At 40.2% G+C, this 144,179-nt stretch overlaps 4 protein-coding genes, 2 long non-coding RNA genes and 2 other non-coding genes across 16 annotated transcripts; 4 read left to right on the forward strand and 4 right to left on the reverse strand.

Moving 5' to 3' along the window:
• Nucleotides 1-3,192: 3,192 nt before the first annotated feature.
• trnag-ucc (transfer RNA glycine (anticodon UCC)) lies at nt 3,193-3,264 on the reverse strand. Its single transcript has one exon. It is a non-coding gene; the product is annotated as a tRNA-Gly (tRNA).
• Nucleotides 3,265-3,844: 580 nt separating this feature from the next.
• Nucleotides 3,845-8,915, forward strand: LOC117424154 (uncharacterized). Its single transcript, XR_004547867.3, has 3 exons — nt 3,845-4,541; nt 6,445-6,595; nt 8,183-8,915. It is a non-coding gene; the product is annotated as an uncharacterized LOC117424154 (long non-coding RNA).
• trnar-ucg (transfer RNA arginine (anticodon UCG)) lies at nt 4,133-4,205 on the reverse strand. Its single transcript has one exon. It is a non-coding gene; the product is annotated as a tRNA-Arg (tRNA).
• A 1,097-nt stretch (nt 8,916-10,012) lies between the features above and the next one.
• LOC117424628 (LLGL scribble cell polarity complex component 2-like) lies at nt 10,013-67,783 on the forward strand. 3 transcript variants are annotated; one of them, XM_058992492.1, is made up of 27 exons: nt 10,015-10,327; nt 17,783-17,931; nt 41,889-42,008; nt 43,307-43,404; nt 44,703-44,784; nt 46,246-46,361; nt 46,798-46,956; nt 47,892-48,054; nt 48,412-48,544; nt 50,718-50,772; nt 50,983-51,137; nt 51,702-51,919; nt 52,042-52,109; nt 52,208-52,361; nt 52,583-52,687; nt 53,732-54,024; nt 55,046-55,193; nt 55,311-55,461; nt 56,104-56,220; nt 56,648-56,814; nt 57,113-57,374; nt 60,988-61,138; nt 62,292-62,329; nt 64,093-64,140; nt 64,903-64,945; nt 65,321-65,382; nt 67,071-67,783. In XM_058992492.1, the coding sequence occupies exons 3-27, from the start codon at nt 41,934-41,936 to the stop codon at nt 67,073-67,075; spliced, it is 3,066 nt and encodes a 1,021-aa protein (XP_058848475.1). In that variant the 5' UTR covers nt 10,015-10,327; nt 17,783-17,931; nt 41,889-41,933; the 3' UTR covers nt 67,076-67,783. The 3 variants fall into 3 exon arrangements, with proteins under 3 accessions (XP_033897074.1, XP_058848475.1, XP_033897073.1); XM_034041182.3 differs by lacking the exon at nt 17,783-17,931 and having other exon boundaries at nt 10,016-10,327; XM_034041183.3 differs by lacking the exons at nt 17,783-17,931; nt 64,093-64,140 and having other exon boundaries at nt 10,013-10,327.
• A 2,722-nt stretch (nt 67,784-70,505) lies between these two features.
• Nucleotides 70,506-87,958, reverse strand: LOC117424055 (nuclear prelamin A recognition factor-like). Of its 3 annotated transcripts, none has more exons than XM_058992493.1 (12): nt 87,924-87,958; nt 85,741-85,820; nt 84,406-84,486; nt 84,181-84,324; nt 83,127-83,259; nt 82,349-82,483; nt 80,357-80,475; nt 79,942-80,071; nt 78,877-78,949; nt 75,379-75,516; nt 74,668-74,825; nt 70,506-74,017 (listed from the first exon to the last, which is right to left on the reverse strand). In XM_058992493.1, exons 2-12 carry the CDS (start codon nt 85,765-85,767, stop codon nt 73,776-73,778), a joined length of 1,380 nt encoding a protein of 459 aa, XP_058848476.1. In that variant the 5' UTR covers nt 85,768-85,820; nt 87,924-87,958; the 3' UTR covers nt 70,506-73,775. The 3 variants fall into 3 exon arrangements, with proteins under 3 accessions (XP_058848476.1, XP_033895971.1, XP_058848477.1); XM_034040080.3 differs by lacking the exon at nt 87,924-87,958 and adding an exon at nt 86,928-87,297; XM_058992494.1 differs by lacking the exon at nt 87,924-87,958 and adding an exon at nt 86,928-87,300 and having other exon boundaries at nt 73,910-74,017; nt 74,612-74,825.
• A 3,626-nt stretch (nt 87,959-91,584) lies between these two features.
• On the forward strand, nt 91,585-98,080 carry LOC117974070 (cytochrome b-245 chaperone 1 homolog). The gene is made up of 6 exons (XM_034928450.2): nt 91,585-91,608; nt 92,601-92,667; nt 93,849-93,922; nt 95,118-95,214; nt 95,643-95,787; nt 96,645-98,080. The coding sequence occupies exons 1-6, from the start codon at nt 91,585-91,587 to the stop codon at nt 96,766-96,768; spliced, it is 531 nt and encodes a 176-aa protein (XP_034784341.2). The 3' UTR covers nt 96,769-98,080.
• A 1,573-nt stretch (nt 98,081-99,653) lies between these two features.
• Nucleotides 99,654-116,406, reverse strand: hexd (hexosaminidase d). Of its 5 annotated transcripts, XM_034041070.3 has the most exons (14): nt 116,320-116,406; nt 115,741-115,761; nt 115,390-115,511; nt 115,153-115,262; nt 114,579-114,666; nt 113,545-113,709; nt 113,112-113,295; nt 112,835-112,906; nt 111,246-111,447; nt 110,588-110,670; nt 110,411-110,489; nt 102,856-102,957; nt 101,089-101,178; nt 99,654-100,467 (listed from the first exon to the last, which is right to left on the reverse strand). In XM_034041070.3, exons 3-14 carry the CDS (start codon nt 115,486-115,488, stop codon nt 100,296-100,298), a joined length of 1,446 nt encoding a protein of 481 aa, XP_033896961.1. In that variant the 5' UTR covers nt 115,489-115,511; nt 115,741-115,761; nt 116,320-116,406; the 3' UTR covers nt 99,654-100,295. The 5 variants fall into 5 exon arrangements, 4 of the variants coding, with proteins under 4 accessions (XP_033896961.1, XP_033896963.1, XP_058848479.1 ...); XM_034041072.3 differs by lacking the exon at nt 115,741-115,761 and having other exon boundaries at nt 116,320-116,391; XM_058992495.1 differs by lacking the exon at nt 115,741-115,761 and having other exon boundaries at nt 100,299-100,467; nt 102,822-102,957; nt 116,320-116,394.
• Nucleotides 116,407-116,555: 149 nt separating this feature from the next.
• On the forward strand, nt 116,556-120,872 carry LOC131698753 (uncharacterized). The gene is made up of 2 exons (XR_009307765.1): nt 116,556-118,429; nt 119,319-120,872. It is a non-coding gene; the product is annotated as an uncharacterized LOC131698753 (long non-coding RNA).
• Nucleotides 120,873-144,179: the final 23,307 nt, after the last annotated feature.

A 144,179-nucleotide genomic window follows, 5' to 3' on the forward strand; every position in this document is an offset into this window, starting at 1 on the left:
TACAAGTATAACAAAATACCATTCAATAACGGAGCAGATAACAGTGTCAGTGATAGTTACATCAGGATATAATTAAATACAAAATACTACAGATTAAATAACACTTGTGACAGATTACAGTACTCTAAAGTACAGGATTAAATGCAGTAAAATAGGGGGCAGATAAGAGCAAGTTGTCACAGACGGTTCTAGCATGTCCCTTTTGTGCTATAAGTCATTAGATCCTTTTGCAAGGAAGGCCTTGGTTGTAAGGGTGTGCGGTTCTTTGATGGACCCAGATTCAGTTAAAATGTGTTTGCCCACTGACGATGGGAAGGAGAATATAGAGATGGGAGCCCATCTAGCAAAAGCAGTGTTGAAGATGACTCATCTTGGCCGATGAAGCGGGGATTTTTGATGGTCAGCGATTTAAAAGCCAAGATCATTTCTATAATGAGCGATCTCGTTAATATTAACGAACGGAAATACCTTTCGGATAACAGAAGATAGGAGTTTATCTTACAATAATCATTGTCTATCTATAACAGAAATGAATTAGAACCTGGCAGGAAGAGATGGGAATGGAAAGCGTAGGACGTGTTAAAACGTTAAGTTAGATATTGGTTTGAAATAATGCTTACGATAGTGTTTCATATTAATCGACCCTAAAATTTGCAAAAAGCAAAGGTTGTCTTAAAACCTGCTTTGACTGGATTTTGTATGAACAGTGAAGAAGGTCAGACACAGTTCAGTCACTATAACACTATTACATTTTAATATGTTAATTCTAGCCTGTATTTAGATATAAATAACTGGACCTTTTCTTAAAATCTTGAAAGATTTATCAATAGAGTAAAATAATATTACAATTTCTAGGAGTAACTGTTATACTGAAGTAACTTAATTAGAAATACATCTTATAATGCCATTTAAAGATAAACTGTTCAAAGAACATAGTAATGGTTTATTATAACAGAAGCATGGCACTGACAACATTGCAACCATATTGTTGACACGTTTACGATGATATTCATTTCATTTAATTGATTTAAGAATTAGTTCAGTTTCTCCAACTAAACAAAAAGTCTAGACATTACAATATCAATTAAACCAAAGAATATACATGTTTAGTTTGTATAAAGATTTTACTGCAGTAAGAAACAAAGGTATTTATTTACAGGGAAACTGTAAAGTGAAAGAATTAAATGTTTGTCTCAGACACACAGTAGAATTCTGAAAGGGCATTAGACCTTCAAAAAATAAAGCTTAGTCTTTGGCATCTCAACGCAGGATTCGGTGTTGGCTCTTGAAAGCAGGATTTGCCAACCTTGGATGATAACCAACGGAAGGTGCTTTAAGAAAGACAGGAGTATGTATCTCATTATATTATAAGAAAATAATGAGAGCTGTGTGATAAAAGTTAGGATGTAAGCGTTTTTTGTATTATCTGAAAAGATACCGGTACAGGTGTCTCTTGAATCGGCCAAAAAATGACTTCATGCGGTGAATTTGGAAAAGCACTTACAGTGGAGTTTCATATTAATTAAAACAATAGTCTTGGTAAGTAAACAGGATGCCTGAATCCTGCTTGTGCAGCAACTTTTGGAAACAGAGCGAGAGGTCAGGCATAGTCCGAGAATGGTACAAGTTAATACAAGGCTGTTATATTTAACATGTTTATTATAGCTTAACTTTAAATGAAACTAACTGAACTGACCACTGTATGCTTATTCAAAGGCAGTCTTTGTCAAAAACTTTGTTAACACACATTTGTATATGAAGTTAAACTGGCCCATTGATAACACACTGAAAATGTAATATGCGGCTAAGAGGGACATGTATTTTGGACTCAGCTTAATATAATCAAATAGAGCTGGTATTTCATATTAAAAACATCTCTCATATATACAGATATACTTGTATTATATTATAGCAAGGATTCTGTGAATTTTGGTCCACCTGACTTTTCAGATAAAGGAGGAGTTGGAAAAAGGGAGCGATGAAATCATGTTCCAATATTTTTGGCAAGAAGTTATATTCAATCAGTTTTGAAAAAGGAGTTGAACAGATCCTTCTAGAATGTATCATTAACTCTGATTCGTTAAAACTTCAAATTAAATTAGAGTCTGTGTGATTTTCTTTATTATTAAAAGTCACCTGGATACGTTGCAAGCCCAGTGCACGAACAATCCACTACAGGAGTTTGAAACATCTTAATGTCCTTCTGAACGTCTCCCCTGAGTTTAAGAGTGTGCTCAGAGCATATACATAAATAAAAAGAGTACGTTGCGAAAAATTCTTGACAAAGTTAAGCAAGTAAAAATGATCCCATTCATAATGTCATTGGTGGTTGTCTTCGAATTGAAAGGGAACGTTACTTTACTTACCGTAACCCTGGTTCCCTGAAAGAGAAGACTACCACCAGCCATGAGGTCGCTTGAGTCACCCTCATGGAAAAAGAGAAATGGCTTCCTCAGGATGATGGTATTAATCCCTCGGTGGGCGGGACCGAGAGCATCATCTCAGCAAAGGGCCTATCGGCAGCTCTGGTATGAAGAGCTCAGTAATACCTACCCAATGGGCAGGGATATCCCATACATAATGTCCACTGGCTGTGATTGACAGAAGTAGTTTTGGCACAGTGAAATGTAAAAAGAAATAGTTCACGTCACATCGAAATGTAAATAGCGAAGCAGAAAAGGAAATGTCGTAGCCAAAATGTAAATGGACAGAGTGAAATGTAAAAAGCAAGGGGCAAAAGTGAAATAAATAAATAAACAAACAAATAAATAAATGAATCAATAAATAAATAAAAAGGGAAATAAATACATACATACATACATACATACATACATGAATAAATGTCCATGTATTTATTTATTTATTTCTGCATTTATTTATTTATTTCTATATTTATTTACCTATTTATTTATTTATTTATTCTTAATTTTGGCATGGAATATCCTCCATATGCTGTACTTTCAAAGCGACCCGTATAAATTGCAGTATAGTTTAAAGCAGTAACTACCTTTTGCCACTAGATGGCAGTACAGTACAGCATAGTGAGAAAACATCAACCATATTATCTGTAACAACTGGTCGTATCATTATGATAGCGGTGCATTATTGAAGCTAACGATATGTGTTAAATGTGCCAGGGGTGGTTTTTAATTATATTTTCTTTTTAAGTTTTAAAAAAAAACAAAAATAATTTGCGTTGGCCGGGAATCGAACCCGGGTCAACTGCTTGGAAGGCAGCTATGCTCACCACTATACCACCAACGCTAACAATTTGCAGCTCTAGTTCTATTACCCACGTATTTTAAAAACATTTATGCTAGATCTATGGAAAAGACCACGTGGCCTAATGGATAAGGCGTCAGACTTCGAATCAGAAGATTGAGGGTTTGTGTTTCTCATTTTTATTATCTAAAATAGGCTTTCCTTACATAGTCGGGATATATATATATATATATATATATATATATATATATATATATATATATATATATATATATATATAAAAAAAAATGTATTTATTTATTTATTTCGACATTTTGCTTTTTAGATTTCGTTGCTGCAAAAATGAAAAATAAATAAATACATGTCGAAATCAAAAATAATATAGACACTTAGGTATGCCAAAATGAAAAATAAATTAATAATGAAATATCAAACTTGATTAAATGCAAAAATATAGAAATACATAAATACATTTCTATATTTTGAAATTTATTGGTTTACGGATTACTTTTAAAATAATAACTGTGTAACGCTGAAGAAGAAAACCTACAAAACTGATAAAATGTGTTTTTTTTTTTTAAATATAAAAATAAATATATAAGTAACGTGAATTGTACAAAAAGCTAGCAGAGGATGGTTTCGATCCATCGACCTCTGGGTTATGGGCCCAGCACGCTTCCGCTGCGCCACTCTGCTTATATGGACGCGTGCCGCTATTTAGTATCAATAGTTGTGTGGTGCTTTTTGCAAGTTTTAAAACAACACCAGAGATACATTATTTAATTATACTTTTCAAATAATTACTGTAGCTACGTAAGACACGCTATTTAAAAAAATAAAAATAAAATACCGACTGTTTAAGAAAAAAAAACTTATTTTATTGATTTAAAAAATTGAAACACAAAAAGTACGACCACGAAGGGACTCGAACCCTCAATCTTCTGATTCGAAGTCAGACGCCTTATCCATTAGGCCACGCGGTCTAGACACAATGAGAGCACCAAACACAGAATCAGTCAGTGCTTGCACTTTATTCTCGCCGTTCAATAGCAGAAAGTTAAACGTCCAATGAAAATCGTCCGAGAAGTGGAAGTAGGCGATGAATGCACAGACCAGCAGCAGAAGATGTGTTAAATAAATAAATAAATAAATAAATAAATAAATAAATAAATAAACAAACAAACAGTACTTCGCAATATTGCTGCTTTGCTTTGTACAAAGCTTTGGGGACACTGAGCCAGAGATAACGGTCAGCGCCAGGGAGAGTCAATCTAATTGGAGAGTACAGGGATTATAACCAGGGATTGGTTTTGTCCATGGTAAGATTGTGTATTTAAATTAATTGAACATATCGGTACCTTTTAGGGAATATACCGTATGTCAAAACGTAAAGGGACAGATGATACCATATTACATACTAGACAATGATGAATATATATATATATATGTATATGATGTTGCTCAGATGGTCATGTGTTTAGAAAAACAACATGAAATTGGCAGCTCACAGGCGCCCACAATGGAGTTTGGCACCCACCACCAAATGTGGGGCACTATTGGGCACTTTGGCTAATGATGTTTTTATTTTCAAGCATCTCAGTCACATTTACCTATAAAACGATTCTTTCAAAACTAGCCAGAAATAATAACTTGCATCTTACACTGCACACTCACATGTGTGTCATTCCTTGGATCCAGTCACTATTTCAAACTTAGCACGGAGACCAAGACTAGAGAATACATAATATTAATAGAGTCCAGATTAAGAGGCACTTTTTCACACAGGGAGCTGTGGGTGTATGGGATGGTTTGCTAAGACATGTTGCTGCTGAGTCATTGGGATCCTTTAAGAGCTGTCAGGAACTGTAATGAAAAAACAACGCTGCACCTGCATTGAGGAGGTGAATGGCTTCCTCTCGTTCATTCGTTTCTTATGTTTTTATTTGTTTGCCTCTCTCTAGCCCAGAGCTTCTCAAAGTCGGTCCTGGGGACCCCCTGAGGCTGCTGGTTTTCATTCTAACCGAGCTCTCAATTACTTAACTAGACCCTTAATTGAACTGATCATTTGCTTAATTAGACCTTTATACTTGTTTTCAGCACTTAAATAGTTGCATATTTCAAGTTAGCTATAACATTTGATAAGTAACTTGAACTGTAACTGTTTAAAATTATAGATTCATTTGTGTAGCCCAATGTAGTCAATTTCCTGCCCTGTCCTATGTATGTATAATACATACATTTCCAGTGCTGTATTTCATTACTGCATTATTTACAGCCCTATGCTTATTACCTCCTACAGTACATTATTGAAAATGTATTAATTGTTGCAAAAAGCCATCTTTCATATACAGTATTAGGCTGTCAATAATGCACAGCCTCTGCTAACTTGTAGACTCCATGCCTGAGAGGCGACTGGCAATTTGGAATAAATGTGCCCCTTTTACAGGACTTGAAACCTTGACTACAGCGCTGTTTGGTTTGGCATTCTCTATCTTTCTTTCTTTGTTATATATGCAAGTTCTCTTTGTGCACTATCTTTATATCTACAGGTATCTCTTGACAAACTTTTTTTTTTTTTACTAGACTTTATACATGTAACGTTTCCAACTACAATATAATATTTATTTTTGTAGTTTATATTTGTAGCATTTTAAAGGCGTTTACTGTTGGTAGCACATTTCTTAAATAAATAAATAAATACAATATTTATTTTAAAAATATTTTTAAAACATAACATGTATTCAATACAGAACTGTTTAAATAATAATTTAAACCAGTTTTGTGTTGTTCTGTTGCTTTAAATTATAAGTTAACCATGTTTATATATGTGGGGTGCATTTGCACCCCTTTCTGCCTTCCATGGGAGCTTACTACAGCTGACAAAGGGTTACATTTGAGATTGTTATAGTTTATGAATCTAGTTAATGCAAAACATACAGTATATAGAACAACACCATAAATATGTATTTTTTATTCTAATAATGAAAACAATTGTTTAGAAATGGACCAGATGTCATGTACAGTATCTGGGTTCAGGGGTTCTAGTGCAGCATTGTAATCTTGATTACAAAAAAATGTATTTGCTTTCATTTATGAACTTAAGTCCTCATTCTGAGGCTCTCTGTTCTATCTGTGTGTCTGTCATAAGGCTGCTATCCACTCTCACACCCTCAGCCTCTCTGTTCCGATGCAGTGGTGTAAATCACTGGTGCTTGGTTGCAGCTGTGAAGGATCGTCTGGGCAGTGAGATGTCCTGGTGAGCTTGTCATGTGATCGGGGAGATTGCGAGGACTGCACAGGCGACCAAGGCGCTGAGGGCAGGGGAGTAGCGCGAGTTCAGGAGGCTGACAGTGAAGAGCCACCACTCCCTCAGGTACAGTAACACTGCTCCGAGTCTGGGGAACTCTGCAAGGAGGGGTTTAGAGTGTACTGTTTTGCCATTGCTCAGCTGAATATTATCACTAATACTGGTTCTATTTGAATAAGATTGTAGTAAAATAGGGCATTGTGCTCTGGGCTATCAGATATTTTGAGTTAAGCTATTGCTGGATTCATTTGTTATTAGATTTATTAGATTTCTTCTAGTATTTTATTTATTTTTCTTTACAATTTTATTCACAAGTTGATGCTAAATCACTGGGATCCTTTAGGACAAAACTTTTCTTATGTTAGCAGTCCACAAACTTTGGTATAATTAAAAGTGGGAAGTAGGCACCTACAGTACAGGCTGTTTCAAAGCCTAAGGATTGGCCATGGAGATTGAACTGCTCTTGCAACCCCTGATATGGGTAGGAAAGACACATGCACACAGTGTGTGCAATGTGGGGAGGCTCAGATCGTCAGTGCTTGTGCCATTCTTTCTCTCTTAATACATAGCAATGCTCTGGACAGTCATGCCCAGCTGTTCCCCAGTGTCCACCCACACACATGTTCAGACTAATTCTGTGGTGTGTTCCATGGACGACTATGATGTGAGCTGTCCAGAGCTGGACCAGCTGGTTGCCATGGCAATGGAGGTGGCGGGGGTGCATGGCAGCAGGATGACCAGTGGAGGTTTCGGGGGCTGCACAGTCACACTGCTGGAGGCCTCGGCTGTGGACAGAACCACCCAACACATTCACGTAGCTGGCGACCCAAACAGTGAAAGCAAGGCCTGGAGGATAGTGATGAGGACAGGGAGGCCTTGTGCTCTAATGGAGGGAGCTATGGGTCTGTAAGGTGGTGTGTTAATTAAGTTAGTATGATGTCATATAAACCTAAATGAGTCAATTATAGGTGGCTATTACAGTCATATGAATGCTTTTTTAGTCATCAAATTTGGTGGTGCCATTTGCTTTTTAGTTTCAGGTTTCAAATAAATTGAAAAAGAGAGTAGAGAAAAAAAAACTAAAGTCCGTTTCAACAACAGTACTGTTATTTTAGAAAATCAATTGAGAACTACAAATCATAGCTTTGTAAATTACAGCCATTAGTGTTTTCAGTTCTGGCTGCAAGCCTTTGTGATCATTGTTATCGCCCACTGGCAATGCAAATAAGGATAGGTGGAGTTTGCCTGTATGCAAGTATGTCTTGTGAATTGCTCATCCAATTGTGATAACAATTTGTATTGGCATTTCTAGCACAAGTTTCCGTAATAAAATATTTGAGGTGAAAGGGAACAGTAGGGTGACCTTATGCCTCCATGCTTACCAGGACTCACATTGCAATGCATTCTGGTACTTGTAGTACTGTGTCTCTTAAAAAAAGAGGAAGGTCAAATTAGTTGAAAAACCTGAACTGTCCTGGGAACCTGTAATTATTTTCTCTTAAGGAAGTTAAAGCTGCATTAACAACATGTTTGTATTTTCATTCTCTTTCTAACAAAAGGGATTTGTCAGCACTTGAGTGTATTGGTACAGTATGTATGCGGAAGTAAAAGTGAGCTGTTTCTTTAATTCCGACTGTGTTATTGTTTTTGCAGGAGAAGTATAGCGGGACAGCCACGTTCTATATCACTACACCCTCAGAGGGAGCCAGAGCCCTGAGTCTGTGACAGCAGTCATGCCTGGGGGTCTGCCTTCTCTCCTGGAGAGAGGAGCCAGTAGACTAGCACTTCCACCGCCTAGAGTAACCACTGCCCTCTCAGGCCATTGTGAGGCCTTTTGTTTTGGAATGAGAGCATTCATATTATTTTTAAACTGATTTTTGACTTTCTATATACATTTCAATATGATTAAATCTCTCAGTGTCTGTATCCTGTTTTTTTTTTCCTACTACTATACTTTTAGTCAGAAATAAAATGTTGTCACCATAATAATTTTCAAGCCATTGTTTTAGCTTATTTCTGTGGTAGTTATGAATATTAGGAACCCTATCACCAACCAGTTCCTTATATTGCCTAAGCAATGCAGCTTATTCAAGGGGACGGCTGTTAATGAAATCAAAATGTTTGTAAACAATGTAATGGTAACCCTAAAACTGACCTCATCTTATAAACATTTTCAAGAAGAAAACAGAAATTATAAATATGAACAAAATGATATGTGATTTATGAATAACTTAGCCCTGCCACTGATCTGTCACTGACACCCTGCCTCATTTTGAACCCCAGGAGTCCCTCTCTCAGGCTGACACAGGTCAAAAGTTATTCCTGTCATGGGAAACTGGAAAACTTTAAATAAGCCTCTTTTCTTGTTTGGCCCCAGGACTATTCATTTTCCCCAACCTGTTGAGGTCATGAGTGTTGCATTATGGTCTAGATCAGTGGTTCTCAACCCTGGTCCTTGGGGGACCCCTGTGTCTTCTGGTTTTCATTCCAACTGAGCTCTCAATTACTTAACTAAAACCTTAATTGAACTAACAAGTGGCTTAATTAGGCCTTTTTAATTGTTCTCAACTGCTAAAAAGTTGCAGATTGGTTACTTATACCATTTTATAGTTAAGATGAAATCTCCAACTGTTTAAAGCAGAAAACAATTAAAAAGGCCCAATCAAGCTATTTAGTAGTTCAATTAAGGTTTTAGTTAAATAATTGAGAGCTCAGCTGGAATGAAAACCAAAAGATACGTGTCCCCCGAGAATCAGGGTTGAGAACCACTGGTCTAGATATTCACTGCTGTTTAAACCATGGTAATCCGCTCTGGCCTTCGAGATCTAATCCAGTCCAGGTTTTTACTCCAAGCAGGTTCTAATGTAGTTAAATGAAGCTGTTAAGAGGCAATTATTAACTCATTTAGGACGTGGTTGGAAAAAAAGACCTGTAGTGGAATTGATCTCTGGTGTAAAGGATTACCTGTTGGATTTACATACAATGCTGTTCTTGCCAGTGTTTGGTTATGAAGTGATGAGTGGTAGCTAAAAAACAGATATCTGCCATATCTGATTGAATTGGTCCCAGGGGCCCATCGGATATGTGAAAATATCCCATCTCAGAGGGTGTTGTAATACTACATTGTAGTTGCTTTATTACGTAGGGGCATTATGAATGAACACATTGACACACCCGTAATAACACATACTTCACGTGTAGCGTATTCAGCAAGAGGTGCTTTGTGTTGTATATATTCTGGAAGTTATACTAAGGGATCATGTTCTCATTTGTACTTGTATTAGTTTATTTGGCACCCTGCAGTTTATTGTGGACGTAAAATGGACTTGTTCAATGTTCAATTTGTTTATGCTTAATAAATGACGGCTTTATTTGTACTTTCTGCCGTGCATTATTATATTCAACCTGGAGAATCGCAATGAAGATCGGCACTTTCCATCCTTCATTACATTTTGAGCTCCATTTACTACATATTCATAAAGAGGGTGTGTGTCCTAATGAATAAGTGATTACCCCCCGCCGCCGATGAGTAATCCCGGAAAGAGGTTCTGGAGGAAGGGCTGCGAGTCATCGTATTGTAAGGCAAGAGAGAGCGCTGAATCCGGGAGAGGGCAGCAGGAAATATTGAGGCTGCTCATTATAGCGTCCCGAGAATAAATAACCGGGGCAGTATCAACCGGAAGAAGAGGGATTAAGTAAAAGAAAGTCTTTGGGACTTTGCGGATTTGTTATAGGCTGTTGTAAGGAGCTAAGAGTCGGCCACAGACACAGAAACGCGCAGACGCGGCCGCTGTTCAGGTGAGTCTGTGGGCCCGAGTGAAGAGTGGGGTGTCACCTCTACAGGTGAACGTGTGATTGGAATGCAGGTGGCTAGGTCGATAGTTACCTTCGTAAACCGCCTGATCATTCATTCAATACAATGTACTCAGATAATTCAGCGAGGTATCCCATAATTAATATATTTGAATGAGGCTCACACCTTACTTTAAAAGGGTAGTTTGGGTTGGTTCTTCCTGGCACAGGTCGTGATGAGTTGTTGTTTTACCAGACAGGCTGATGCCTCAGAATCATGCATGCAGTAGGAGAAACTTCAAAAAGTTAAACATAAATACATAGAAATATTCACTGTCACTACCGTACTTGGGAAGGCAGAAAGAAATTGGGGTCATAAAAATGTACTAAAGGCTGGTGAAAGAAAGGCTACTAACGTACTTTAACGCGAAAAAATGCGATCTGTTAAATTAAATAAACGACTCTTGAAAGAACAAGCAGAGTGAAAACCAAGGGTAAACTATAGATTAAACGAAACTGGAATAAAACAAATACTGCACAACAACAATCCAGGACTTAGTTATAGATAGATAGTTATATTGGGAAGACCAGACTTCACTAAACAAAAGTCGGTTTAAGTATGGATGCCACCCCCTCACCTACTCTACCCCACGCGCCGGGCGATATCCCCGGATGTCCACTTGGCAAGTGGGAAAGTTTTTAGGCAGGGCACTATAGACGCTTCGCTTGTGCAGGTGCGTTACTAAACGCTACCTGTGATTTGCTGTTTGTTTACATAGTTACAGTAAGTACAGCAGAAACTAATCCCAAATTAGAAAAACGGAATGATGGATGTGTAAATTGTACTCATGCTCTAATCTGCCTCCACTGGAAATTAGTTCTCAGTGAACAGTTTGCTCAGTCTAATCCCCGTGGTTTAGGTGATGGATTTGTATCCCTTACTGTATGACAGGCACTTCTGTATCGTAACTTTTCAGATTATTTGTGTTAAATGTTCCCCAAAAAACTTTTATATGCTATGATTTATTGCAGATTTTTATTGCATACTAAAATTAGTTTTTCCGAAAGTTTTGTTTTATAGCTGTTTATGTCCCCTGTACAGTATTTTTATATTTTATTTTGGAGACCTCAAACTGATTGTGTTAGAATTTGTTACAAGAATGAATTCCATAGTGTACATTTGTCATGGTACAGTTGTGGGAATCCCTTGTCTGGTTTTGAAACTAATGTGTGCCAATTATTGATATATAGAGATTACTTTTATGCTTACACCGGTGGCACTAACTATTCTACAGTACTGCCCCATTACATTGTAACTTTGTAGTGGGGGGGGGGATGCAAAGATATGAGACCATATGATTTGTGTTCTGCCTTCTAACGAGAATCTGCAGGAATAGCTGAATGGTATTATGGTACAAATAGGAGCCATACGCAGGGACGTACGTAGCACACATGGGCTACTTTGTTCTTTTAAGTTGCTAGTGATAAACCAAAGCCAGTTGTATGTTAGTGTGTTTACACTTACAAATTGGACCTGAGCAGGCTTAGGGTCGATCAGAGTAAAAGATTCTTCCCATTTGAGCCACCCTTTTACAGTTGAGCACAGATCTAAGCTAGCTTTAGCCTTGTATGCTCGCGCATAGCCCCTGAACTGTAGTGCGTGCCTGATGACTTCATATCGACCACCCCTTGAGTGAAGACATTTCCTCTCCCCAAAACACAAATCGACCACAAGCCTGTCATTTGTGTCACTTGTGTGTTTCTACTTCAAGGTGGTTGTTCCATTCTAATTAAGATTTTATTTTGCCATTAGAAATGGAGCGAAGCATCGAAAACTTGTACCGTCTGCTTATCAGACTCCTGATTTTCACTTCTGATTTCACCTCAGGTGTATGTGGACACTCAAAGAAACAGGTGTTTTTGTTTACACCAGTTTTGTACACCAGTCTAACAATGACTCCCATTTATTGTCTTACACACGACAGTATTTTTGCTATTCAACAAAAGCGAAACTCATGCTGACCTAATGTTGTTGAAGCTGTCATAATGTTGTAGAAGAAACAAGGACACAATTACCTTACCATTGGCCTCCACCTGTGAACCATTAAAGTTGCTGTCACATTTTCTGGATAAAAACCCCACTGTTGAAGGATCATTGGTCAGGCTGTGAATCTGAAGGAAAATGAAGACCAAAGAGCATTCTACAGAAGTTAGAGATAAAGTAATACAAATGCATAGATTAGGGAAAGGATACAAAATAGTGTTTGGATATCTCAGTGAGCACAGTTGGATAAATAATCAGGAAGTGGAAGCTGCATCACACCACCCAGGCACTGCCAAGAAAAGGCCGTCCCTCAAAACTCAGCGCTCAAACAAGAAGGAGACTTGTGAGAGAAGCCACAGAGAGGCCAACATTCACTTTGAAGGAGCTACAGAGTTCAGTGGCTGGGAGTGGAGTAATGGTGCACCAGTCAACCATATCAAGAGCTCTGCATAACACTGGCCTGTATGGGAGGGTGGCAATAAAGAAGCCGTTACTCAAAAAGTATTATTATTATTATTATTATTATTATTATTATTATTATTATTATTATTATTATTTATTTATTAGCAGACGCCCTTATCCAGGGCGACTTACAATCGTAAGCAAATACATTTCAAGTGTTACAATACAAGTAATACAATAAGAGCAAGAAATACAGTAACTTTTGTTCAAGTGTGACAAACCACAATTCAATAATACAGCAGATAATAGTGATAGTTACATCAGGATATGATTAAATAGTGATAGTTACATCAGGATATGATTAAATACAAAATACTACAGGTTAAACACTTGGCAGATTACAGTATTCTGAAGTACAGGATTAAATGCAGTAAAATAGGGGGCAGATAAGAGCAAAATAAAGCACATTTAAATGAAGGGTGATAATGTCCCAGGATACAAACAGAGGAGTTCTACAGGTGCTGTTAGAAGAGGTGAGTCTTAAGGAGGCGCCGGAATGTGGTCAGGGACTGGGCAGTCCTGACATCTGTAGGAAGGTCATTCCACCACTGCGGAGCAAGGGTGGAGAAGGAGCGGGCTCTGGAGGCAGGGGAGCGTATTTATTGCCCGCATGCAATACTTTACACTTTTCTCTATTAAATTTCATTTGCCATCTGCCCAATTCTGAATGCTGTCTAGATCATTTTTGAATGACCTTTGCTGCTTCAACAGTGTTTGCCACTCCTCCTATTTTTGTGTCGTCTGCAAATTTAACGAGTTTGCTTACTATACCGGAATCTAAATCATTAATGTAGATTAGGAATAGCAGAGGACCTAATACTGATTCCTGTGGTACACCACTGGTTATCTCGCTCCATTTTGAGGTTTCTCCTCTAATCAGTACTTTCTGTTTTCTACCTGTTAACCACGCCCTAATCCATGTGCATGCATTTCCTTGAATCCCTACTGCGTTCAGTTTGAGAATTAGTCTTTTATGCAGGACTTTGTCAAAAGCTTTCTGGAAATCTAAATAAACCATGTCGTATGCTTTGCAGTTATCCATTTTCAATGTTGCATCCTCAAAAAAGTCAAGTAGTTTAGTTAGACACTTATCTCCCTTTCCTAAAACCATGCTGACTGTCTCCCAGGATATTGTTACCATATAGGTAATTTTCCATCTTGGATCTTATTATAGTTTCCATAAGTTTACATATAATAGAAGTCAGGCTTATTGGTCTGTAGTTACCTGGTTCGGTTTTGTCTCCCTTTTTGTGGATCGGTATTACGTTTGCTATTTTCCAGTCTGTCGGTACAACCTCTGTGTCAAGAGACTGTTGCACGATCTTGGTTAGCGGTTTGTAAATAACTTCTTTCATTTCTTTGAGTACTATTGGGAGGATCTCATCTGGCCCAGGGGATTTGTTTATTTTAAGAGCTCCTAGTCCCTTTAACACTTCTGCCTCTGTTATGCTACAGTTATTTAAAATTGGATAGGAACAGGTCGACATGTCGGGCATGTTGTCCGTGTCCTCCTTTGTAAAAACCTGTGAAAAGTAATCCTTTAATATATTTGCTATTTTTTTTTCTTCATCTATGATTTTGCCATTTGTGTGTCTCAGACATTTAACCTCCTCTTTGAATGTTCTCTTGCTGTTATAATATTGGAAAAATATTTTGGAATTGGTTTTAGCGCCCTTAGCAATATTGATTTCTATCTCTCTCTTGGCCTTTCTAACTTCCTTTTTGACTTGTGTTTGCAGTTCCAAGTACTCTTTCTGTGTACTTTGTTTCTGGTCCCTTTTAAATGCTATGTAAAGTGCCTTTTTTCGCTGAATATTTTTTTAATTGATCTATTAAACCATTTGGGCCATTTTGTTTTAGATTTAGATTTGTCTACTTTTGGGATGTAATTGTTTTGTGCCTCTAGTACTACATTTAAAAAAAAAACAGCCATCCTTTTTCTGTGGATGTTTTCTCTATTTTACTCCAATCTACTTCTGTTAGTCTCCGTTTCATACCTTCGTAGTTTGCTTTTCTAAAATTGTAAACCTTAGCTTTAGTCATTACTTTTGGGGTTTTAAAAAATATTTCAAATGAGACCATGTTGTGGTCTGAGTTTGCCAATGGCTCTCTGACCTCTGTTTTAGTTATTCTGTCTTCATTATTTGAAAAGACTAAATCAAGGCATGCCTCCCCTCTAGTCGGTGCCTTGACAAATTGCATTAGGAAGCAGTCATTTGCCATTTCCACCATTTCAGTTTTGTCCGTCGTGCCCCCCATCGGGTTTTTCCATTTTATACGGGGGAAGTTGAAATCCCCTATTAGTATAGCTTCTCCTTTTCTACACGCATTTTGAATGTCATTGTACAACAGATTATTTTGCTCAGCGTCTGAATTTGGCGGTCTATAGCATGCTCCTATTATTATGCCCTTTGAATTTGTGTCCATTATTCTGACCCATATTGATTCTGCATTGTTTTCTTTGTCCTGATTTAATACCTGGGCTTCAAGACTATTTCTTATGTATAGCGCTACCCCTCCGCCTCTTCTGTCCTGCCTGTCTTTCCTATACAGTGTGTACCCACTAATATTATATTCGTCTCCATCACTCTCAGACAACCAAGTTTCTGTAACACCCAACATTTTGTTTCTGAGACTTCTAGCATTAAGATAAATACATTTAATAGTGGTCTTACCTGAGTTGTTGCCCTTGTTTTGATGTGGTCTCCCTTCTGTTTTTTTGTTTTCTCCCCCCTTCCTTTCTAGTTTAAATGCTTCTGGACCTCCTGAAGGATCCTTTCTCCGAGTAGATTGGTTCCCTTTCTGTTTAAGTGCAGTCCGTCCCACCTGTATAGATAGTCCTTGTTGTAGAATGTGCTCCAATGTTCAAGAAAGGTGAAGCCTTCCTGTGTGCACCACGATTTCAGCCATGCATTTTGATTTTGTATTTCCAGCTGTCCATATGGTCCTTTGCAAGGCGCCGGCAGTATCCCAGAAAATACCACAGTTTTGGTCTTGTCTTTTAATTTCCTGCCTAGCTCTCTGAACTTGTTTTGCAGGGATCTTGGCCTGTCTCTTCCAATGTTGTTTGTGCCGATGTGGACGACTACTACTGGGTCGTCTCCTGTTCGTTCTAGGAGCCTGACCACATTCTCAGTGATGTGCTTGACTGAGGCTCCTGGAAGGCAGCACACTGTTGTAGTACAGGGGTCCAAACTGCGAACTGAACTTGCTGTGTTTCTCAATATGGAGTCCCCAACAATCATGACCTCCCTTCTTTTTGCTTCCTGGCCAGCCTAACTGTCTCTTGCCATTTCGCCAGTAGGCCTATAACGACATGCTAATATATATATATATAAAATCAGTGTATGTGATTTTATACAGCACTGCATATAATACATCTTGCATTGAGATAACACCACTGGAATCGGAATAAAGGAAATTATTATGTAATACAGTTCACGTGCAGTCACGGTTTTGGTAAGTAGCATTTTCAAAACCATATCATTATGTGCAGTATTAAAATATAGCAAATCGACAAAACCAACGAAATATTGTATATTTGACATTTTATTTTTAGTATTCTGTGTAACACGGGCCATCGTTTAACCTTGAAAAAAATTCAATACAGTACCTGAAGCAGATATACGCGTTTATCAACAACACCAACGTGTGTTGTAAAAAATTAAAGCAAAACTTGCTTTGAAAACTATACAAAATATTTACTTGGGGGCTAAGAATGAAAAATGTAAAAAAAAAAAAAAAAAAGCCATTTTTGATACGGCAATTGTCAAAATAAAGGGGCAGCTGGAAGGTAAGAATTTACCAGTCAGGTCAACGGCATTTAAATACGACTATTAAACTGTATCTGTTGGTAATGTGGTTTCTTCTATGCAGCGGTTTTTAAACTGGGGTACGCGAGAAATTCTGAAATGGCAGACAACTTATTTTATTTAGTACCACTTCCCAATCTATTGCAAACTTTTATCATGTAATCAACGTTTAATCGCTAACACCATATGTACGTTATAAATAGACGCTGTTGTTTAAATGTCATATAAACAGTTGGGCGGTTACTGCAGTCTGTCTTTGGGATAATATATATAATTTTAAAAAACTCAAAGCCTAGTCTTTAACTCATTTTATTTCCTGCGTGCGTTCATGCCTGCAAGTCGATATATATTTTTTTCAATGACCCGATTAAAGTTTATTGTAACTTAAGTACTATTGGTTCATTTCAAAATAATGTATGGCCAATCAGAAACCGAAGTATTGCCATGCGGTCTAATTTGACAAGCTGTTACGTCTGGTGTGAGAGTTTTTAGTTTTCAATCCAGTGAACAAATATGGATTGCTGGCTCAATACTAGAACATTACTAGCAAAGGGCGATCAAGACGCAATACCGTCGGAGATTAAAAACGCCAAAAATTTCTTGCGACTGAAGCTCTCTCCAATTTCCCTGCCATCATCAGTGATTTGTGTGGTAACAACAAGCAGGGACATCCATCACACTGATACTAGGTAAGCGTTTTATTATTGTTTTTTAATTAGCTTTAGTACTGTACGTTTTAGTCACCAAGAATTAAAAAATGCCAATATGTTTTCGTAATGAGGTCAGCTGTAGAGAGCCGTGGATAGTGAACTTTTCTTTGCCGCCTTTTCTGTAATTTTATTATCAATAAAAATACATGATTGCCATTTGCTATCATGGAATAGTCCTATGTCATTTCTGAGTGACTGAGTTTAGCACGGAGGCTTCGCTGATTTTAATTAATTAGTAGTTACAATAAAATTATGTTGATGTTTCCAACAACTACAAACCTGTTTGAGGGACTATTTTTATCCAAAAGTAAATATAATATAGCCTATATTTTTCACATTATAATACAGTAACTTTTATAATTGTATCTATCATATACATGTTATTGTACTGACGTTTTTTTTCTGTTTTTATTTTATTATGACTGTATCTCAGATGGGGGTACGCGGTGGACTACTTTTTTTGGAAAGGGGTATGCAGCTTAAAAAGATTGAAAACACCTGTTCTAATGTGATTTGGTACAACGAATATCCTCTACTCAGTGATACACCAGCGCCACTGTGACACGTTTCCCAAAAGTGACAGTGAGTATTGTAGAGACACCTTGGTTGTATCTACAGCTTTGCAGTTTTATTTTTTGTTCTTCAGAAACAAAAGGTCAGTAAACTCTGCTGGCATATTTAAAAACAAACAAAAATAAGAAATGGTGGTTGGTTCTGAATTATCAAACATATTGACCCCCTCACCGAAGAAAATGTCCTCCTAAAATTTAGAGTGGGGGCCACATTGACCCTCAGTCTGTAAGTCCTGGAGCAAACACTGTGTATATATATATATATATATATATATATATCTGTCTATCTATATCTATCTATCTATCTAATCTATTTATATATATTGTGAGACAGCAGGGAGGGGGTTAAAACCTCTCTGCAGTAAAAACATGTGCGGAATGCACATTTGTCTGGGTTAATTGTTAATTATCACCTGCACCTGGCTATGATTGTAAATTAGAGCCAGGTGCAGGGTTTATAAGGAGAACAGTCAGTCTGCTCTACGCTGCTGAGTAGAAGGAGGCAGAAGAGGTGCTCTGTCTCCAAGTAGCCAGAGAGAAAAAGTAAGTGCGGTGTCAAACCTGTGTGTTGAAGTTTGTGGTTTTGGGAAGGACGGGAAAACAGCGTAGCTGTCCCGCGTTAGTCAGGGTGTTCCTGAGAGTTGAGTTAGTGCTCCAAGAGGAGTTAGGTGTTTATTTTGTGTATTTTGTTTGATTTTTGTGTTTATTAAAAATAGCGCACCAGCGCTTAAAACTCCATTTCATTGTTCTGGGTCGTATTTTTAAAGGGGCACGAACCCGAGTGAGTTGTGCTTTGTCACAATATATATATATATATATATATATATATATATATATATATATATATATATATATATATATATATGTGTACTACAGTGTAGTCCTTGCAGTTTGTTACAAACCACATAGCTTGCATAGCTCAAGGTGACCGGCACTTTTAACTAGGGGGGCACCAATTGTGTTTTTTGGGACCAATTCCGAATATTGATATTCCATATCAATAAATGGCAGATACTGATTTCGATAAAGATTTAATTTATTTATAATACAATTGTAAACCATCACTTGAAATTGTAATTCGCCACTTAACAATTTATTTAAGCTTTAAACTTAACACCTGCGTCTCTCATTGGGCTGCTAGCCAGCCCAGCCGTGGCCCGCCAGTTGAAAACTCTAGGATGTCGCTTTATCAAAAGAGAAAAAAAAGCATTAAAACTCCTTGCAGCTTCTCTTTCTGGCAGCTTCCTCTGAATAAATGCGGTTTAGACTGGCCAAACTTGTTTGTGTGTGTGCAGGTGTATGGGTACACATATCTCCTGCAGGTATAGCCAGATCTGCAGACTCCTACCTTACTCTGAGAACAGTGGAGGCAGGGTGGAAGGGTGGCTATTTCACAGCTGTGTGGAATAATAACGTATTGGAAGAATTTGCTTTCTCTGATGGCATCTGTCTATCTCTGTAGGAAAAGAGGTGTAACAATGTATTGCAATACAATACCTATTATCAAAATACTGCTGTATCTGTTTGTCTCTCGAGCCATTTGGCAGACTAGTACATGGAACTGCTGTGCTTTTGCTTCTTGCTGTATGGAGTGTCATCGTGGTGAATCAGCTTGTGGTGAATTGTTTCACCCCTCGTAGTTTCGGTTGACTTGTGCCCTTCAGAGAATGTTCAATGAGCAATCCTGTAATAACCTTGGTGTAATGTAGGCAGTCCCAGGCCCTATGGACTACTGTATTTTAAATCAAGCATTCACTTGAATGCACAGAGGCTAAAACTCAGAGTTGGGTGACCTGATGCATTGACCAGAGGTCACACTAAACTCTCAAAACCTGTATTTTTACAATTTGTTTTGCCCTTCCCATATTCACTCCAGTTGAACATTACAATACTCTATATACATTAGAAACTATTCTAATAACAATAAATAACAGCTAACCTTGAAACACATTTTTATTTGAAATATTGTTCCTAATAAATTGTAGAGCTGTGTTCAAGTTCTGATGAATCAGAAACAATAAGTGCTAATTTTATTTACAAACATAACATGATGATCGTATGTATACTGGTATTCATACAAGGGAATACTAGTTATATGTAAAATGACTAACTCGTAGCCTATACTATACTTAATGTGTGTATGCCTAATTATTTTGAATACCCATTAAACATTGACGTTCTTTAGAAATAAAGCTGACGAACTGAATGACAATATTTTAAAGTCCTTCAAATATGCCTTTTATACTATATAGTGAGAACTGATATACTATATACAGAACTGCTTTGCCAAGGTGGTGTCGTACTTGTAGAAATAAATTAATACAGTAATACAATATTTGCACGAAGGAAGGAGATTGATTAACTGAAATAGCTCGGAGAAAGCTGATGTTTTACAGACAAAGGTGAGGAGATTTCAGACGTAATTGTCAGCTTATCATGAAAGAGGGTGTATGACACAGACAGAATGGGGTATTTAAAGAGAATGAATTGGGGAACAAACCGTCTGATTTATTAACCGAAGGTGGATGAATGGCTGGCTTTACTCCTGATGCCTCGTGTTTGTATTGCTTCTTCCTCTTCTAAAGTGTCATGAAAAGCTTGCTTCGGTATTAACTGATTTGAGACACAACATTTATTATAGTTTAATGGAAAGATTCCCTGCACTCTGATTGATTGGCTGAGATAGAGGGATATAATCCTTATGCCCCTGGAATATTTGTAACCGCATGTGGCAAAGTGGCTGCTGATTAGAAACAGGTGCAGAGGTGATGCAGTGCAGAAATAATCGCACAAAGGAAACTGTAATCCGTTTTGAAAAGGGGGTCTTTTATTTATAAACGACCAAACAATAAACCTCCGGCAATACACACCAATGTGTAAAGCATGGAAGAAAACAATAATAAATGGATTGCAGTCCAAATAATAATACACGTTATCCAACCCACAATAATACAAAACACAGTCACCAGTCCGGGTGCGTGCAGTTGTGCTCATGGTGGGTGATAACAATTAAACAGAAACTGTGGTGTAGTGTTGTTCCGGGTAGTGCTGGCCCAAGGTGACAGCTCCGGAGACGTGTCAGCCGTCTAGTGATTTACAAAAGACAATTACTAACAGCGACAAAACACTCACAAACTCTTTTTTTAGTTTTTAGAAGTTTTCTCCCGGTCCTTCCAGTTCCTTGTCTCTCGAACCAAGCAAAGGAAAAGATTTGCGATTCTCTGTCCCCTTTATGCTATCACGCATGACCCCTTGGTAAACGAGTACAGCTGTCTCTACTGTCTGCAGCTGCTACGTCGTTTCCCTTCCGGGTCAAAACGTTCCTGCAACGGAGTCTCGCCTTCTTCCAGACTGACCGACTTCCCGACCCGGGGAAAGAACTGTCAGGCTAGCCCATCCAAAGACTTCTCCTATCGCTGCTTAGTGCCCTCACAGGTCGGGAGGGAGAGTTACAACCAAAACTCATTGTGTTTGTCACACCGCACCACAAAAACAAATCAATAAACATCAGTCCACCAGTTTTATTTGCAACAAAAGTACATTTTTTTAATAGCATGTTAATTGAAGAATGGGTAAGTCAAAACTTCCTGGAAAATAACACAAGCACCTTGGAGATACAGTGAGGAGTGCTGTCTGAGAAACTGAAAAACCTGCTACTACTGCTAGCAGGGTGGTCAAACACAGTTTTAGATTTAAACATAAAAAAAAAATCTAAATACATTTTATTAATCAGTTTCAACCTAACTTAAAGATATCTGTACACCGTGGAAGACACCGACTGAGCAGCTGCCCCAGTGCACCAAGTCCATACTGCTGCAGTATATCCAAACTGCCCCATCAAGTCACTGGAGAAATATATAATGAAATGTCTGAAGAATCCACCAGCTTTCTATCTTTATCCATGAAGCAGACTATATCCAACCAATGTGAGCGATTTAAAAAATAAATATGGTATACATGCAGGTCCAGTACGTTCAATCTTTTTAAACTTTGTATAGTAAATAAATGTCTTACATTTAAGAGGTAGATCAACAATTCACAGATTGTTACCAAAAATGCACAATGTCATGTGGAATGCCTTAGCACAGAGCTGTCATGGTACTGGAACAGGTGCATTGTATGTTGCATGACACTATGAGATGAGCATGAGAGGCAAGGTCCAGTGTGAGTCTCGCTATACAGGAATGTGGGTTCTGATTTTGCATCCTGGTATCTACTCGCTTCCTGTTATGTCAACCAATTCCTGTCCAATTGTATTACTGCAATATGACCGTGTGACCTACAGCACAAGATTTGACTCTGTACCACAAAGTTTAAATAAATATACATTTAAAACAAAAAAAGACAATAGAGAAGTAACCAGTGATGAAGTTGCTCATGCTAATAAGATTTTAAAAAGCTTTAGTGGGGCAAAGGTTGTAAATCTGACGCCAATACCTACCTCCCTTTGACCTTAATTAAGCATTACCACCAAGCTGATGGTGTGCAGTATACAGGGAGGCCCAGGGGAGGGTTTCAGTTATGTGCTCTGTGATCAGTCCTGTGGGAGAGGTTAGTGCAAACAGATTAACACTTGAAACCCTACTGCAACTCCCTCGCAACAAATAATGGGTATTCCACAACAATCGGACCCAGCCCTCCCATTGATTTCTTTTGGAGGTCAGACATTATCATAGCTCAATAATGGAAAATATCATACTTAACACTAGAACTACCGGGCGTACATACATACCTGGAACTACTGCAGCAGACTTTTTTACGTTATCTTAAAATGTATAAAACTACTGCAGCATCGCACGCTACAAAACTGTTCTGTCTTAAATGTAGTCAAAACAGCGTGTTTATTTTAACATACCAAACATAGTGCTACCTTTGAATTCTGATTTCCTCACTTGTATTTTCCCATCATTTCTTTGTAAATCAGACGCTCCCCCATCCCCCACAGAGTGGTTTTAGCAGCTCAGAAATGACTGACATGCAGCGGGTGTTTACGACATTCTGTGGAGCAATAGAGAATAGTGCCCGATTGGTTTGTTTGACTGTTTTCTACAAGTGTTTTCTGTTTACCCTCTTATTTTGTGCCAGAGTTTGACTTTGTTAGCTATTCAACGGTAATTTCCATCTCCAGTCTTGCAATAGCTGGTTTGGTACACTATTATTCAGTAACTTTTTTTTTTTTAAAGACTTGCTGTGCAGTCCTGCGTTTTTGGTCTGTTCATTGTAACTAGAAAATAAGTATTTTTAAATAGAAAATAACTATTTTACAGCTGTTGATAGATAATTCACGTCTGAAAATATCTCCTGTAGCTATTCAAAACAAGCGCGAAACTCTCAAGTTCAGCAGCACTAAGCCAAACCCACTGTTTTTACTATGACCGTCAAAATGACAGCTGCGGTAGTTCTAGGTATAACGTATTATATTTCCATAAGTTTCTGCAACCCTGGGTCTACTGATGGTTTAAGATGTTTATATATATATATATATATATATATATATATATATATATATATATATATATATATATATATATATATAATTTAGGAAAGGTAAAAAATAAAAAAAAAACACAGGTACCTAGCTGCCAAATCAGTGGAGAAAAATGTATTTAAAAAACGGGATGCGCCAAAAAGACCGCTCCAGTAGTCCTAGTGTTAAGCCCCTTTCACACTGCCATGATCTACCCGGGTCAGAACCAACCTAGGCAGGTGTCATGCAGGTCGGCTATGCGATTTCACACTGCTTTTGATAAACCAGGGTTGACCTGGGTGACAGATGCAAGTACACAATGCGCGTATCAATGCCCCGGAAGTAGCTTGTTACTGACGCTTCCATCCAAGCTTCTCTGGATTGAACCGTCCGCCCAAATGCTGATTGGAACAAATGTTTCTTCATCCCTGCTGCAATCTGGCTCGTGCTATGTCTCAATCAACAACAATACGGCTAAACAGAAGAAACGTTCCTTGCGGAAGTGAAACTTTCATGCATTATTTGCACATGGTTATTTTTATTTATTTATTTTTGCCCATGGTTATTAGAAATGGTGAAAAATTGACATTCAGCTAAAAGTGGGGGTGGGGCGATAGTTCAGACATGGGCGTTGACTCGGCAGAATCCGGTAAATAAAACAATTGTAGCAAAATAATGAGAATAGCATAGCTAGGCGTGTTCCTCTATGATAATTATAATCTAAAATGAGGGAGTTTCATTTTTTGACTGGTGTTTAATTATTGCCTTCTATCATGTCATAGCAATGCCATTATCCCTTAAGTAGAAAGCAATCCTGAGCAGTCTACATTTCAGTATAGAATACAGCAGCCTGGTGTTTGTAAACAACCTGTCTGCGTTTCTGTGTGCTGTATACAGCAGCAATGTTTGTCTCAACAAATCTCCATTTGATTGATACATAAAATAGTGACCCAGGGTAGGTGTGTAAATGCAAAAGAGTTGCGTATCTCATACTCCACATGGTGAGAATCTATCTGAAGCTTGCAAAAATGTCCTTTTGACCTAATTTTTTTTCTCCACGTGGGATGGATGTCCTGGACACACTAAGGCAGTATCATTTCAAACTTGTTTTGTGTCTTCCAACCAAAATAATTTAAAAATTAATTTATTGAAGAGAGGTAAAGGAACTAGCAATTATTATTATTATTATTATTATTATTATTTATTTCTTAGCAGACGCCCTTATCCAGGGCGACTTACAATTGTTACAAGATATCACATTATTTTTTACATACAATTACCCATTTGTACAGTTGGGTTTTTACTGGAGCAATCTAGGTAAAGTACCTTGCTCAAGGGTACAGCGGCAGTGTCCCCTACCAGCGATTGAACCCACGACCCTCCGGTCAAGAGTCCAGAGCCCTAACCACTACTCCACAATGCTGCCCTATATAATTAGAACCACAACTAGCTATTAGGATGCTAATTAGAAGTGATAACCAGGAGCCCGTATCACAAAAGCGATTTACAAAAATTCGCAATCGCAAGTCCCTCGCAAATAAAAAATTGGGTTTCATAAAACCAGAAACCTGTGACTGCCAGACAGCAGCTGCAAGTAGAAATTTTCATCACAGGTCCCAGCCCATGCTTGAGTGATTATGACTGAAGCATATGCACTTAATCACCTAATTAGTTAAAGCGTTGATTGGACACTGACTGGAGTGATTTCAGCTGTTGAATTGCAAGTAGTAAAGAAAATCACAGAAAAAAAACAATATGCCACATTTGTCAAGAGAGCAGCGCCTTGATGTCAGTTGTTAATCAGCACAATAAAAAGTCACTGCACCTGCTCTAAAACAGTTTGTCATTTTTCGATCACATATAGTGAATATAAGTGATAAGTTTCTTTTGATTCTCAAATATATGTGAGAAGTGTGTGTGTGTGTGTGTGTGTGTGTAATATATATAATATATATATACAGTGCCTTGCAAAAGTATTCAGACCCCTGACCAATTCTCTCATATTACTGAATTACAAATGGTACATTGAAATTTCGTTCTGTTTGATATTTTATTTTAAAACACTGAAATTCAAAATCAATTATTGTAAGGTGACATTGGTTTTATGTTGGGAAATATTTTTAAGAAAAATAAAAAAACTGAAATATCTTGCTTGCATAAGTATTCATAAGTGGCTCTACCACATTAATATTTGGTAGAGCCACCTTTCGCTGCAATAACAGCTTTAAGTCTTTTGGGGTAAGTATGTACCAGCTTTGCACACAGTGTCGGAGTGATTTTGGCCCATTCTTGGCAGATTTGCTCCAGGTTGTTCAGGTTGGTTGGACGACGCTTGTGGACCGCAATTTTCAAATAGTGCCACAGATTCTCAATGGGATTGAGATCAAGACTTTGACTGGGCCACTGTAGAACATTCACCTTTTTGTTCTTGAGCGACTCCAATGTTGCTTTGCCCTTGTGCTTGGGATCATTGTCCTGCTGAACGGTGAATTTCCTCCCAAGCTTCAGTTTTTTAGCGGACTGAAGCAGGTTCTCTTGCAGTATTTCCATGTATTTTGCTCCATCCATTCTTCCTTCAATTTTAACAAGATGTCCAGTCCCTGCTGATGAGAAGCATCCCTACAGCATGATGCTGCCACCACCATACTTCACTGTAGGGATGGTGTGTCTTGACGCATGGGCATTGTTAGGTTTGCGCAACACATAGCGCTTTGAGTTTTGGCCAAAAAGCTCTTATCTTGGTCTCATCTGACCACAAAACCGTTTCCCACATCGTAGCTGGGTCACTCTCATGCTTTCTGGCAAACTCCAGACGTGCTTTCAGATGGTACTTTTTGAATAACAGCTTCTTTCTTGCCACCCTCCCATACAGGCCAGTGTTATGCAGAGCTCTTGATATGGTTGACTGGTGCACCATTACTCCACTCCCAGCCACTGAACTCTGTAGCTCCTTCAAAGTGATTGTTGGCCTCTCTGTGGCTTCTCTCAAGTCTCCTTCTTGTTTGAGCGCTGAGTTTTGAGGGACGGCCTTTTCTTGGCAGTGCCTGGGTGGTGTGATGCAGCTTTCACTTCCTGATTATTGATCCAACTGTGCTCACTGGGATATCCAAACACTTAGATATTATTTTGTACCCTTTCCCTAATCTATGCATTTGTATTACTTTATCTCTAACTTCTGTAGAATGCTCTTTGGTCTTCATTTTCCTTCAGATTCACAGCCTGACCAATGATCCTTCAACAGTGGGGTTTTTATCCAGAAAATGTGACAGCAACTTTAATGGTTCACAGGTGGAGGCCAATGGTAAGGTAATTGTGTCCTCGTTAGGGCAATTTCTTTCATCGGTGTAAACGGGATTTATTCAGTATGATAATAGCATTATTGGACAGATTGCTTTGCTTTAAACTGGTGACACTACCATGCAGCAATTATTATGTGGATAATAAAAGTGTACAAGAAATACATTAAATACTACAAATACATTTCGACCAAAAGCCCCTTTTCAACTGTGTAGAAAAAGTAAACACAGATCAGTACACTTTTTATTTAAATACGTTTGCTGCACAGTGTTGACTTTTTTTTTTACACAGCTGAAGGGCTTTCCTTCTGTATGTATAGCACTTCAAAGTACAGCCTGTCACGTTACACAGCTCCAAATCTCTGTCGACAGTGAGGGATTTTGGTTTTCCTCAATCAACTTTTAAAGCTTTTTCATCTCCCTTCTTTTTCCTTCTTTAAATTTCGTTCTGATCCTTAGTTCTATCCATTTTTTTATTATTTTGGCTACTGTTCCTTGTTCCTCCCCAGAATTGTTTACTGCATCAGTGATTATCTGCAACTTTTTTTTTCTTTGTGACTAAAACATCCAGAAAACTTGCTACATAGAACAGATTTGAGCCATTTCAATAATTGCATTATAATTTTTTTTATTTTATTTATTTATTTATTTATATAAAGTAACTTCCCTTTGCCACCCTGCCATTGTGTATTTATCTAATTGGTCACTGTGCCTTAAAATTGATTACAGAGTTAGTGATTTCTCTCATCGCATATCGCAGAAGAAGCACATCACAATCGCAGGACTATTGTGAAACGGGCCCCACAATCCCTGAAACAAACCCTAGCACTTCACTCAGTACTATCCTGAGAATAATTTCACTTGTGGATTCAGCCAGATTTAGGCCTGCTATTGCCAGCAGTAGACCCCAGAGAGAACACAGGTGAAGGTCTGAGGTACTTTGACTAGCCAGCCACCTGTTTTAAAACCCCTTCAGTGCTAGGGGGTGTACAGCGTACACCCAAAAAATATTCTCATAAAGTGCTAGGGGTACGGTAGAGAGTGACATAGGAATGAAACTTCAGTCCTGTCCTGTCAAAAATGTTCCTGTTCCTATCCCATCCCATGAAAGAGTCATCATTTCCATCCTGTCCTGTCAAAAAACAATCCTGTCCCATCCCATCCCGTGATAAACAGAGATCAGCTATTATTTGGAGGTGCAGATATTTTCGTATTCATGTATAAAATTAGGGTTTATAGGGTTTTGCATTAAACACTGCCGGTATACTACTAGTAATTTGTTTTTATTTTTTGTTTTTTCGTATCACATAATCGTAGGCCATTCTTAATGTTTTGAAAAAGAAAAACAGGTTCCTCAGTCAGCCAGAAACTATAACACTATGGCAAAAATCTAGTTTCCCCTCCGTGGAATGGCGTCCATGCGTTGCTAGGGAGTACGTCATCCTAGGAGGCTGTGTGGTCCAGTGGTTAAAGAAAAGGGCTTGTAACCATGAGGTCCCTGGTTCAAATCCCACCACAGCCACTGACTCACTGTGTGACCCTAAGCAAGTCACTTAACCTCCTAGTGCTCTGTCTTTCAGCTGATGTATAGTTCACACACCCTAGTCTCTGTAAGTCACCTTGGATAAAGGCGTCTGCTAAATAAATAAATAATAACACAGACTCCGCATCTACCTACTGACAGCCATAGATATAGAATATTATATACGCTGACAACTACATCCACAAGGCGTAAGCATGTGTATGACTTGTCCTGCCTCACCTGCAGGGGGTTGCGAGGATCTCTGTTTCTTTCGCCGCCCCCTGCTCCTCCCACCACCACGTTGGAGGATCGAGACTGCTGCAAGGCCTGCTGTTTTCACTGCTGCAAGGCCTGCTGTTTTCACTGCTGCAAGGCCTGCTGTTTTCACTGCTGCAAGGCCTGCTGTTTTATAGTTTGTTGTATTATGTATTTATTTTTTGTGTTTTTACAGTCTTGTACCGTCCTCTGTATTACCATTGCTGGTAGCGTCACATGACATTATTGTTTACTTTTTGTTTGTGTTTGTTAATTAAATCCTGTGCGCCTGTGTCAGTGTAACACCGTCAATCTCCCTACCTGAGTCTCGTGTGTGTTCTCCTCGGCCGCCTGAAGCAAGTATACCAGGACACTACCACAGTGCCCTAAAGGCTGCCAGTAGGTAATCGATTACAAAATTTCTAGGGGAATTTAGTATTTCAAAATTATATTTAGATTTTAGTTTGTCTACATTTTAAAAATGTGTAGCTTATATATTGACCCGGCAATTTTCAGTTTTAAATGTTGTTGTTGTTGTTGTTGTTGTTGTTGTTGTTGTTTATTATTATTTATTAATACAAATGTTGACGCAGCCATGACAAACATACTAAATCCTATTTTTTTTTCTCCATAGATAGTTAACATATTAGCAATGCAAGACACATGCAATTTGTCTAATTACCATGTTAGGAAATTGCTTTTTTAGGGCTTTAAGTGGCACAGATTTGTTACTGTTACTCATTTTTGTTGTGACAGAACTGAAAGCAATTAGAGACTGCCTGACTCTGTCATTGTGTAAAAAAGAGGACAAGGATACAAACACCAGTTTACAACATTAGCTACATTAAGGGTTAAGTTGAAGTGGCAATAAGCATTTACAGAACAAGATCTCCTGGACCATAACTCACACAATGCATAGTGATTACAATGAGTTTAGAATTGGTTCTATTTACCTTTTTGTCTGTTTTACTATTGCGCAGTGTCCTTGGTTGCAATATAATTGGTCATTGTCAACCACTGAATAAAAAGGATTGAAAATGACATTTTTCTCATTGCATTCCCTGTATGTACTGTATTTGCAGGTGAACAATAAATTCCATTTTTTTTCAGTTTTAGACTTTTGTGGATTTCATTGATTAAACTGGATGAAATGAGTCAAATTTGTTGTTTGCCAGTGTACTTGGTACACTACGATGACATTAGACTATTCAAATACAAGTAATTTCCACAAATATTCCTGTGCAGTAGTTATTCTGATAACGGACTTCTGTAGCATTAGTGTTACAAATGATTCAAATTATGTGTGTAATAATGGTATGTCCAAAAACAGGTGAAAGAGTTGAAGTGATCATAATCGACTTGCATCCTTATTTATAATACGTTATTTCACAATGACTTTGATTTTATTACAAAGCCCAGACTAAATTGTCGGCTATATTGTATTGATTTCAATATGCCACTGGCAGTTGAAGCCAGTGCTTATAACTTATTCATTTTTACGATTCTGCAGCTGAAACACCGGATGGGTATTTAATTCAAATATTTAGTAACACTTAAGAACGGACTTGCACGAGATATTCACATACGCGGAGAGATTTAAATTTGAATTGCAAAATCCTTTTAAAAAACATCTCTGACAGTGCTAGTGTTAAAAGGGTTTCTAGGTATGGTCAAAGTTATTTTGAAAATGGCGGCCATACAAATATTGATTATCATTTCATTATGACATTTCAGGTGCAAAGTATATATAAAGATAAAGAATGAATGCATTTTCTTTTGCAGGTGTCAGTCACATACACATTACACTTGTTTGTTTTAAACTAAAACTACACTGTTTGTACTGTGCAAGTAGGCTAGCACCATAAAAATACTGACTCAATTTATAAAAGCTTCAAAAAAATTGTCACACTATTTTAGGTAATAATCCTTTAATTAATATTAAACATAGTAAAGGAAATGTTTTATTTAACAAACAAGCAAGTGAAATAATAATATAAAAGCATGTACACATATAGTTCAACTGTTTTGTGGACACTTGTATTTATTTTTTTCAAAATTGAAAAATTAATTAAACTAAAATCGGATAAACAGGAAATTATGCTTATAAAATAAGTTGAATGGTATGTATCAAACTAAATCAGAAACAGGAAATTATGCTTATTAAATAATGCTTATGTTAAATAGTTCTGCAGATAGAACCATGCAACTTGAATCAATATAGTTTGAGGTACATATGACAATGTAATATATAGTTTTTTTAAAATTATTATTAAACACATAACTGATTGTTAACCAACAATGTATCATTTATTTAATCTCTAAAAAACTTCCTGATCATTTAAAGATATCTGTAATTCATTTAGAGATATCTCTAAATGACTTCCTGTTCCTGGTGGCACTATTCTAAAAACGTAAGAGTTAATTGGGTGTTAATTTAGTGAGGGGCTTTCAGATTGGTGGAGATGGTGATGCAGATAAACCTTTATAATTCCAACTCATAGGAGGATAGTTCGATCTCTTACAACAACCATTTAAGTAGCTGCCATGTACTGAACATGTTGCGTAGCAAATCATTTTAAGATAGAACCTTCCTACATCATCAATATATCAATTTTTATAAAATTGTCAGTTAGAACCCTATAATTACAAGCTTACAAATATTAACACAATTACAAATATAGATCAACTATTTTTGTGTATTTGTTCAAAATAGAAAACAATGAATATTAATTGAATGGTACATACTTTCAATTAAATGAGATTAAACTAAATCAAATTAAATAGAACAATTTGCTTAGCTCTGTCAAAATAAATATTTTTTTCCCCCAATTGAAAATATTTTCTGTCTAAACCAATGTGTTAGACTACTTTGTGGCACAACAAATCTTAGTAGTAGATTATTATTCTATCTGAAAATGGAAGTCCACCAAAAAGGTTCTCCGATCCCTTGCCCAAGAACAAGTCACTCACTTTTTCAAATGTCTGTGATGTTCCCAAAGCATCTGATCAAAAAGGCAAAATATTAAAAGCAGACAGGTCCATCCTGCAAAGACTTGTCATTGCGTATGAAGCAGGCAGAAGTGTTGATTTAGGTGAAGTACTAAAGCATGAGCTTCTTCCAATCCCACTGTCACTAGCAGAGATGAATGGAAGTCTCTGCACCTGGCAGAAATCACTGATTGACTGACATAATAGACAGGCAAGCACTGGTAGGATCCAGGGCCAAAAGGAGGAGAGGAGTACCTATTTGAAGACATATAACTGGGGGTCTACCTAAATCATGATTTAGCGGAAATCGTGAAATGGAGGGGTCACCGCGAATTTCACATCTTAGGGGCCAATGCATACAAACAAGTACGGAGAGGAAAAAAAAAGAAAGCTCATTTAAATGAACTACTGCACAACGCAAGCGACGCAAACTACGTGTCTTCCTTCTGTAGATAGCCCTTTTTTATTCCTTCGCCGTCCTGTGTGCAAACAAAACCAAACAAACAAAAAATGTCCACAAATAGCCTAACATTTACACCAAAACATTCTCCAAAGCGGTTAAAGTTCTTGTTTACTATTCAAATAACAAAAATGTTAATCATCTTTACTGCTTTTTATGTGCTCTGTACTGTGCAGTAGGGGGTGGGACAAAGTTGGTGCTGCATTGTTTTGATTTAGGTTGCCAAAATCTAGTTCTCAGCATTGGAGGTTAAATAGTAGAAATGGATGACAAAAAAAGCAAAGTATATTTCGGCTGATGATCGTTTCAAGATATTTCCCAAAGTAACTGTACATGCAGACTGAGGTAAATGTTTTGCATATCTTAATGTGTCTTTGGAGAAAATACAATCGATCACTATTTAGCTTCAGAAACAAAAGGCTACTACAGAGACTGCTGAACAGAACTTAAAATAAACAGCTTTCACAAACTGGAAAGTCAGCTCAGACAAGAAGTATTCCTGTCTGCAAGTTAAATCAGTACTAAAACGATCCAGCACAGCCACCTCGCTTCAACTTGCTGCTTACTTTTTCAGAGTTGGAGTTTTAGACCCGAATAGACACATTCTCTATGTTTTGACTTCAATAAAATAAATGATTGGATGGGACAAATAATATGACAACGAACGTGCTGCATACATTGCCTTTATTAAAGTATGCCAGATGCCCTTGGGTAACCGCGTTTTTGGGCTGTTTCTAATAGATTTCCACATCTGTATAACTTGGCAAAGCTTTGCCTTAACTTCCAACCAATTAAGTGGATGCAGAACCTGCAGTCTCAATATATGGGCAAGTCAGCTGCTGGGGGATGCTGCATGCTTGCCTTTAACAAATGACAGCACTCTGTTTTAGTAAGGAAGCAAGTACCACTATTTTTAGGCTTTATAGTGTTCTGAAATACTGTCTGCTTAGGTTTATTTAATGTTTAAACAGGTCCGCGAAATGTCCATGAAATCCTAATTTTATTCCGCAACATACCTGTGAAAAATACATAAATTTACAGCGATTTAAGTAGACCCCTACATATAACATCAGAAGATGTACCGTTACCACAGGACTGGCATGGTTTCCTATCCCACCCTGACAACAAAGCTGACCTGGAACGATTTTTATCTGAGGAGGTAGGTAGCAGTTCACATTCAGGCAAGACAATTGTAGTTGCTGGGGGATTCCTAGAGGATACACGTGTTGCATGCAATGACCCTAACATTGTGGTGTCTGCATGTGACACGGATGTATTGCTGTTACTCATAGCTAGGCTTGTTACTTTTCGATATTAATCGGTAGTGCTTGTTAAACGTCGAATTCCCCAAAAGTATGAGTTCGACTGAAATAAATTTATATAGGATAAACGTCGGTAAAACCACTCGCTATTTTTTATTTTCTTACCATTAATAATCATTTAGAAATAATCTCTAATTTGTGTAGTTTTTATTCTTGCTGTCTGTCCCATCTACTCTCTGAACGGCTGGGGGTCGATGTCAATCATCTCAATGGTACTTTAGTACTGTAGTTTCACTGTCGCTGTCATTTCACCCTGTTCTGACAGATCTCGTTGACTGAAACAGCGCTACAGTGCTCTCATTCGCTTAAATGACTGTCAATCATCATGAGCTGCACCGACTGTGCACTTTCATTTGCGAATCAGGTTGCCTACTTTGAAATCAACAGGTTAAGGTCTAGGTAGGCTTTTGCTGTAGGTATACGGTGACAGTATTGTGCACAATTCCGTGACCGACGTCTGAAGTCTCCGCGGCAGGACGAAGCGGGCCCGTCTGCCTAACCTTCCAGTGACTCTGAGTCCAGCTGTGCTGAGCGTGAAGCAGGAAAGGGGGAGCTCCGACTCTGAATAATAAGTGCAAGTTAGTTCTGTTAAAATATCTAATGTTTTGTTCTGTGCATATTATTTTTACTCGTAAATTTATGCTATAAAAGTCTGTAATACACTTTTATATGCTGCGTTTTCTACGGCTTATTTGAGACAATTTTTTCATTTGTGTAGGATCTCTATCTTTAAGGTATAGCTCTGCTGTGACCAAACGTTATTTCTGTTAAAATGTTGGTAACCATGGTTTTGTTGCATGTTGAATGTGATAAAAGGGGTTTCGCTAAATAAGACGTTTCTTTGTTGTTGTTTTTTTAAGCATAACGGTTGATTTCACCCATTCTCTGCTTGAATGGAAAAATGAAAGATCGACAAAAAAAAAAAAAACTGGTAAATTCTTTCTAAAATAAGCGCTGATATTAATCGTTGATAGGCAAAAATAAAAATAAAATAGTAGCAAGCCTACTCCTAGCACATTCTGAAAGTATGAGGTGCACACACTTGTGGATGAAGGCAGGAACACATAAGCCAAAGTTCATTCCTGTGAGGGAGGTGATTAAATCATGTGGCTTAGATCACTCAACTGCACAGCTGCTTCTACCCTTCCATGCCATACCTGGTAGTGATTCAACCTCATTCCTGTCTGGCCACACCAAGAAAACAGCTTTCAGTGTTTTTTTCCAGCACAAAGAACTGCTTCGTGGCAATGGACAAGAACCTTTTACTGTAGAAACAATGGTGAATGTAGAGTCATTCATATGTAGAGTTTACAAAGTTCCCAATGTGGCCACAACAGACAAAGCAAGAGTTATACTTTTCAATAAAGCAGTGCGCCCGGAACTTCTACCCCCAACAACCGATGCTGTGAGGCACCGTATCAGAAGGGCACATTTTCAAGCCTTAATGTGGTTTGAAGCCACTTGCTTGAAACCTAACCTTCCACCTGCCACAACAATGGGATGGGAACTCAAGGATGATCAGGTGACACCAGTTCTCCTATCTCCTTCCACCTGTACCTGCATCCTGTATGCAGCTCATAACGTGGCTGCACTACTAGATGCTCTTCTCTGGGGTGCAAATGTAGAAAATCCAAACTACCTTGTACTGGTACTTGCAAATGTGTAGGAGACTGTATGAACAAAGATAGCAATTAACACTTGTGCTGATATCATTTGCAACAGAAAATTTACTAATACGTTATATTTATATTCTTTGGGTAGTGCATAAACTTATGCATGTGTTAAAATGATCATATATGAATTTTTATGGCTACCATTTTGAAAATAACTTTTACCCTACCTAGAAACCCTTTTAAGACATGTTCATACAGTTTTAGTGGATTTGTAGATGCCTAAAATGTAAAATGTAGGAAAAGATCTCTGTCTCGTTTAAGAATTGAGGTTAGTTTCTGATATTTCCTTAATTAAATCTAAAATGATTTTTATAAACAGCTTCTGTTAATAAGATAGTATAAATATTATCATGTGTCATTCTTTTTGTAAATCGCTGTTAATGAGAACTTGTAAATGCTTACTGCGGGAAAAAAAAATGCTTACTGCGAAATTAGTTGAAATAATGTTTACATGCTTTTTTTCTAATTGATTTACAATAAAGTCAGATATTGTTTAAATATGCGTGGGAAATATTTTGCTGGATAACCAATTAAGAAAATAACTTAGTAAGTTTTCAGTGTCTGTGTGTGACGGGCATAGTAGACAGCTTGTCAGATTGAGTGCCGCGGGAAACTTACAGAGGTTCCAAACAAACCTTTAAACACGTCTTGGGCTGTACTGCCTTTCTCTCCGTGATTACTTTTTACAAATAAAAATGCCAACACAGAACTGCAAAAACAGTTCAGAAAAAGCTGATGAAAATAAGATCACCCTGGCAATGCTGTCTATGTCTTGAATTACTCCTCTTGTGTTATTATTATTATTATTATTATTATTATTATTATTGTTTGTTTTTTTTTATTTAGCATGGCAAAAAAACACATTGAACTGCAGGCTGTTGGTCTTCTATTTGCTGACCAAGATAGTGAGCCTGAAAGTTGTGATCGTCAGGACAGTTTAGCTAGCGAGATAGGAAGAGACGAGGTAGGAGAGAAGGGAAAAAAAAACAAAATAGCAACGCAAAACAAAAAACACTATTGTATACAAGTGTAATCATATTTGTTCTACAGATCTACCAAATGAAGACATAAGTAAACTCCAGGGTTTTCTTACTGCTGCATTATATCTGTATGGCTTACACGCATCTATTTACATATCTTTTTAGGTATAGTATTCTTATTCTGTATGGCCACACTTTCTGTTGGAACCTTTCCAATCTGTAATTTACACTCATTCTATTTTATTATATTTTATAACAAAGAAAAATAATAAAGTTTAGCAAGCATTTGAATCACTGTTCCCATGTTGCACATTTTTTTGGGGGTAACTGCAGAAAATAATGATCCGACGTGAAAGAATATTAGGCCACTAACAAGCTCATACATTCCAGACTGTAACGTCCCAATTTTTCAGTGTGTGGAACTTTTTGTGTTGAAAACAAAAAAATTTAAGGCCAGTTAATGACTCAGATGTGTCATTGTTAGATAAACTAGTAATTTTATTCTTTAATTTATTTATTTGTACTGAATGAAGTATGAATTATATTACAATAGGAGTCTCTACTACATTTAGTTTTTGGGTTGTACAGTGAAAACATTATTGAATGTATTGTAAATAGTTAATTTAATTTAATTATACATGTACAAATTATTTTTTTTTACTTTTAAATATTCATTTATGGTCACCCTATATATATATATATATATATATATATATATATATATATATATATATATATATATAATATATAATGTGAACAACTTGAATTGTTGAAATATTTATTGTTGTTGGTGTTTTTTCTAATGTTTTGTGAATTAAAACAAAAAAAAAATAAAATTCATAGTAGGACAGTAGTAGTTCGACATTAACTATGGCCGGTAAAGATCGCAGTTTGGCCTGTAGTTATGAAGCACCACAGGCCCGAATGGGCCGGTTACATTTACCTAGTATAATACATAGTGCACATGGCTTCAGTTTCATGAATACAGGAAAATGGGCCAGTGTGCCAAAAAGCTGAAAACTAACTTAAAACCATTTTTTAAAAACATAACTACGAACTAATCCTAACTTTGCCGCCGCTCGTCATATTTGTTGTACAGTTGTTGTACAATCTGAGACTGTGTACCGAAGTGCTGTGTTGGTACTCGTTCCCATGACATGGCAAATCTTTTACAAATCAGGTTTTCTACAACTAAGCAACCAATAAGCCAAAGGGAAAGCGCTGAAATCAATAAATCATAAAGAAAATAATTATGAAAAAAAAGATGAAGACAAACATTTACAGTAGAGGCTTTATCTGGCTCCATTATGACAGTGAAAAAAGTAATGTTCTGCCTTGTTTGGCGTCATGTTTCCCAGACTTGCAGATAAAACAGCAGCTTTATTTGATGTGAATTAAACATTTCGTTTACATCATATCCAGTCTCACAGTAAGATGTCCCGATCGACACCCAGATACGCAATCGAATTGTCTAATTTTTTTATTTGGGATCCGATGTGTTCAGATCAAAAATGCCATTCACAATCTTTACAGGACTCATTGGTATCACTCAGCAAGATTGCCGCTGACTTGGGAGAGGCTACACAAGCGAGAACGCACTGAGAAGGATTGTTATTATTTTGTATTATGAATATTGTTTTAATAGTGTTTATTATTAGGATTAGGAATTGGGAATTTCGAATAGTTTCCTATTTGAATACACAGGGTGCAACATTTTTGTGTATTCAATTACCCGAACTCTGGTCCCTTAGTGCTCCCAAGAGTAAAAGGCAAATGCGTTTGTACAAGCAGACAGCATAACGGTGTAAGCCAGTAAAGTTTAGCCAGGTTCACGAAGTGTACAATCAATGTCTAAGCCGAGATTTCTTCGTTCAATACCCTATTTCCTTAGGCACAAGTTTTTCCTTTTGTTTACTGAATTAAAATACAGAACTCAATGAGCAGCAACATCACAGCGCGTAGCTCCTCCAATTAAAGCAACAGTAGCATAATATTGCGCAAACCACCAAATTATTTTTTTGTTGCTGTAGTGTATTCAGAATAAAAGAACACCTGTCATATAGCAACCTAAATATTCTACATCTGTTTAATTCTAACAAATATTTATAAAATAATCTTAATAGTGTAAATATTGTAACTTGGCCAAAACAATAGAAAATACATTCCAACATTACAATAGTTTAACATTACTAATTACAACTAGCCATCAAGTACTGACATCAGATGAATCTAAGTCAAGTTACTTTGTTTATTCAATAACCTGTAAATAATTCAAAACAATTATACCTGGTTGTACTTTTAATGGTCAGTGCAAATGTTGACGTTACTCCATCCATTCACAGAAAATCCACAGTAGATGTTTTATATTGAACTGCAGTCCAGAGGTAAAAAATAACTCCTTTCCAAGTATCTTGCCTTTTCTTATTAATCCTCTCCTGAAGACATACGGTGTATAAAAGTACTGTATAAAATAATTTATTATGAAATTATTTCACGTTTACCTATATTGTACAGATTTTTACCTAGTTTTCCAATCAAATAAGTGCATACCTTTACAGACAAACATTTCATAGCCTTCAAAGTAGGAAACTTATTTACTTTTGTTGTATATATTTTTTTTTGGTTTTTGTTTAGATAGTCAAGGATATATAAAACCACTTACTAAATACTGACGGACAATATTGTACGGGAAAACAATGTGTCATTCAAAGAGTTAAGGCCGGTTTATGTGCCATCGCTCGACTGTCGTTGAAGAGCAAGGTGACCTCCAATCATCGCTGTCGTGTCGCCGTGCAGTTTACACTTTCTACCGGCGAAGCTGCTCCGTGTTTATCCCTATGTAGATAGTGTTGATTATAAGATCAGATGAAAAAGGAGAAAGCATGGGTATCAATTGCTGAACAAATGCAATCAACTTGTGAGTATTTTAACCTCACTGAAAGCGTAACCGGTGAAGTTTTAATTTTAATACAGCGACTGCGGTTTTAAACATTCTGTATATTACGAAGTGCCCCAGGTCCAACACATTGTTGTTGTTGTTGTTGTTGTTGTTATTACTGTGCTACAAGATTTTTTTTTTTTAAATATAGCATGTCAAATATTTTCTATAATAATAATAATAATAATAATATTTTGCGTGCTACAAACTCTGAAAAAGGGATTCAAATGATTGCTAGTAAACTATAATGCAACCACGCTAAATAAAGTAAACTCTTATTTGGTATTTAAGATTAATTTAGGTGAATTTGCTATTTACTGGAATCAATTGTATCATGAACTGACTTGTTTTAAAGCTTGAAAAAACATAGTAAGTTAATGCTTAGCAGATCATCAGGCAGAAATTGTGACAATAGAAAATTAGGATTTTTTTTATTTTATTTTATTATTTAGGGTTGATGAAGAGACCGGGCTAAATCTAGGAATGACAAACAAGCAAGAGTATTTATGCACTACACTGCTGAGGTAGAAAGAAGGCAGCTGCAAGAGAAAATAAAAGGTGCAAAGTTCCTGTCGGTGATGTCAGATGGTTCAATCGATAGCGCTGTCATAGAAGAGGAGCTGGTTCTTCCAGAAAGGGCTGATGGCTGTGCAGTTTGTGCGCATCCAGGCTGTGGAGAGGGCAGATGCCCAACACATCTCAGAAGCTGTATCTTCACTCATGACCCTATTGAGACTGCTCATAAATGTTGCTTGTTTTTTCATTTTCTTTTGTCGTCGTCACCCCCCGGAACGATGTTGGCCGGTAAAATGTCTGTGTGGCTGGTGGATTTTTCCATCCACTTTTCAGAAGTCTTTTGTGCAATTTCTTCCAGAATTGCACAAAGACCAGGTGTTCAGACTCTGACTCTCCTGATCTCTAGTCCTCTGCGAGACCAGGTGTTCAGACTCTGACTCTCCTGATCTCTAGTCCTCTGCGAGACCAGGTGTTCAGACTCTGACTCTCCTGATCTCTAGTCCTCTGCGAGACCAGGTGTTCAGACTCTGACTCTCCTGATCTCTAGTCCTCTGCTAGACCAGGGGTTCAGACTGACTCTCCTGATCTCTAGTCCTCTGCTAGACCAGGGGTTCTCAAACTGGGGCCTGCAGAAAGGGTTTAGGGTGATTGCCAAACAGCCACAAGCAGCCTTTCTTTCTCTTTCTTTCTTTGAATCTTTTGTAGAGTTGTGTAATTAAAATCAATCAGATTGTTGTGGGGGGGCTTAGGCAGGGATTGAGAATCGCTGTGCTAAAACCACAGTGCCTCATCTCATCACCAGTTTATTATGCCCACAAGTCCCACCGAGGCTGTGGTTCCCTCAGTGAGGTGAGCTGAGCCGGGAAGGGCTGAGTCATGACAGCTGAGTGATTCAGGACTGCACATGTGTATGAGGGCACAGCACACTCACAACCACCGCTTTCAGTGGGAAAGAAGAGTTGGTTTACTTTCCACTTTATTGTTAGTTTTTAATTACATAAGCTAGGAGTGAGACGATTAACCGTGTATCGATGCATCACATACTTTACAACATGATACGATACACTTTTGTGTATCGTAATACAAGCTTGAAATGAGTAGGTAATATGGCACATTTATTAAACTGTAAATCATGAAAGAAAAGGTCTTGGTGTTTTGAATGTAAACTCCACTTGATCCTAGACATATTCAATTGTGCATTGAGCTGGTGTATAGATCTGAAATATTTTCAAGTACGATAAGCAGAGATGAGTTTTTCATAAGTATCGTGATACGTATCGTGTCGTGGCTTGTGTATCGTGATACGAATCGTGTCGTGGCTTGTGTATCGTCATACGAATCGTGTCGTGGCTTGTTTATCGTCATACGAATCGTGTCGTGGCTTGTGTATCGTCATACGAATCGTGTCGTGGCTTGTGTATCGTGATACGTGTCGTGGCTTGTGTATCATGATACGAATCGTGTCGTGGCTTGTGTATCGTCATACGAATCGTGTCGTGGCTTGTGTATCGTGATACGTGTCGTGGCTTGTGTATCATGATACGAATCGTGTCGTGGCTTGTGTATCGTCATACGAATCGTGTCGTGGCTTGTGTATCGTGATACGTGTCGTGGCTTGTGTATCGTGATACGAATCGTGTCGTGGCTTGTGTATCGTCATACGAATCGTGTCGTGGCTTGTGTATCGTGATACGAATCGTGTCGTGGCTTGTGTATCGTCATACGAATCGTGTCGTGGCTTGTGTATCGTCATACGAATCGTGTCGTGGCTTGTGTATCGTCATACGAATCGTGTCGTGGCTTGTGTATCGTCATACGAATCGTGTCGTGGCTTGTGTATCGTCATACGAATCGTGTCGTGGCTTGTGTATCGTGATACGAATCGTGTCGTGGCTTGTGTATCGTGATACATATCGTATTGTGACCTTGGTGAATCATCTCACCCCTAACGTAAACCAATTCCAGTATATTGGAGATTGTTTTGCAATAATTAAAAATGGTGTGTATAACTGATTCTTTTTTTTTTTTTTTAGATAGGCCAGACTAAAATTGTTTTAGTTGGTGAGGTGAACACATCTTAGTGTCTGGAGTAACTTCAGATGGTATTAATTTTAAAAAAATGAAATAAATTGAAGAAAACAAGGCTGTAACAGTTTAAAGAGTGAAGTGTCCTGATGCAATGCACCACTGAACTTTAAATGTTGTACTGTATGTGACAATAAAGGAAAAAAAGTCTGAACTGTTTTATTAAACAGAATCATGTTAAATGCAATACAGTAATCCTGTTAATATAAAACCTAAAACAATTGTATGTCTTTGGGAGTGCAGCCCTGTGAAAATCTACAATACACAGTGTACACCCACACAGCCACAGGTGCACCTTAGTACTGATGTTGCCAGCAACCTTTTTTTCATACAGCAAAATGACTTCTCTTATGATACACTTGCTGTAAAGAAGTACAGTACAAGTGGTCGAGTTCTTGGTTTCTCATGGCAGTTTGTGTGTTGGGGATTCCCCCAGCTGACAGCCTCTCTCTTCTCTCCTGTCAGCTGAGCTTGCCAGGGGGGTAAAGGGAGCAGGTCCGGAGGGGGAGGATGAAGAGATTCCGGCGTCATGGGCAGGACTCCCATCGAGACCGGCTCAAGCAGGATCTCTTCCAGTTCAATAAGGTACGCTGCTTCCTCAGCTCCGCTGTTTGTTATCTTACAAGTGTATATTTCACTTTGCTTCTATTCTCAAGGTGTCTACATGCCTCACCTACATTCTTGTGTTTATGTATATGTAGAAGGTAAATTTTGAAATACTAAGACCTAGAAAAAGACTTCTAGATTAAACATTGGTCCTTGAATTTATTAAGTTTCAGTTTCAGAATTATATATAAAAGACGGTAAAGGCAGGTTGTTAAACCTGTGTGAATTTAATTTAAGCATTTGTACTATTTAGATCAGCCATAAATTTCAATTAAATAGACATTGTGTGTTTAAATCGCAGCAGTCCATTGTCTGCCAACCGAAATAACTGCAAGTATTGGACAAGCATTTTACAATATTCCCTTAAATTGGGGGCTATTGATGAATGCAATAAAAAATGGTAATGCTTTTGCCAATAGCTAGTAACTTCCCATTGTGTACAGTATATTCCTTGGCAGTTGTGTAAAGAGCAGACAGGCTAAGGCAAGTGTGGAGGTGTGCAGGCACTGTAGCTGAAACAGTGAGAAGCATATGTGAATTGGCGTTGGGGGTGCATGCTTTTTCACCTGAGCTTCAGTTCATACAAACCTCCATCTACTTGGGAAATTCTTGTATGTCAGAACTCAAAGGTTTGGCAAAGGGCGGAAATCTCTCCTCCATTTGTTTAATTTCCTTTCTCTATTCATCCATCTTACTTATTCCAAGAACTTTACCTGTCATCCTATATAGGTTTTAAATGTGCAGTTTTGAAATAAATGCATGTTATAGCAAACCTGTATTTTTCCTTTTTTTTTTTTTTTTTTTTTGTAAGACATGATATGCGATACTACACTAGTATCTGTTTGCTTACTTTCAAATACTCTTGCACTTCTTTGGTCATTTCACCTGGAAAGTGGAATTGTCGCCACCCCTTCAAAACCTTGTTTCCAACCAGCTGCTCCCTCTATTGACTGACATTCGTGGCAGCCAGTTATGTGCTTTGTCCCCAAAGTCACTGTGAGGTGAAATGACCTAGGAAGTATTGCAGTAACAGTCTTCCTGAATGAAAAGAAAGCAAACCAGAACTTTCTTTTACTTGGTGTACTAACATGTTTTAAAAATATTTGGAAGCTGGTGCCTATAAGTGCATGTTTAGGGCAGGCAATATTTCTGGAATTTCAGATTTACCCACTCCTTCCTTTATCGCTACCTCTTGACTCTTTCCTACCCCCCCACCCTCTTTCTGTACTTTGCTTCCCTTTTTCCCTCACCTTGTCTCCACTGTTTTCTGTCCCCAGACGGTGGAGCATGGATTCCCTCACCAGCCCAGTGCTCTCGGATACAGCCCCAGCCTTCGACTCATGGCCATCGGGACTCGTTCAGGAGCTCTCAAACTGTATCCTTCACTCCTGTGTGTGTGTGTGTGTGTGTGTGTATATGTGTGTGTCATGATCTGTGTGCTAGGAATGGTCCTTCAGGAAAGTTACCACACAAGTAAGCATGACAATTTAAAGTTGCTCCCCGTTCTCTGTGTGTTTTCCCCTCCATTGAATCGCTCCCAGAGAGTCCCAGAGTCCAAAACAGGCCAGAGATAGTGTTGTACAAATATGAGATGTTTCATAGATAGTTTTTTTTTTTTTGTGACTTTGGTTCTGCCTGTGCCAACACATGCAAGTCTTTGTATCTGAGATTTGAGTGTCAGTCTGTGTATTCTAGTGCATGTGCATGGTAATTGTATTCAGATAAATGAGATAAACAGTGAGGCATTTTGTGTTTGTATTTTTTCCTCTCTCTTGCTCTCCACTCCCCTGGCTGCTTGCTGACTGACTCAGCAAGGTCATTGTCTTCTCAGCCAGACACATGGTCGCTCTCCCATTATTAATTAACCAGAGATATATCGCCGCCTTTCCACAGACACACTGTGGATGAGGCAGGCGGTGGGGGTTGCTGTCCCCATGCTTATTTGTTGAGGAGTTGCAAGGTGTGCCTCCCACCTTTCCCCCATGGAATTGTACAAGCAGCAAAATTCCTACCCCCATGGCCTGCCTGCAGTTAGCTGCCTAGTGGAACTGCTATGTGATCATCAACTATTAGCCATTAGTAAATAAACCTGTATATAAAAAGAAAGCTGTGGCATGCAGTTTGCGATGAAAGGCTGTTTTCTCCTGAAAGCTTTTGTTTAAACAAAGATTGTTCTACAGTAACCTTGGCAGCATTCATCTAATTTATAGAAATGTTTGGACAGAACAGAGATGCCACAAAAGACAGAATATAGGCAGCAGTGTGGAGTAGTGTTTAGGGCTCTGGACTCTTGACCGGAGGGTCGTGGGTTCAATCCCCGGTGGGGACACTGCTTTTGTACCCTTGAGCAAGGTACTTCACCTAGATTGCTCCAGTAAAAACTCCAACTGTATAAATGGGTAATTGTATGTAAAAATAACATGATATCTTGTAACAATTGTAAGTCACCCTGGATAAGGGCGTCAGCTAAGAAATAAAATAATCAAATAATATAATTTAAGACTTGCTTAAAGTATTGATATAGAAAAGAATGACACCGAGAAAATGTGGGTAATCGCACACTAATCTTTAGTAACTTTTCCCTGTGATGTACTGTGTGTTTTTCCTGTGATAATCCATGCTTTTGTATGATGCAGTGAAAAGTGATGTTTCTTTAACTTGTGCATGTGTAAGCTACGGGGCTCCAGGTGTGGAGTTCATGGGTCTGCATGAAGAGAATGCTGCGCTTACACAAATACACTTCTTACCACGGCAGGTAAGCCCTCACCCTCCTGGATTATAGATACAATCTAACATTGTATACCAGCAGTTTAAACGTATGTAACATGTCTATGTGGGACAATACAATGTTTTGCTGTTATTTGTAACAATGTAGTGGAATCAGAAACATCAGCACTACCTTGTGTAATTTAATAATCAAAGGATTAATTTAAATATCCCTCCCAGCCTTTATGACAGCCTGACATTGTTGGAAAGATGTAGCCATTCTTTCCAGGTAACTTTCTGCAACATTGAACGTTCCTGTTGCTATTTAAAGTACTTAATTTTTTTATTTGATTTAATATTTTACTTTTGCCATTTGTTTAATTGAAAAGCCATCTTAAAAACAAATTCATACTTAATATTTTTCTTCAAAAGAAAAAAAAAACAGCATATGGAATAGTTCGAACATTGCCAAAACATGTACTATTCTTTTGTATTTGCTACTGTTAATATCTAAGAAAATATGTCCTTAGACCCAATTATCAGGGAAGCTGAGTCACCCACTTTCTGTTTTCGAACCACCCACAAAGATGTACTGTAGTTTAACATAATTCACAGCTGTGTAGAGAGGTAAAGGAGGCTGTGTGGTCCAGTGGTTAAAGAAACAGGCTTGTAACCAGAAGGTCCCCGGTTCAAATCCCACCTCAGCCATTGTGTGACCCTGAGCAAGTCACTTAACCTCCTTGTGCTCCATCTTTCGGGTGAGACGTAGTTGTAAGTGACTCTGCAGCTGATGCATAGTTCACACACCCTAGTCTCTGTAAGTCGCCTTGGATAAAGGCGTCTGCTAAATAAACAAATAATAATAATAATAAAGAACCTGCCACTCAGAGGTAAAGGTTGTGTATCAATCTCAATAATTTTGGTGCCAGCTGTCTCTCTGTAAGTGATCCGAGACACCTGGTGGCTATGCCTGGATACGTTTGGGAGGCAGTGGATACAGGGGGATAAAGAGCTCCCCCTGGGGCCCAAATACCTGCTCAGACTTCCAAAGAAACTGTAGTCAGGAGCAGACAGGAAATTCTGCCCTTTTGAAAGCCCTCTTCCACATGGCACACGAACTCCTGTCCTACCGAGTTGAGAGCATCTCCTCAGCACTCTGGTGTATATACAGCTATGGGCAAACATTTTGCATCACCCTATAGAATGAACTCATTTTGCTTCGTAAAGTCGAATGAAGCCTGCTGAATAGTGTTATGTTAGCATATTTAATTACATACCGCTTTGTAGTTTTCCATATAGTTCATGGAAAACTGACAAATGGAAAAATGTGACATTTTGAAATATAACATGAAACACTGTACTACTATTATGGCTTCTGGTAGACTTTTGCAATACCCTTTTGTAGTTTCTTTGATTACTTGAGGTTAAATAAAATGTGAAATCACAATAGCAACAAAACATACAATGAAGTGAGTGAGTGAGTGTGTCTTTTTCTACTCTGCTTTCCCAGAGCAAGCTGGTGACGCTGCTGGATGATAACAGCCTGCACTTGTGGGCGCTTCGCAGTCATCAGGGGGTGTCTGAACTGCTGGAGGAGGGGCGTTTCACACTGCCTGCAGTGCCAGGGTAGGCACTCTATACACAGCACACAGACACATAGTTACTGATGGTTCAGCACATGTACACCGACTCGTTTGCACACAAGGTTAACACGTAATATTTATGCAAAACATAATTTAATAAAGAGAAATCTATACCTGGATTTCATCAACCACCCCAGGGATAACCACAGATAGATGGTTGAAACAAGTGATTTCATCCGTGCTATAAAAAGCAGCTATGGCTTATCCTGCAGGGGGAATGGGGATCCTTTCACATTTAATATCTATCCCACAAGTACAATGATATCTCAACTATGATATGTTTATTGGAGAACTACTAGTTAATTTTGCCCCCAAATAATTTCTGCAGTGGTACATTATTTTACGTCTGCCCCACTAAGTGTAGTTGGAGTGCAGTCAACCTCTGTTTTATATGTAACTTTTTGCTATGTGGCCCTCAGGGCCCCACCCAGTGTTACACGTGTGACGTCAATACTGGCCCACTCCTCTGGGAAGCTGCTGTATCTGGGCACGGAGGGCGGACATGTTTTCGTTGTGGAGGTGCCTGTCTTCAGGGAGCTGGAGGAACGCAACATCAGTGTTGAGACTGTTCAGCAGAGGTGAGCTTGTGTTAAATGGGTGGTAAGACTTCAGTTGTCTGCACTCTGATTATATGCACGTTCCTTGCCATTTTGTAAATCATTTTATCTGTGTTGCATATTTACATTTAAAATAATTGTTTTGGGGGTCATATCAAAGGGGTCTTTTTAACAGAGCTGTTCTTTGTTGTTTTACACTTTATAAAACTTGGTTAGTTTTTACACTATAAAATTGTTCAGTAGGTGTAAGTAAAGTGACCTCAACATATATGGAGAATAGTTATCGTGAGAGCAATGTATTTGCCACTGGCCACGCCCTTGTGCGTAGTTTGTTTATGTGTTACGTATTGTGTGTAAATGTTGGTGTATAGAGATGGCTCTACGAGATATAAATGGGTGTGTGCAGCACGAGTTATTTAAGATGTAATTGTATTTAAGCACAAGGTTGCACGTAATTAATTCACGTGCTGGGATTCAAGTGAATAATTAATTAGTAATTGAATCCCAGCACAACAGTATATATAGATGCACATTTCACTCACTCTGGGTTGGGTGTTCGGTGAGTGGAGAACGGGATTGGAGACGGAGGTAATTGTGAATTATAAAAAGAATAGTTAAAGTATCTGCTCACCGTGTTTGTCTGTCTAGTCCGTTTTTGTTTGTCTATTTATTTTGGCCTCAAGTGCCGTGCCCTGTGTTTTCTGTTTGTTCAACCTTTTTATTTATTTGTTATTAAACGCTGAGTGCAGCCATTGCACTCAGTTTCACTCATCACCACTGTCTGTCTGTGTTTCTTCCGGGTCTGAGGTGTCACCACTCAGCCAGCCTTGTGACAGCCACCCAGATAATATTCTAGAGTTTCTGGTTCCAAACAGAACATGTAGCTTATCCCTTCAGAGCAACACAGTTGTACTGTATTTTACACTCACTTCCACTGTCTTGAACCCATGTCTCAGGGTCCCTGAGGAGTATGTGGGTCGTCGGAATCTGGAATCTGTGGAGGCCTTGACAGAGAATCCCCAAAACCCTGACCACATCCTGATTGGTTACAGCCGGGGTCTTATGGTGCTATGGGACCTGGAAGGAAGCCAAGCCACGCATCACTTTCTTGGGAACCAGGTAACTGTCTGTAGTGTGTTGCAGGGATTTTAATTAGATAATGCCAGACACAGGGGGATTAACGTATCACACATTAGACCAAAAGGTTGTCTTTGACATTGGTTTTTAGGTTGAAATGACGACACATATTTGCATTAATGATTCAGCATTATATGTCAAAAAGTTTGCTCGGCTCATAAAACAATTACTTGAGAGGATGAACACACTAGGAACAGTCTGAATTAGAAGTGGAAAGAGTTTGAAGCTGATGCACAAAGATGTGTGGGTTTGCATGGGATTGGATTTGTTACAAGCACATCTGTGTGATACCAGTAATCACGGCTCTACCTCCCTCCTCCCAACCCCTTTCTGTTACAGCAGCTGGAAAGTGTGTGGTGGAAACGAAATGGACGCGAGATCATCAGCGCCCACAATGACGGCAGCTACTGTCAGTGGCCAGTGTCCAGTGCTGACCGCCAACCCGAGCCTGACAAACACGAAATGCCTTATGGTGAGGCCCAGAGCAGAGACCTATCCTAGTCTGGGGGGCTGTTCCGTTTCAAGGGAGAGGGGCAGGCTTGACAAGAGTGTGGCCTGAAAACTGGGAGGCAGTGTGGTCAAATAGTTACAACTGTAGTGGTTAGAGCTGTGGGACTCGGAGGCAGCGTCACGAAGAGGATAAGGGCTGTAGAAACAATTCATTTAAATCGGTTTTGGAAAACAATGGCCAGTTCTATAAAAATAAAAGCAGAAAGTACCCTACAGCTATTAATAATTTGCCACTATACATGATCTATAAGTAGAACAGATTGCTGCAATGGTCTTGATTAGTTCAGTAAAAAAGCAACCAGCGTGTTTTGGAAAAGCAAATGCTATTTTTCAAATGCTTGACTATCATTAAACACAAAAAATGTAATTGTATTAAACAATTGAAACAGGTATTACTACATAGGGGTGGTTTAGTGTACTCAAATAATTATAATTACTCTAGCACAAATTTATTACTTGAGGACTTGAAAAAATTTAAATGATATCTCTTCATGAATGTAAGATCAATATATTGCAGCGACCCGGTCAGTTTAGCAGACTTGTGTTTCATCTGGTTCTGTGCATTCATGTTACCTGTATTGTTCCGGGGTGGGACCATACCACTAGTTTCGGTAGTGTGGGTGTGTGTGTTTGTGTGTGAGCCGCTGTTAGGTGCAGACCATATCATCTAGACGCCCTTGCTCTTCCCCCACCCCCCCATTAGAGTAGTGGTCCGCTCTCTTCACCGTGTGATATATCCTTCCGATATATTCCCAGTTGCATTTGCGGAACAAAACGAAGGATTTTTGTCTCCAGGTACAACGAAAAATAAGCAACTAGGCTCTCACTGAGTTTACATCTTAACAAATCCACAATCGTAGCAATCTGTCTCGTAGTCGGTCTACAAACAAAGAAAGCCTTGAATTAAAAAAAAACAAACAAACAAAAAAAAACTTTTGCTAGGAGGAGGGGGTGTGTCTTGTTTGCTGAATTTACAAAAAAAAAAATAGAATATCTTACGTTATATTAAAGACATGTATTGTAATGCATGGGTCACATTGACCCATGTGGCGGTTCTAGGCAGAACTGTTTAACTTTTGCGAGTCTGGCTATCAAACGCTGTCTGGATATTTAATTAATATATTTAGGAAAAGTCAAACGGACATACACATACGATTTACAACAGAAGAGTAATTAACATTTTAAATGCAAAATGCGCCAAATTGACCCTCATGGCAGTTCTAGTGTTAACGTATACCACCTTAACACTAGCCACGGAAGTCATTTTGACGTGTTGAGGTTTTCAAATTTAAATTACTCTGCATGTCTGAAAGTTAAGTGGTTGTCCGTTTTATGACAACCACGGCCTTTGAAAGGCAGGATCACGAAACTAAGGAAGTTTATAAGCCCGCCCACCTAGCAACAAAGGCGTAAATTTGATTGACTTTAATACATGTTTTTATTTTGAATATAACCTACAATATTCTTTCACACAATTCCTGTTATCTCTACTGAACCTGGCAGCCGTCAATTCCTTCGTTTTGTACCAAGAATGCACCGGGGAAAATATCAGTAGGAGAGATTTCATCTTGAAGCTAGCCACAGAGCTTCAGCAGAAACATTTCAGAAAAATGCAAAGCAGCAGGCTGCAGCAGCTCAACCTGGATTCTGTGCTGCACCGAATGACACACACAAGAGCTAACACATGTTTACTTTCATTTTAAATTAAAAATTACTTTAATTTTTACAGTTTATACCTGTTTACACACTAGTTTCTTTTAAAATGTTTATTATATTTTTTTAAGTAGTGCTTTTATATGTGGTAAGTCAGAAAATAAACCTTTTTGTGTTTAATTTTTCATTTAAAGTTTGGTATGATGTGCATCAATAAAACTTTTGTGTTGTATCGGATAGTTGTCTTTCATTTTAATATTGATGTTGTTTAAAATGTACCATCTTAATGACTGCCTTTTGGCATGTATGTTTCTGTTTGCAGGCCTGTGCAAACATATAACTGATATAAAGAAGGATGCTGTCACTGTGCCATTGTGTCCCATCATTCCAGTGCTTCACTTTAGTGCCCCATATATATTTGCCCCACTGCTGCTGTTTTCTTTGCCCATATGGTTTAAAAGCTCTCTCTTTTGCCCTTACAGGTTCCTTTCCATGTAAAGCAATTTCCAAGATCCTAATGCTGACGAAAAAGGAGAGGTAAGCTTTCCTACCTTGGCTCCTCCTTGATTTTTAATTGCTGGAAAATAAACTGGGTTTCATGCATGCGTCTGATTTGAAATGTATACATGGCTTCATACCCTGGTAGTGTTGCTCCTACATTCCGTGACACAAACTTGTGCATACAGCTTTCCCATGTCCCATGCTCCTGATGATGGCTGTATCTCTTCCTTGTTGCCTGTTTTCCAGCTCTCCCTTCGTGATCTTCAGTGGAGGAATGCCACGGGCCAGCTATGGAGACCGACACTGCATATCTGTCATTCACAGCAAGAAGCATGTGGCCTTCGATTTCACTTCACGCATCATTGACTTCATTGTCATTAATGAAGGAGGGGAGGAGTCAGGTAGGACTGGCACAAAACCCCCACAGTCTAGGTAAAGGGGAGTGCAGTGCATATTAATGAAGGAGGGGAGGAGTCACGTAGGACTGGCGCAAAACCCCCACAGTCTAAGGAAGGGGGAGTGCAGTGCATGTTGCCATTAGATAGCGATTAAAAGCTTGCATTACTACCTTCTGCCCCCCAGGAGATCTTAAGAAAAAATACCAAGACAATCACTACGTTTGTTTTTTCTAAGAAACAGCTCTGTATATACTTTCATAAAAACTGGTTCAAAGGTAATATTATATCCTGAAGTCTTCCAACACTTGTTAATCTTTAATCTCTGTTTGTATTTATTTTTCAGAGTACAATTAAACTATTTAACTAACTATCCTAAGGTAGTCTTTCTGCCAGCCTTGCAGTTGAAGTTGGTTTGAAGTCTTCAGTAGTGTTGCATTCCAGATGCAAGACCAACCTCATTTTTTGTTAGTGCAGATTTCGTGCAGATCTATAGAAGGGTGTGTGTGAAAGAATACAAACTAGTTCAGGTTCAGAGTTCTGCGTTGCTCACACTAACTCTCTCTCCAGAGTATGATGACCCCAGCGCCCTGGTGGTTCTTGCAGAGGAGGAGCTGGTGGTGGTGGATCTGAAGTCTGAGGGCTGGCTGATGATCCAGACCCCCTACCTGGCCCCCCTGCATTGCTCAGCCATCACCTGCTCCCACCACGTCTCCAACATCCCCCTGAAGCTGTGGGAGCGAATTGTGGCTGCCGGGGAGACGCAGAACACCCACTACTCACACATGGTATGCCTAAATCGTCATTTAGTCTGCACTCTTATTGTTCAATTGTTCAACAGAACAATCACATGCCTTCCAACTTCGTTGTATTTTATAAAGTTGCTGGTAATCTCTCTCTGTTTCCACAGCCTTGGCCAGTGAATGGAGGACAGAATAAAGCGCCAGACCCTCCCCAGAGAGACCTGCTCCTCACAGGGTAAGTCTGATATATGCAGTGTCCTGATTTTATTTTTCAATACTGCTTTTTTAAGACTATTTGAGATTTGTGTTTTTATATTTTATTGTCTACTGCAGACACGAGGATGGGACAGTGCGTTTCTGGGATGCCTCAGGTGTCTGTCTGTACCCTCTCTACAAACTGGGCACTGCAGGGGTGTTCCACACAGATGCAGACCCCAGTGACAACATGAACCATGCAGGGGAGGCGGAGTGGCCCCCTTTCTGTAAGGTATGCCTCATTCACAGAGACAAAAAATATGCGAACTGCATGTCGGTGATAGTGCAGTATGTTGTGTTTAGATACACTATACACTGTTGTGTTTATATACACTACCTGCTTCCGAGACAAACTCTAGCACTTCCCTGATAAATCAGTAACCTGAAACAAACCAAGATTTAACTCGGGTTTGTTCACAGTGTGTTGATGCTGGCTTATCTCTCTGTCCTTAGGTGGGCTGCTTCGACCCTTACAGTGACGACCCCCGGCTGGGCATTCAGAAGATCCACCTGTGTAAATACAGTGGCTACCTGGCTGTGGCCGGCACTGCAGGGCAGGTGAAGTAACTCGGCACAAAAAAAAGAGAAAGTTAGGTCTGTGTAGTAAAACCAGAATCTGAGTTCAAGAGAAAGGCTGGCAACACTTTTACTATATGATCCTACTAGATTGACCGCAATACCACATATGACCTGTTGTGGTGGTCCTAGAATCTTGTTGCATGTTTTTGGGTGCCAGGTTGCATTCTTCTGTGGAGAGTAGCTTTCCATAGAGGCAGTGTGAAATGAGCAAAATGAGCAAGGGACTACAGGGTTCATATCAAACTGATTTCAAGGGCTTAAATGCTTGAAAAACCATGTCTCTGTTATGAAAGTTTTGAAAAAGTCTGGAATTTTCGTAGTATCATGGGAGAATGAAAGTAATTTCGCAATCATCTTTTATTATTAATAATAATTTATCTCGAAAGCGGGTCAACAGCTCTAGCAGCAACTGTCTAAGCAATTTACTAGTAGCAACTATATTGCTTGCAACCAAATCCTGCGAGGATTGCCCGGTTTAACATTTGCAAACATGTCTAAGTTAGCTCCAGGAGCAATGCTATCACTTGCAGTTGAAGTAATAGAAGTCTGCTTTTTGCAACAGTGAAGAAAAGCGCATACAGTTTCATGCTATCTGACAAAGTTGTACATGTTCACTGTATCAGCTGCATTCCTTCTGCCTCTAGGCAGGGGTTCTCAAACCCACGGCCCGGTATCATTTTCAGTCAGTTCAAAAAAACAGACTGAAATGCACCTACTGTGGCCCTGTGTCATGTTTCAGGGCCGCAAATGTGTCCCTTTTAAAAATCATGTTTGAGAGTCACTGCTAAGGTATTGCCCCTTCTCAGAGAATGTACTTCACTGCAGCTATCCACCCCACTAACTTCCTTGTCGGATCAGTGGCTGAATTTCATCCTATTTACTGTGTTATGCAACAGTTTTGATCCCATGTATGTTATTAGAAAATGTTTGCCCAGTGTGCAAACTTTACCATGCTCCAGATCCTACCGTCACCTTCAGTGGCAGTTCACAGGGGTCCTGTTTGACCTACTGTCTGTGCTGCAGGTGCTGGTGATGGAGCTGAATGACGAGGATGCGGATCAGGTTGTGGACAGCTCTCTAGTAGACCTGCTCCAGGACCAGGAGGGGTTCCGGTGGAAGGGCCACACACAGCTGATCGTGAGGGAGGAGGCAGTCCACTTCCCCCATGGCTTCCAGCCCTTCGCCCTGGTGCAGTGTCAACCGCCTGCTGTGGTCACCTCCCTCATCCTGCACTCTGAGTGGAAGCTGGTGGCCTTTGGGACCAGCCATGGCTTCGGCCTCTACGACTACCAGCAGAAGAAAAACGTCCTTGTCAGGTCCGAGGCAATGGCTTCATGTATTTAGCAATAATCTTGGAGTACCCCACTTTTTTACACAGAGAATTGTGGAACCAACTTCTCAGTAATGTTGTTGCAGCAGACACCCTGGGATCCTTCAAGAAGCTGTTTGATGAGATTCAGGGGTCAGTAAGCTACTAAGAACCAAACGAGCAAGACGGGCCAAATGGTCCTCTCGTTTGTAACCTTCCTCATGTTCTTAATCTAACGTGGTAATCGAGGTCTGTGAAACCAGATGTTAAAATAGTTCCTTTTAAAGAGGCTGAAGCTAGGTAAATAAAAGGTATGATTCATTTCTAGTGTCAGTAGTTTTATTCCAATTAACAAGAAGGAAAATATTTTTATTTATGTACCACAAAATTGTGTTTGACCAGAGAAGAAAAGGTTGACAAAGCAAAGATGTTACAAGTCCCTGTTTTCTGCCTGGTTGTATACTAGTTCCCCTCAGCTTCCTGCTGGCTGAGTTAAGCTGCAGTCTACCTGACGTCATCCGCAATTTGTGACATTTCAGGAGGGTTTTCGCAGCTTTTCCTTGCCAGATAAACCCATTGTTTCCTCTTCCTTATAAAGTGGAATGTGACACTGGACCGGGATTGATGCAGCCGACGGAAGCTCTCTAAAGCTGGTGTATAACACTGGGCTGCCAGTAGATTGTGTGGGCACATGTTACAGTGCTGGCAAAACCAACCTTCTGAGGATGTAGACCATGTCCCTGTCATTTTTCTACATATATTTCATACATAAGTTATTTTAAAACTTTCAGTGCAGAAGTTTAGCCTCAGACTTAATTATTGTGGTAGTCCATGCCCCTTGAAGAATTTACACTATATTGGAGTTGATGCAAAAATCCTCATAAACAACCATTTGTCTGTGTTCCTGTATGCTAACCTGGATAGTAACAGTTTGTGTGTGAGGCTCCTGGAAATGTTACTTGCAAGGTGTGTGTGTTCGCTCATATCGACTGTGCTGGAAGGTGTAACGCTGTCTTCTCTGTATCCAGGTGTACTCTAAACCCCAGTGACCAGCTCGCCCTGGAGGGCCCCCTGTCCCGGGTGAAGTCAATCAAGAAGTCACTCCGCCAGTCCTTCCGCAGAATCCGTCGCAGCCGCGTGTCGGGGAGGAAGCGGCCTGTAGGGAACGCTGCCAAGGTGAGGAGGCGTTAGGAATATGGAAAGGACTGGGGGCTGCCAAGTTATTTTTTCTTCACTTGATTAGTCTCTGTCCCTCTCTTCTTCACTTGATTAGTCTCTCTTTCTCTGCGTCAGGTGCAGGAGATCAATGCACAGATGGAGAGGGAGGCTCTCCAGGAGATGGAGCTGGCCCCAGTCCAGAGGAAGATCGAGGCGAGGTCCTCTGATGACTCCTTTACCGGGCTCGTCCGAACGCTCTACTTCGCTGACTCCTTCATCCGTGACTGTGAGTGGATGTGCAGGAGATCTCTACCAATCCTATTTATAAAATCTGATCTAACATCTGTATCAAACACCAATACATTGTTTAAAATAGCAATAGATCTTTTTGTATGTGTATAAAAATAAACCATACCAATGAAATAACTTTTCTATATCCAGTAACATTAACTGTATGTCTCAAAACTTCATACAAGGAACAATCAATGCCTGTTTCAATTGAAGGTATATCATTCATTGGTAATCAAATGTTGTGAGTTTTTATAAGGACAATAATACATTTTTTATAATTGCCTGATTACCTGTCTGAAGCATTTCGGCAGTAAGCATTAGTTTTAGATAAGATGCATTGATTAGTGTCATCACTCCGCATGAACAGCTGATCTCCACAGAAAACAATGGGAGAGTAGTGTCTGGTTGTTGAATAATATCAAACACTACAGCATTCAGATTTCCTTTTTTAACAATGGTATACCTAAACTTGAGGCGATTTGTAAATTGTGTTATACTAAAATGTCTATGGTTGTAAATGATTTTTAGGTTTTAACTATTTTTGTTTGTGCTTGTAACTTAAGCCGTACCTCCTTAAAATACCTCAAGGGATTTTAATGTGGCTAAAATAAATGACATTGAAATGGTTTCCCTGTAGGCTCACATAGCACGCCCTCCCTCTGGGCCGGCACCAATGGTGGTTCTGTGTATGCCTACTCACTACGAGTGCCGCCCGTTGAGAGGAGAATGGAGGAGCAAATCACAGCAGAACCTGGTGAGTGAGAAACTGGGCGGCTTTGTTACTGGCTGTTACCAGACCAATATATATTTGAATGATCTGAAATGTGTATTCCTGCCATTTCAACTTTAAAATGTTCAAGTCTAGTGCACACTTAGTTAACCAACAGAAGACTTTGTTAAAATACAAGTACTTGTGGCACAAAATCAGAATTCCAAAAATGATTATATTGAATAAATTAAATGTGGATTTATATCTGTTTGGCAAAATTACTCCACTCAGCCTAGGCTTTCTATTTTTCATCGCTTTAATAGATCATTTACCCTTTCTAGGTGAAATATCATAAGACCTGTTAACTGTGCAGCAATTTGCAGAACATTTGGTACATTTAATGCACTATTAGGTTTTATGATGTTTCAGTGAAGTAGCCGAGTATCCTTTACCTCCCACCCTCCCCACTCAGCTAAGGAGATCCAGTTGATGCACCGTGCCCCTGTGGTGGGGATTTTGATTCTGGATGGCCGGGGAGCACCCCTCCCTGAACCTCTTGAAGTGGCCCACGACCTTTCCCGGAGCCCTGACATGCATGGCTCACACCACCTTCTGGTCATCTCGGAGGAGCAGTTTAAGGTGAGCGGGTTGACAGTTGGGGACAGTGTTGGAGATCAGAGCCAAAGAACTGGGGGAGAATGTGTTCTAGTGGTTAGAACTGAGGGACTGGCAGCAGTGTGGTCTTGTAGTGGTTACTGAGAGACAAGGTACAGAAGCCTATGGATTTGTCATTCAGGTTCTTAATGTCTTTTAAATGATTTGCTGCTAGATGTGCTGAGGATATTAAAAGATTAACCAAAATGCACAGCAAAAACCGCTACTACCATCATAATTGTTTATGATTAGTATCATTTAACTGCTCTCCACCTCCCTCAAGATGTTCACGTTGCCAAAAGTGAGTGCCAAGATGAAGCTGAAACTGACTGCGATGGAGGGCTCACGTGTGCGCAAAGTGTCAGTGGTGAGTTTCAACAGCAAAATGGAGGACTACAGTGAGAATGGGCTGGCGGTGCTGACCAACCAGGGGGACCTGCATGCCATCTCACTGCCCAGTATTAAGATCCAGGTCTGCTACAGCTGTATCCGCAAAGAGGATGTGAGCGGCATCGCCTCCTGTGTCTTCACCAAGAATGGACAAGGTGAGATGAGGGTCCGTGCAGTCCACGTGTGCACTGGGTAAATACAGCAACCTATAATCACTGGGAGTTTGTTTTGAGTCCAGCTATGTACACCTGTGAATTGAGTTTGGTGGTCCTAACTTAGTCCTCATTGGAACTGGGCACTACTGCATGCAGTCTTGGAGATCAAAATCTAGAAGGACATGGAAACTGAACCCTTATAGGAAGATCTGAAATTGGGCTTCTATCATTCTTGCAGGGTAATGTGAGGAAGCTCCAATTGTCACTGCTCTGTGCCACTGCTCCTTTTTATTCATACTCCAGTTGCGTTTCCAATTATTATTATTATTTATTTCTTAGCAGACGCCCTTATCCAGGGCGACTTACAATCGTAAGCAAATACATTTCAAGTATCACAGTACAAGTAATAATAAAAATGAAGATCAAGATAAATACAATGACTTTGGTTCAAGCAAGTACAAGTGTGACAAAATACAATTCAATAATACAGCAGATAAGTGTCAGTGATAGTTACATCAGGATATGATTAAATACAAAATACTACAGATTAAACACTTGGCAGATTACAGTACTCTGAAGTACAGGATTAAATGCAGTAAAATAGGGGGCAGATAAGAGCAAGTAAAGCACATTTAAAGAAGGGTGAGAAGTGTCCCAGGGGAAAAACAGAGGAGTTCTACAGGTGCTGTCTGAAGAGGTGAGTCTTAAGGAGGCGCCGGAATGTGGTCAGGGACTGGGCAATCCTGACATCTGTAGGAAGGTCATTCCACCACTGCGGAGCGAGGGTGGAGAAGGAGCGGGCTCTGGAGGCAGGGGAGCGTAGAGGAGGTAGAGCCAGTCTTCTAGTGCAGACGGAGCGGAGAGGTCGAGTGGGGGTGTAGGGAGAGATGAGGGTCTGGAGGTAGCTGGGTGCAGTCTGATCAAGGCATCTGTAGGCTAGTACAAGAGTCTTGAACTGGATGCGAGCGGTGATCGGGAGCCAGTGGAGTGAGCGGAGTAGTGGAGATGCGTGGAGCAGCGAGGCAGAGAGAACACCAGGCGGGCAGCGGAGTTCTGGATGAGATGGAGCGGACGGGTGGCGGACGCAGGGAGGCCAGCCAGGAGGGAGTTGCAGTAGTCTAGGCGGGAGAGTACCAAGGCCTGGACCAGGAGCTGGGTGGCATAGTTGGTGAGGAAGGGTCGGATTCTTCGGATATTGCTCAGGAAGAATCGGCAAGTGCGTGCCAGAGTGGAGATGTGCTGGGAATAAGAGAGGCAGGGGTCCAGGGTGACTCCGAGGTTCTTAGCGGAGGAAGAGGGAGAGAGTGTGATAGATTCCAGAGGAACAGAGATAGATAGATCAGAGGCGGGGGAGGAGGAGGAGGGAAAGAAAAGGAGGTCAGATTTAGAGAGGTTGAGTTTGAGGTGATGCGAGTGCATCCAGGAGGAAATAGGAGACAGACAGGTAGAGATACGGGAGGGGATGGTGGAGTCAGAGGTGGGGAAGGAGAGGAAAATCTGAGCATCATCAGCATAGAAATGGTATGAGAAACCATAGGATGCGATGAGGGGGCCCAGGGAGCGGGTGTAGAGAGAGAACAGGAGAGGACCCAAGACTGACCCTTGGGGGACTCCAGTTAAGAGTGGGTGAGGTGTGGAGGTTGCTCCACGCCAGGTTACCTGGTAAGTGCGGTTGGAGAGGTAGGAGGAGAACCAGGCCAGAGCAGTGCCAGAGATCCCCAGGTCAGCAAGAGATGATAGTAGAATAGAGTGATCAACAGTGCCAAAGGCAGCAGAGAGGTCGAGGAGAATTAGGACAGAGGAGAGAGAGGCAGCTCGGGCACACTTAAGTGAGTTGGTGACAGACAGGAGGGCGGTTTCAGTGGAGTGAGCAGAGCGGAAGCCAGATTGGAGAGGGTAGAGCAGAGAGTGGTTGGACAGGAAAGCAGAGCTGGCGGTGTACAGTCTGCTCGAGGGTTTTGGAGAGGAAGGGTAGGAGGGAGACAGGATGGTAGCTCTGGAGGGAGGTTGGGTCAAGGGTAGGTTTTTTGAGGAGGGGAGTGATAGAGGCTTTTTTGAAGGCAGAGGGAAAGATACCAGAAAGGAGAGAGGTGTTGAGAAGGGAGGATATGAAGGGAAGTAGAGCAGGAGCAGCAGCTTGAAAGAGGTGAGTGGGGAGGGGGTCCAGGGCACACGTGGTGGGTTTGTGACCCTGGATCAGGGAGGAGAGGTCAGAGTCTGAGAGGGGCGAGAAGGTGGAGGGAGGGTGAATTAGTAGGGGATGCAGTGGGTGTAGGGGCTGGAGCAGGAGGGGGTGCGGGGGAGGGAGAGGTGTTAAAGAGTTTGCGGATATCTGAGATTTTAGAAGAGAAGGAGGCAAAGTCATCAGGGGAGAAGGAGGGAGGGGGAGGGTTTAGGAGGGAGGAGAATGTAGAGAATAGTTTACGTGGGTTGTTAGTGGAGCCTCGAATTACAGATTGGTAATAAGTAGATTTAGCAGAGGAGAGAGTAGAGGAGAAGGAGGAGAGGAGAGTGCGGTAAAGGTCTAGGGCTGCAGGGAGTTTGGTTTTCCCATTTCTTTTCAGAAGATCGCAGTGTGATTCTTGCTGAGCAGAGCACAGAGGAGAGCCAGGGTTGGGGAGGGTAGAGGTGAGCAGGTCGGGAGGTGAGGGGACAGAGGGAGTCGAGGGAGGAGGTGAGGGAGGAGAAGAGGGTGGAGGTAGCAGAGTCTACGGGGAGTTGTGAAAAGGCGTCGATAGGAGGGAGGTGAGAGAGAGCAGTGGAGGCAAGGACAGAGGGGGGGAGAGAGACCGGAGGTTATGGCGAGAGGTGACAGTGGGGGTAGGAGGAGCAGGGAGAGAGGGGAGCGATAGAGAAAAAGAGATGAAATAGTGATCAGAGACGTCCAGGGGGGTGACAGAGAGGGTGGAGGGGCAGCAGGCCCTGGAGAAGATGAGGTCCAGTTGACGGCCAGCTTTGTGGGTAGGAGGGAATGGAGAGAGACAGAAGTCGAAGGAGTGAAGGAGAGGGAGGAATCCAGCAGAGTGGCTGGGGTTGGAGAGATGGATGTTGAAGTCACCCAACAGGACAGTCGGGATAGACAGGGAGGGGAGGGAGGAGAGTAGATAGTCGAGTTCATCTAGAAAGTGAGCAAGAGGCCCTGGGGGATGGTACAGTACAATTATCAGGAGTTGACAGGGAGAGGTTAGTTGGACTGCATGAAATTCAAAGGTATTAACAGAGTGAGGAGAGATCGGAGGGGTCAGAAAAGAGTAAGGAGGGAGAGAGGAGAAGACCAGTCCCACCTCCCCGACCAGTGAGACGCGGGGTATGGGACAGCCAGGTTTCAGTGAGAGCAAGGAAATCGAGAGAGAGGTGGGAGGCAAAGGCAGAGATGAAATCAGCTTTGTTAGCAGAAGAGTGACAGTTCCAGAGTGCACCAGTGTGTGTGCAGGAGGGGGGGAGAGGCAGAGGGATGAGATTAGAGGGGTTGGAGGAGCAGCAGCAGAGAGAGGGCAGAGGACGAGGGCGAAAGGACAGAACAGTCTTGCACCTTTCATCAATGAATCAGTTGCAAAGGTTTAATATGGGGTGCCCACTCTCTTGAACATGTTCTCTCCCTTTTTCTTCGCAGGCTTCTACCTGATCTCCCCGTCTGAATTTGAGCGTTTCTCCCTGTCGGCCCGCTGGCTGGTGGAGCCGCGCTGTCTGGTGGAGGCCCCCCGTGCTGCCACCAGGCAAACCCTGAGCAGGGCAGCACCTGACAGGGCCGCTGTCAAGTCAAGGTACCAGCTTCGTTACGGAACAGAGATGCATGTCATTGTCAGGGATGTTCAACCTGTCTCTGTTTTATTGACACTGGTGAGGTGACTAACTCTTCCACTGCCTCTGTTGTCTTCTATGACACTTGGGTAATGTGACCTGCCATATTTCACTGATATGCAGGTATATCTCAATAATGTCTAGCATCCCTCCTGCTGTCTTCATGCTGTCCTTGCCCAACATGTGTTGAGTGTTTGAAAAATAGAAACAGAGCTCTTGCTTGTGGCATCAAGACACCTGCTTTAACTACTCATCTCCTTTAAGTAAATTTTTAGGTGACTATATACAGCTGTTTGCCACAGTCAGGCGTTGGGGTTAATGCACTAGACTCTTAGTGAGGTCACTGTCCATACCTTCTTGTCCCATCTCCTTGCACATTCAATTGACAAGCAGTACAAAGTACAGCATTTACAGAGCCCAAGTGGAGTGAACACAACTGCTGTTGGAAAATGGATTTGGGATGTCCTTTCACCTGATTGTTAATTTCAAAACATAGAAGCCTGTGTCGCCATTGGATGGAAGGCATTTCTGCTCAGATATCCTGGTATTAGGCTATTATTAAGTTGCCGAATTATTGAATAAGGGAAAATTGTAGATGGTTTTTGTTTAATTATTTGGGGGACAACTATCCCCAGTAACACGCTAGTGTTCACGGTAACATATCATTTTTCATGTAATTAAAGATACTGAAATGAAGAGTCTGATTTGATATTTCTGTTCCTCCAATAAGTATAACACATATGAAGTCCCTTGGTATAACAATACAATTATGAATATGGTTCTGTAGAAGGACTGACAGTGTCTTTCCATACAAACAAACAAATAGGGGAATTTTTTTCTCGATTTGTTCCACTAATTAGTTAAAAAAAAAAAAAGTCTTGTATCTGAATGTTACCTTGTGTTCCCTTTTTATTTTGACAGTTTAGGGAACTCTTATTTGGAAAACACACACGGCTTAATTTTTGCATACAAAAAAAGGTGTCCTGTAAAACGGTAAACCCTACATTTATTATTAATCTGTAATTGCTCGGCTGTCTTGATATGATAAGAAGATGTATATAGGAAGTTGTTGTAAAACAAGAGAAAATGAGATTTAAAAGATCTTTTTTCTTTCAGGGTTTCCAGAACTGACAGTGATGTCAGTGAAGATGATGGTAGGTTGCATTTTCATTGCATGGTGCGATTTTTAACCTTGAAATTTGGGATTATCCAAGTGTCTATTTTTAAATTGATCGGATGATTAATCGATCAAAAATAAATGTCAAGTTTAAAACCCCTAATTAATACCCCTATATCTTTTAAATTGCAATTAAACTTGATACCCTGGCACGAGTTCTACAGGACTCACTTTTTGGCTGTTAATGACACCTTCACTGACTCGCCTATTAAAGACTATATCCTGGGATTTATTGAATTCACTGGATTCCCTAGAACTATACTTAACCCTTTCTTTTGATATCATATTGTGTGTGTGTATAATCTGAAACAAAAACGCTAAGTTATCAAAAGTGCCCAGCCATTTAAAGTGGAGAGATCAAAAACACAAACCATTGGGGCAACCTTAGCCCCCATTGGTTTTACAGTTGCCCCAATTGTTTCTACTAACTTGGCATGTGTTTTTCATGCAAGTTCAGTCCACTTTTATTGTGCAACACAAACAATTGGGGTAACCTTGACCCCCACCACTTCCACAGTTGTGCCTATTTCACAACATTTGCAAGTAGTATAGCAGTAAAGTTACAAGTAACGAGACAAACAAGATTTTGTAAATAATGATTATGTATTATCTCGATTTGTATTGAAAGCTTTCATCTGATTTTGCGAACTATCATAATAAGCTTAATCCGTTTGTTTAGTATATTGTAACGTTTTCATGTTTATGAAGTAGTACTCAGGTAGACGGTGTTGAATTCTCAAAATGTTTGTTTTATTTTAAACTACAGAGAATTCCTGTCAGGGTACAGAATTCACAGCACCAAAATAAGTCTACATTTTAGTCTTGGCACTTTCACTGCGTATTCTCTCCGGTCACAGCTCACTCTCGCTCAGTCGCTCCCACAGTCTCTCATTCAAGTTCAGCGCTGGACTGTCTCCAGTCCCCAGGCTCATGCACCACCTTATATAACCTCCTGTCGTTTCCCGCCGCTGTCCGGCTCATCAACCAGTCACATCCGTGCTCTGCAACCCCCAAAAACAGCAACACACATTCTCCCCACTCATTCACTCACTCCCCCTTCCCATGCTAAGTAACGGCGTGACCCGTTCCCCTTACAATACATGTAACATAAAAGACAGACGAGACAAACTGAACAGACAGTAAGTCCAGCAACAAAGCAATTGTCCGGGTCATTACAATATATTTTTTAATTTGAAAGTAAAAATATATGAAAGCATGACGACCTTTATGTACAAAAATCTTCACTAATATACAATTGAACAAGAACTGTTGAGTATTTATTTTCGTGTCATACACTAATGACAGTGTTTATATCTGATAGTGAAAAAGAAAGAAATATCAAGATAGAGAGAAATATAATCACGAGAATTCTCAGCTGGCTGACTTCATCTTTCAAAATACTAGTCGTGTAGCACTAACAGTAACACAACACGCTTACAAACTAAAGGTGATAGGTTCAAATCCCACACATGCCAGATATATTTATATAAAAAAATATTTTTTGCTGGCAAATGTTCCATTTTACTATCCTTGCTGTATAGAGAGTCTGGTAGTTCTCGCGCTTCGCTGATAACTTGGCGCGAGGAACTACCGTTCCTTTTTAAGTCTTAACATTTCCTGTTTCTACCTATAAGCAGTGTTGCATGAATTCAATCTAGTGGCTACATGTGTAAATACCCCTAAAGCAAGCAGACCCTGCTGCCCAATCCCCTTTGCAAACAGTGACTCTTTCTACTGCAGGTCTCCAAAGGTCTCATTTGATGGAACATGCATTACTCAATGATGAAAGTAAGAACTGATCCCTTCTCTTAGTCCTGCGACCCACTATACAGGATGTGTTGGCATTGTGAGGCACCAAGTTATCCTGCATCCCAGTCTGTAGCTTACACTGTCTTCAACAGTTTTCTTACCTCTTCAAAGCACTATTATTAACATCACTGGTCCCTCTTCATCTGTTGAAGATACATTTTATACTTGAGAGATGCAGATATTTCAAAGGCAACACTACAGAAGTATACATTGCTGTGGCTTCCTGCTAGAAAACCCCTTGTGCTGTAGCTCAGTTTCACTCCAATGGTCTCGCAGCAATAATGCCATGTGACCAACCACACAGGAAGTGATAAGATTGCACAAAGAAAAAGTTAGATTTTATATATAATATATATACACACACACACACACACACAGGTTGCACCTGAAAAAATTTTAATCCAGAATTAGATGTATAAAAAACAAAGTAAAAGACCATTGGTAAAATGTGTACATATAATATAGAAGTAATGTATTTTACACCTAATTGTATTTTCATGAACACCTACGTGAATGTAACTGTAAAAGGGATTCACCTGTGTACACTGTTTCATGAAGTACATTCACGTCAAATTTGGGGAGAATTTCTGGATGTATTTTAGAAGCATCGTGATCGTAAAATGTCTGCACTCTTGGTAATTTTAAACTCCGAATGTAAACTGAGAGGGATTAAAAGCAGTCAGAGCACGACGAGTACCTCTGTGCAGCTGCTGTAGGTAATTGTGTGCGTTTTTATTACAGAGGTGTTGTTGGAGATCCAGAGATCGCTGGAAGGAGAGAGGACGTAAGTACCACAGGAAGAAATACTACAAAATGAGTCACCAATATAGTAAAGGGTATAGTTTAATACTAATAAATGTATATAGTTTAATACTAATAAATGTATCACAGTAAACTTTATCAAGGACATTTTAAAATATTCCTTTTACCCTTTTGGCATGATGGCTAGGTCGCTTTATAAAATGTGATGATTTAAGATGTTTGTGCAACTGTGTTTGTACTGGTATGTATTTTGTGACCATACACGTCTTTTTAAGTTCTAATTATTTTTTCTAATAATTTGGTTATGCGTTCATTTTGTCTGTTGCTATGTGTTGTGTTTGCTGTGCAGATAGTGTTGATTACTGTGTGTGAACTCTGTGCACTCTTGACTTTTCAGGAGTATGGTGGAGAAGAACTCGAAAAGGAGAACAGGAGGAGGAAAACTGATAACTAATGGTGGTGAGTTTCTAGAGCACGGCTGGTGGGTTTCCTGCAGACTCCTGGGCAGCATTGTCTATTGCCAAGAACTAACCATATATAGTGTCCAGATCACAAATATCACATTGAGGTATAATTTTATCAGTGAAAGACTAAGAACATGGAAATATAGCTACAGTTGTAGTCAAAAGTTTACATACCCCAATGGAAATTTATAATTTCTAGAAATTTCTCAAAAAGAAATAAATTGCTGCACAAGTTTAGTAAGGATGTGTGACTGTCAACTCGTTAAATAATCAGTAGCTGATCAGTCACGCATCCTCACAAGGTTTTTAAAATACAAAACAATAACAAATAACAATCGGCTTTCGTCATAATATAAATAAATAACAAACAAAGTGGCGGGACACTCCGCCACACGCCTTCAACTCATACCAAAGATTCTCAATCGGATTTAGATCGGATTTTGACTTGGCCATTCCAGAACCTTGATTTTATTCTTCTTTAACCATTGTGAAGTACATTTTGATGTGTGCTTTGGAACGTTGTCATGCTGGAACGTCCAGTTGCGCTTTAAACCAAGTTTTGTAGCAGAGGGTTTTAGATGATTGGCCAATATTTTTTAGTATGCTATAGAATCCATTTTACCATTTTATTGGAACTAAATTGTATGTGCCATTAGAGGAAAAACAGCCCCATAGAAGGATATTACCACCTCCATGCTTGACAGTAGGTATGGTGTTCTTTTCTTTGTACGCCTCACCAGACTTTCTACAAACGTAACGACTATCGGCGTGATCAAAAAGCTTGCTTATTTTTTTTTGGTTTGTTTCATCACTCCACAAAACCTTTGACCAGAACTCATATCGATCATTCAAATGCCGTTTTGCTAACTTTAAGCGATTGTCCGTGTGACGCTTTCCTAAGAATGGTTGAAATGGAAACCCCAGTCCCACTTGCAGCCAATTCACTTTGAATATCTTTGGCAGTCAATCTCAGATTGTTATTAACCTTCCTCACAATTCTTCTACTTGGTGAAAGAACCTTCTTTCTCCCCGACCGAGGGATCATTGTGACAGTACCATGAGTCTTGTACTTCTTGATAATAGAAACAATACTTGAAATTTGGATACTCAAATGCTTGGAAATCTTCTTGTATCCTTCTCCAGCTTTATGACAATAAATAATTTTCTGCCTAAGGTCTTCAGATAGCTCTTTACTTTTTCCCCCAAATTGACTTATTGGTAATGACAGCAATCATCCTATGCCTAACCCTTTTATACTCTCTGAGAATGTTCACCTACAATCCAGCATGTTCTAGAATTAGGTTCTGCATTATCATATTGACATTCCTAGCACTTTGTAGACAATACTAGCATAGCATCAAAGGGTATGAATACATTTGAATTAGCATTTTTGGAATTTTGCAAAACAAAACCAAAAAAATGCTGAAATAAATCATTGTAGACATCTATTTCTTGTATCTTTTTTTTCCTGATCCACAAAAGCAAAACTTTTGCTACAAAAGATTTTTCCTAAAAGTCTTTGTTTTCGAGACATTATAAATTTCCATTGGGGTATATAAAACTTTGACTACAGCTGTACACTATAGTGTGATGTATGTGCACAGTGCAGTTTTACTGTTGGATTCCATTGGTTTATTCATTTAGAGTTACGTACTCATCCTTTCTTTGTTCTGTCTCTGCCAGAATGAACCGAGCCATGACTGGTACTGGTTGTCCTCTCATGTAATGCCATAACACTACTGACAGCCAGCAGGAGGGGGTGCCACTCACATAGATACTGTACAGGGAGGGAGGAGGGACCCAGGGCCAGCCTCAGTGCCTCAACCAACAAACTACTGTATCTCCGCCAGTCTTCCAACCTGAATGTGTTGCTTGTGTCTTCACTCCTGTTGACATACAAGATCCATTTTTGCACAACCACTCTCCAAATGTGATGGGGGGATTTTATTGGTAACCTTGTACTTACTGCCTTCCCAGGCACACAGTTTGTAATCCTAGGAGGTGCTTTCCACTGCTGTGTAGCACATGTATTTTGTATTTGGGGGAATTTTCTATGGGGGTGTTTTAAAATTGTTTCATAATGGAAATGTAATTTAGGAATGTGTGTTTTTAATAAGATAATTTTAGGCAAATGTTTAATATATATATTGTATATCTGTACTTATTATTATTATTATTATTATTATTATTATTATTCATGGTTTTGGGTGGCTGCTATACCTTTTTAGTAATCTGACAAGGACATATTTTGGTACTTCCATTATAAAATGTGGGGTATTTTTAGTGTTTTCTAGATTCTATTTTTTTAGTAAATCAATGAGGGTGGAAACCTTAAAAATGAATCTTAACTTCACACTACATTCTGCAGATGGAATAAATATGTTTTCACAAGATGATTCCCTGTGGGTCTTTTTTTTGTAAAAACACTGTAAATAAACATCATAGGAATTCTCAAGTAGGCATACGTGTAATGCAAAAATTCACAATTTTGTTTTCCATTTTTAAAATTTTACCACCCTCCCCAAACCTTTTCCCATATCATCTTCTATATGCACAGTCTTAGTATTTAAAAACAAACAAACAGGAGAGCATTAGCCAGTCAAAAATTACATAAAAAAGATGTGTCACCCAGTCATCCCAGGGACAGCCCACACCTCCTAATCAGAGGGCAGTACTAGTAAGCAAGACCAGAACATGAGTCAGGTCAGCTGTGGAGTAGTTACATCTGTCACAGCTCCCATCCAACCCACGGTAGAGCTTGTCCAGTCTGTCTTTAGAGAAGTGAGCCAGATGCAATATCTTAAACTGAATTAGACCCAGCCGGGCACAGGAACAGAGTGTACACGAGACTGATCGTCTGTAGCTACCACTCCTAATTCACTCTCCCACCTAGACTTTATCTGTGATGGTATGGGAATTCAGAGATAAAAAGTGGTTGTAAATTTGTGAAATAAGGCCTCTTTTCTCAGAGGATTTCTAGTATGGTGTCCAATGCAGGATTGAGTAGAATGGTTGGGAATGAGGGGATCTGGGGATGCTGCAAATCTGTAGGTACAGAAAGAAATGTGAGTGGGGTACAGTGAATTTAGCTGACAGAGAGTCAAAACTAGCATAAGTGTCATAGTGGTGTAAATCTTTAAAAAAAATTAACCTCTTCCTATGCCAAAATAAAAAGGCTAAATCAAGCACAGATGGATGAAATAAATGGTTAGCAGAAATGGGTCCTAATATAGAAGGGGTTTTGAATTTAAAGTGGATACGGATCTAAGACCAAATTTTGAGGGTTGAGTTTACTATGGGGTTGGAGGTGTAGAGGGATATGGTTAATGGGATAGAGGAGCAAACCAAGGCAGGGAGAGAAGATGCATGGCACGAGTACGCCTCCAATTAACACCCGACTGCATTGGGTGTGTAGAGCCAATAAGTGATTTTATGAATATTGGCAGCCCAATAGTAAAACATAAAATTAGGAGGGCCAACCCACCACCCGGTCTGCCTACTGGCCCGAGGAGGCCTGCCCCTCCAGATAAAGGATGTAATTAGCTGGTCAAGAAAATGAAAAAATGTATTTGTGATAAAAATAGGGACATTTTGGAACAAATAGAGGAATTTAGGTAGAATGTTCATTTTTACTGATAGCACTCTGCCAGCCAACGAGAGGGGTAAACTAGTCCATCTTTGAAAATCAAATTTGGTTTGTGAAATCAAAGGTGTTCTGTTTGAAGAAAAGAGACTGAGTGATCTTGATACCTAAATAAGTGAAGCCTGATTGAGCCAAACGGAAAGGAAGTGTAGCCTGGGAAATTTGCATTGCAGCATCATTAATTGGGAAGCATTCACGTTTATTAAAATGTAATTTGTAACCAGAAAACAAACCAAAATTTTCAAGTATAGCTACTGCTTTGGGAATGCAGGTCACTGGATCAGACAAATAATAAAAGATTGTCTGCATATTAAGAAACCTGGTGCTCTGCCAACACTCCCCTCCCCCCTCCTCCCTCCCCCCCCCCCATACCTGCACAGTACGCAGTGCACACGTGCCCACAGTACTCGGCGCACAGTGTTAATACCTTGCTGTAACACTAGTGAGTGTACACACTACGTTAACACTTGCCAGTGTTCAACGGAGTGCCTCGGTGCTAAAGCACAAAGTCAGGCCCATATTGGGGTCCCATCCCTGTACGGCCTGCAACGTCATCATCCCACAGGGTAACCTCTGCCTGCGGTGCATGGGTACAAAGCTAGTGCAAGAGCACATGGCGCATGCACAGCACACGATGCACGTAGTGCTTAAAAATTCTCGGTGTATTCAAATGACAACTATGTGGCCGAGCGTCGTCCGGGGGGGAGGGAGGGTTAGGTCGGCCAGGTTGTCCTCGGCTCACCGCGCACCAGCGACCCTTGTAGTCTGGCCGGGAGCCTGCGGGCTTGCCTGTAAGCTGCCCAGAGCTGCGTTGTCCTCCGACGCTGTAGCTCTGAGGCGGCTACACTGCGAGTCTGCAGAGTGTAAAGAAGCGGGCGGCTGACGGCACACGCTTCGGAGGACAGCGGGTGTTCATCTTCGCCTCTCCCGAGTCAGCGCAGGGGTGGTAGCGGTGAGCTGAGCCTAAAAATAATTGGGCATTTCAAATTGGGGAGAAAATAATAATAATAAAAAAACTAATTGGCAACGACTAAATTATTAAATAAAAAATAAAAACTGTAACCCCTGTATATGATGGAAGCCATGCAAAGCCTAGGGTGCGCCGGCACCCCTAGTTCCCGCACCCCTGAAAGAAACTGTATATGCTGATGGAGGCAATTGTTTTGTATATCTTATTGTGTCTTTGGAGAAAATACGATCAATCGCTATTTAACTTCAGAATCACACATCAAACAAAAGGCTACTTCAGAGGCTGCTGAACAGAACGTAAAATAATCAGCTTTCAGAAACCAAAAAGTATTCCTGTCTGTAAGTTAAATCAGTACTACAACGATCAAGCACAGCCACCTCAATTCAACCTGCTGCGTACTTTTTCGCAGTTGGAATTTTAGACCCAAATAGCCACGTTTTCTTTGTTTTGACTCGGTACTAATAAAATAAATTATTGGATGAGACAAATAACATGACAACGAACGTGCTGCATACATTGCCTTTATTAAAGTATGCCAGACGATCTTAGGTAAATGAGTTTTGAGGCTGCTTCTAATCGATTTCCACATCTGTATAACTTGGCAAAGCTTTACCTTAACTTCCAACCAATTCAGTGGATGCAGAACGTGCAGTCTCACTGTATGGACAAGTCAACAGCTGGGGGATGTTGCCTGCTAGCCTTTAACAAATGACAGCACTCTGTTTTAGTAAGGAAGCAAGTACCACTATTTTTAGGCTTTATAGTGTTCTGAAATACTGTCTACTTGGGTTTATTTAATGTTTAAACAGGTCTGCGAAATGATATTTATATGCAACCGCACACTTCACAATTGCTTAACGTTTAAATTTCAAATGCTGAATACAATTAAAATATTGGGATTGCTAGTTCACTCCGAAAACACACAAAAACATTACGAGGTTACTGCTTCAGCTTTGAAATTGAAGTGTGCAATTAGTCTGACTTCCAATTTCCATGTCAGTGGTCACCTATCTAGTCAACTACTCTGTGCTAACTCTAGTAGCAGTCAATATTAAATATATTTTTTATATTATAAGTGGTATTTAGGAATGGCATTGTCAATGAATATCAGTTGAATTTGAACTATTTTAAGCAGGATAATCAACTCAGTGGTGAATCAAGTTGTCAGATAATGTGGATTTTCAGTTATCATTGTGTAACCCTAATGGAGACACCCTACACACATCTCAACAGGACAGAATCGTTGCATTCTCACTGTAGTTCTACTGTCTGCATTCCAGTTCAAGTTGTCTTCCCAGTTTGTTGATAAGATCACACTGTATATGGAGTTTTAATATAAACCTTAAAACTAACTTCCCATACAACACAACCAGGCATATGAAGCTCCAGGTGGTTTGCGTATTTCACATCTTGTTTTTGGTTCTAGTTGGCAGACGTGACATGGTTATGGTTTCCAGAGTCTAGGGAAAGATATCTAGATATCTGGAAAACAGGTCCTGCAGATCTGCATAGAGTTTGAATATGTAGCATCGGATTACATTTTCTATTACTTTTGTATGATTGCAGCATTCTGAGGGCTTCTTATTGCAATCACTCAACTATTGTGTATAGTGTTTTGACTCGAGTTCAAGAGCTTTAGTTGTAATTGCCTGCCAAAGACATACAGTATGTAATGTCTAGAGTTAGCACAGCTAGATCTAGGCAAAGTGTCTTCACATTAGTGCCAGTAATTCTAACATACACTTGATCAGAAGTAGCTGAGCACATCATGATCATGATGATGATGACACTGGCACTTCATCCCATAAATACACTCTGGATGATCTACCCAGAAGTTACGTATGTCCAAGGAACTAGAACCGCAGGGGAGCTTGAACTTGGGTAAACAAGAAAATGTAATTTGAAACTCTCTGCTTTAAGTAAAGCTAAAAAAATTAATACAAAATGAAACATGTCGCTTGAGACACCTAAGACAGTAAAGTCAACCTGTACTGAAACCAGTTCAACTCACTCAGTAAACACATGAACAGATGATACAAATGAGCAGTCCAGACTATTCTAGGACTAGCACCACAATGGCCTTTAGAGGGCACTGTTGTAAATCTCACACCAATACAGCTATGGCCAAAAGTTTTGCAACACATCTGATATCATTTTGTAGTTACTTAAAATACCTAAATTATGTTCTCACACACACATACATACATATATATATGTGTGTGTGTGTGTGTGTGAATATACATGTGTATATATATATATTTTTTTAAATGGTCTCAATCCTAAACGTCTATGTGATGCAAAACCTTTGGTTATCCTATTAACTCCTGGAGGACAGAATACCTTAAATTGCTTAGGACTGTTTTTCCAAAGCAACACTGCAAAGTGACCCATTGGTTTTAACTAACACACAAGTCTCAGTTTGGCTACAATTGCCTCCTAATTATGATGTCGCTATCCTTCTAGCAGATAAAGATGCCACCAAACATAAAAGTAATTATGTTCTTCTAAAATAAATTGATTCATTTAAATCAACCAACTCGACTGCATCAAAGGGTGGTTGACTCAGTAAAGTGATGAATCAATTTCCATTCTCTGGTTGATTTTTATCATCGGGTATGTTTGACTTCCTGCAGGAACAACATACACAAAATATAAGAATGAATAACGACAGTCTGTTCTTTTCATGCACAGCAGCGAATCAGGTTGTCCAGATGAAGACGCAATTCTGTGAATAGTTTCCCGTGGCTGGCAGAGTATCATTCTGTAACCTACAACATTTTTCCTTGTGTGGCTTTGTTTACCAAGGGGCTGCATTTAGCAGAATGGGGTAAAGCTCTTTGATGTTAACAGGGGTGGACTGTACTTCTAAGAAATACACAGAAGCTAGTAGTGATCAGATCATAATAGCCTTCTTTATATGCATCTAATCTGATTCAAGGTAATCAATTCCTAAACCCTCGCTATTGTCTAAATGCAAACCAGTTTCAAGCTGGAACGGAGTTGGAAGATTTAATCAGATTAGGTTCAGACTTTGTTCATGCAAACTCTGGACATTTGTTTTCTGATTCAAAATAACCAATTACAAAATGTTTATGTTGATTCATATAAAGCAATGGAATTTGTATTGGGGGACAAACAAAGGGTTCTGTTTTGTTCTGTAAGTCAGTGGTTCCTTTTAAGTGTTAGATATTTGCTACTTGGTAAGGATAGTGGCACCATAACTCAAGTGGACCCCTCCCCCATGCCGTTGAGGTCTGAGTTCAATTACTCAGGATCTGTGGAGCAAGTTTGACACATTCAATGTAATTTGTCTTCAGGTAAGACCAAGGAGTAGGCCCGTATCTCTCACTAACAATTTGACTGATGGTGGCTCTACACCCTATATACAGTGCTATGGGAGGAGTCATACCCAAGACTTTAAAATCCTTTATTTTACCTTTTTACCAGTAGTCTGCATTTCTTGTGCCAAAGGTTTCTTGGTTGTCTGTTAATCTTATTTAATGCAGAATAAAAGTTGTTTGTTTCTGGTACCCTTTTCTCTGTGTTGTATGTACAATCAGACCATGTGACCTACAGCACAGGAAGGGCATCTATAGTGTCATATATGAAAATAAAAACAGCACACCCTTAAAAAAAGCATGCAAAGAATTTAAAAGACCTTCAGCACAAGCTGGCAATGATAATGTTGCAGGTGATACGAGGCAACAAAGGTTTTAGAAAGCCTGGGCTAGCTCTGGTTTAAGGAAGTCTTTGATGTTGTAGAAGGTCGTCCACACTACCACTTGAAGTCTGCAGTGCTGCTGGCCGGGTTCTCTGGCCTGTAACGAGTGTGCAGGGCCTCCTGTGTCTTCTGGGACTCCGCCCCCTGCAGCCAGTCCCTGTAGAGTCTGTGCACCTGGGCGCTGGTCTCAGGCAGTCGCACAGGCAGGCTGGTGTACACCTCCCCCATCTGCTGCAGCAGAGCCTTGTCAGCTTTCCCACTCTCTGTGTGCGCCTGTCCCTTCCCATTCAGGCAGCCTTGAGAGAGAGAGAGAGAGAGAGAGAGAGAGAGAGAGAGAGAGAGAGAGAGAGAGAGAGAGAGAGAGAGAGAGAGAGAGAGAGAGTAGTGACTAGCAGTGGAAAGTAGTTCAACTGCCCTTGTGTACTATTAACTCCATTCAAAATAACTTAAGTTTTGCGCCGAGCACAGATGCACCAAATCATTTCTGGAATTTAATAATAAACATTATTATTATGTCCTTCAGCACTCACCATAATAAAGTTTTTTTGTTTTTTTTTGCAATTTTCACTCAGTACTTACTTGTACCTGAGATTTTATTTCTTGGAAAAACCATGTTTCAGCTTATATGATGTACAATAAAATGTAATAATTATGACAAATGTCTTGGAATTTAGAATAGTGTAAATGCACCCCATGCCAGTACTCATGCTACCAACCCCAAAGCAGTTATTAATGGTAAATGCAGGGTTTTCAATGCGTCCTGGTAATTTGAGATAATGAATAAATCCTGCTCCAGGGCCATGACTATAGTAGCCTACATCTTGCACATTTGACTTAGAAAAACAAACATAATTGAAAACTGAGTATGACAGTAAATTAGAACAGTTTACTTCTGGTTTACACTCCGGTTCTATGCAGAGTTCTCACTGGCTAGGTAATGAGTCACCTCCAGGGCAGGACAGCACCTCCACCAGCTGGTAAGGGAAGCGACCCTTCTTCAGTTTCTGGATCATGTTCTGGATGTTTCGGAAGCCGTAGACTGCAGCGAACTGCAAGAGCGGCTCTCCATCCCTCTGCAGGGTCACCTCCTGGAAATCACGGTTTCTGAGAGCGACAGAGGGGTGCGATGAGATGAAAAGATCAGTGCCTTCAGGTTGATTTCCTAGTGCCATAAAATGCTTTTAAAAAAATCCTTGAGGGGTATATTTTGATCAAATGAATCTCCTATTTCTGAAATAAATACCGGTAGTTAACCTGTATTTACTTCAGCTCTGGCTCAGAAAAAAGAAAATAGTAAGAAAAAAAAAAGGAAAGAAAGAAAACCACAAGTAGGCATGTCAAGTTTAAACATCCCAGCGTTTCATTTCACCAGCTTTTAAACAGCAGAGACATCTGCCACATAATTCCTTAATTTGCTTTTCTTTTACTTGAATTTGGATCATTGCTATAATGTAGTTTATGGAGAAAGTCTTACCGGTGCTTTTTTCGATTAATTCCAAATGTACAACATATCCAATGGTCCTTTCACTGTGCTTCATTGTGAATTTGCCAACATTGTTTACATGTGGAAGCTTTACCATCCGCCCCACTTCCTACACTGCACCACAAACTGACCAGGCCTTGCTGAGCTTCTGAGAGCTCTGACAGGTAGACTCACTTTAGTGATTGATAAACTATTTCCTCCACCTCCACTCCAAACAACTCCTTTGCAGAGAACTTGAAAATGTGTTCCAGGAAGCCCTCTGCCCCGCTCCCATCATGCCGGGCAAGATCAGCCCCCTCTGTGTCCCCAAACCTGCAAACAAGAGGAAAAGATGGGTGGGTGAGCTGTAGGGCACTGAAAAGACATGAATATGAAAGATATACAGGGAGATTCATAATTCACGTAACACTGTCAGATCATTGCAAAAACTGGAGGTACATGGCAGATGACATGCATAGAAAAACTGTCTGACAGAGAAACTATGTGCCGTTTGGCCACCAGAGGGGTTGTTCAGTTATAAGTTCCTCAGTACTCACAGCCTCTACTGCACAAACTATGAAAAGTGTGTATGTATATATATAAAATCCAGGGCTGGCAATGGAACACGAAACAAGCAATGTGATTGTCCTGGAAGAAAACTTGCTTCCTTCTGCTCTCACAATGTTCCCCCAACTCTGAGGATTGGTTTTTCCAGCAGGACAATGCTCCATGCCACACAGCCAGGTCAATAAAGGTGTGGATGGAGGACCACCAGATCAAGACCCTGTCATGGCCAGCCCAATCTCCAGACCTGAACCCCATTGAAAACCTCTGGAATGTGATCAAGAGGAAGATGGATGGTCACAAGCCATTAAACAAAGCCTGCTTGAATTTTTGTGCCAGGAGTGGCATAAAGTCACCCAACATCAATGTGAAAGACTGGTGGAGAGCATGCCAAGACGCATGAAAGCTGTGCTTGAAAATCAAGGTTATTCCACCAAATATTGATTTCTGAACTCTTCCTAAGTTAAAACATTAGTATTGTGTTGTTTAAAAATGAATATGAACTTATTTTCTTTGCATTATTCGAGGTCTGACAACACTGCATCTTTTTTGTTATTTTGACCAGTTGTCATTTTCTGCAAATAAATGCTCTAAATGACAATATTTTTATTTGGAATTTGGGAGAAATGCTGTCAGTAGTTTATAGAATAAAACAAAAAAGTTCATTTTACCCAAACACATACCTATAAATAATAAAACCAGAGAAACTGATAATTTTGCAGTGGTCTCTTAATTTTTTCCAGAGCTGTGTATAATATATAAAAAGCTCAAAGCTCATTTCAGTAAAGTTATATAATAAAATTATTATACACACACACACACACAGTATATATATATATATATATATATATACACACACAGTATATATATATACAGACGTGCTCAAATTTGTTGGTACCCTTACAGCTCATTGAAATAATGCTTCATTCCTCCTGAAAAGTGATGGAATTAAAAGCTATTTTATCATGTATACTTGCATGCCTTTGGTATGTCATAGAATAAAGCAAAGAAGCTGTGAAAAGAGATGAATTATTGCTTATTCTACAAAGATATTCTAAAATGGCCTGGACACATTTGTTGGTACCCCTTAGAAAAGATAATAAATAATTGGATTATAGGGATATTTCAAACTAATTAGTTTCTTTAATTAGTATCACACATGTCTCCAATCTTGTAATCAGTCATTCAGCCTATTTAAATGGAGAAAAGTAGTCACTGTGCTGTTTGGTATCATTGTGTGCACCACACTGAACATGGACCAGAGAAAGCAAAGGAGAGAGTTGTCTGAGGAGATCAGAAAGAAAATAACAGACAAGCATGGTAAAGGTAAAGGCTACAAGACCATCTCCAAGCAGCTTGATGTTCCTGTGACAACAGTTGCAAATATTATTAAGAAGTTTAAGGTCCATGGAACTGTAGCCAACCTCCCTGGGCGCGGCCACAAGAGGAAAATCGACCCCAGATTGAACAGAAGGAAAGTGCGAATGGTAGAAAAAGAACCAAGGATAACGGCCAAAGAGATACAAGCTGAACTCCAAGGTGAAGGTACGGCAGTTTCTGATCGCACCATCCGTCGCTTTTTGAGCGAAAGTGGGCTCCATGAAAGAAGACCCAGGAGGACTCCACTTTTGACAGAAAAACATAAAAAAGCCAGACTGGAATTTGCTAAAATGCATACTGACAAGCCACAATCCTTCTGGGAGAATGTCCTTTGGACAGATGAGTCAAAACTGGAGCTTTTTGGCAAGTCACATCAGCTCTATGTTCACAGACGAAAAAATGAAGCTTTCAAAAGAAAAGAACACCATACCTACAGTGAAACATGGAGGAGGCTCGATTATGTTTTGGGGCTGCTTTGCTGCGCCTGGCACAGGGTGCCTTGAATCTGTGCAGGGCACAATGAAATCTCAAGACTATCAAGGCATTCTGGAGCGAAACGTACTGCCCAGTGTCAGAAAGCTCTGTCTCAGTCGCAGGTCATGGGTCCTCCAACAGGATAATGACCCAAAACACACAGCTAAAAGCACCCAAGAATGGATAAGAACAAAACATTGGACTACTCTGAAGTGGCCTTCTATGAGTCCTGATCTGAATCCTATCGAACACCTATGGAAAGAGCTGAAACTTGCAGTCTGGAGAAGGCACCCATCAAACCTGAGACAGCTGGAGCAGTTTGCTCAGGAAGAGTGGGCCAAACTACCTGTTAACAGGTGCAGAAGTCTCATTGAGAGCTACAGAAAACATTTGATTGCAGTGATTGCCTCTAAAGGTTGTGCAACAAAATATTAGGTTAGCGGTCCCATCATTTTTGTCCATGCCATTTTCATTTGTTTCATTATTTACAATATTATGTTGAAAAAAAAATCAAAAGCAAAGTCTGATTTCTATTAAATATGGAATAAACAATGGTGGATGCCAATTACTTTTGTCAGTTTCAAGTTATTTCAGAGAAAATTGTGCATTCTTCGTTTTTTGTGGAGGGGTACCAACAAATTTGAGCACGTCTGTGTATATATATATATATATATCGTTTCGACAAAGTATTTTCTTTTTTTTTTTTTTTACTGTACTCAATTCCTATGGCACATTTCAAGAAACTTAATCAATTTTAGAGATTAAGGACACAGTGCAAACCTGTATATCGTATATTGCACAGCCATTTAAGATTGCGATTAGCAAATTGAATGGCACCTGAACAAAAGGGGGTTCTTGTAAACGGTTTTAATAAGTAATCAGTCTGAAAATAAATTGGGCGCTTAAACACACAATAAAAAAAAGAAATATCCCACCCAGCTGTTCTACATGGTTACATTATATATTTGGGATACCACTGCACCTGTGGTTATACATTACCATTAAAATCTTTTGCACCTGTTTGATTAGCATCTAGCCAACTTAACCCAGATATTTAATGAGCGTAAGCTCTAAGGTTAGTGTTTAAGGTTGGCAGATCTCTGATGATCTTATTTCCTGCATTCTGGTTTCAAAGTTAGTGTAAGCAGTCCGTGGTCTTGTGCTTTTCACACTATCCTCTTTAACTGTTAAACAAAACTATGTTGTATTCATTTAAAAATAATAATGTACAGTATAAACCCTTGGTTAGCCCTCCTGCAAAGTAGCTCAACTTACACGTGATCTAAAGGGGTGGACTCCAAGTCCTCCACAGACACATTGCTTTGTTCCATCAAGTGAATGATTTCCCCTGAAACACAGCAGCCAGTCATATAAACAGTCAGTTTGATTTTAGGCAGAAGAGTAGAATAGAAAGAGCACATTGAACTTTCACCACCACCCACAAACTTGCAGAACCCAGCTTTTGCACGGTACGAAAGATCGATTGTATCTGAGCAACTGGGAAGGCAGCCCCTTTTAAAATCCGCAATACTTTATATTCCCAATATATGAATTTCTGAAACTGAAGTACAAAAACAAGAAAAGGTCTAGCTTTAGTAACACTCAGATCCATAATGGTGCAAATGCACTTATCACTGCCAATATGGAACCATTTGCAGCAAGCTGCAGTTCTAAAGAACGCATAGTCCTGGTAGCAACGGCGCCGAAGCCTTTCTAAGAGTGGGTGGGCCAAGGAGAGGTGGGGGTTGGTATAAAGTATTTCTATGGATAAATGAATCCAATTTAACAACTACGTCAAATAAGTTGTAAAAAAGTTCTTCAGTTATTTACTGCTTCGGACACAAATTACATGAAATGGTAACAAATGTTTCAACAGTTCTATAGCGTTACAAGATGACGAATGTAGCAACATTAGCTACCACACATAACCTCGGCTTCTCTGCGCTCATTCTTTCCCATGCGATTTGTTAAAAGCGTCAATGTACCGCTGTAGAAGCTGGCGGCACAGCTAGCGAAACATTAGGATTATTGTCTATCAACACGGTTCAGATGTCGTCTTAATTTGTGGATTTATTTGACATCTCTGTGTCACTGTTTTGGAAGAACGATGAGATTCTATGTATTGATATATAGATATAGATATATATATATATATATATATATATATATATATATATATATATATATATATATATATATATTTTCCCCCTCACCCTCACTGTGGGTGGGCGGGCAGGCCCCCCCTGTTTAAAAAGTGCGTGGGCAGTGGCCCGTTGGCCTACCCGTCTCCGGTGCCTATGCCTGGTATGCGTATCGAAGGATTCGTTGGTCCTAACTCACCTGAGGTGAGAACACAGTCCACATCCTGAGAGTGCTGCAGGCTGTTATAGAACTCCTCTCGCAGGGCCTCCAGCTTCTTATCAAAACAGGGAGCCACCACCACATGGTACAGCGTCTCTGGGGCCAGCCCCTGAAACACAGCAGCAGTTTACACCAGGAGAAACCAAGCAAACACACACCACAGTGAACAAGCAGAGTAGAGGGTTTTCATTTCAGTTTAATTTAAAAAAAGTCTGATTGCACATTATAACAATGGTACTTTTGTATATAAATCTAACTATTATTATTATCACTATTGTTATTTTTCAGCACTCTTCGTGTCTCTTAAACTGGATGTAAAGCTAAATTGTGACACTCCGTAACAATATTAAATATAAATCTGTAGAAGCATTATACCTTGACAGACAGTCCCTACCTGCTGTTTGGCAAAGTAGTCCTTGACCAGGGAGCCCATGATCTGCTGGGGGGACTTGGCTGTGCATATGTGAGGGGTCACCTGGCTGCCTAGCACTCGCTCTGCATAGCGAATCCAACCTGTCAGGAAACGAGACGCTCGAGGATCAGGATACAGAATCCAATACCAAACTCTGCATGTACTAGATATGGGTGTATTTCAAATGTACAACAGCTTGCATGTTTATATAATTGAAGGGGTCAGCTTTCTGATCTCGAGATCTTTCTCCAAGTTGAGATCGGGCCGAGCTACAGTAGGCTATTTGAGCTCTAGGCTGTGGAAGCGTACAGTGCACCCCCTAGTGTTTAATCAGCAGCAATACTGTCCGGAATATTAAGTGTAGTCAAGTGGGTTGTTTCTTTAATCATGGTTTAAATGTTTCATATCCTCCCTCCCCCTCCCCCAATTTCAGGTGAGCAAGCACCAACCAATGCTAATCACTTACTCATTAGGAAGACAGTCCCACAGTCAAGCCAAGTCATTTTTTTTAACCCACCAACTTAAGCAACAGATGTTACCAAGCTACTGAACCCTAGAGGCCAGGCCTGGGGAGTCTGAAGTACAGGGAGGTCTACCCCCAGCCACTTCTCCTCCCTTACTTATTTTTGTGCCCTGGTTTTATGTAGTCTTTTTGTTTCAGTTTTATGGACTTTGATTTATTTTGAATGTTTTATTTGATTTTGTTTTGTTTACGTATCTAAAAGATTTTTAATGTTAACTATTAAAAGTTACATTTTAAGTGTTTTAAAATTTTAGAATTTTAACTCACTGTTTTATGCACTGTCCCTTTTCCCCTGTCCCTGTTTTAGTTTTATAGTTTTATTGTTCTGTTTTATGTTCACTTTTGAAACTTTTTAGAGAGCACTCCCTGGCCCTCACAAGCACTGGTTTTTTATAGATGGTTCTTTTTTTCCAGTCACTTTTAAAGCAGCACAGGTTTTTTTCATGTTGACTTTAATCTGTGTCTGTTTTAACCATGTACAAAGCACGATTGTCTTGGTGTTTTTAAATGTATTTTAAATGCTTTTAAAACAAAATGTATGTCTGCATGCATGAATGTCATCTTTAAAAGAAATGTATAATGAATGAAAAAAAAGAATGGGTGTAAATGTAAAAAAATGTAAAATCTCAATAAAAGAGTATTTTACTTATTTTTGCTCAGAGGGTTAGGGTTTGTGTCTCTGACCCTGTGCTTAGGGTGCCCTGCAGTGTTATCTCTATACAGAGCTCCTACCTCTACTACAATTGGCACCAGTGGTTTCTGCTTTGTCATGCTTAGTCACTAATTAAAAAAACTCCCTGGATAGTCTAGTTTCTCTTTCAAAAGGTTTTTTTTCTTCCAGTTTCCTTATTTGAGAAACAGCTGACAGGGAAAAGGGAATTACTGACAATCAGAGCACTTCACCTCAAGGGCATTGCTGTCAGACTGGTCTGCGAGCAAATATATATTGTTTTCACAAAGGTATTTAAATATGTACATTTATAAAACTTAAAAGTTACTTCATAGCCACTGCTTCAAAATTTCAATTTAAGACAATTGGTTACAGTCTCTTGCAACAAGTCTGTACACTTCACACATTCACACTAATGCTGGCTTATTTAAACAATAGGTTACAATGTACCTGAAAGACTTTGATTATTATAATATTTTTCTTTCAACGTTGATAACACTGATAAAAAGGATAGATTACAGTTAATCTGTTGAACTACATGAGCAGAGAAGGTTCAGAACGTAGAGTTTAAAATGCATTTTTATCAGTATGAACTCGACAATGCAAGCATAATTTAGAATAGTGGACTAAGGGTGTAGCATCCCTCAGTTTTAATGCTGAAACTCACTCAGACTGACCCTTGCTTCAAGGGTTAAATCACCATACAATGAATAAAAGTGCCTGCTCCTGGTTTAGCGATCACACAGTGTGATTTTTAAAAGGGAGGAAACAGTGTGGTTACCAGGGCAGGCAGAGGTGAACATTGGCAGGGCCTGCTGGTCTTGATTCCTCTGCCTGTAGCGCTCCACAAACTCTTTCTGGCTCTCCAGGATGCTGAAGTCAGATGCCAGAGTGGCATCAAACACGTGATGGAACCCTGGATGGGGAGATGGGCAGGGTTAGGGGGCAGGAGACTCTCAATACAGTAGTGCTAAAATCCTATCAACTGAATGCATAAAAAGTATCAGAATCAACAACCAGAGGCTAAAAAAAACACACATGAGAAAAAAAACAAAAACAAAACTGTCCCTCAAACAAGGTTCTATTATTTGTTGTAAACATTAAACTGGAGGTTTTCAACATTTTCATTTATTGTAATTAATTAAAATGAACGAAGCCTCCCTCCGTGCTGGTCTCAATCGCTCTGTAAACAGAGCTGACATAACCCGCAATGTTAGCCTTGTTAGTGACTGAGCATTTAAAAAATCCAAATCATGTATTTTTGTTGATAATGAAAAGATACAGAAAACTAGTACTGTTCTTTAAAACTCCAATTTCAAAATAAATTTGCTCACAGAAACAGACCCATCCACCGCATTGAAACAAAGAAAGGTAAGTCTACAGTTATTCTTAGTATTATAGTGATTTTTATATGCTTATTTTTAGTGACCTATACTGTACTGTTTATTGTGTGGTCCGCTGAGATAAAAAAAACAAATTAAAAAAAAAATTTCAGGTGGTCTGAGAACAAAAAAGTTTGAGAACCACTGCAGTAATGCATTATTCTGGACTTAACTCACCCAGGCTTTTCAGGAAGCTGCATAGTTTCTTGGTGGCCTCGGGAATGTTGAGGTTTAACTTCACAGCAAAGTAAGGCAGCGACTGAGGGCAAAGGGAGGCGACCAGCACTTTGTGTTTTGAGGTATCGCATTTCTAAGTGAGAGAAAGAAATACTTTTTAAATTCACAAAGTAGGTTTTTACATTTTTCCCGCCCTGAACATCCCTTTATTATATAGGTCTGAAATGTGAATTTTTGAAAGAAACACATGTTTTGTCAAATGTATTTTTCATTTAAAAAAAAAACACACACACAACATGAAATCTAGTTCTACACAGGTTAAAGAAATCTCTTACTGCAAGCCATGCTTTGAGATGGTCTTGGACTTTCTGGGTCAGTTCACCTGGAGGGTGAAACTGTACCCACCCCTGTGGTGTTAAGTTAAACACAGTGTTGTGTACCGGTATGTGTTGAATTATTTACACATTACTATGGTTGCATATTGCAGTTATTGAAACCCACAAATAATGGACCACGACAACCCCTTCACCAGCTTGTTTCCTGTGAATAACCAACCAGCTGCTTCCCCTATTGAGTGACATGCATTTAACCAGTAATATGACCCAGGAGACACTGCTGGGGTGAAATAAACAAAGAAGTAAAGCAGTAACAGATTTCCTGGAAGGCAATGCAAGCAAACAGTAAACTTTCTTTAACCTAGTACAGTGTCGTACCAGATGTCTCTTAACATGAAAATACATGCTTTCTATAATGTGTTTCTTTTAAAACTGCACATTAGACCTACATAGCTCATGGAAATACCAAATGGGCAAGATTCATGTAATTATTTTGTTAGCTACAATGGTGGTTAATGTGCATCATTTTGAGAACAGATCATAAAAATGGTTATTTAAAAAATAAATACACAATGTGATGGTGTAAAATAAATATAAGATAGGGTGTGTCAAGACAAGCTGTATGACCAGAGCACATTGTCATGCAAACTATTTCTCATACCCTACAAACTAAAATAAAGTATTTCTAGAGTACAACTGTTTACCAAATGTACAGGTACCTTGTTAAGGTTTAGGATCCCGAACAGCTCCTTCTGGTTCTGTTGAGAAATTCTCTGGCTCTCCTCCTCCGAGACACACCTGTCACAGGCCAGGCAGTCACTCAGGTACACCCGCTTACCTGCCAGCTTGTGAAACTCACTGGTCTAAACAAAGGAAAAATCCCATTTATAAATGAGGTCATTCTCATGTAAAGCAGCGTGAATCTCCAGACGCCTTAGTATTACCTCTCCATTCTCCTCCGTCGTGTTGACGGATTCCCGGGTGGAGCTTTGGTTCTCATCGTTCTTCTGCTTCTTACTGCATTCCTATGAAGCACAACCGAGAAACAGAAAGACGTTTTTAAGTCTTTGTCAGGCTGATGATTCGTCCTGTGAGAAACGCTCCGGAAGCTTGTACATGCTGCTACATAATCATCCAGTTCAGGGACCCTCTAGCAATGTTTTGCAATCTGAAAGTAACTTTATTATTAAGGTTAAGTTAAATGTTTTAGGTACACATTTTGATTTAACAGTAGAAATGGTTTTATAGAGCATTTGGCTCCGGACTAATCGACGTGCCTGTTATTTCTTATGGATATGCAAGACTATAGGTTATGGAATGCACTGCATACGAGTTGAAAATGCAGTGAGTGATCATGGAAAAAGATGGGCACACGGTACAATGATCTAAGTTGGAGGAACATTTGTAAGGTGGACAGTTCACTAAACACGTATTTGAAGCTGGGTTTACATAAGGCAAAAAAATGTATATTTATTACATATATTGTGTATCCCATTTATAAAACACCTCAATAAGCTAATGTGTTTATACCTGCTGATTTTATGTTGACTTGTTTTGTTTATGTTTGCTTGCCAGGTGTGATCTTGCAACTTCAAACCAGGAACAAGCAGGAAGCTTTGAAGGATTGCAGCCAAGTTCTGAATAACTTGGTTTAAACAAACAGCACGTGGACTTCTATTTTCACAGTTTGGTCTAAGGTTGTGGGGAGTCAGTGACCAAGGAGGAGGGCAGAAAGAGGGCAGTTACTTTTAACAATACTTTAGTACCTCATAACATGGTAGTACATGTAGAACACATACAACACTGGGTAGTATTACTGTATTTTACATTTAAAAGTATTTGTAGGAGGATTATCAATAGGAGTTAGTTTTTTTTTTAGAATGGTGCTGACCATTTCCAGAATAGTTCCATTATACTGAAAACATTCTAGAACTGTGCAGCGGACTTGGAACCATTTCAGAATGGGTCAATCCATTTGGAAAATCTAATTTCATATCATGGGACTATACATACACAATTAATGGGATTCAATGGTAAATATTATATACATACTATTTCCTTCCTTGATGCATGAATGTTACAGCAATGCAAACCTCAATATTCTTTAAAAACATCACTCCTTTTGCCATAAGCAACCTTTCAAGTACAATATACTTTCCCTTTGTTTAGCTTTAAAGAATCTTTATCAAATGGTTCAACATGTGTAGGCTAATCAATGAATATTGCACAACTGTATACATTTCTGCGCGAAACACAACGAAAAACAAAAGTGCAATTACCGTCTTGGTGCAATTCTCACACTTCATTTGCGGTTGCTTGTCTTTCTCCCAGGCAACTGTTTATCCTCTTAGTGCTACAGCTAGTAAGAGATACAAAAAAACAGAGTTCTGCTTTAGATAACCTCACCGACCCACCCTCATACAACACACGGTCCCAGATATCGCCCTAGTTGTAGATTACACAGCGTGGTTCCTCTTTATATATTGTAGCAGTATGCACACCTAATACAAAACCAGACATGTGATTGACACCCCCTCCGCCCAATTATCCCGTTTACTACAGGCGGATCAAGCCAATCGATGTCGTGTGGGCGTTGCACCTGTGAGTCCTTGCTTTATTACCAAATAAAGGACAAAGAAACAGTCAAATAAACTTTTCTATTGTAGTCTACTGACAGATATAATGCACCACCCCTAATAAGAGAGAATTATATAGTAAACTACCAGTACTGTATGACGACTTTTAAAAATTATATATATATATATATATATATATATATTATTCTGTCCAAGTAAATTTTATATATATATATATATATATATATATATATATATATATATATATATATATATATATATATCCCTATTAAAAATAGTTCAATGTTCTATTCTCCCACTAAAACACAAGTTTTGCTTATAAATAAAACTGCTAAACCCACCAGAACAGATTTGACTGATACTATTAATACTTTTTCCAGAGGTCAAACAAATGACATGCGATACATATTTTGTAAAACTGCATGCAAGCATTTTTGATAAGCCTCAAAAACACCTCTAATTTAGATAATGACTACCTTTAAAAGTATCACCGTTTAAATAAGACTCCATATTTTCAACACGATAAATTTAACTAACTTAGTTAAAAAGACTATTCAGAACGTGTGTTTAAATTAAAGACTATTCAGAACGTGTATTTAAATTAAGTCACACTAACCCAGGTTTGGCTAAAACTCAACAAATACAAATTATATAAAATAAATACGCTGGTGGTCCAAGCGTAATAACACTCTATTTGCGAGATAAAAACATATATTAATAACTTATATACTAGTAAAAGAAAACATGCAGACAATTATAATTATAGCCACACACAAAAACGACTTAAAAAACCCCATTAGAGAAAACGTGAACTTGTCGTAACTGGCATAATCCACTAAAACGCAGTAACTAAAAATGAATTTACTCACCGACTGATTATAGCAAAGACATTTCTTATAATCCGTGTGTCATCAACATTACAATCTTGTAATTCTGAGACTGACGTGTGTGTATATAATTATATACCCAACGTGTTTTCGGTTAAACCTCCTTCAACAATGGCTCCAGTATACGGCGGCAGGGTTGCCAGGCAGGCTGGCACGACGTTCTTCGATGTTGTTTTTCAGTTTTTTATTTCTTTATTTTATTGCAGTCTTGTGTTTCGGTATTCTTATATACATCAGTTTTTGCACCTTGGTCTGTTTCATGGTTTCCCCCACAGTGACTAGGTGAATCAGCACGAGCGAAAAGACATTGACTAGCTCGCCCCGGGCACGTCTCCTCACATTTAAAGAAACAGTCACGTTATTTTTTCACTGCAGTTGCTCGCAAGCAATTTTTTAAACATCTGCCATATTTTTAACCACTAATATACTGTGTAAAAGGAGTAATCTCATTTTAGACATCGGCTTTAAATAAAGAAGCACCTTCCACCAGAATATATATATATATATATATATATATATATATACATATATATATATATATATATAGATAGATAGATAGATAGATAGATAGATAGATAGATAGATAGATAGATATAGATAGATAGATAGATAGATAGATACAGCTATGACCAAACGTTTTATATCACCTAGAATTTCCGGATATAGATTCATTCATTAAAAGTAGAAAGTACTGTGCGAATCTCGATATTCGTCATTCATATCCTTTATATAGCTCCTGCACGAAAGGCTGGGAGCATTTCAATTTGCAGTGATATAGAAAGAATAGGCACTCGTGTGTGAAAACGTTAGACCACTTTGTGCTTTTTAGGCATAACAATTTAAAAAAAAAAAATCTCATGGGTTTTAACATTTGTGCCCAGTAGCTTCGTGCTTGAATTCAGCAGTGTATTAGCACAGGACAAATAAACAATTAAAGGACCACGACGAAGCAAAACAAAATAAATAAAACCTATCTACCTCTCTGTGCTAAATCCTCTCGCTCTCACTCAGACCCCTTCCGTCACTCACTCGCACAACTGCGCTCAGACACGCACTCCTATTTATCTCTTCACATTAAAACAGAAAAATATCCCAGGAGTAAAGAATACGTTATGTAGGGCTTACTTCACCCCAGTGAATTAACTACAAAACAAAGGATGCCAAATAGCAGTTCAAGTTAAACGTTGTTTTGTTTATTACCGAAATAAACCGTACATAAAAGTTGACAACACATTTTATTTTTTTAAATTTTTCATTCCTTGCCATTGATGTTTTTTCACAGTAAACCGTTTTCATAAAGTAATAACACGATGTTTACTTGCGCCTTTGTAGCTGAACAAGCAAACGAAAACGGACATTTAACTTTAAACACTTCAAATAAAACAAACGTGGAAATGGCGTTGTAAAGTGAAAGGGAAAAAAAATCACCGTTTTGGTTCTCCTTTATTACATTCCACATAACAAAGTCACAACTATATAACTATAAGCTGCTTGATGAGATTCTGGGATCAATAAACTACTAACAACCAAACGAGCAAGATGGGCTGAATGGCCTCCTCTCGTTTGTAAACTTTCTTATGTTCTTAATATATACAGTCTATATAAAAATCATTACCCAGCATTTTACTGTACTATTTAAGCGAGGCAGTCCCCTGAGATTCTGGTTCGCTCTACACCTGCAGTTCATATAAATAGTTGGGGTCTTAGCGTTTAATTTTAATTTACGGGTTTTACTGCGTGCAGAATGTAGAAAACGGACACGAGGGTGCAATATTTTATTAAATAAATATTTTATACAGTTAATAGTTATAATAAAAAAATAAGCTGGACAAACATTAATAAAGACTCGTCACTTCTTAAAATGTTGCACCTTTGTTTTCTCGTTCTTTAATCTGCTTTTGAAGGCAGATGGAGGGCGCGGTTTAACGTGTTACATGTTGTAAGGTCTTGCTGTAAAATAAACGCACACACACACACGGGCCACGCCCCCTGCGCTATGCTGTCTCTGCCTGCGTCCAGCGCAATATAATGACTTGTATTACTTGTTGAAAAAAGAACGACTGGCTGAATATTTAAATTATGAGCAAATATCCGAGCATGAAAATACCATGTTCATCCCAGCACTAATTAAAGCCTGCAGCCGCTGCACTTTCAAATTAAGGAGATCGGCGATGGAGTCGCTTAGGTCTGAAACGACACAAGCTCTGTAGACATTGGTCAGATTTCACAGGGGGGTGGTCAGATCAAACATGATCCGTGCCTGGGTGGTTCATTGATTGAATCATCCTGGAGGCCCTCCGAGTCTGCCATTTACCACAGAGCTTTTCAATCACCAGGAAGTCAGAAAAAAGTATTTTCCAGTCAGGTATTGGCGCCCCTGTAGTAACCTCGTCGGGCCTCACCAGGGGGGCGCGCCCCACAGTTTGAAAACCTCAGATTTAGACAATCACGATTTTCTTGTTACAGGGATTTGATTTCATATGCACAACACATTTGCACCCTACTGTAGATAGTGCCTATATATACTGGACAGTCAACAAGGTCTGGTTTGTGCACAAAAAACAAAACAAAACATTGGGAGAATAGGGACTGCAGCTTTAACTGCAATAGTTGTTAAACGCTAAAATAGAAACACTGTTTTTTTCAGAACTAATGCGGTGACCGGGTGTCGGAGAAGTACCGTATAACCACAAAAACAAGCGCAATTACCTGTGGGCGGGCGGGCTATATCATACCACAATACGACATAATTGTTCATAAATTAATATTATATCATATGAAAATGGCATGCATTTATTGTACACTCATCTTCAGCCATGGCGGGCGCTCTTCCAGTTTCAGTGTGTCTAGGAGACAGGTACAAAAACTAAAGGAATACAACTCTCAACAGTACTGTAAAATTACGGTAATGAGAAGTGAGTTCGTGACCGGTGTCGTAACCAACACTGCCTCCCTGTTGATAGTGTTTTTTTGCTAACTGCGCATGCACAGAACTTTGAAGACATGCGCAGAGCGGAAGAACAGCGGAGGCAGTATTGTACAGTGTTTTTTGGGAAAATTAATTAACTAAGTCTTTAGATCTGTGCTGCTTTTGCGTTTTTTAAAATTTACATTCAGTTGAAAGGTTTTTTTTTCTTTAAAAAAAATAATACATAAACGGACTACCTCTAATTTTCTCTGAGAGACCTCTCTCCGCTCCGTGTGGAGGTTTACGCACACATGACACATACACACACTTAGTAAAGGCTTCTGGTTGCTTTCTTCCGGCTTTTCGGCTTTTATTTACGAATTAATTTCACAATTAACACATTTCTCCGTTTTAATTCAGAAACCAAAACGCATTAAACAGTGCTTAGGCTCATTTTAAAAGGGAAGTAGTGAAACACGACGAAAACCAGAAACCCTCAATATATTATTACTAGGTACAAGTAGACAAAGATGAGGCGAGGTGCATGTTCAGCGCTAACTCATCTACGGCATTGCTTGTTTATTTTTTTAAATTAAAGTTGAGGATGAGTGTCTTAAATATAAAACTAATATAGTGCATAAATCACGATGTAGCACTATCCTAATAGGCAGCATCAGATAGTATTGCCTATCATATCATATAGTGCCTCCCTATTACTATCTCGATCAGACAGGTTAGTTCCATATTAGTATGCCTCCGGTAGCTACTATCATACAGGGAGGAAGTGTTGGTTACGACACGGGGAGGAAACAGGAACTGCCCAATCCTCTCGTTACTTCCCATTGATAATAAAGTAGCACTGCTGTTGCTTATTCAGTTATTGCGATACTCGGGTACAAAGGGAGTCACAGCTATTAAATATATTCACACAGCAACAACAGGTATGCCCATTTTATTGAATACATGTTTGTCTCTCCCATATAAATTAACTTAATTTGTAATGATTATTATTTCTTTCTTTTATATTCCAGGTTAACTACTTGAAAAGGGCTTGGGTGGAATGGTGCCGTTCTAAAGGTGCACATGGGCGGGACTCCACGAGTATAAATTACCCGAAAGTATATATCAATTTTAAGGTTGGAACTTTGGGTACGACCGTACCAAGTCAGAGAACCTCATCCACTGCGGTGTGCGATCAGATAATTAAATTATCTGGTACGGCGATAGTTCAACAACATAGACGTCTGCTCACTTTTTAAACTTTTTACAAAATAACTGTGAAGTCACCTCCAAACACATTTTGTTTTCCTGAGGAGATTATATCGACGACGGTTACAGTAGCGTCTTTGTTAGAAAAAAATATCTAATGCTTGCTGTGAATTTTTTCTTTGAAGCGTTGTCCGTGATTAAATATATACAGACTTCCCATGGTTGGTCCGCTTAACCCGAGTACCAAATTTACCCAGTATAATCATTTTTACTAAACAGAACATTTAAAACCACATTGAGTGTTTTAGTTTGCTATTTAAAAAATGACCATAAATCATGTTTTATTGTTAAACTAGCAATTTTAATTCCAATAATGGTAAAAAAATAAAATACACAATATCGAAATACAGTTTATTAGTTAAATAAAATCACAAAACCCATCTTGCCTTTACTTCATTAGGGCTATCTTTTTTTTGTTTCTTTTCTTGTATTTTACACTTGAAATTTGCAGGTAATTGAAAGATGAAAGTTGGCTGCTGCTTCTTGGTACCTAAACCCATTTCATACTAGCACTTCTACCCGGGTTACAATCCCACGTAGTGTGAAACCATGTACCCGGGTTGACCCAGATCCCAGCGTCCCACCTCAGGATGTGGGTCAATACGCTTTGACCCGGGTTGAGCGAGACAAAATGCATGACAGCTGTTTGTGAGCCGACTCAATAACAAACATCCATGCCTTCGTGAAGGTTTCATTTCCGCAAGGAACATTGCTGTTTATTCTGTTTAGCCATATTTTTATTGATTGAGACACAGCATAAGACAGATTGCAGCAGGGATGTAGAAACATTTGCTCTAATCAGCATTTGGGCCGACGGTTCAATCCAGAGAAGCTTGGATGGAAGCCTCTGTAACAAGCTGCTTCCGGGGCATTGATACGCGCATTGTTTACTTGCGTCTGTCACCCCGGTCAACCCTGCTTTATCAAAAGCAGTGTGAAATTGCGTATCCGACCCGCATGACAGCGGGTACTGATCTGGGTAGGTTCTGACCCGGGTAGGACATGCCAGTGTGAAAGGGGCTGAAGTTGCTTCATGTGTTGTTCAAACTCACGCCAATCAACCATTCAGTCAGACCATTTTATTTGTAGCATCCTGTTAGAAATATTTGCATATCATGCTTCCTGCTTAAACGTGAAACAAACAAGAACCAAAATAGTCTAAAGCTGAGGGAACGCAAAATCACTTTTTCAGTAATAGTGGCTGTGTCAAACCCCAAGTCTCCGCTGGTGTGCCAGACAGTGACCTGAAACCTAGTCTCCTGAAACAAAGTTCCAAACCACAAAGTCGCTTTGTGTTCCCTCGGCTTTAGCCTAAAACAAAAAAAAAAAAAAAAAAAAGTTTTTTTTTTAAAATTGGTGTTTGTGTTTGTGTTTAACACCGCAGTGAATGCATTGCAGTCCATTCTGAATACATGCCCCTGCTTTACAGCATTGTAATGTTTATGTCAGTGTTGCAGACATGGGATACATGACAGTAGAGTCTCACTCACACGCGCATCCACCTCAAAAGGCTGCCTGGCTTCCGGTCCTGGGCTCTGTTGGTCGGTAAGCCATGTGATCGTGTCTCCAGCATTAGACGGGATCTTGCATAGTGACTGCCGACCACAAGTACAGTATCACTTGTGGTGGGATAACTTAAAATCCAAGTTACCAAGATATTTAATAGATAAGGAGTCTGGGTGTCTTTAATGGACAATAAGCATCTAGCCCCCAAGCACCACAAACCAGCAGCCAATGTTAGCAGTAATCTAGTTACACAGAAGGTTTCAAATGGAGATGCTGTTGGTTATAGTATTGAGGAGAGTCAGCACAGCCCTTTTAAATGAGCAAAACTAATTTCAGAAACCATCATATTACAATGCACACTGCTAGGCCACTTTATTAGGACCTGTAACTAATATCAGGTTGGGCCACCGTTGCCCTGATCACAGCCTTAACAAGATCGGCTCCACAAGGTGCTGGAAGGTCTCTTGAGGGATGTTAGTCCATTCACACATTGGCAGTTCAGACTTGACAAGCCTATTTAAAGTGTCACGCTGTCTATCACTAGGCCTAATTGTTTGTAATAACTCTCCCTTTGTTTTGCCATTCCGGTACACTCTTGGAGCAGCTGATCAACATGACTGCCCTTGCTACCGTGGCAACTGTGTACCCATCTTCATGCCTCTATCGAATGCTGTTAGATCTTGTTCTGTCCCCATTTCCGATGGACTGTTTGTAGTTGTGCTGCTCCCACGGCTTTATAGTTCTGCAGGGATCACATGGCGCATACATGATCAACCTGACTTGCGTCTCTTATTCAGAGTGAAGCTAAATCCAATCAGGTAGACCAGTCCCAATAAAGCAGCCAGTCAGTGTGATTGTTATATCATGAAATTCAAATGTTTTTACATCCTAGAAAATGACACCAAATATGTAAATTTACCGGTATGTCAAGGAAACCAGTTATAGTCTTGTATGTGACCCAGAGTCCACTCTTACAATGGTTATCTTATGGGGCTGTATAGAAATTTGGGGGAATCTGCACCTATGTTATATACAATAAGAGTTAGACTGAAGACTAAGACTCATTTGGGAAATGGCTCCTAGACTAGTAGCTGTTACAAAGCTTGGGTTATATCATGACTACGGTTCTACATGTGTGAAATAAGTAAACATTTTTATTTTTATGGAACTGAGCCTGCACACATGCCAGTCAGCTCTCTTGTGTGGGTTCTGTGTTGCAGACAGCTGGATGTGGAAGCTCTTCTACGTAGCTGGGTGCTGTTTTGTCGCTATACATAACCTGGAGGAGTGGGAGGTAAGCTTAGTGTCAGTTCAAAGAACTGGTTCCTTTGTTGCATTAGGAGCTAGAACAGAGGTTCCAAATACCAAGTGGTCCCTGAAGAAAATACCAATTTTGTATCTCCCCCGCCCCCCCTGAAGCCCAAGCTGTTAAACAGCTACACTGTCTACATCAAACAAAGCACCTCAGCAGACTCCACAAGCTCCGTGCCACCTTACCACATCCCACACTGCATTTTATATCAGCCTCCATCTCTGTGAGCAGGGTACAATCCAGTCTGCAACTGATGCGCACAGCAAACATCATGTGACACAAATCCACTTAAACAGAAATGTACTGTGACAGAGATAAAACGCCTTATATTGTTGTTTAGGTTTTTTTTATTATTATTATTATTTGTTTATTTAGCAGACGCCTTCATCCAAGGCGATTTACAGAAACTTGGGTGTGTGAACTATGCATCAGCTGCAGAGTCACTTATAATTACATCTCACCCGAAAGACGGAGCACAAGGAGGTTAAATGACTTGCTCAGGGTCACACAATGAGTCAGTGGCTGAGGAGGGATTTGAACCTGGGACCTCCTGGTTACAAGCCCCTTTCTTTAACCACTGGACCACACAGCCTCCACAGCTGGGGTGCATACCCCCAGAAAAAAATGATGTAGTCAGAAAATCTAATTGTGATGAAACTTGGATATTGAGTAGCTGAGAATCTGGGTTATAAAATGTCATATTCATGATACTGTTGGCTTAGATTTTATATAAATGCTAATCTAATTTTCTCCAGAAGAAAAGTTTAGCAGTTTAACCTTTTCAGTGAATTGAAGAGCTGTCATTTTACTGTATCTCCTTATGTGTCAATGATGAAATGTCTTGTCATTAATATATTTTTAAACATAAAGAGCTGGTTTCACCACCTCGATTAGCACTAGTGGTTTCTCTTGGATTATATTTCAAACGTAATATGCGTTTGTAAAACACTTTAATAAAAAAGATGTGCCAGGTCAACTTTTACAGCAGGAGCACAAATATTCTGATATTGTTGAATTTAAAATGAGTGTTCTTCAACATCAATTCATAAAGTCACTTTTATCTATCTACTTTCAGAATAGCTTTCTTCATCTAGAACTGTGTATATTAAAAAAACAAACAAAAAAACCCATCTTTTTGATACTTGCACTTACTCAACTTTTTTTTTTTTTTTTTTAGGAGGCCATTTTTGATAAGTCTAAAGGTCAAGTCATTCTGAAGTCATTTAACCTCTACACCAAAATACTGACCATGTGGAGGAAGGGACACGAGCAAGGTAAGAGGGCGCGTCTTGCCCAGTGTTCAAGGTTTCTGTGATTCGGGCCACTGTAACACCTCGGTACGACACACATGTCTATGAACTGCTTAAGACTGGAGTTGTGTAGTCTTTTTTTCCCGGGACTGGTTTTCTGCAAACTTTATCATTCCAGGAATAGTGCAGCCACTGTGATGAGGGATGAGTCCACTGTCCTACCCCTTTTGAAGTCACAGATCTGCTTTCCCATGATTGTTGCTGAATAGTGGCACACAACTAACACACAGTGACATCTTGTAACCACAAATGTTCAAATGTTACCTGCATTCTCTTATTGGCCAGTCAGTGTATATGAGAAACCATATTCTCCAATGCTTAATGGTGTGTCTCGCACAGTCTCTCTCTCTATGCTGAGTATAATGCTGTTACTTCTCTGCTGTGTTGTGCAGTGGTGGCCGAGCTGAATCACCTGAGGGATGTGAGTGTGGAGGAGGAGAGAGTGCGCTACCTGGGGAAAGGCTACCTGGTGGTCTTGCGATTTGCCACCGGATTCTCCCACCCGCTCACTCAGAGCGCCACCCTTGGCAGGAGGAGGTATTGATTCACTTCCTTTTATATTTTACTGAATTTAGTTTTGCTGAAAGGTGAGGGATAATGGCACTTCAGGCACCCTTTGTCTGCCATTCAGTCCTGGGCCTTTCTCAGTACACGGAGAGACTGCTGAATTGTGTAGTTTATTGCCATCAACTGGGTTTTATTGTGTATGTATGCATATATAAGAACCTCTTATTCCATTATGACGGCGTTTGGTAAGGACCCTGGATAGCAGTCTCTCCATCTGTAAACCAACCTTAAGTTTTTACATATATCTGGAGCTATAAGGGGGTGTCTGTTGGTCTATAAGCTTACATGTCAAACTTAACTCTTTCACCGCTGCAGGCCAGGTCTAAGAAAGATAGTTCCATTCAAAACTCCAAGCTGCTGTAGTAGTGTAGGAAAGAGCACTCTGATGATGCAGTATACTAATATTTATACATATTTAAATGTATTTTGTATTGTAAGACAGCAAAACTGTTTAATTAGTTATCTTAAGGTAGTCTTTCTGTAAAGTTATTTTATACTGAAAAAGATTAATTTGTATGAAAATAGCAACTGAACGGTTTGATATTCGGACCAAGGTCATGGAAAAGTAAGATTTTACTACCTTTAGACATGTTCTAACCCTGTAGGGCATGAGTTACACAGCTGTTCTTTTCCACTCAATTCCTGTCCCGGCACCATTTTCTTTCACCATGTGGTTTATGCATCACAAACACAGAGGAACCACCTCCCAATGCTGTAGTGACCCATACAGGTCTTGTTACTAATACTGCAGTCTAGCTTGATAGATTAGGTTGTGTTCAGCATTGCATGTTTTTCTCACTGATTTATTCCCCCACCCTACCCTGCAGTGATGCAGACGCTATCGCTGAGCTGCTGAAGCGTTTTCTTGGGCTGGATAAAGCACAGCAGAGGGAGAAAGCCTCTGACTCAGATAGCAGTAACAGTGACCAAATCGAACTCGATGAAAACTAACCAGGTGAAGAATCCTGGTGCCCCTCCGTTCCCTGGACAGGTAGCCAGCGGTGATGAGCTCTGTGCTGCGAAGTCTGCCTGGGCCCTGGGCTTGACGAGATTGGCTAATTGCAGAACTGCAGATCTTGTGGTGCCACTGCATACCAGCGGGGTTACCAAGGCTGGGAACACTTTTCAATGTCATACCCTTAACTTGACAGAACTCTGGCAAGCTTCGAAGTTTAACCTTAGCTTTGTCCAATCCTTTTCAGGTTGCACACAATCCTTTGTTGCTTATCTGATGTTAATGACTTTTTTGATATTGTGTGTGTGTGTGTATTTAAAATTTCTGTTTTGGCTTGAAGGAGTGTTAACCTAAGGTAAAAAATATAGAAACATGTTCTTGCTTTTATAGCACTTACAACACTATAGCTGCCCCCCATATCCCCCCTATATTACTTTGCATGGACATTACGTGATAATATTCTGAATGCTGTGGGTATAGGACATGGATCATGATGCTGATAATGTTTAGACGCATGCGTAATAAAATTACTGACATGCTTGGTTTTAAGTGACACTATGCTGTTTTGTATGCTGTCGTTATCTCCATTGACATTGGAGTCAGGTCACTCATATTGAAAACAGCAAGATCAATTCTGATGCTACAAGCCGAACACAGGTGGATAGTGGATTCTTTGACAACAATCTAGAACAGTTTATTGCAGACTGATCTTGCTGAAATACAATTTAGTGGAATCTCTTAGCCATATATTTTAATTGGAATCACAAATCCTGGTATCCCACAATTACACTGAGGGTTTTCCATGAATGTTCATGCAGTACTGTTGTTATTCCACGAAAGTAGATAACCAAGTGAGTGGGTTGTTTAACCCCATTTTCATGAGTGGAATAAACACAGCACTCCACGAATGTTAATTGCTGTAGAAGGGTCCACAGTAACAGGAGCCTGAGTTGGGCTAAAATAAAGTTGCTCTTATACAAATTTTCAAAATTCGAATCCATATTTATTTAGGTCACTGAAGTGTAGCCTAGCTGTAAATGTATTGAACAGATCAAGTTTGGTACTAAATTATATTTGTCAAAATAGAAAAATAAGCAGCACACGTTTTGTTGTTGTTGGTATTAGTATATCAAATAATAGTGAAGTGCCTTGCTTGTTATTAATTTTTATTTGAAAATGGTTCTTTTTAAATATTGCACCATACGTTATTACAATAAGACAGAATGATTTATAGCACAGATAATGTACCTGTAAACATTTTATACATTTTTTAAAAATAAAACTTCAATACAAAATCATGTGCAGTGTTTGATTTTTCTTTAACTCACTAAAGTGGTTTGAAAAGTGGTTCTTTTTAAGCAATTTCTAGGGATATTTAGGTGTAATTACGCTAGATTACGCAAGGTTTGCTATAAAGATACAAAACTGGTAAAAAGTATGTTTATTTCAAATGTGATGAAAGATGGTAAGGACATTAAGAACAGGTTATTGAGGGTTTAAGATTATGGATGTTGATGGAGGGGTCTGTCACACTTATTAGAAGTGACACATCCAATTGTAATGAAACTTGGCAAGGAGATTCTTTATCTAAATGTTTTGTAATTATTCAAACCTTTCTCAAAGGAGCAGGTACTTGAAAACAAACAGTGGAGGTATTTGTAGGATCTTGATGGAATAGCAACTATTTTTATTTAAAAAGTAATATTTGGCCCTCTGTTCTACAAGTCACTTCATTTAGACCTTGGTCTTCTGAGCCATCTTGGATTGATGTTTAAAATCCAAATGGTCTCTTCTCACCAGTGACTGCCTACACAGGACAGTATTCCCATCCTTTCGGTATGTTTCATACCTTTCTTAAGCGCCCATGTGTTTAAAACACTTGTTTATAACCATTTCACAAAACCAGAGCTTATTAGTGTGTATATCACATTCTGAAACATTTCTTAAAGTACAACTTTGTTTCTTATATTTATTAAGTTCAGTCAATAACAGACTGTTGGCTAACCCAACACTTATTAATCTTCAAACTCCTTACCACACAGACTTCAAGTCTTCTGGTAAAGGCTAGAAATCCCCTCGGGTCGAAACAAAGGTACTGACTAGAGCACTGCAAGACCACATCTTCCACTATAGCCCATGAGGGGCCCTGTGTGTCCCTCATTTACACAGGGTTGCATTAACTAGCATCTGCGTTGTATAAAAGGCAGCTCTTACTGCACTACCAGGTTAGTGGTGTCTGGCACAGGCAACACACTGACCCTGGAACAGAGAACAGGCCTTGTACGCCTTTACTATGCCAACAAGAGCAGTTTGAAAAGCTTCTCATTGGGAATGAGGGATTCCGCCAGGCTTTGGCAGACAGTGATGATGATCAGCTGTTTACAACATCCAGCCAGGAATACAGACGGTTTAATTGAAGCAAATGGAGGTATTGAACCCGATACGGATTGAAATGGAGAACAGGGCCTCCTATGGAACCAAACAGTTCAAGTAGTGATGTCGATCACTGGGCCTTTTTCAATATATACCAATGATCCTTCAACAGTGGGGTTTTTATCCAGAAAATGTGACAGCAACTTTAATGGTTCACAGGTGGAGGCCAATGGTAAGGTAATTGTGTCCTCGTTAGGGCAATTTCTTTCATCGGTGTAAACTGGGAGCTTCCACAGCACAGGGGTTGAATACTTATGCAAGCAAGATATTTGTTTTTTATTTTTCTTAAAAATATTTCCCAACATAAAACCAATGTCACCTTACAATAATTGATTTTGAGTTTCAGTGTTTTAAAATAAAATATCAAACAGAACAAAATTTCAATGTACCATTTGTAATTCAGTAATATGAGAGAATTGGTCAGGGGTCTGAATACTTTTGCAAGGCACTGTATATATATATATATATATATATATATATATATATATATATATATATTGGTATTAATATTCCAGTTAAAAAGGCTCTGCCCTGCCGTTTTGTTCAGGCAGTTCCCTTAACCCTTTATCAGTGGCAAGGGGTGAAACTGCACCCCAGCGTGTTTAAAATCAACATAACTCATAATACTTTGCAGATCCCAGTATATCCTTACCTGGGATTAAACAAGGTAAAATCGATGAGCACGTCCTTGCCTGACTCGGGGCACGGGAGTAATCCTTCCTCAAAGTGCACATGGTAAATTGATTTATTCCTACATATTTATTTATTGAGCCATAGTCATTTTCATGACACTGCATCTACGTCACAGGGCCCTCTTTCCGAGTGGTCCTGAGCCCCTTATATGAAAAATAATACAATTTGCAAATCATTGTTGCTTATCTGGAGCAATTAAATCAAAAGAAAAATGAATCAAACGATGCGTGCAGCACATCATGTGGCAGACCAGATTCCAGTGCTCTTTCTGATTCACAGCCCCTTTTCTCCAGCATTGCTGTTTGATGAGCCTGCAGGTGTGGTACTCTAGTGACACTGTAGGAGATAAAGTGCCTGTCCCTTGTCTGGGGCTCCGGTGAAATGAAGGGCCTGTCTCCTAGTCCTCCTGCCCCTGGAGAGTCTTGTTCAAGTCCTGCACTAGGCCCTGGAGCCTGTCCAGGGTGGGGCTCACATTCTCCTGCAGCCACTCCTCCACAGTGTCAGGATAATAAATCTGAGACAGTGCTGCTCGCAGCTCATCCAGCACACGCTCCCACCTCAGCAGCAGCCTGCAGACAAACACACCCACACTGCTGACACAGGACATGGAACATTCATGCCACCTGGTGGTGTACCATGGTATAACAACACAACCCAAACACACCAGGGGGATTATTCTCAGACCATTTCCTACAGTCTTTTGTTAACTCCTATTTAATGAAAGGCAAAAAACTATTTCATTTGACAAAATTTGAACTCAACATCTAAGTTCTCTAATCCTAAACACTTCTTTTAAGTACTGACCACCTCTATAAATGTTGCTTTGGAAAGTTTCATGCACTTTCATTCATTATCTAATTTGGGGAGTTTTGAAAGAATCACATAAAAAAAAAAAAAAAAAAGATATATGGTACCCTATGAGGTTAAATAATTAATGACTGGTTTCACTGATGACGATTAGAACTCAGTCTACCTAAGGCATTCTATAATCGGTGTTAATCAAGATCTATAAAACCTGCCAGCAGAGTTTTAAACCCGCAATTTTGACTGTCATTTTGGGAGTGAGTTGCTCCCTAGATTGTGGTGCTGCTACTTTGTAAATGTAGCACAATCAGTGGTACAGTTTAGTCTATTGCATAACAGGAAGACCTAGTTCTATTCTGACATCAGAGTAATACAGCCTTCCTTACCCTTTGGCCTCTGGTTCGAAATGCTGGACCATGATAGGGTGTGTGAACTTGTGCTTCCTGTGATAGGGGCTGAACCAGCCAACAACAAACCTGCCAATGAAAGAGAGCCGGGGTTAGAGAGTACAGACACATGCACAGCTTTGGGCATCTGCCTTTTACATTAGACAGCACAGGTTATTGATAAGGTTATTCAGAGGGGTAGCCGCACATAACTTTCTTACAAGGAAAGACCAAAACACTTTTTATATACCGTAATAGCTATTAAAAAAACTGGCACATTTAGCTTACATGGAGACAGCTATCTCTCTTGCTAGTAAAAAAAAAGCCTGGACTCCATCCCTGCTTTGATCCATTCAGGAGACTTGTCCTTGCACAGTCAGTGCACCCTATATGTATCTCTTAAGTACATTAGTTATGTACTTCTTTTGAAAGAAATCCAAAAGGTCTAAAGGAGGATTGGGGTACATAGTAAAAAATCTAAGTAAAAATTCATGACGGTTACCGTGTACACAGAACCCAAGTGATGGTATGTATGCGTGTTTCTTATTTTGTAAAAGAATGAAGAATGCATTAAAAACAGTAAGAACATCCTCCATGCAGGCCCGTGTCTTCACACCACCTCCTTCCAGGGCAGTGGTGGACAACCTGCGGACCCCTGGGGGTGCAATAATGGCCTTCTATTCCAAGCTTGTACAATAAAAACAGAGCAGTGGAATGTAATATAGCCGCATACTCGGTAGCACTGTGGAACAGATCTGTGCAAAAAAACAAGCTGTTGATGATAAGCCAGAACGAAACACTGTAACCTTCCAGTGGAAGAACACGCTCCCAGTCCCGTGCTTGTGCCCTCGTCCCAGGATCATTTATGCAGCAGAGTTGAAAAAAAAGAGCCGTGAGAGGGGGCGGGTCTCTAAAACCCGCTTATCAACACACGGAGTGTATTATGAACAGCGGTAACCAGAAATTATAAAAACTTAACTACAAGAGCACCGCTCCTGCAATATGCTTTTTAAACAGTCACACACATTAACACAAAAAATATCCTGAACTGACGATACTCTTTCTTAACTGTTTTGGTGGAAATTATTTGGAATATCCAATTATGTTTTTTCTCCTCAACGCAGTGGGTCCCCACACATCACAGATGTTCTGAGGTCGTGTGAGGGTCCTCCGATCTCCCAATTTTAGAATCATTTTTACGCAGAGCAATCCAGAGCAGATTTATTAATTCTTATTAAAATTAATTAAACCAAAAAAGCAACGATTCCCAGTTAAACCTTGAAGATATTGCGTTTTAATCGTCAAGTCTCACCGTGAGAACGACAAGATAGTTGTTGTTAGTAAGTTTAATTTGTGCGATTCTTTACTGCAGTGAAACTGGGAAGAGAGTTTACAATGGATACATAGATACAGAAGTGGCGAGAGCAATGTAATAAATAAGCGTCAAATTAGCAACAGACTGACAGGAATCTGACTTCAAAATGAGGGTGGAAATATTGTCTCCCAAAAGTCACATAATGGTAGGAACTGCACATGTATTACCAATAATGTTATTTGTTATTCGATTAAAATGGTAACAATGCTTATATTTTAGTCAGTGAATGTATTTTTGATTATTTCTTTATGTATTTTAATTGGCAGTTTCTGGCATTTGGATGTGTTGTTGGGTCTGGTGGCCCTCAGGGCTGTTTACGGTCACACAAGGGGCCCTGTCATTCATTTCAGTTGCCCACCACTGTCCCATGGTCTCCCATGCGCAGTCCTGACCTGTTCCCTTCCAGCAGCTCATCTCCTGTCACCTTCAGATATCCGCTCACTTGAGTGACCAGCCTCGCCACCTCGCAGCCAGGGAAGCTCCCAAAATCCTCTCTGCATTGCGAAAACAAAAAAGAGTGAGTCTACAGGAATATGGCACTGAATCCACCTGACTTTCAGAAAGATCAAGCTATTACATGTATACTGTATAATGAGTAAAATCAGTTTTTGTTTTGTTTTGTAATAGCGCAATGTCTGACAGAATCACTGTTTCAGGGGTGAAGAAATTACTAGAGCACACCCCACACCAGCCCAGTGATCATTTTTATACATTACAGAAATCAACCTAGTTAAAATATACTGGTGACCAGGGGTGGAAAGTACACTACTTAAGTATTTGTTTTCAGGATCTGTACTTTACTTAAGTACTTTATTTTTGGAATATTTGTACTTTTACTCAAGTACGTTTGTTTAGAAAATATTGTACTTTTTACTCCACTACATTTCCCAGAAGCATCTCGTTACTCGTTCTGTCAGCACACTGAGTCTTGCGCTGGCCAGGATTCTGATTGGGTAAAGCAGAGTCACATGCACAGTGTCTGCTCGCTTTGATGATGACGACATAGTGGGTGCGTTCACGACACTTTTTTGCCAGCTAGATTGCAGACGGGAGTCTGCGCGTAACGTCACGGTCTGTGCAGAGGGAGCGTGGACAGATTTGGTAGATGAACAACTGTTCTGAGCAGAACCAAAATGGAGGTGGTTTGAGAGAAATTCTAATCGCAGAAGTGGATGCAATCGAAGTTCCCTTTGTGCTCCACCAGCTTCATAATTTACAGCATGATCAGAAAATGTATAGTAGAAACAGTCCCTGTTATAAAGAGATAATATAAACGTATGTTTTGTGATGTGAGACAAATTAATGAGTATTGTAACGGGCAGGATTCCCCCCTGCCCTCTCACACAGGGGTTGTTAGACAGTACTCTATTTTGATCTGGGACAAAAAAAGTTCAAATACTTGCACATATGGTCACATATCTCGCTTCAACTACCTGTATTAAAGCTAATTTATTTTCCTTAATTCAAAGTAGGTTATTCCCTGTCCCTGCCTTTCATCAATAACCAATTACACCTGCTGAAAATAACAGAGCGGTTTTAGGTTCATTTCAACCGTTTAGCATTATTTTATTTTTTTACATGTTTAAACCTTTACAATAAATATCTGAATATTTGAAAAGTATAATGACTCTTTTTCCACACAGTTAAATCATTTAAATTTGTATTACAAATCATTCATAAGATAATTAATGACACGACTTGAAGGTGATTCACACCACCTGACTAGGTGGCAGTAGCACATGGAGTGAGGATTGTATCTGGTTGCCTACACACTTCTTTGTCAGCCAACGCTCATCCATTGTTTTGAGCTGCGGCTGCTCCAGCGCAGTACCTCTTGAGAAGCTGCGGGCTGTGCAGACTTTTCAGACCGTGGATGCGTGACCTGGTGACGTCTTTTCCGGCTGAGTTCACGCAGACGATGAATTTGGACAGGTTTTCCGCAGAATCTGCGCAGACTTAGCAAAGTCTGGTATTGTGAACGCAGCCAGTATGTTGATGCCCAACCAGAGACCGTTTTGATTTTTAAAATAACCAATCAACAAACACAACGTTTAGCTGCGGAGGATGCATTAGTAGTTTAGAAGAGTAACAGGAATCTACAAGCAGTTTCAAAACAGGATTTCACATTTTTAACATTTGATCCTAGAATTGTTTCATGAATTGTGTTTTATTTATGGAAAATGGTTGTGACAAAAATTTAAATTCCTGATTTGAGATTTAAATTAAGCATTCGAACCAGAAGGAGCGGGCTTAATCGTGTGGTAACGCCTGCTTCGTGCAGTTACACGCCCGAGCCGAAGGCTCAAATGCATACGTTAAACAAAATTTTAAAATTAAGTTTTTCTAATAGTTTTGATTTTATATAGAACTAGTTTTTGTTGCTAAGCGTTTATCTCAGTATTCCATGAGTAATGTGGTTTTCTCACAAATCATCCGTGGTCTGTTCAGGCTCTGGTTTAATCCAAGCAGTGGACCCTGTAGGCTACTTCCAGTTGCGTCGTAAATAACAATTTAATACAGTACTGTATTTAATTAAAATATTCTACTTACATGCAGCTGTTCGTACCCTGTTTTGTGAAGTGTTTGTTATTTTTTAAAACTAGGATTTGAGTGCATATTTGTACAGCCAGCTAAATATCAGTATTCACTGTTAGGCTACTTTATAAAATTGTTATTGGTAATCGAGCTGTTGTGTTCATAAAGTTTATTCAAAGTGCTGTCACAGAACAGGTACCATGTCTGTGTTGCTGGTGATCCGTTTAAATAAAGTTATTGAATGTCAGTCTGCAGCCATTTGTTTTACAACTTCTGAATAAATCCATAGAGTAGTTGCTATAGCCGCTGATTAACATGATTGAGTTTATTTTACTTTATTCTAAATTTTAATAGATACATTAAGGACAGCTAGGAAGTAGACATTGATAGACTGCGTTCAGAGTGTGTGTAGAGTGGAGATTTTCTTCCATCAAGCAGAAAAAGGTAAATACGATCAGAAGCGAATACATACTGTAGGTCTGCAGTAGAGAGTGACATGAAGACAGGACTCCCACGGGACCCACAGGTTTCCCACGGTATAGGAAGAAAGTTTTGTTAAATTTTGTAGGACAGGCTGGTACAGGAGTGAAGCTCATGGGAACGGACGGGACTGGGAAATAAAAAAAAATAACCTCTCAGGACGGGCAAGAACGGGATTTAAGCTTCCGGAAATGGGAAGGAACAGGACTACTCTGCCACCAGCAGACAGGAAGGATGTTTTTTTTTTTGCTGTTTAAAGTCGTAAGAGCCTATGACATGGAACTTGACTGTTATCATAAACATACAAAATAATATTAGCAGATCTCACTTGAACATATAATCACATTCATTTTACCAAATTATGCTTAATCTCGCTACAATTAATCAAATAATACCCGGAAATACACAGAGGGCGATCTCCATTTCCTGGTTTGGGGCCAGGAGACTGTGACGTCACAGAGGGAGATACCCACACAGGCTCCTTGCATCTGCCAGTATGGCTGACAGCGACAGTGAAAGTGAGAGTAGACTAATTTTATTAGTTTCAGACACCTCTCATGAATGTGATTTATGTAGTGATGGATCTGATGTAGAGAGAGAAAACAGGGTTTGTCTCCCGTATCAATTGAAACCGTATGCCTCTGAATCAGAAGGGTCAAACTCGGACAGAGACTCCGACAACATCAACGCGGATGGACCAGAGGGATGTCCACGGAGAATCAGCGTCTTGGCAACATGGAATGGTTAATAAAAACTTTTACGTTTAACATAGATTGATACTTAAAATATTTCATAATTGTATAGTTATGTCAGTCCTTTAGTTAACAATATTGATACATGAATTATTGATACTAGCAGAATAAATGAACGCTGTGGACTGCTACTGGCATGTATTTAACATATCTCTCTCTATATACTGTGACAAAGCACAACTTACTCGGGTTCGTGCCCCTTTAAAAATACGACCCAGAACAATGAAATTGAGTTTTAAGCGCTAGTGCGCTATTTTTAATAAACAAAATGAAACAAACACAAAACAACACCTAGCTCCTCTTGGAGCACTAACTCAACTTCCAGGAACACCCTTCCTAACACGGGACAGCTAAGCTGTTTTCCCGTCCTTACAAAAACACACTGGTGTCACACCGCACTTACTTCTTCTCTGGCTACTCGGAGACAGAGCACCTCTCCTGCCTCCTTCTACTCAGCAGCCTAGAGCAGACTGACTGCTCTCCTTATAAACCCTGCACCTGGCTCTAATTTACAATCATAGCCAGGTGCAGGTGATAATTAACAATAAAACAATTAACAGAAAACATTCCGCACATGTTTTTACTGCAGAGAGGTTTTAACCCCCTCCCTGCTGTCTCACACATCCCCCCCCATGTCTTTTCAAGACACCGGCCATACCACGGCCACCTCCCTCCACCCTTAAAAGACCACCCAGCCTCAAGTCCAGCAATGTCCATTGCCGCCCTCTTCCACGGGCGGGCTTGAGGATGGGTCGGTCCTTCCGGCGCTGCCAGGAAGGGACCGCAAACCGGCGACACGGGACCCCACCGGGCTAACAGGGCCGACCGAAGCGTAGGCCGGGGCACTGGAGGATGCCGCAGTGGACACAGGTCTTCCCCTGGGAACTGGCGCAGTGATGTCCGATCACCCAGGGGGAGCGAAGCAGCTAACAGGGGGAGCAACAGCGACGTCTGGCAGCAGCCCAGCGACGTCTGGGTGCTCGGGGAGAGCGGAGCAGGTAACCAGGGGCAGAGCTGTGGCCAGTGCTGCAGACTCCTGGGCTCCAGGTCCAGCACAGGGAGGTCCAGGAAGACCGGCAGGGTGTCCAGGAGCAAGGGGTGAGGGACTGGACGCAGCGGCGCCGAACTGGACTGTAGGGGTGGTGGTCGGGGCTGTGGTGGCGGTATGCTTTTCACCTCCTCCCCTCTGGGCTCCTCCCCTCTGGGCTCCGGAAGCGGCGGCTCCTCCCCTCTGGGCTCCGGAAGCGGCGGCTCCTCCCCTCTGGGCTCCGGAAGCGGCGGCTCCTCCCCTCTGGGCTCCGGAAGCGGCGGCTCCTCCACTCTGGGCTCCGGAAGCGGCGGCTCCTCCACTCTGGGCTCCGGAAGCGGCGGCTCCTCCACTCTGGGCTCCGGAAGCAGCGGCTCCTCCCCTCTGGGCTCTGGAAGCGGCGGCTCCTCCCCTCTGGGCTCTGGAGCTGGAGTCAGCGGGGTACCTCTTACTTGCTCCCACTTTTGGAGTAGCAGGTCTAGCTCTGTCGGCTCAGGATCCGGTAGCCCCCACTCCTGTCTCCACTTCTTTGTCTGCTCTTTCTGAGCAGCGGTGTTACGATTGATCATTGCGATCAATTCTTTAAAATCCATTTTCTGGGTCGTAGGGGTGCCCACACACTCTCTGCCCGCATTCTCCACCATATGTGACAAAGCACAACTTACTCGGGTTCGTGCCCCTTTAAAAATACGACCCAGAACAATGAAATTGAGTTTTAAGCGCTAGTGCGCTATTTTTAATAAACAAAATGAAACAAACACAAAACAACACCTAGCTCCTCTTGGAGCACTAACTCAACTTCCAGGAACACCCTTCCTAACACGGGACAGCCAAGCTGTTTTCCCGTCCTTACAAAAACACACTGGTGTCACACCGCACTTACTTCTTCTCTGGCTACTCGGAGACAGAGCACCTCTCCTGCCTCCTTCTACTCAGCAGCCTAGAGCAGACTGACTGCTCTCCTTATAAACCCTGCACCTGGCTCTAATTTACAATCATAGCCAGGTGCAGGTGATAATTAACAATAAAACAATTAACAGAAAACATTCCGCACATGTTTTTACTGCAGAGAGGTTTTAACCCCCTCCCTGCTGTCTCACAATACATATGTGCAGTATATTAAGGATGTGCACATTTTCGGTTTTTATGAATACTACCCCTAATTATAATGCAGAGATGTCAACGGCTACAATTTGGCCGCAACAGCTATTATTTTTTGGAGGTTCTGCTACGGTGCTACCATGACGGGGTATGTATAATACTACGATTTTTAATAAATAAATACATGGATACTCCCTGAACGTTTATGAAATATTATTTCAATACCATGTTTTGTTGTTTATTTTTTTAATGAATTAATAGTTTGTAATACTGTATTTCATTGAGAGTTTATTGTGGCATTGACATACTAAAATCTGAGCCGGGTTGCTTAGTAACCGATTTAGAAACTGAAACTGCCGCACAAAACTCTAAACAGTTGATGGGACGGGAAAAATTTGGACAGGACAGGATGGGACAGGATTGGAAATGATGACTCTTTCATGGGATGGGATGGGACGGGTACATGTTTGACAGGACAGGATTGGAAATGATGTCTCTTTTATGGGATGGGATGGGACGGGTACATGTTTGACAGGACAGGATGGGACAGGATTGGAAATGATGACTCTTTCATGGGATGGGATGGGACGGGACGGGTACATGTTTGACAGGACAGGATGGGACAGTATTGGAAATGATGACTCATGGGATGGGATGGGGCGGGACGGGTACATGTTTGACAGGACAGGATGGGACAGGATTGGAAATGATGACTCTTTCATGGGATGGGATGGGACGGGACGGGTACATGTTTGACAGGACAGGATTGGAAATGATGACTCTTTCATGGGATGGGATGGGACGGGTACATGTTTGACATGACAGGATTGGAAATGATGACTCTTTCATGGGATGGGATGTGACGGGTACATGTTTGACATGACAGGATGGGACAGGACTGAAGTTAAGTTTCATTCCTGTGTCACTCTCTAGTCTGCAGGACTTTTTTTTTTTTCCAGGCAGATTTCCACAGGTAAAATTTAAGGGCGGCTACTTTTTGCTTCTGATACTTGAGTACTTTTAAGATCTGATACTTTTGTACTTTTACCTCAAGTAGTTTTCTAGAAGGATACTTTGACTTTTACTTAATTATATTTTTTTCCAAGTAACAGTACTTTTACTCAAATAATATGTTTGAATACTTTTTCCACCCCTGCTGGTGACTTGATTAAACATGACCAATATCCTCGAGTGAAACTACAGCAATACATGATGATTAAAAGCATGTTTCATGAGATAATAAACAAATAGAAAAATCAGAAGGTATTCCTTAAAGCAAACTGTACATGTCTGACTTAAAACAGAATTTCGGTTATTTGGCAACGTGTCTTGAGTACATCTTTGCTAAGTTCTGGAAATAAAAAGGGCCATCATATTACGAGCAGAGTTACTTTCTTTAGAATAACTTCCTATATAATTTTCAGATTGCAGTGACAACCAAGACCAAACAGGAATTGAACAGAAAATGTATTTGTGCTGTGATGTTTCAAGCAGACTGCAAATACTCTTTCAGAGTAATTCACTTTAACTTTTATGAAACCAAGACTACTAAAAATGTGTTAACATCACAACAATAAAAGCTTCCACTCCTTAATTTATACAACTGAGTACCATTCAATGGAAATTAACTTCAGTGGTGTTTACTGGGAGATGTAGCTGTTTGTCAAGTTTAATCAGAGGTTACATATTCCCCAGGACTGCAATCCCACAATGCACTGCATATGTTGTACACACGAGGAGATTTCTATGTAAATGAGGAAGTGAAATCAAAATGATTATGTCAAACAGATAAAAGAAAACTTAGGCAATCTCAGATAAAACAGGAGTTGTTTTTATTGGTTTCTAGCGTAAAATCAGATTGTTACTGATTGGTACTCAATAAATGATGGAAAGTTTTGTTTTGTGTAATTAACACTTTTTAAGGGCTCTTATTCTATTTGAATTAATATCCAAGAAATTAAAACATGTGAAACGGAATTACTCAGAAAACCCAGCTATTTGCACAGCCCTAGTCATTCTACAATGGCAGCCCTACACACAGAGAGCAGGTACCGTATGAAGGTGTCCACTTCCACTGCGGAGATCCCCAGGGATTGTTTCAAAGTCTGTTCTGCCTCTTCAGTGAAGCTGCCTGGAAGAGGGAGAAATTGAAGAACAGTGAAACTCTTCAACACCAGGGCTTCTACAAATCAAGGCTTTACAAGCCATCGTCCCATTGCTAGTATTTACCGTGCTGTAGAGTCTGCAGGCAGGCAGCCAGAGAAGGAATGGCCACTGGTAGTAATTCACACAGCACAGAGAAGTGGTCATACCTGCAGACACAAACCACACATACCATTGCCTTTATCAACTGTGGCTGTAACTTCAAACACACTTTTGTGCGTTGTTTTGCACATGTATTCTGTAATGTGTAAATTCAAGAATATATTTGATTACATGATGACAAACTGCTTAGTGACTGGGAAAACAATCAGAAGTAGAAGTGTTAACAGTTTAGAATTTAAATACTTAAATGTTAATGTTAAACTTTTGCCTAAATGTTTAACCATTGTCAAAAACATGCAGGCCACATAAAGGTAATACATAAAGTGTTGTCCAATTTTTCACAACCTTTTCCTCTCACTCTCTCTCCCATCTCCACCCCTCTCCTGTGTGTCCTCTCTCCCATCATCTCCAACCTCTCTCCTGTGTCTCCTCTCTCCCATCCCCACCCCAGGTGTAATTCCCAGGGGAGGGAGAGGAGTCTCAGCAGTGGATATAGTTAAATATTCCACACATGCAGTGTTATACACAAACATTGCAGTAATATATAAAATGTACTTAGAATGTTACAAACATTCCCAATATGTTAAAATCTGAACGTGAAAACGTTTATGCGATTCCTGACCTTTGCCAGCCGGTCAGTGCAATGCCCTGCAGCTGGACAGCCCCTCTGGTCAGAGCCTTGACCACCTGTAGCCACTGCGTGTGATTGTCCAGGTGATTCCTGATGCAGGTCAGGCACTGGTTGACCTCTGTGGACCCTTTAAAAGAGCTGGCGAACCACAGCTTGGTCAAGCCGCCTTTCTGGTACTTATCAATTAAAAGCACTGGGAATAAAGACAAAACTTTAAAACACTTCAAAAACCCAATGTACAGTATATAGTGCCTACATCAATGGTAGGGTTTGTCTACTTCAGTTTCTTAAAGCTTTACCTAATTGTTTAAAGAGTAGCTTCAGATTTATTTTCTTCTTCTATGTACCCTTAACTTTTATTATGTGGTTCCAAGTGGTTATTATTGAAATGACTCAAATATTATGTTTGGTCAGGAGGTGCTCTTCGGCCTAGTTTGCATAGTTTGACTTTAACGGATTACAGTACAACGTTGCATATCTGACCCCGTGGACTGGGGTATAGGCACATAAGTGAAAAAGTCGGATTTTACGAACATCTATAGAAAAAGCATTTACACATCCAGAAATAGGTTAGTGAACAAAAACAACACGCAAACTGCTTTAAACATGGGGATTTTTTTTTACTTTAAAAGTAAGCAAATGTAAATGAGATTAATTAGGCTACAAATACACAGTGTTGCTATGCGGTTTACTATAAGCCATCTCCACGCAAAGCTTTAAAAAACAAAAAAAATAATAATAATAATACAAAACAAACAGTAAAAAGGACAGTAACCTGCAACTGATGGCTTCTTTCTTAACTCTAGAAGTCCCTGCCTCCCTGGTTCTGCTTTCTTAATATCTCTGTAATGGTACTTTGCGCCCTTTCTTGATTTTGCCAACAGCCAATAAACAGCTTGGTTTGAATATTGCTTCTGCTATTTTAAACAAACGGCCGGTAAGCATTGCTTTTATGAAGCTTGCTTTGTTTAATTCAAATGCATTTAAAAGCCACAACAACACGCTGCCAATATCTGAAAGCTTGCGCTCCATCTTATAAACATATTGCACAAAAAATAAGCTTTCTCGACTGGTGTATTGAAACATCACTGCTACATGCAGCTGACTGACACACGCACACAGTCCGCCTCTCTTAAAGGGGAACGCACCAAAAGGCTGATTGCTATAACGCTTTCTTTCTGTTTCCATCGCGGAAGCTGCTTTTGCTACCAATGCCATTACTCTCGTAGCCTACTTTTAATATTTATTTATTTATTTAGCGAGGCGGTTAATTGATCAGGGCGGTTACGTGACAGTCGGATATGCGACGTTCCACTGTATAGCTAAATACAATCCCAATATCCACAGGAGGCTTGGAGTGTATAGGAGAAACAAGCAGACACACGGACAGACACGCGGACATGATCAGCGCAACAGGCCGTTTTTGAATAAGGACACAAAAAAGTTTTTTGGGACAAGACAAATTCTGAACTATCTGACTGCTAGCCCAACATTGACTTGTCCAGTCAGGTGCCTCATATGTCTTGCTCTATATTCGGTGCTGTGTGCTATTGTGGCCTCAGTGCTTTGTCCTCTCCTACCTGTTTTCTCCACGTCCAGGTTGGGGAGATAGTCCCAGACCATCGGCTCCACTAGCTGCCCAATACCAGACTCTGCAAGAAGAGAGAAAACCCAACCCATTTACTTTTAAAACAGTGTATATGTTAAATACATTATTAGAAACAGTACTTGAGCGGCAACTGTACTTTGAATTATTTACCTCCAATTACTTTCTTAAGGACACACAACATATTTTTTTCAGCTCCCTGTGTTTCATTACTGGGAGCTGCAGTTTGTCACTATGGGCTGACTCCTGACCTGACAGGAAGTCTGCGCTCATGCTCCTCAGCATGTCGTCCCACATCACAGGCTTCACGGCAGGGTGGAAGCTTCGCAACTGCTCTGCTACCTTCACCACGTGAGAAACAAACAGACTGTCCAGGAGCCGGTCACTGCTGCTAAGCCACCGCTGAGACTCCTCCCCCTCCCCTAAGAAATACACCTGTCATGGGAGAAGGGAGAGTAAGGGGAAACAGGAGGCAGTGGAGAGCAGAGATTGGGGAGAGAGGAGAGAGCAGTTACAGATTCCTGGCCTTCCTCTCCGCGGAAATACAACTTCCTTGGGAGAAGAGAGCGATTACACCTGCCTCCCTCCCCCTGGGAATACTCCCTACTCCCCAACATCTCATCAGCTCTGATGTGTAGCCAGGGTACCTTCTCTCCCCTGTACCCTCGCACTCCTCCCTCTCACCTCGTCAGCGCCGATGTGTAACCAGCGTGCCCCCGGGTGTAGTCCCAGAACTTGCTCAGTCATGGTGTGGATAAGCTGCAGAGACTCTGGCCGGTGGGGGTTCAGTGCGTTGGGAGACCACTTCACCTCCCGCAGGTGAGAGAACTGCTTGTGCTTCAGGACGAACTGCAAAAGTGAAGGGGCTCAAACTCACACACAACAAATACTAGAAGTTGGAGTCCTCAAATGGCTCACTTGGTAAAAGCACAAAACTGACTGGAAATCACCTCACTAATGCACTTGGGAGCTGCTGTAAGGTGTTGTACTGTTTTATGGATTTCTTTTGTTTCTTCAAAACACAATGTGTATTAGTAAACATTTTACAAGACAAACCATGTTATTTTTGATGGTGACAATAGAAACCTATCATTTGTGAGGTTGGGGACACCAGAAACATATTATCGTGACATCATGTCTCCGGATCAGAGTTTTATATACTAGAAGCATCAGGCATTTTAAAACTCTCTTGAGATCCACTCTAATATTTACAAGGTTGTTTTTATCGGTTTCCAGAAAATCCAGGACTTTAGTAGATACATTTACAGGATGTACAGCAGTGTGCACATTTATTAGAACACCCACTGCTTCTGTTGTTTTCATTTGTTGTGCATACAAAATCAAACTGAACTGTACTGAAAATCTTGGAGAATTGTCCAAATAGGCAAATTACTGATTGTCTAATTGAATTCATGACCACACATGCAATTCATTAAAATAGTAAGAGGAGAGAAACACATAGCCACAACTGGGAAAATGCATGAGACTTTTTAGAAGTTGTTTAAGATATCCAAAGCACAAAGTGGTCTAACATTTTCATATGAGTGCATATTGTTTCTATATCACTGATTACTGACTGAAAATTGAAATTCTCACCCCCAGAGGTTTTCATGCAGGTAGGGATATATGTGCACAGTACTGTATCAATGTGCACAGTACTGTATTTGTTTGGTGCATTACAAGACCATATCCCTTTAACCTGAAGCACGCTCTCTCACCTCCATGTGTCCAAAGGTCTGCACAAGAGGGATCACCTCCAACCCATTGGACTGAGCCAAGTCCAGCAGCTCCCTGATTTCAGAAGGGCTGCAGAGACACAAGGGCTATCTGCAATAAAACACTCTTCAGTAAAAGAGCAGAATGAGCAAGCTGATCCCCCCCATTCGATGCAATGTCAGTCTTGGCAGTCACAGACAGGGTTTACATGTGGAGTGAGAATGTCCCTTGCTATTGTTATAAAGTGATGTTTTTCTAAATTTAAAAAAAGAAAAAAGTAGGAATTCAAAGAGCAACTTGGTAATGTATTTTTCTTGTTTAGCCATTACTGGTTACACTCTGGTGTACCAGCTGTACTTAGCAAGCAGAGCTCTAGTCAGGTGACAAGGGTGCTTTAAACCTTTAAAAGGTAACCAGGGTGTGATGATCGAAACAGAAAATGATATACAAAGCGAATCTAAACAACAAGAAAAAAAAAACATTATTTCATGGCTGTACCATGTTGGCTTGGTAACCCTATATTGACATGTGCTATCAGCTCACGCGTGTTCTCAATTGGAATACGTGTGTGCTTACCTGTATGCGTGTTTAGCTCTTAGGATCTCCAGGCTCCCTTCATAGGGAAACATGTCTTCATACTCCAGGAGCAGGGCGTTTGCTCCCAGTCGAGAAAACAGAGGGAAGAGCTACGAAAAACACAACCACATGCAAGACGTGTTAAATCAACTCAGGAAAAAAGATTAATTTAAATAGGCAACATTCAAGTTAAAAAATGTGAGTGAAACTGAGAAGAAAGGTGGGAGTTAACTCTACCTGCGCCAGGTATACAATTCTGGGCGGGGCACCTTTCAGATCCAGGTGGACTAGCTTCAGTCCGATTGGTGGCCTGTCATGAACCTCAGCCTTTGCCATTGTCTTTTGTTCAGCAGGACAGACTAGAAAAGTCAAACCAAGAGCGGTTACGTTTGTTTCGATGCAGTTCAGTATTTTTTTATTGAAAAAGTCAAAATGGTCTTGCTTCTATTTCAAACGGTTATAAAATGATGTGATTGAATGATGTATTCAGATTACCAGTGTTTTTCTCATTGAATACATTATTACAGTGTTTTATATTGTTTGAAGCAATACATAAATAAATAAAAAGCTGTGATAAGAAATAATGACCTTGATGTTGTTTACGAATCGCTGTAGAAAAATACAGAAACAGAAATCAATGTTGAAACCAATGCATATATAAATTATATATTCATAAAACAATTTTTTTTGTATTGTAATGCATTGGCATTGCATTTTATATCACCCTTTTCTTGCATTTTTTTTCGTGTTAACTTTAATTACCTAAACATTATTGTAACCTAGTACAATCTTGCACGAATATCCCTGCGAATTCCTTCCGTGGTAGTCTGACTACAGCCAGTCAGGGCCGAACATGTTTTTATATTTTGTGTCACCACACCAAATTTCATTGAGCAACAAAGCTTTCTAATTTTATAATGCTTTTTATTTTTATAAATCAACAACACGGTAAAGATCTGACGTGGCCAGCCTACGTAAACCTTGAAACCCAATTCAACTGCTTCGGTCCTACGCACTAAGTCAAACCACTGTCTCTCACAATTAATAATAATATATGCAAAGTATGGTTTTCCAAGACCCGCACGTGTCTTGCCAGAGGAGGTGTACTTTGTATGTGTGTGTCTACTTGCTACAGTTAAACCTAAAATAAAATATTTGGATACTTACTATGACTGCCTTACTCCCTTTGCGATAAACACACAGCAAACAAAACAACAGATCACGTGGGCGAGCTCGGCACTCTTTTGCTTTCGCCTGCCTGGCTGCATTGTAGAATATACACGAGTATTTCCAGATTGCGCATCAAGTAAGAGGTACGTACAGTACTTACAGGTACAGATTTAATTTCTCTAACCGGCTTTACAAATTGCATCTAGACTCAATATTACTCTCCACAACATGCCTCTTCAACTGAGACGCGGAAAACTCAAGCCTGCAGACAGCAACAGCATTGAGAAAAAATTAAAAGTAGGCTTTCTAGTAGTAGCATACCATTTTTGTGTTCTTTAAATGACGGGTAACCAGGGCAACATTATAAAAACCTGCCTAAAATTATATTATCACTTTTAAATAGCGTATAGCTGCAACAACAGCACGCAAAGCAGTTGCAGAATACAGTACCACAGGCAGTGTCTCTAGATCTAGCTACTTTTGGGTTCCCTTAGCGACAAAAACATTGTCAAAGGGACTAGCGACAAATCTAGCGACTTTCACTGCCGACAACAACGATTTTCAGGGAAAGAAGTAGCCAAATTGTATCATCACAACATCAGTCACAAGCAGCTCAATACACCACGCATCTCCCGTCCTAAAGTAGTACAGTGGTGGCGTTCTTGTAGCGCGGATTTCGACAGTTCTGGACAGAATCGCGGATATGCACATTCTTCGAGGGCTTTCAACTCCACCTGTAGAAATCTGTGCATATCCTGCACAGCCCAGCGCAGCTTTGAAAAGTTGTTGCGGAGACTGGTTGCATCTGTGAAACAAAGAGATCACGAGTGTATGGAGGATATTCTATGCCACAATTAAAAATAAATAAACAAATACATAAATGTAGAAATAAATAAATACATGTTTAAATAAATACATGGACATGTATTTATTTATTTATTTATTTATTTATGTATTTATTTTTTATTTTTGTTTATTCGTTTATTTATTTGTTTATTTATTTATTTCACTTTTGCCCCCTGCTTTTTACATTTCACTCTGTCCATTTACATTTCGGCGACGACATTTCCTTTTCTGCTCGCTGTTTACATTTCGATGTCACACTAGCTGGTTCTTTTTACATTTCACTGTGCCAAACTACTTCTGTCAATCACAGACAGTTTGACTAAAGTTAGTTTATCAAACACAGCCTGTCCTGTGTCGTATTTTTTTTTCGTTGAGAAATACACATACATGTTTGTAGTGTCTCACTACTTAATTTGAAATAATTTGCAGCAAAAATTAAATGACAATTGTGAATCAAATTGATGTAAACTCTGTGTCTCACAACTACGATATATATTTTTTACCGTGTAAAATCATAATTGTAATGTTAAGCCCCATGTTAGTGGGGCAAGGGGGCATTTGTGTGTGTATCGTGTTTTGGTAATTTACGATATAAGAAAAAAGCCGCCTTTTTTTACTTTGTCTTCCCGCTGATTTAAATGAGAGGTCCCGACAATTAGATTTTAACAGAACAGTGAGGTATGAGCGTACAGGGAAAGAAAGTTCACAGTGAGCTATCTACTTTTAATTACGAGGTGCATTGCTATTGATTATGGTTTAAAAGCGAAAAGGACGACAAAGAAAACTAGAACCTCTATTTTTAAGTTTGTTCTGTCAGGTAAATTATAAATTGTGTGTAAATGAATAAGCCACTCAAATATAATATTTATATTTGTTATTAAGTGGAAAGTGATTGGTTCAAATTTGCAAATGATGATCACGTGTGATTCTGGCGGGGTCAGGTGGCTGCAGGTGCTTGTGCTAATTAATTTACCATCATGGCTGCAAGAAGCGAAGTCTTGTATGGAGCTACTTTGAGCCAAGCCGAGACGAATTGGTTAAAGCAGTTTGCAATATCTGCAAATGCAAAATCTAGCACTATGGGAACACGAGTAATTTTATTTAAGCACTTAAAGCTGAAACACCCCGTAGAATTTGCTGAACTCGAGGCAAAAAAGCGACTCAAGATAAAGAAGCTGCCCCTGCTGCAACGTCAATGAGACAGCCCTCTGTACAAGAAGCGTTCCAGAGAACCCCAGGACAATATCCAGGTAATACTGAGGTGAGTGTAAATACAGTAATACATTGGAACTGTGGATTTTAAAGTGTATCGAGTTTTATGATAAAGGGTGCATACTTCTTGTTTCTTAATATTTCTACAGCGCTTGTATCCAAAGCGCTTTACTATGCATATTGCATAGAACAAACCAACCAAACCCCTTTCCGGCACTTGCGTGCCTTCATCAGAGGTGCGATCAACTAGGCAAACTAGCCTTGTTCAAAGCTAACAGTTTGTTGCGAACGTTCGCCTTGTTGAACGCACCTCTGAGGTATTTATGGATATCTTATGGTATTATGGTATTTATGGATATCTGATGCCCGAACGCGTTGTTTTGTTTGTTTGTCCTTTTAAAAAGTTTTGCCTAAATAAAATTAACTAACCTCTTTTGACATAAAAATAAGTGGTAACGCCTGTCTTTTTTTAAATTATGTGATGAGAGTGCAGCCATAGATACTATTTTATGAGATATTACCTTGGTTTGGCCAGCACCTCCTGAAGAATTAAGCACTGGAGTGCACAAATGTATTTTTTTTTATTTTCTGTGTGTGTGTGTGTGTCTCCACACAAGCACTTTTTTATTATATAAATAAATTGTTACGTTTTTTAAAAATGACACACTGATGTGTCTGGTACCTGGTTACACTAGTACCAAAGGTGTCCTGAAATTTAAGATGTTCATTTAATTAATAGCATGAAAACAAACCCTATACAAGTAGTTCCTTGGTATTCTGACTTTAATAACCTGTGATTGTAAACCTTAAACTAGATTATGTTTTCTGCACTGTTTTTTCCAATCTTATGTATTTTAGCAAATGTATGCATTTACTTGAGCCTTTTCTACTCTTTTTGTAGCACAATGTAATCCATGCATTTTTTGTTTATTTTTTAGATGATTCTCCAAGAGCAAAAGCCATTTCTGACACCCTAGTAAAAATGATAGCAGTCAGTTTCTATTGTTGAAGATGTTGGTTTTCAGAAGTTTATAAAGGTGCTTGATCCCCCGTATAAGATTCCAAACAGGAGATCTCTGATGCGCACTGAGCTCCCTCAACTATATGATGAAGTGAAGAGATCACTAGAAGCTGCAAGTGACGTTGTTCTGACTTAAGATATGTGGACATTAAGAACAACAGAGGCATATCTAACTGCCTCATGTCATTACATGCAGTCCCACATTTTGGAAACATTGCACATCCCTGGACAGCACACTGCAGACAACATTGCTGAGCATCTGATAAGAATGGCAGTAGATTGGGACATTAACCACAAAGTCCAAGCTGTGATTACAGATAATGTGGCAAACATAGTGGCTGCAGTGCGCAAAGCACGATGGAAACATATTCCATGTTTTGCACATACTTTGAACTTCGTTGTTAAAGACGCCATAAAGGCTGATCCTAGCTTGGATTCCCTTCTGCAGAAATGTAGTGCCATCATTTGATTTTTCCATCACAGCACAAAAGCAGCAGAGAAGCTCAGAGAAATTCAAAATCAGCTGAAGATGCCGGAACATAAATTAAGTCAGTCAAAACTAGATAGAATTCCATCTTTTACATGTTGGAGAGAATTGCAGAACAGCAGCAGGCTATTACCACTTAACTTTGTCTTCTTGGAAGGAACACATTGTGCTTAAGTGAAGAAGAATTGGCACAGATTAGGTCCACAATTAATGCTCTAAAACCCTTTGAAGAAGCAACACGGGAGGTATCAGCAGAAAACTACTGAGCAACCTGCAAATCCTGATGGTGGAATGTGGGCAGAATTTGATTCCCAAGCATTTGCATCCCAGCAGCATCATGCAGTAACCATTGAAGCACATATAGAAATGCGCAGATACAGTGAGGAAAAGGTGATGGCAAGAAATGAAGATCCATTACAATGGAGGAAGTCCAATGAATCAACATTCCAGAGTCTTGGCAAAATTGCTCTCAAATACCTTGGAAAAGTCCAAGGGGGGTGAATACTTTTGAGAGCCACTGTAAATACTCACAAATACATTGAAGTTAGTTGCCTCATCAGTCACCTCGGAGAGTCTTTTGGAAGGTAGGGAAAGTAGTTGGTCAGAGACAAAATCAGATGAAACCAAAGCCCCTCATCCTTATGCTGTTAAACCTTTTTTTTTTTCCCCCCATTCAGTCCTCTTCGTTCTACACTTCTTGGTCTTGGGCTGTATATTTTGTCTCCCCTCAGGACATGCCGATGGACTGGAGCTCGGCTTCCAGCCTGAAAATGATTCAACTTTAATAATCCTAAAACAGTCCAAGTTGTGTTTTTGTTTCCAGAGATTGTTTTTGTTAATGCTATTACTGCTGTAATATAATTATTCAATGTTTTATGTTTATTTGTTTATTTGATTCTGTTATTTGTTTGTGTATTTGTTTGCAATCATATTATAACCTTGCTATATTAATCTGAATATTTACTATAAAAGTGGTTTGCTTTTTTCAGGTGTTATTTATTATTAAGAATAACCTGATCTGGATTAAATCCAATACATGTACCTTTACATCTGGTCTCTTAACATTATGGGGAAAAAAACTCTAGGAGCAAAGTAGTGCAGCAGACCCTCAGAGTGAATTGCAAGCTAATATGTGGTAAATGGTAAAAAATGCAAAATATAATTTTATTGTAATGCAAGCATTGTTACAAGCAGAAATGTCTGTAGTTTTAAAAGATACAGTTTTTTGTTGGTAATCCTAAAGGTAGAAGTTTTTTGTTTTGTTTCATCACACCTTCCACCCCCGCCCCACCCGACCCCAGTAAAACAATATCTGCAGAATAATAATAATTATAAAAAAAAGTAATCGGTATGGTAATCAATATCGACGATACTTGGCCAGTATTACTTGGTATCGTATCGAAGTGCAAATTGGCAGTATCACCCACCCCTAATATTTCAGTCAGCTCACTAAAAAAATATTGTATAGAATATCTGTAACTCACCGCATAACTTTGAGAAAACTTGTCAGATCGACATCGATTGTGCATGCCCGGATTAGGGGGGTGGAACCGGTTTCCTAGGAAAAAAGTAGATCAAGCTCTAGAATTTAAAGGGGAGGTTCCATTGTTTCTAATGTAAACGAGCCTAGGCTAGGAAATAAGTAGGTCGAGCCAGGAAATAAGTAGATCGGCTATATTAATGAACAATAAATAATTTAAAATTCATGTTGTAAGTATAATTTATATCAATTAGTAGGTCGGATTTATTCGGCAGTATGCTGCTAGATGAGATGATGAGAATATCGCTTTAGATCCGATATATTAGTCTAACAAAAATGCATAATTTAAAATGACTTTTGTACGTATAATTTACATTAACATGTAGATCGGATATATTCGACAGTATTACACTAGATAAGGGAATGTGAATATCGCTGTAATATATTAGCAGCTAATAAATAATTTAAAATGAATTGTATGATTGTACATTTTTGATTGTGTATTTCTGTTTGTGTAACAAACGTTAACTAGCTAAATGTGTTACGTATTGACGTTGTTTTTGTTTTGGGAAGCACTACAGTATGGACAGCAGGTATGCGAGCGATTAAGCTCCATGCTGCGATTACTAACTAGACCATGGTGCACATCAATCACATGATGTACTTGAAAAATGTTGCTTATACAGTATTATTATTTTATATTTGTTCTTTCATTTATTTTTACATACAGTACTTTGTAAAATTAGGACAGAAAACGAACAGGAGACTGGTTATCATAGTGTATGTATTTCAATTACAAGTGTGGGAAGAAACAGTATATTCATTAATTAAAAACTAAAGAGTTAACGTATTTACTAAACCGTGGTAAATACCTGTAGTTCAATACCAACCAAGATTTTGTGTTGTGAGAGAGATCATACAGTATATGTAGGCTACTCTATATCAGCATCATTTTAAAATGGTAAATCCCTGTAGTCCAACAACCAATAAGACATATAATGAGAAAGAGATACAGTATATTGAATTAAATTTAATTATCACGATTTAAAATTATGTAGATATAGACATATATACAGCATCTCTCTTCCTCATTATATATGTCTGTTGTGTTGAATTACAATTTTTCAATACCAGCCAAGAGACTTAAATAATGAGGAAGAGAGATCATACAGTGTACCAGCATGATTTTAATCTGTGGTTCAATACAGTATAAAATCACTTTCAGGTTGGTCACTCTAAAATTGCCCTCTGTGTGAGTGTGCGTGTGTGTGGTGCCCTGCAATGGACTGGTGTCCCGTCCAGGGTGTAGTCCTGCCTTGCACTGCCCTGTGTCTGCTGGGTTAGGAATATGCGGTTATGATAATGGATGGATGGAAAGAATAACTTTTTTTAAAAAAAAACAACAACTTTAATTTTAAACAATTCAAAAACAGTAAGTGGTGGGAATGGGATGGGGAATCATTTACATATGGTCTTTGATTCCATGCTGGAGGTTTCTTAGGAATATACCATTACCTGTGTCGCTTAAATGGACATCATCCCTCCTAAAAAGCCCAACCTGATCATATTTAATTTTGGGGTGCCGAATTGAACCCCCCCTAAACCCCTTACAAAATCCGAAATGACATTGTTCACCCAGTTACGTGCTTTGTTTATTTTTGGTGATGCCTTAATATTTTTCCAAAGACGTCTCTGGGTGATGCATGAGAAAACAATTTTTGTGTTTGGAAACATCTCATGCAATTTAGTTATATCTTTCTTCATAACTCGAGTTAACTCCACACTTTTAAGTTTCCCTAAATCATTGCCACCAGCATGGATGACCAGGACATCAGGAGGTGAACCATTAGTAATCAAAGAAATAAAAAAAATTAAAAACATGTGCCATTTCAGGCCCCTCCATGCGAACCAGTGGATGGAGGCGCCTTGGAGCTGCAGGTCCAGCCCAAGCCCTCTTCTGGCCTGCTGTTCAGCCCAGTGGACAAAACTGTGTCCGACAATCCACACAGATGCTGTGAAGAAACATTATGTTGCGTCAAGAAGTTTGATTGCAATCACTACAAACACAGCAGTGGTCAATAAATTAAAGCATGCACCTTTGTAAACAGTATGGGTTTTGCTTTACAGGTATATTTACAGTATGTGTTCTCAAAATCAGGTGAATTGTCAAAACTTTAGTTGCAAAATATTACAAAGATATCAGCTATAAGGTAACAAAGTAGGTTAAAGAATGTCTTTAAATAATCAAAATAATTAGACATCTTCCACTGTGGTTTAACTCTCACATTACAATAACTGTATTCATAGTAATTTATATGTTTTCGCATCATTACATTACACAGTGGCAGAGACACAGCTCTGCCACAATTCATACACAGGTAACATAATACTTTTTTTTGAGTCTGTTAAAAACAATATATGTGTGTGTATAAATACATTGTCATCAGAAGTTTGCTGCATACACGGTATATCATTGAAAAACATATTTATATGCATTATGTGTGCCTAATATAAGAAATCAATGTGTCCTCCTTGTAAGTATTGTAATAATATGAACACTACACAAGTGTAAACTATGCAAAAGACAGATTACAAAACAAAACACATGGATGGCTTTTTTCAGTATAATAATGCTGGCGATATTAAATGGGTATTTTACCTTTTGTTGTTGAAGTTGTTGAATAAACTATAGGACAACATGCATGAACACCATTAGATGAGGAAAACAAAAATGCCACAGCTAATACATTTGTACCTACACCTTTAAATGTGTGTAATTTAACTACCTTTCAACTCTAGTAGTTTTATTTGTACATGCAGGCAATTGCATACGCCTGTAATGTAGGAAATAGTGTTAAATGTTAATCATGGTGATGTTAAAATATGTATTATCTTAACTTGTTAACTCAAGAAGAACATAAAGTACTCTCAGTAAAACCTGCATTTATTTCAAGGTAAGAAATAAACACATAAACACATCTCGTTATAATCATACGTGAAGCACGATTGCGAAAAAAAAGAAATAAACCTACGACACGATACTAATGCGAAATCTTTCTTTTTAATAAGGTTGTTATGCATACATTAATAATTGCAATTTACTTTTTTTAATGAGTAGAATTAACTCTTATTTCTGTCGGCATAGGGCTACTACATAATCAACCTAAAATGTTTTTCAAAGAAATCCTTCCAGATGGATTATGCTGTAACGCTGGCGGAGTAGCAAGTTATTACAAATTGCGCCTTTTTTTAGGCGGGTATACACGAATATGAATGTGTTTTAAAATGCACTGTACAGTGTAATGTAAAGCAGATGTCGCGTCAAATGTAAATGCATTTGTATTTAAATGTAATCTTCTGAACTATTTGCATGTGACTATTCTAAATACATATTTCCATTTGTATTTAAAGCTTCAAATGATTTCAAATGCATTTAAATACTTTTCAATAATATTAATGTTAATAGTTTTTCCGTATTGCTATTAAAGTTTATTAACTTTTCCATGCAAATTGAAGTACTTTTGAGAACTTAATGTTTATTAAATGCAACAATCACCCTAATGTAGATATACACACATATATACAGTGTCACACTTCCTCATTATATATGTCTTTTTTATATACCTATCTCATTATAAATTCCTGTAGTGCAACAACCATGTAAGACATAACGAGCAATCATATCTAACATGGCATATGTTTTTCATTTCTGTATTTGTCCTATCAAGAGGATTTGACAGGGTCCTTTTTAAAAAAAAATTTTTTTACATAGTACATCTCTTATCCCTTAGTAATACTATATATTACTGCAAGGAATACAATTGTCACGTTTATGAAGAATATGGTATTTATGTTAATGTATTGTGTGCAAACAACATGAGAGATTTTTTTTAATTCCCAACCTGAGTACACGACACAATTCCTTTCTAAAAAAAAACTTTCTTCTGGCTATTTGTGGTTAATTTTCTTCACCCTATCCCAATTTAAAAACCACAATCCTAAACCTAGAACCTTTTTTAAATAAACATAAGACATGCAGACAGATCAAGGTCCTTTATATACTATTCATTTTTTTTAACTGGCGGTTTTGCCACATCTAAACTGTAGTTAAGTTACAGCTATACTCATATTAAAATGTAAAAACACGACCTTGTCATACTAATATGATGGATGCAGCATGTCATCAGATTATATTACTGAAACATTTTAATTTTGATTAAAGATTGACAACATTTTGACGTGTAAAATAATTTAATATATAAATAAATCTCCGCAATCACACATAAACTACATCTGATTGACAACGATGTTATAGAAACATAAAAAGACAGGGATTTAAAACGTTAGGTCATTATCATAACCCTGGTTCTCTGAAATAGAAATATTAACCATCACCAATGGGTTATTCCCCTTTAAGAACCCAAGAACTGAAAAGCATTATGCCAACAAACTCTCACGAGAGTGCATGACGCAATGTGAGTTGCCCCGACAAAAGCACATTGCAGCCATTTGCAAATTCTCTTTTTACTTTTGAGTCTCGCGGCTCCGCAGCGACCACGAAGACTGATGGTTAATATTTCTATTTCAGAGAACCAGGGTTATGATAATAACCTAACGTTCTCTTTCAAGTACGAAATATTAACCATCACCAATGGGTAAGTATACCCAATCTGTCGTGAGGACAGGCGCAAGACTCTTATGAGCTAACCGCGCTAGCAGTCCAAGGTGACAAGTTACTCACCGATCAATCTGCAGTTGAGGGGACGACCACCGAGGCAGCCCTCAACACTCTTGATCCAAACCCAGGACACAGCGGATCAACGATGTTCATCCTGTAGAACCTCGTGAACGTGTGGGGGGGTCGCCCACACCGCTGCATTGCATATGTCCATGACAGATGCACCCTGGAACATCGCCCAAGAAGTGGCCTGCCCTCTAGTGGAATGGCCAGTGATCTTCTCAGGCGGGGGCAACTTTGCAAGTTGATACGCAATCTTCACGGTCTCCGTTAGCCACCTAGACAGGCGCTGTTTAGACAGAGCCTGACCTTGGGACTGAGAACCGTAGCAAACAAAGAGTTGCTCCGACTGGCGCAAACTTGTTGTCCTCTCCACATAATACGCCAGCGCTCTGACAGGGCATAGCATGTGGAGCATTCTGTCTCTGTCGGACTGAAAAGGAGGAGGGTGAAAAGCCTCCAACTCCACCGACTGATTGACATGGAAAGCTGAAATAGTCTTCAGCAAAAACGCAGGGTTGGTCCGGAGTGTCACCTGTGACCGGCCTTTCGCAAAACATAAACAGGCTTTTGCGACGGAAAGTGCCTGCAGCTCACTTACTCGCTTAGCAGAAGTGACTGCCACCAAAAAAGCTATTTTAAAAGACAAAAGCTTTAGCTCTGCGGAATGCATGGGCTCAAAAGGAGGTTTCGTTAGTGCATTCAGCACGACATTCACCGCCAGTAAGGAACAACGTCCTTCTTTGGAGGACGGAGTCTCCTAGCCCCCTTCAAAAACTGTCCCGCCAGGAAATGTGCTCCTGGGGAGACTGAGTCTATCTTCACATGGCAAGCTGAAATAGCTGCCAGGTAGACTTTTAGGGTAGAAGGGCTCTTCCCATCGTCCAGCAGGTCTTGCAAAAACTGCAAGATCAATGCCATTGGACACATTGTGGGATCCTCTTCCTTCGACAGACACCATGTCTGAAAAACGCCCCACTTGTAGCCATACTGGGAACGAGTAGAGGCAGCCCTAGCGTTCTGTAGGGTGTCAATCCCCTATTAGACAAACCCAGACGGCTCAAATGGAGCCGCTCAGGGGCCAAACCCAGAGCTGTAGGCTCAATGGGTCGTGATGCCACAGAGCACCCTGTGCCTGGCTGAGCAGGTCGCGGCGACTGGGCAACTGCCAAGGCTGTCCGCACAGGAGCTGTATCAGTGAGGCAAACCAGGCTCTCTTGGGCCAGTGAGATGCTACTAGTAGGACCGTGGCCCTGTCCTGTCTGATCTTCTCCAGACACAGAGGTAGCAAAGCTATCGGCGGAAACGCATACAGTGGGCGCGCTGGCCATTGGTGAGCCAATGCGTCGACCCCTAGACGACCCCTAGGGCCGCATATGCAGGAGGCCCAGGGGAAGGGATTGAGAAGCTGCTGCCATCAGGCCCAGAAGTTTCTGGAATGTCACCACTGGTAAAGCTCTGCCTAACTGGAATAGGTCTAGGCAGGCTGATATGCTTGACACCCTGTCGTCCGACAGCACTGCTGTCATGGATCGGGCGTCCAGACTCAAACCCAAGTAGCGCGCTACTTGAGCTGGCGTCAGTTGACTTTTCGCATGATTCACCTTCAGACCTAGTCTGGATAGGTGATCGGTGACAAGTTCCGTGTGTTGCAGCGCCTGACCTGGCGACTCCGCACAAATGAGCCAGTCGTCCAGGTAGTTTAGAATTCTGATACCGTTGAGTCTCAGAGTGGCCAGGATAGCGTCCATGCATTTCGTGAAAACGCGTGGCGCTAGGGATAGGCCGAACGGCAGTACACGGAACTCGTAGCCTTTCCCTTGAAAAGCGAACTGAAGATACTTCTGGTGCCCTGGTTTTATGTGAATGTGGAAGTAGGCGTCCTGCAAGTCCACTGTCGTGAACCAGTCGCCCGGCCTGATGGACTGCGACAGCTGTCGCAAGGTCAACATCTTGAACCGCCTGCGGCTCAGATACAGGTTGACCTGTCTGAGATCGAGGATCGGTCTGAGGCCACCGTCCCGTTTGGGCACCAGAAAGTATTTGGAGTAGAACCCCCCGACCATGTCGGAGGGTGGTAAGATGCGAATAGCCTGCTTTTGCAGGAGGGTCTTTAGCTCCTGAGCCAGTGAGTCGTTGGCACAGGGGTCCCTGACCAGCGTATGGACCACCCCCCGAAAGGGGGGTGGTCCATGGCTGAATTGTAAGGAGTACTCCCGACGTATAGCGGTGAGCACCCACGAATCGCGGGTGCACTGGCCCCAGTACTCCAGATGGACTTTGGAGAAGGGGCCCTGGGCCTGTGGCAGCAAATTCCTAGGGCTGCTGCGGCAGAGACCGCACCTGCAACAACTGGGTCAGAGTTGACTGCTGTTGCTGGAACATCTCACACATATACCGCCAGCGGTCCGATGATCAGGACCTGTGCCTCCTTTTCTTACCCCTTGGGGAAGGAGAAGCAGGAGAGGAAGAGGATGAGGAGGAAGAGGGACTCCTCCTCCTGTGCTTCCTGGACTCCTTGGAACCCCGTGCCCTGGCACTGTGCTCAGCGGAACGAGGCCTCTGGCTAAGCTCCCTGGAATGGCTGGAATGGCGCTCCGTGGAGCAGCGCTCTCCAGAACTGCGCTCCCTAGAGCGCCCCCTACTACTACCAGCTGCCTCTGCAGGAGGTAACTACGCCGGGGTAAATGAGACATCACTGGACTGGCGCAGAAGCCTGGACCGTAGTGATCGCTTGCTGAAAACAGCACACTGCACACAAAAGGCAGGGTCTGCCAGAGCTCGCTCTGCGTATTCCTGACCTAAGCAGCGCACACATCTTTCGTGGCCATCAGCCACTGGCAGCTTGGCGCCACAGTCAATACAACCGTGAAACATAGTAGTGTAGGTACCAACGGGCTTAGTAAACTAGTGTGGGTACCCAATGTAAAGTACACCCAACAGTTAGCTTGGTACTGAACCTGGTACTGAGCGTTTGTTCTAGGTACTGAAGGAGTAGGTACCAACAGACTTAGTAAAACTAGTCTGGGTACCAATAAAAGCCTGGTACCGAATGTCAGTTCTGGGTACCGTTGGTATCAACAGACCTGGTATGAACCAGTCTGGGTACCAAATACAAATACCTACCGTTGGTACAGAAGCGTATGCTAATGTGGTAACGTCCGTACCGAAGCGTATGCAAACGCGGTAGCGTCCGTACCGAGCGTATGCAAACGCGGTAGCGTCCGTACCGAGCGTATGCAAACGCGGTAGCGTCCGTACCGAGCGTATGCAAACGCAGTAGCGTCCATACCGAGCGTATGAAAACACGGTACTGAGACGCTGTACTGTGTCTCAATAGAGAAATAATAAGTCAAAGGCTGCGTCAACTCTGGTACCGAGGTACAAAGAAGAAAAAACGCAAACCTAATGCACAACAGCAGCAGCTAGCAATCCTACAAAAGCAGGAGATCTCACAAAGAGATGCACGCCAGCTAACCGTACAGTGAAGAGACTGTGTAACAGTACTATACTTCAAAGGTTGCGTCAGCTCTGGTACCAAGGTACAAGAAGAGAAAACGCTAACCTTGTGCTAATGCACAACAGCAGCCAGCAATCCTACAAAAAAGCAGGAGATCTCACGAAGAGATGCACGCTAGCTAACTGTACAGTCAAACACTCAGTTACAGGTTATTCTCAAGCCTGAAAATAACCTCTGTACTACAGCCGTAATACAGTGTCCTGTGAGCCCACAGAACTGAATCCCGTTTTCTGTAAGAAAAAACAAGGGAAGGAGTATACAGTAATGTAAACAACACTGAATACACAAAATAATAATACAACAACAAAACTATCTCATGGGGATAGATTCTTTTTTTTTTTTCCTGGAACAGAGCCCTGTCCAGATGAGAGTTATCTGCCGTAATAGTGAACTAGACCCAGGGGAGGGCGAACGCAAGTCGCAGGCTCCCGCTGGCGCACTGCCAGGTCGGGCTGACTAGATCAAAAACTTGGCAATAATATAATATTTTAAACAACGGTAGCGACCGTAGTAAAAACACTGTTAGAGACAGAATACTGCAAAACAGGTTAAACAAAGCAATACTACTAAGTAATAAGAAATACTTAGCTCAGATGCTTTCACTCTTAATGAATAAGGAAAAAGAGAATTTGCAAATGGCTGCAATGTGCTTTTGTCGGGGCAACTCACATTGCGTCATGCACTCTCGCGAGAGTTTGTTGGCATAATGCTTTTCAGTTCTTGGGTTCTTAAAGGGGAATAACCCATTGGTGATGGTTAATATTTTGTACTTGAAAGAGAACATTTTACCATATAAAGAGCCGTCGATCACACATTTTAAGTTCATATGAAAAGACGTGGCACGAACACGCACCAACTTACAGTCTAGTAAATAAAACAGCCAGATAAAAATAAAAAGCCATGCAGTGAACCTCCCCTTTAATCAAACTGTAGCCCCGCCTTACTTTTGTCTACTTTTGCCTTACTGTGCTTGCGTGATCAACTTTTTTCCTGGTCAACTTATTTCCTACGACACCGTGTCTATGGGTGGAACAATCTCTGCCAGCCAATGGAGTCGTTGATACCGCCCACTGGCTGTGATTGACAGAAGTAGTTTTGGCACAGTGAAATGTAAAAAGAAATAGCTAGCGTCACATCGAAATGTAAATAGCAAAGCAGAAAAGGAAATGTCATAGCCAAAATGTAAATGGACAGAGTGAAATGTAAAAAGCAAGGGGCAAAAGTGAAATAAATAAATGAATAAATAAATGTCCATGTATTTATTTATTTTATTTATTTCCACATTTATTTATTTATTTATTTATTTTAAATTTTGGCATGGAATATCCTCCATACATTTCGGCTACGATATTTCCTTTTCTGCTTTGCTATTTACATTTTGATGTGATGCTATCTGTTTCTTTTTACATTTCACTGTGCCAAACTACTTCTGTCAATCACAGCCAGTGGGCGGTATCAACGACTCCATTGGCTGGCAGAGATTGTTCTACCCATAGATACGGTTCCACCCCCATAATCCGGGCATGCACAATTGATGTCGATCTGACAAGTTTTCTCAAAGTTATGCTGTGAGATACAGATATTCTATGCAATATTTTATTGAGCTGACTGAAATATCCAACATTTGTGTCCCTGTTTGCCACTCGTTAGCACTCCCATTTCATTTCACTTTGGATCCCGCAGTGTTTTGTAAACTAACTTTAGTCAAACTAGTTCGAATTTCACTGCCAACAATCAACTATTGGGTTAGCCAGTGGGCGGCATCAACGCCACTGACTAATCATCAGCCAGTGGAGTTGATACCGCCCACTGGCTGTGATTGACAGAAGTAGTTTGGCACAGTGAAATGTAAAAAGAACCAGCTAGTGTGACATCGAAATGTAAACAGCAAGCAGAAAAGGAAATGTCGTCGCCGAAATGTAAATGGACAGAGTGAAATGTAAAAAGCAATTGACACAAGTGAAATAAATATAAAAATAAATAAATAAATAAATATAGAAATGTGATAAAGAGAGAAAGGATCAATGTTGTAAATCTCCCTCCCGACCAGAAAGGGCACTGTGTAAGGATGGTGGTATGCTGCCTCCGAGCTTGGCCACCGTGATGGTAGGTGGAAACCGGAAGGTGACGGCGAGCACGTAGTTGCACGTACCCGGAAGGACTCCATTGCAATCAGCTGCGGGGCGGCACATGGCGACGGGTTGATTGCAGGGAGGAGTTTGTGGGTACAAAGGGGAAGCAGCTACGTCAGTACACCCCCTTGCACTGAAAACGTAACTTACGGCTGGACTACTGCTTGTTTGTTTTTGTGTTTCGCAGAGGAGGACGGAGCCAGCCCAAGCTACTCACCTCACCTCACGACACCAACCCTCACTACCACCCCGTGGATTTGGGAAGCACACTTTCGTTTCATTGTGGATTGGGGATCCATTTTGTGTTATTGTTTTATTTTTTGCCTGCAAGCCAGCTGTGTTCCCCCCGATACCATCGCTGGTAAAGGGACGGATCTTGTGTATATTTATTAATAAATGCTGACGTTTTGGGAGAATCACTGTCTGAACATTGTATTTAATGCCACACTACTTGCACGCATTCACAATAAATAAATAAATAAATAAATATATACAAATAAATAAAGAAAGAAAGAAAGAAAGAAAGAAAGAAAGAAATGAATAAATAAATGTCCATGTATTTATTTATTTATTTATTTATTTATTTATTTATTTATTTCTACATTTATTTATTTATTTATTCTTTGGCATGGAATATCCTCCATACGAGTGACCTGCTAATCGTAATGTAAATAACTACTAAAACTACAGCTGCCCCCTTGTTAACGGAAGAGAACGACATCAATTTTAAACACACATCCGTGATAAGTGCTGCATAATTTTACAATAAAGTGAATGTCAATCAATTACATTAAACTGACTCTGTGTATGTAGATACTCCAGACAAATATAAAATGTTTAAAAATGATCAACCATCATTAATACATTTAATGTTTATGTTTACTGTTAATGGTTCAGTGATTCCGAGAGGAGTGGTAAATTGTCTAGTGACATTTTTGGCGACTTTAGAATGTCTAAATAGCAACATCTAGCGACTTTGTGAGGTTTCTCTGGCGACTTCCTGCTTTATGGCATTGGCAACACTGGTGTTGCTACTCTACTAGCTAGTATGGTAGCTCTATGGTACCGTTACAGCAGGAACTACTTCATTTTAAATATTACTTCCTGGAATATTATTATTATGATTATATATTTGCAACGTCCCACAAAAGAAAAAAAAATGTATTACATTCCTTGCAGATAGCTTTACTGCAGAACACCCTTCCATAGATTAATCCTTTGGGCATTCTGCTTTAAGAATACAGGCCTTGTTGACTATCCAGTTTGTTTAAACTTGTAAAACCTTTGTCGAATTGACGATTAAAAAAAATAAAAAATGCACAATTGCACTCTTCTAATCAGAAGATCAGGTTAGTTTAGCTGATCTGAACAAGTGGACCAAGTTAGACTGATCAGGAGAACTAACCCATAGAGCAGTATATAGAAAATATAAACCAGGACATTAGATGATTTAAAGAAACATTTTCAGCACTCTGCAGTGCAAATATAATAAGACCAAATTATTTTCCCCTCATATATAAGTAAGCAATAAGACCCTCCACCACAGGCATTACCAGGCACTGTGTTGGGGTAATGGGGCCCCGAGACAAAGGGTGGTCACCAACCCCAGCTCTGGATCGGCAACATGCATCTGGACAAGGTCCCGCTTCGGGCCCCTGCGCTGGCAGTTGTCCGAACTTACCTGATCACTGGAGCTGCGGAGTGCCATTTGCTAAGTACCGGCACTGGGCTTCTTCACCATGGTGCTGGAATTAGAAATCGAACTCCTGCAGCACTTCTATTATTATTATTATATTGTTGTTATTGTTATTGTTATTATTATTTGTTTCTTAGCAGTTTCTTATAGTTATAACTGAGAGTAGTAGTAGAATACAGCAAAGTGTGGAGCAGTTAATTGTAGATACAAAGTGATGCAAGTACTGATACAATTGGGTGCCATAGTCGAGGGTTGTGAGGTTTACAGATGTTGTCTGAACAAGTGTGTCTTGAGGAGGCATCAGAAGTTGGTCAGGGGCTGATATCCGTGGGTAGGTCGTTCCACCACTGAGGGGCAAGTGTGGCGAAGGAGCGGACTCTGGAAGCGAGGGAGCGGAGGGGGGGTACAGCTTATCTGCCAGTGACAGAGGAGCGGTGGGGGTGAGAGGGGGTGTAGGGAGAAATAATAGTCTGGCGCGATACCTGTCCTTCAGGTTCCCAAAATGGAGGAGCTTGCACCACTCCTAGCAGCTCCCGCTAGGTGACACAGTAGTTTCGCTCTGCTTTACTGAGAACCCTGCTTTAATATGCCACAACCCACTCTCCATTGGGTCCCACCTGTAACAGCACTCCCCCAAGTCGCCAGAGCACCACGCCATGCTCTGCGGTCCATTCGAACTGCCTTCCCTTCTCTGTGATGTGGTGCAGCGGCTGGGCAAGCTGAGGTAGCCCCTCACCTGCCAGGCTGACGTGAGCGTCGGCCAGCCCTGAACTGCCTCCACCAGGACTGGGTCAGTGGCCACACCGTTGGCCCCCAACACATGGCCGAGGAAATGCATTTCCTGCCACATCAGGTGGCACTTCCCGGGGTGTAGCTTGAGGCCAGTGGTCCGGATACGGACCAACACTTTCCTTAGGTTGGTGAGGGCCTCCTCGAAGGTCACAGCATGGACAAGCAGATAGTCCGTGAATATGGAGCCTTAATGATCACCCTATTATCCCCTGCTTGGATTAAATCCTCTGCGAAGGGGATATAGTAGAGGCGTATGAAAGTCACACTTCACATTTATGCATATATCTAGAGAGCCAATTGTCATGAAACTTGGTATTAACATTAATTAGTTTAAATTAGGGGTTTTAATCTTGACATTTTCTATTGCTCGATTAATCACACCTGTTTGCTAGTGATATGAAATTGCATAGATCACTTGCTTCGCTACGTCACACGTCATCGGGTTAAACCTGCATGTGCATATCTACTGGCAAAAACAAGTTTGTAGTTACACACATACGAGGAGAATGATAACAGTAATGGCTAATTCTAGCAGCAATATGAATAAAATCAATAGACATCAAAAAAATAAGAATGTGGCAATAGGCAAGTTCTGCAAATATACCCGACGGTAGGTCTATTAAAGGTGAAACAACTCCCATAGTAGCTATTTTCAGCACTTGCATGGAGAATCCCTGTCTTCTAGACCCTGAGCTAGTGTGTTTCTGCAGTGCTGCTGGAATGGGGGTGCGGTAGTGTCAGCTCCCGCCCTTCTTCCCTCCTCAGAGGCAATGCACAGACAGGGGGCCTGCTTTCGCAGGTTACAGGGCTGGGGCCCCCTCTCCTCTCTGCAGGCCTGACCTGACTCTACATCAGCAGTGACAATGACATCACCGAGGTGCGGGTGCGACAGAGCCAGCTGCTGCAAGAAAAGAAGTCCTTGAAATGCCATGCTCTGAGGTACAAGAACTACCAGAGATACCCAGGTATTGATTGATTAATTTACTTAAGCAGCTTCAAATTACTGACCCCTTCCCTTTATACAAGGTTTTAAATCATTCCAATCTTTCTTTTCACAATTACTCAAACATTGCATTTTATTTTTTTAATAATGTGTGCTTTGACTATTCAGCAGCTGTTCCATTCTGATGGTAGATATATGTAATGTAGGCTAATATCAGCTAAAGTGCACAGCACTGTATTACCAGAAACCTGGAAAGGGATCATAAAAAGGATCATTAAAATGACACTTCATGTAAATACTTCACACTAGAAATCATTTTGCCAGTTAAATGGGAACTGTTTTCAAATGAAAAAAATGAATTCACGATGCGAAATTACCAATGACCAATCTGAAATGTCCTTGAATCAAGATAATTTCTCTGGTGAAGCTAGGTTAAAATTCCACTCAGGTTAGTGATCCCTAATGTGTTAGTTCTTTACCAGCCCTGTATGCAGAAAAAGAGCTGCAGTAATAAAATTTAGTTTGCAGCACTGGCCACAAGAGGGCACTGTTGTATCACAATACTGTGTCTTCTGGAATACAGTAAGCTCCTGTCGTTTCTGTTGCTACACTGTGAATCCAGAATAAAATGCAACGTTTTATTTTATTCTTATTGCAGTAATACCATATAAATTTCTGAGCAGAGTTGCGTTGTTTGAATGAGAGATCATTCAATATCAGCAAGAGACTAATAATCAGTTAAGTTTAAACATGTAAAAGCCACCCAGTTAAATATAGTTACCTGAAACTCAGGAAGAATGCAGTGCCAAAACTAATTTATCATTAATCAACAGCATAAAGTTTGCATTTTTCTTATTTAGATATATGAACGACAATTTGACAGTTTAGTTTTCGTTCTGTAGAAAATATTTTTTACACATTCAAACAATATTATTTTATGTCTAACATTAGTTGACATCAGATCTCAGATAATTAGACATTTGCCTCAGCATGTCATTAAAATAAATAAAAATAAATATAAACGATTCAGTCAGTCTAATGATTAAATAAAGTTATTCGACTGACGAACTATTATTGAGAACTGCAGTAGGTGCCCAGAGGATGAACACTGCTGTGTTACTTTCCATTAGCCTTTCATTTGTTCCAACAGGGCACATGTGACGGTTAATCTTAACTTTGTAGCCGCAACGCCACTGGAGGAATTTCGCCTCCAGAATTAGTTAGCCTTCAGGCTCAGGTTCTTTTTATTTGGGGGAAGCAGCACCAGAGTACAAGCACAGAGACCGATATAATTGAAACTATTTTATTCAAAAAACTAATTAAAATAGTTACAAAGACCATAAATAAATAAAACAAAAAATAAAATCAAAACCCTAAAATAACAATAAGCAACTAACTAAAATCTATTAAAACATATGAAGGAGTCCCAGCCAGTCTCTGTTGTCAGTATTCGTCTTCCCAGTAATCCACCTCGGACACTTCCGTCTCAGCAATGGTGCATCACGTGCAACTATAAAAATAAGCAACAATAGAATGCAGCGTTATTATTATTTGTTTATTTAGCAGACGCCTTATTCAAGGCGACTTACAGAGACTAGGGTGTGTGAACTATGCATCAGCTGCAGTCACTTACAATTACGTCTCACCCGAAAGACAGAGCACAAGGAGGTTAAGTGACTTGCTCAGGGTCACACAATGAGTCAGTGGCTGAGGTGGGATTTGAACCGGGGACCTCCTGGTTACAAGCCCATTTCTTTAACCACTGGACGACACTGCGTTGTGGTCTCAGAGTTAAAAACACAAGCAACCGTTTAAAAGCTACTATAATTTCAACCACGATCATTAAAAATGGAACACTTCTGCGAGGGAGTAGTATATTCAACTCCCTCGGACAGCTTCATATAGCCTTGCTGCAGAATCCGGTCACCGCTGTCTTCTATCCATCCACCGTCTGTCTCTAATGGCACTGCAACTTCTGTGCTGTCCAATGCGCTCGCCGCTCCATCAGGACCGTAGCACTGATGTCAGTCGCCCCACAGTAAAATCGATCGTCGTTGCTGTAATGGGAATTCCGTCTGCTGCTGCTTATTATTATTATTATTATTATTATTATTATTATTATTATTCGTCTTTTCCTCCTTCCTCGCCGGCTGCTACCGCTGTCTTGGCTGCCGTATCTCCTCTCTTTACTCTGGGCGTGCCTTTGTTTCATAGAGAAATCAATCTTGCACGCACGTCACCCAGGTGCGAATCATTAGGGCAATGAGCTTGTGAATTAAGGGTTCATTAGGTGTACAGATTGGGAATGACAAGTTAGTTGTGTAATTCACATAACAAAAACGCACAATAAAGTAAAAAAAATAATAATAATAAAACAAACAAATCACATGTGCAAATCCTATAGTGAAAACAACATAAATACTGAATAATAAACCAAAAGTGTTAATTTAACTAGACTTGTCACACCTGTGACACACATACCCCAATGGAAATGTATCATTTCTAGAAATTTCTCGAAAACAAATAATTATAGGAAAAATCCTTTGTAGCAAAAGTTTTGCTTTTGTGGATGAGGAAAAAAAGTTACAAGTAATAGATGTCTACAATTATTTATTTAAGCAATTTTTTTTGCAAAACTCCAAAAATGCTCATTCAAAAGTATTCATACCCTGATAAGGAAATTGAAATAAATAGCTAGTTGAGGCACCTTTAGCAATAATAACGTCTTTTAAATGATTAAGATATTTGCCAATGAGCTTTTGGAATGATTCTTCAGTGAATTTTGACCATTCTTCAATGCAAAATTGTTCCAGTTCCGAGGGCTTCTCTTGTGCACAGCCTTCTTCAACTCATACCAAAGATTCTCAATCGGATTTAGATCAGGACTTTGACTAGGCCATTCCAGAACCTTGATTTTATTCTTCTTTAACCATTCAGAAGTAGATTTTGATGTGTGCTTTGGATCGTTGTTGTGTTGGAACATCCAATTGTGTTTAAGCCAAGTTTTGTAGAGGAGGGTTTCAAATGATTGGCTAATATCTTTTGGTATGCTATGGAATCCATTTTACCATGTATTGGAACTAAATTTCCTGTGCCATTAGATGATAAACAGCCCCATAGAAAGATATTACCACCACCATTCTTGACAGTAGGTATGTGTGGCAAAGTGGTTTGTAGTGCGCAGGTGTAGAGGTGATGCAATGCTCAAACAATGACAAACAACAGTTCACGGTCTAAACAATCCTTTTATTTGTAATCCAGGTCGTTTGGCCACTGTAAATAATAAATAACTAGCAATACACAGCAATATGCACTGCACACTTAAAACCACAAGGTTCAGTCCCGAAATAATAATACAAACACAAACAGAACACAAACACGATCACAAGTCCAGAGTGAGTGCTATACGTGCAAATGGTGAAATACAATTGATAGTGAACAGTAGTGCAGTGCTGTCTGGGTTTGGTGCTGGCCTTTAGTGACGTTTTAGCCATAATGACAAACGAGTACGATTAGAATGACAAACAAACAAACACAAAACGTGGTTATTTTATGGTCCTTCAGGAGTTCTTTCGTAACCATAACAAAGAAACAATTTGCTTTACCACATCCCCTTTTGTACCTTCAGCCACGCCCCATTCGTTAGCGAGTGCAATCGCTTTTCCTCCAGTCTGCAATTGCCACATCACCGCCCTTCTGGGGTGATGACTTGGTGTACTGTGACTCTGCCAACTTTCTAGATGACCGACTTCCACCTTTCCCTGGAATGAATTGCCAAACCATCCAGTCCGGGGCACACTGTTCCCTTTACACAGCGCCTTCACAGGTCGGGAGGGAGATTTATGACCAAGATTCATTCTTGCTCTGTCACACCTAACCAAACTTTATGCAAACGTAACGACTATCAGCATGACCAAATAGCTTGATTTTTGTTTCATCACTCCACAAAACCTTTGACCAGAACTCATATCCATCATTCAAATGCCGTTTTGCAACTTTAAGCGATTGTCCTTGTGACGTTTTCCTAAGAGTGGCTTTTTCCTTGGCCTGCGACCATTGAGACCTTCACCATGCAATACCCAACCTATGATTGAAATGGAAACCCTAGTCCCACTTGATAAGTGGGACTGGGGTTTCCAGCTTTATAATTTTCTACCTAAGGTCTTCATATACAGACGTGCTCAAATTTGTTGGTACCTGTCCACAAAAAACGAAGAATGCACAATTTTCTCTGAAATAACTTGAAACTGACAAAAGTAATTGGCATCCACCATTGTTTATTCCATATTTAATAGAAATCAGAATTTGCTTTTGATTTTTTATTCAACATAATATTGTAAATAAGAAAACAAATGAAAATGGCATGGACAAAAATGATGGGACCGCTAACCTAATATTTTGTTGCACAACCTTTAGAGGCAATCACTGCAATCAAACGTTTTCTGTAGCTCTCAATGAGACTTCTGCACCTGTTAACAGGTAGTTTGGCCCACTCTTCTTGAGCAAACTGCTCTAGCTGTCTCAGGTTTGATGGGTGCCGTCTCCAGACTGCAAGTTTCAGCTCTTTCCATAGATGTTTGATAGAATTCAGATTAGGACTCATAGAAGGCCACTTCAGAATAGTCCAATGTTTTGTTCTTATCCATTCTTGGGTGCTTTTAGCTGTGTGTTTTGGGTCATTATCCTGTTGGAGGACCCATGACCTGCGACTGAGACAGAGCTTTCTGACACTGGGCAGTACGTTTCGCTCCAGAATGCCTTGATAGTCTTGAGATTTCATTGTGCCCTGCACAGATTCAAGGCACCCTGTGCCAGGCGCAGCAAAGCAGCCCCAAAACATAACCGAGCCTCCTCCATGTTTCACTGTAGGTATGGTGTTCTTTTCATTGAAAGCTTCATTTTTTCGTCTGAGAACATAGAGCTGATGTGACTTGCCAAAAAGCTCCAGTTTTGACTCATCTGTCCAAAGGACATTCTCCCAGAAGGATTGTGGCTTGTCAATATGCATTTTAGCAAATTCCAGTCTGGCTTTTTTATGTTTTTCTTTCAAAAGTGGAGTCCTCCTGGGTCTTCTTCCATGGAGCCCACTTTTGCTCAAAAAGCGACGGATGGTGCGATCAGAAACTGACGTACCTTCACCTTGGAGTTCAGCTTGTATCTCTTTGGCAGTTATCCTTGGTTCTTTTTCTACCATTCGCACTATCCTTCTGTTCACTCTGGAGTCGATTTTCCTCTTGCGGCCGCGCCCAGGGAGGTTTGCTACAGTTCCATGGACCTTAAACTTCTTAATAATATTTGCAACTGTTGTCACAGGAACATCAAGCTGCTTGGAGATGGTCTTGTAGCCTTTACCTTTACCATGCTTGTCTATTATTTTCTTTCTGATTTCCTCAGACAACTCTCTCCTTTGCTTTCTCTGGTCCATGTTCAGTGTGGTGCACACAATGATACCAAACAGCACAGTGACTACTTTTCTCCATTTAAATAGGCTGAATGACTGATTACAAGATTGGAGACATGTGTGATACTAATTAAAGAAACTAATTAGTTTGAAATATCACTATAATCCAATTATTTATTATCTTTTCTAAGGGGTACCAACAAATGTGTCCAGGCCATTTTAGAATATCTTTGTAGAATAAGCAATAATTCATCTCTTTTCACAGCTTCTTTGCTTTATTCTATGACATACCAAAGGCATGCAAGTATACATGATAAAATAGCTTTTAATTTCATCACTTTTCAGGAGGAATGAAGCATTATTTCAATGAGCTGTAAGGGTACCAACAAATTTGAGCACGTCTGTAGCTCTTTACTTTTTCCCATATTGACTTATTGGCAAAGACAGCAATCATACTATGCCCTTATAACCCTTTTATACTCTCTAAGAATATTCACCTACAATCCAGCATTTTCTAGACTTTTCTAGAATTAGGTTCTGCATTATATTAGTGAAATTTCTAGCACCTTGTAGACAATACTATCATAGCATCAAAGGGTATGAATACTTTTGAACATTGCTGAAATAAATAATAAATAAATACTTTTTTTCCTCATCCACAAAAGCAAAAGTTTTGCTATGAAAGATTTTTAGCCACACTGGAAAAACTTAAGCCACACCAAAGAATATTAAAGAAAACGTTGGTTTACCTACCGTAACCCTGGTTCCTTGAAAGAGAAGATGACCACCAAAGACATTACGTATGGGATATGCCTGCCCATTGGGTAGGTATCGCTGAGCTCTCTATACCAGAGCTGCCGATAGGCCCCTTTCTGGAATGATGCACTCGGTCCCGCCCACCAAGGGGATAAAACTGCCATCCAAAGGAAGTCATTTCTCTTTTTCCGTCGAACCCGTGAGGGCGACCAACGCGACCTTGCGGTTGGTGGTCGTCTTCTCTTTCAGGGAACCAGGGTTACGGTAAGTAACCCAAAGTTCCCTTTCAATTCGAATACAACCACCAAAGACATTACAGATGGGATAATGTATACCAGAGCCGTTGCGAGGGAGAAGGAACGGCAGGATATGAGGGACGCACAAGCACTGTCTAACCCGGAGGTTAGCGGTGTGAACGTGTACCCTCAAGGACCCTTGTGCCTACAGAAGGCAAGGCAGGGTCTACCACATTTAGACAGTAGAACCTGGAGAAGGTATGTGGCGAAGCGCAGCTAGCCACAGTACAAATATCAGACATCGAGGCACCTCTGAAGAGGGCCCAAGATGTAGCCAACCCTCTAGTGGAGTGTGCGGCTACCCTATCAGGTGGGGCAAGCCAGCACCATTATACGCAGTCGAGACTGTGTCCACAATCCAATGTGACAGACGCTGCTTAGAGAGGGGCTGTCCTAAGGTCCGTGTCCCATGACAGACGAAGAGCTGGTCAGATTGATGCAGAGCTCTTGTCCTCTCCACATAGCACCTCAATGCCTGCACTGGGCAGAGGAAATTTAATCTCTCATCCTCCATTGAAGCAAACAGAGGTGGATGGAAGGACTCCAGTTCCACAGACTGATTAGCATGGAAAGTTGTGATCACCTTGGGGAGGAAGGCAGGGTTGGTGCGCAGAGACACCCTGCTGCCATCTTCCCAAATATGCACAGACAGCGCTTGCAGCTCACTGACCCGCTTAGCAGAAGTGATAGCCAAGAGGAAGGCTGTCTTCATAGACAGGTACTTCAACTCTATGGAGTGTATGGGCTCAAACGGGGCCTTCGTGAGAGCCTCCAGTACAACATTGAGGCTCCATTCGGGGAGAACAGTCCTCCTAGGAGGGCGTAATCGCTGAGCGCCTTTAAGAAAACGGGTAGCCAAAAAATGCGCGCCCGGAGACATTGAATCTGCGGGGGCATGGCAAGCAGAGATAGCTGCTAAATACACCTTCAAGGTGGAAGGTGACCTACCAGCACCAAGCAGTTCTTGCAGAAACTGTAAGATGACTGGCATAGGGCAAGATATGGGGTCATGGCTTCCAGCCAGACACCAAGTTTGGAAATACCTCCACTTATAGGTATACAAAGACCTAGTGGAGTCTGCCCTAGCGCTCTGCAACGTACCCACAACTGCATCTGATAGCCTTAGGGCTAACCAGCGGTCCCTTTCAGGGGCCAGACCCATACCTGATCCTATCTGGTTCCGGGTGCCAAAGAGAGCCTTTCGCCTGACTGAGGAGATCCAAGCGAAGTGGAATCTCCCAGGGCTGGCCTTGTAACTGCTGGCACAGGGTCGAAATCCAGACTCTCCTGGGCCACTTGGGGGCCACCAGGAGAACTGACGCTTTCTCTATCCGGACTTTTTTGAGAAAAGCCGGGAGTAGCGGTATAGGCGGGAAAGCATACAAATACGCTTTGGGCCATTTGTGCGCTGGGGCGTCTACGTCGAGTGGACAGCCTAAGCGGTGGAAGGAGTACCACAGGGGGCAATGTGTCATCTCCGCCGAGGCAAAGAGATCGACCCGCGCCTTCCCGAACCGTTCACAAATGCGCTCCACTACCTGAGAGTGGAGTCGCCACTTTGACGGATGCGGACCGCTCCTGGAGAGGAGGTCTGCTGCCCAGTTCACCACTCCGGGAATGTGCGTCGCCCGTAAGGACAACATGTTCCTCTGAGCCCATGTTAATAGCCTGAAGGCCATGCAATGCAACCCCAGGGACCGTAGGCCACCCTGGTGGTTGACATATGCCACCACTGTCGTGTTGTCCATCCGGATCAACACGTGTGTGCCGCTCAGCACTGTTAGAAAGTGGTGGCGAGCAAGGGATACCGCTTGCAACTCCAGCAAGTTTATGTGCATGGATGTCCAGCAGTCCGGCCAGGATTGGCATACTCATCTGCCTTCCCAGACCGCTCCCCAACCCAAGTTGGAGGCATCTGTAGTCACCACTTGGTGGTTCAACACTACTCCCATTTGCACATCTTCGTACAGGTGAGAGGAAGTCCTCCACCAGCATAGGGCTGCCGAGCACGCGTGAGACACAGTCAGCCGACGGTGTCTGTCACATTTGGCATTGAGGTGGAACGCATTGAGCCACGCTTGTAGCGGGCGCATGCGAAGCAGACCCAGCTGAATGGCTGATGTGACTGTGGCTATCAGACCCAATAGTTTCTGGCACAATAGGAGTGTGACTTGCGATCCCTGTTGAAACAGGGAGAGGCAACCCTGGATAGCTGCAACTCTGTTGGTCGACAGATATGCGCGCATCGTAATGGAGTCCAGTCGGAGCCCTAAGTACGTAGTGCACTGCACCGGTGTAAGCCGACTCTTTGCATCATTGATGGTGAGGCCCAGCCTCGCCAGATGCTCTGTCACAACCGCCGTGTGGGCCAGTGCTCCCTCCCGCGACTGGGAACACATCAACCTGATCCCCTGCAGCCACAGGGGAACCAGGGAGCCAAGATAGCGTCTCCGGAACACGGACCGGCATGGTTCCGCCCCTGGCATCCAGGGGACCTGCAAGAAAGCTGCAGCGTGTCCCATAAGAGCTGAAACTGA

This window comes from Acipenser ruthenus, chromosome 19 (genome assembly GCF_902713425.1).
Source record: "Acipenser ruthenus chromosome 19, fAciRut3.2 maternal haplotype, whole genome shotgun sequence".
NCBI lineage: Eukaryota > Metazoa > Chordata > Actinopteri > Acipenseriformes > Acipenseridae > Acipenser > Acipenser ruthenus.

What these genes read in the sequence shown, in the direction of transcription:
- LOC117424628 (XM_058992492.1), top strand. Translation starts at nt 41,934, where the DNA reads ATGAAGAGATTCCGGCGTCATGGGCAGGACTCCCATCGAGACCGGCTC. An exon ending in CAAACACGAAATGCCTTATG is followed by an intron (nt 48,545 to 50,717) that starts GTGAGGCCCAGA and finishes TTGCCCTTACAG; the next exon opens with GTTCCTTTCCATGTAAAGCA. An exon ending in TCTCGGAGGAGCAGTTTAAG is followed by an intron (nt 56,815 to 57,112) that starts GTGAGCGGGTTG and finishes ACCTCCCTCAAG; the next exon opens with ATGTTCACGTTGCCAAAAGT.
- LOC117424055 (XM_058992493.1), bottom strand. Translation starts at nt 85,767, where the DNA reads ATGAAGTGTGAGAATTGCACCAAGACG. An exon ending in GTTCACCTCTGCCTGCCCTG is followed by an intron (nt 80,476 to 82,348) that starts GTAACCACACTG and finishes GTTTCCTGACAG; the next exon opens with GTTGGATTCGCTATGCAGAG. An exon ending in ATAGTTTATCAATCACTAAA is followed by an intron (nt 74,826 to 75,378) that starts GTGAGTCTACCT and finishes TGTCGCTCTCAG; the next exon opens with AAACCGTGATTTCCAGGAGG.
- LOC117974070 (XM_034928450.2), top strand. Translation starts at nt 91,585, where the DNA reads ATGAAAGTTGGCTGCTGCTTCTTG. An exon ending in AAGTTGGCTGCTGCTTCTTG is followed by an intron (nt 91,609 to 92,600) that starts GTACCTAAACCC and finishes ACATGACAGTAG; the next exon opens with AGTCTCACTCACACGCGCAT. An exon ending in ATAACCTGGAGGAGTGGGAG is followed by an intron (nt 93,923 to 95,117) that starts GTAAGCTTAGTG and finishes TTTTTTTTTTAG; the next exon opens with GAGGCCATTTTTGATAAGTC.
- hexd (XM_034041070.3), bottom strand. Translation starts at nt 115,488, where the DNA reads ATGGCAAAGGCTGAGGTTCATGACAGGCCACCAATCGGACTGAAGCTA. An exon ending in AGAGCTAAACACGCATACAG is followed by an intron (nt 114,667 to 115,152) that starts GTAAGCACACAC and finishes GTGTCTCTGCAG; the next exon opens with CCCTTCTGAAATCAGGGAGC. An exon ending in GAGCGCAGACTTCCTGTCAG is followed by an intron (nt 112,907 to 113,111) that starts GTCAGGAGTCAG and finishes CTCTTCTTGCAG; the next exon opens with AGTCTGGTATTGGGCAGCTA.